The sequence below is a fragment of the Elaeis guineensis genome, chromosome 13, assembly GCF_000442705.2.
Source record: "Elaeis guineensis isolate ETL-2024a chromosome 13, EG11, whole genome shotgun sequence".
NCBI lineage: Eukaryota > Viridiplantae > Streptophyta > Magnoliopsida > Arecales > Arecaceae > Elaeis > Elaeis guineensis.
This window is the reverse complement of record NC_026005.2, coordinates 10,114,816-10,258,994: the sequence shown is the minus strand read 5'-3', so window position 1 is coordinate 10,258,994 and position 144,179 is coordinate 10,114,816. Positions and strand designations below refer to the sequence as shown.

At 39.0% G+C, this 144,179-nt stretch overlaps 11 protein-coding genes, 1 long non-coding RNA gene, 1 other non-coding gene and 2 pseudogenes across 17 annotated transcripts in view; 12 read left to right on the top strand and 3 right to left on the bottom strand.

Moving 5' to 3' along the window:
• LOC140853426 (uncharacterized) overlaps positions 1-1,155 on the top strand; it is a 2,190-nt gene extending 1,035 nt beyond the window's left edge. Inside the window, exon 2 of the long non-coding RNA XR_012136486.1 lies at positions 1-1,155. This exon is cut by the window's left edge and continues 285 nt beyond it. This is a non-coding gene — a long non-coding RNA (uncharacterized lncRNA).
• LOC105056596 (aquaporin NIP2-1) overlaps positions 1-3,306 on the top strand; it is a 4,967-nt gene extending 1,661 nt beyond the window's left edge. The window contains exons 3-5 of the mRNA XM_010938849.4: positions 1,601-1,795; positions 1,902-1,963; positions 2,850-3,306. Coding sequence (XP_010937151.1) covers positions 1,601-1,795; positions 1,902-1,963; positions 2,850-3,099 — 507 coding nt within the window. The 3' untranslated portion in view covers positions 3,100-3,306. The remainder of the gene's footprint in view (positions 1-1,600; positions 1,796-1,901; positions 1,964-2,849) is intronic.
• Positions 3,307-33,692: 30,386 nt separating this feature from the next.
• On the top strand, positions 33,693-43,049 carry LOC105056595 (uncharacterized). Its single transcript, XM_010938848.4, has 8 exons — positions 33,693-33,830; positions 34,259-34,685; positions 38,147-38,218; positions 38,631-38,695; positions 38,885-39,041; positions 39,873-39,953; positions 40,048-40,137; positions 42,562-43,049. The coding sequence occupies exons 2-8, from the start codon at positions 34,398-34,400 to the stop codon at positions 42,682-42,684; spliced, it is 876 nt and encodes a 291-aa protein (XP_010937150.1). The 5' UTR covers positions 33,693-33,830; positions 34,259-34,397; the 3' UTR covers positions 42,685-43,049.
• Positions 43,050-43,612: 563 nt separating this feature from the next.
• LOC105056594 (uncharacterized) lies at positions 43,613-52,809 on the bottom strand. Its single transcript, XM_010938847.4, has 4 exons — positions 52,456-52,809; positions 49,578-50,225; positions 45,891-45,989; positions 43,613-44,145 (listed from the first exon to the last, which is right to left on the bottom strand). The coding sequence occupies exons 1-4, from the start codon at positions 52,597-52,599 to the stop codon at positions 43,822-43,824; spliced, it is 1,215 nt and encodes a 404-aa protein (XP_010937149.1). The 5' UTR covers positions 52,600-52,809; the 3' UTR covers positions 43,613-43,821.
• Positions 52,810-54,907: 2,098 nt separating this feature from the next.
• Positions 54,908-60,445, top strand: LOC105056592 (uncharacterized). 5 transcript variants are annotated; one of them, XM_019854381.3, is made up of 6 exons: positions 54,908-55,051; positions 55,863-58,519; positions 59,154-59,233; positions 59,415-59,501; positions 59,793-59,868; positions 60,002-60,445. In XM_019854381.3, exon 2 carries the CDS (start codon positions 55,983-55,985, stop codon positions 58,263-58,265), a length of 2,283 nt encoding a protein of 760 aa, XP_019709940.1. In that variant the 5' UTR covers positions 54,908-55,051; positions 55,863-55,982; the 3' UTR covers positions 58,266-58,519; positions 59,154-59,233; positions 59,415-59,501; positions 59,793-59,868; positions 60,002-60,445. The 5 variants fall into 5 exon arrangements, with proteins under 5 accessions (XP_019709940.1, XP_010937147.1, XP_073104036.1 ...); XM_010938845.4 differs by having other exon boundaries at positions 59,738-59,868; XM_073247934.1 differs by lacking the exon at positions 54,908-55,051 and adding an exon at positions 55,059-55,234 and having other exon boundaries at positions 59,738-59,868.
• Positions 60,446-62,597: 2,152 nt separating this feature from the next.
• On the top strand, positions 62,598-75,181 carry LOC105056591 (uncharacterized). The gene is made up of 10 exons (XM_010938842.4): positions 62,598-62,937; positions 64,647-64,738; positions 65,720-65,827; positions 65,960-66,042; positions 66,500-66,633; positions 69,019-69,068; positions 69,174-69,266; positions 72,738-72,829; positions 74,478-74,584; positions 74,864-75,181. Exons 1-10 carry the CDS (start codon positions 62,701-62,703, stop codon positions 74,903-74,905), a joined length of 1,038 nt encoding a protein of 345 aa, XP_010937144.1. The 5' UTR covers positions 62,598-62,700; the 3' UTR covers positions 74,906-75,181.
• Positions 75,182-83,116: 7,935 nt separating this feature from the next.
• On the top strand, positions 83,117-86,195 carry LOC105056744 (protein FEZ). Its single transcript, XM_010939052.4, has 3 exons — positions 83,117-84,008; positions 84,887-85,188; positions 85,296-86,195. The coding sequence occupies exons 1-3, from the start codon at positions 83,828-83,830 to the stop codon at positions 86,028-86,030; spliced, it is 1,218 nt and encodes a 405-aa protein (XP_010937354.1). The 5' UTR covers positions 83,117-83,827; the 3' UTR covers positions 86,031-86,195.
• A 231-nt stretch (positions 86,196-86,426) lies between these two features.
• Positions 86,427-88,914, bottom strand: LOC105056743 (pentatricopeptide repeat-containing protein At1g74600, chloroplastic-like; annotated as a pseudogene).
• Positions 88,915-89,061: 147 nt separating this feature from the next.
• TRNAL-CAG (transfer RNA leucine (anticodon CAG)) lies at positions 89,062-89,142 on the top strand. The gene has a single exon. It is a non-coding gene; the product is annotated as a tRNA-Leu (tRNA).
• A 3,105-nt stretch (positions 89,143-92,247) lies between these two features.
• LOC105037360 (glutathione S-transferase U9-like) lies at positions 92,248-93,829 on the top strand (annotated as a pseudogene).
• Positions 93,830-96,734: 2,905 nt separating this feature from the next.
• Positions 96,735-99,144, top strand: LOC105056590 (glutathione S-transferase U10). Its single transcript, XM_010938841.4, has 2 exons — positions 96,735-97,149; positions 98,637-99,144. Exons 1-2 carry the CDS (start codon positions 96,826-96,828, stop codon positions 99,009-99,011), a joined length of 699 nt encoding a protein of 232 aa, XP_010937143.1. The 5' UTR covers positions 96,735-96,825; the 3' UTR covers positions 99,012-99,144.
• A 2,816-nt stretch (positions 99,145-101,960) lies between these two features.
• Positions 101,961-102,293, top strand: LOC105056742 (glutathione S-transferase U10-like). Its single transcript, XM_010939050.1, has one exon. It carries the CDS (start codon positions 101,961-101,963, stop codon positions 102,291-102,293), a length of 333 nt encoding a protein of 110 aa, XP_010937352.1.
• Positions 102,294-106,403: 4,110 nt separating this feature from the next.
• Positions 106,404-108,409, top strand: LOC105056589 (glutathione S-transferase U10). The gene is made up of 2 exons (XM_010938840.4): positions 106,404-106,875; positions 107,833-108,409. Exons 1-2 carry the CDS (start codon positions 106,480-106,482, stop codon positions 108,208-108,210), a joined length of 774 nt encoding a protein of 257 aa, XP_010937142.2. The 5' UTR covers positions 106,404-106,479; the 3' UTR covers positions 108,211-108,409.
• A 13,851-nt stretch (positions 108,410-122,260) lies between these two features.
• Positions 122,261-123,977, top strand: LOC105056588 (glutathione S-transferase U10). The gene is made up of 2 exons (XM_010938839.3): positions 122,261-122,632; positions 123,458-123,977. The coding sequence occupies exons 1-2, from the start codon at positions 122,312-122,314 to the stop codon at positions 123,830-123,832; spliced, it is 696 nt and encodes a 231-aa protein (XP_010937141.3). The 5' UTR covers positions 122,261-122,311; the 3' UTR covers positions 123,833-123,977.
• Positions 123,978-125,557: 1,580 nt separating this feature from the next.
• LOC105056587 (large ribosomal subunit protein eL34) lies at positions 125,558-131,103 on the bottom strand. The gene is made up of 4 exons (XM_010938837.3): positions 130,900-131,103; positions 130,577-130,656; positions 126,011-126,120; positions 125,558-125,928 (listed from the first exon to the last, which is right to left on the bottom strand). The coding sequence occupies exons 1-4, from the start codon at positions 130,976-130,978 to the stop codon at positions 125,835-125,837; spliced, it is 363 nt and encodes a 120-aa protein (XP_010937139.1). The 5' UTR covers positions 130,979-131,103; the 3' UTR covers positions 125,558-125,834.
• Positions 131,104-144,179: the final 13,076 nt, after the last annotated feature.

The window sequence follows — 144,179 nt, the reverse complement described above, 5'->3', positions numbered from 1 at the left end:
TTATACATAAAACATTATAGACAATATGAGGGTTGAACCTACTCAATTATGTCATGTTATGATTCTTAATTATTTGGAAGGAAGAGAGGAAAAATGTTCTTTTATCTCTATTCTTTCTCTATGAAGCCATTTCCAAACTATAGAGTATAAACAATCTCTATCCAATATTCAATCATCCAACAGTGCAGCATATCATGACCTAGTATATTATGGGCCAGTTTGATTGGTAACCGACAACAGCAAGGACAATACAAGTGTCCTATCAGTCATGTATGGTTCAAAGAACCTTATCATCTAAGAAGATGCTCATATCACAGAACCTCTGGCAATTATTCTAGCAATTGGATGGTGCAGCGATAAGGATGGGTAGGTGCCCTAAATGCGTTGTCGCATGGATGCATGTGCCATGCATGCATGCTGGGAGCAGGAGGGCATCTTCAGGCCTTGATGTCCTATGAACGTAGGAAGCCCTTTTGGTGCTTCAGGTAGATTATTGATTTGACTCAAAAATTAAAGAAGACAAAAACTATACTTGGCTGTATGCATGAAAAAATAGAGTGTGATCAGACCATAAAGAACTAGCTCTAGGCTACCTTGAGGAGGCTAAGTTGAAAGACGGGGATGTTTTCTTAATTAGTTTTAATTCCTAGAAATCTAAGATGTTGAACAATCTCTTAGGCCTTATTATCTAAAAAAATTCAAATAAAATAAAACCATCTACTTCTCTGGGAGCTTGTAAAAACAGTTGGCACACAAATTAACTAAACAAAAAAGAGAGAGACAGAGAGAGAGAGAGAGAGAAACAGTTTAAAGGCTTCTTTTTTGAGAAAAAAATTTGGAGATGGTCTATCATTTAAATATTTTAGAGGCAGGATTTGTTGATACCAGGAGCAACCGCCTTAATGCTAACAAGGACACTACCCATACCGCACAGCTAACTTTTAAAGCAAACAGCTAAAGTAGTTCCAAACAGTGCGAGTCAAAGAAGGCAGATCCAACTGTGGTTAGCCCAATCCACCACCACTCTACTCAATTAGGCTCGGGACCAGATTGGGTAGGTTCCCAAGTCCCAACAGTGCTTTGGCTGGGCCCAAATCTTACCTGTTTGCATGCGGATCTGAAAGCTGTAATCCGTCCCGCTAAGCGTGCATGCATGTCTCTGACACAGCCAGACATGTCACGTCATGGCTAACCTTTGCCAGTAGAGTGACTTGTGACGATGCCTTTAGACCGAAAAGGGACCTTTGGACCCAACCATTAGCTAGATTCTTTCAATCTTTACTTTGTAGGTACATGACACGGATACAATAAGACGTAAGAGGACGATACTACCAGTCTTTTCTGTTCAGAAGAAACCTGCCAGCCCACAGTTTTTATGCACTCTCTCTTGCATGCCAACTGGGGACATCATGATTGAAAGCAGAATTAATTTGAATCTTCTTCCTATCATGTACTGCTATGTCATCATCTGCCTGAAAACTATGCATTTGTGTGATACCACTCTTTTATATTCGCCAGTTCTCACTGTGTACATGTTTTACATGCTGGAGTATGGCAAAAATTTGGGACTTAACATGCTTCTCCCCAATTACACTTGTAGGTCCCTTTCTATTGGGCAGCTCAGATCACAGGGGCCGTCATCTCCTCATACATCCTCCGTGAATTGTTGGATCCAATCACCAATCTTGGTACCACCACACCATCGGGTACGGTATGGCAAGCATTGGTGATGGAGATCATTGTTACATTCTGCATGATGTTTGTTACATTGGCAGTGGCGACAGACACAAAAGCTGTAAGTCTTTCAAAAATTTCTGCTTCTAGTTATGTAATTTCCGGTAAATCTCTCCGGTTAATTTGATGGGTTCTTACGTTTCTTTTCTTGATTCATAAATATGCAGGTAGGGGAGTTGGCAGGCTTAGCAGTTGGATCAGCAGTTTGCATTACTTCTATCCTAGCGGGGTAAAAAATAGAAATATCCCACTTTGATCTAATAGTAAAGTGAATGAGTTTAGGAACAATCAAGGATTATAAGCCATAACACAAGCCCAAACTTAGTCCAAAACCATATATATATATATATATCCATGCGCCTAACATAATCTAATCCTTACAATCAGTTGGATTACTTTATTCAACCCATTTTGTTTTTTATAGTTTTGATAAATTGGGAATGTATTGGGCACATATTGCTAAAGAGTTATGCATATAATTATTGATTCGAGTTAAGAAGCCTCTTCCAGGCTACTTAATTAACCTCAAAATGGGTATATTGCAGCCCTTGATTCATTTCCACATGGAATTACGTGAAAGACATCGGCGTTTCGCCATTGTCGACTTAAATATACCCATCTTGAGATCAAGTCATTATCATTTGGAAGGAGGACACCTCACCTTATCTCCAACATATTTACCTAAATTTTAGAGAGTCCATGAGGCCCAGCCCATGGCCCTACCAGACACGAGCTTCTTTGGATTGCCCAACACATTGAAATGGGCAACTTACAAAGACAATCCAAGCCTCAAGTGGGATTCGACGCTTTCCCTAACAACAGAATATCATAGAATCACACAGCATTGGACCCTTGTCCAAAGTTTTGTGCTATAACCTCAAAATTATGTATAGCGCAACCACAGACACATCCGTTCAGTGCTGAAGTTAGCCCTAAAACTGGAACCTAATTATCTAGCTGCTACAAACTTAGCAGGACTAATCCAATGATCTTGTTAGCTATTAACCTTTAGGCTACGGAAATGCTTCGAAAATTAAATTCTTAATGCAAGAAATGTAGCATGATAAGGGAATAGCTAGGTTCTCGTGTTTTAAGATGAAATCGGAGTTGTGCAGGCCGGTATCAGGAGGATCGATGAACCCTGCAAGGACATTAGGACCTGCGGTCGCGAGCAAGAAATACAATGGGCTTTGGGTGTACTTCATTGGCCCGCCGATGGGTACCCTATCCGCGGGGTTGGCCTACACTTTCATACGTTTAACCAACAAGGATGGTAGTCAGAAACTATCTTCATTCAAGCTTCGCCGTTTGCAGAGCCAAGGTTCACCTATTCCCACTGAAGAGGTTGGTTTGGAAAATGTATGATGGATGGAGGCCAGCTTCCAAGGGCTTAGCCCAAGAAATAACATGATGTTGCTAGCTTTTATGTAACTGGCTAGTCTACGCATCTTCGTATATGGCTGTGTCTCTTGCATTGGAGGATCTTGGTTAGGAAACCTCCATCCTGACAAACTATTGTAAAATGTCAGCTTTGGGTTTTTAGTGGAAGTGACAATATATCTTTCTTTTTAAGGCGGTAGAATCTATCATGTGGCCTTGAAATTTTGCTTGTTGTGGAACATAAACCTTGTGGATTGCACTTGATTCAGAAACCATCTTAAGACAAGCAAGAAAGGGGAAAGGAAGTAGGTAAGGAAATTGAATGAATAAGAAGAAATGGAACAAAAATAAAAATCCAAGACTCCAAATCCAATATTGAAAAAAAAAAAAAAGTTTTTAATAGAGTCAAATCAAAGAACCAAAATTAGACATGAGCATAGATAGCTAATGTTGATGGGATATACAAAATTCAATAACTTGCTATACATAAAACAAACTCATGCTGAGTTTGCATTCAATCAATTAGGCTCAAGCATGAATATAGTGGCTGAAACAAAAATAGAGTTTAATTTAGTGTATGTCTAATTAATCCTCTTTTATATGAGTTTAGCTTCACATACAAACATGAGAATATTGAAATGTTGTAGTTGGTATGCTACTATTTTGCATACGCAAATCATCAATCATTTTTTCATTGTTCTAACATAATTATAAAAGTTATATATGTAGAATGGCATGCTATACGTAGTACATCGGCTATGCCGGTCTAAGATTCAAGATAAATACTAAACAAAATAATATTTATAGAGAATTGTGAGAAAAAATTATAAAAAAATAAATAATTTAGAAAAAAAAATAATTTATTCAAAAAAGAATAAAGATCAAAACTTCACAAAGACATCTTATAAAAGAATCTCTAAATAAATATAAATAATCTCTCTTTTTTCTTCCTTTCATATTTTTTCCACCATTTTACAAATAGTTCTACATGATTTTCCATGTACTAAGGAGATCCAACGATCTCTTTAAATAAACCATTATATAGATGAGAGTTTAACTCCTATATTAACACATTGAGACATAAATTATAATAATATTTATTAAAAAATAATTAAATAAAGTAACATAAGGAATAGAATTCTAAAGCCATCACTACAACAAAACTGATTATTAGCGATAAAAATTTTTCATCACTAATAACCGATTTTTATCGTTAATACATATTAGCGATGAAATTTTGGTCGCTAATATTTTATCGTAAATAATTTCATCGTTGATAATATTTTACGATGAAATAAAAAATTTTATCGCTAATATAAAATATTTACGATGAATATTTTCATCGTTAAAAAAAAAGATGAAAAAATTTTAATCTAAAAAAAGATATTTACGATGAAAGAAATCATCGGTGATAAATAAAAAATTAATAGCGATGAAAATATTTTCATCGCTATTATTATCAAAAGTTTTAGCGATGAAAAATTTACGTCAAAAAAATATTTTTTACAATGAAAATAATTTATTGCTATTAATTTAATAAAAAATTAATAATATTAAATAATATTAGCTATGAAAAATTTCATCGCAAATAAGATAATTTTCAACAAAAATTTACGTCGCTAATAATTATTTGCGATGAATAATTTTTTACCACTGTTAATTATATATTTATTGATAAATTAGATTGTGTTAATAAAATATTTTTGATGATAAATATTTCATCAGAAATAATTCCATCGTTAATAATTTAGTCATATTTTTTTAAAAAAATTATGAATATATATTTTAAATTTATATATATAATATTTTTTATAAATTAAAAAATTTAAAATAAAAAATTTATATAATAAATTGATAAATAAATTTTATTATTTTAGTATATTGAATTAAAATTACAAGATGTTTGAAATAAAAAAAAGTACATCAATAAGCCATCAAATATCAGTATCTGGAGAATGAGCTGGGGATGGGGAGCGCTCGACGGAGCTCGGACCGACGATGGAGCTCGGATCGGCCTGCTACTGCCTCATCAGTTGTATCGCCTGCTCCATCTACGCCATCCACTCCATCATCTGGATCTGAAACCGCTGATAGTCGTCGATGCGTGCAACCAACTCCTGAGCTTGCTATCGATACTCGGCAGCCTGCTATCGATCCTCGATAATCTGTCTCTGCACTTTCGTCAGTCGAGCCTCGCATGCAGAATGAATGTCCGCCCTGGATGAGTGTGAGGATAAGAGAGCAGTGATCCCATACCTTAGACCCTTAACATAACAGAGTCTCGTACCGAGCATCCGATCATAGATCTCATCATCTGTGGGTACGATCGAGTCCTCAGAGGTAGGCTAGGATCTCATGTCTGTCATACGATCCTGAAAATTAAAATTATAGTTATTTTAATTTTATAATAAAATTCAGATTATAAATAAAAAATAATTAAAAAAACTTACAAAGAGCTCCTGGCTCCCCATCGTCCACTCCCCTGACTATCGCTGGTGGGTCCACTGGTAGATATCGATCCTATTAGGAAGCTCGTTACTCTCAACATCTCTCTGTAATTTAAAAATTAATTAAAAAAAATTTAAATAACTATAGAATTATATGCTAATTAGAAATTAAAAATTACCTACTATGTGCTCCATGTGACGAGCAAACGATCTCGAACCCCCACAATGCGGCACGGTCTGTCTCACCCGGTTCGCCGCATTCTGGACACATCGTCTCTGTAAAATTATCAATAAAATTAGTAGATAAAAAATTTAATTTAAAAATAAATGATTAAGTCATTAAACTCTAAAAAAAAAATTAGATGTGTAACCTGATATGCCGGATCCTCGTAATACCGGCATATGATAGTCCAATCGTCCATGATGATGCTGTCATAGGGCTGCTACCACACTGCCTCCTCCCCATAATCCTGCACCACCTGATACCAATGCTGATGCATGTGATGATGATAGTCCTTGAAATGCAACGATAATTGAGTGTCGATGGCTCGTCTCACACGATCGTCCTCAAAATCAACGATGTCAAATACACCCTGTCAATAACAAATATTAGAAGAATATTATATAAATTAAATATTCATAATATAATTTATTTTACCTGTAAGTGGGTGTAGAAAACCTCTCTCTGAGCCGGTAGAATATGACGCCAATCGAAAAACGTCATGAGAGCATAACTACGGCATATGATGCCCAGCTCAGTCTGCCATGGCTCACACCATCTCCTAATGGGTCTGGTGTAGCCGGCCAGTATCTCAATCTGGAAATACTGTCCTGGATCTTGCATCTCTAACACTCTAGAGCGAGGTTCTTCGATGGATCTCGTCTTCGCCTCACCACCGATAAGGACTCACCTGAAACAACAATAAATAAATTATTAGTATGATCCAAATAAAAAAAATAAATTTTATTATATATAAAATGCAATAATTAATACCACTGAGACTCATCTCACTGGGACCTGTCAGTGCAGGACCTTCTGACAGTGGAGCCGGTGCGGTAACGGAGATCGGTGGAGGCACCTCAACCTCCGAGGTATCTGCAGCGAGCTGTGAACACGAACATCGTCGTCTGTCTCCTGATGCCATATCTGTAGGAATTGAGATATAAATAAATATAATATTGAATAATAATAATAATAATAATAATAATAATAATTAAATAATATTTTAATGAATACAATTATATCGCATATCGTTATTGGAAGACAAAATTGAACGAAGAATATAGATCTACTCATCAATATTCATATCTTCCTCAATGTGTAGATCCTTGTTCGAATCACAGTAATCGATATATATATCATCTTCTATCTCATCGTTATTTATGAACTGATCGTCGCCCTCCAACTTATCAAGATTAAATATAAAATCAGTTTCAACTTCGTTGGATGGAAGATCAGCCCTATTCAAAGGTACCGTTACAAGTTCTTCATTAACCAAAAGCTCAGCTAATATTTGTTCTTCTTACTGAAAATCTTTCTCTCCATATAAATCTGAATTTTCATTCATCTCTAATCGAGTTGGTATGTTATATATGCCTCTAGGTGTTATTTTTGTACAACATGCCAATTACCTCGATACTTTAAATCCTTCAAATATATTACTTATTTCACTTGAGTTGCTAATATATATGGCTCATGTTGGTACCATGTTCGTGCAATATTTATACTAATAAATTATGAATCGATATGAATACTGATCTTTTTATTACTAATATCCCACCATTCATACTGAAACAAAAATACAGAATTACTGGATCCATATTTCAGTTCTATGATATCTACCAGTACACTATAATAATCAATCTCTTCTTCTCCTTCATATCCTATTGTAGCAATTTTACTATTCTGGGTCCGTCGTTGCTTCTCAAGCTTTCTTGTGTGAAATCTCATTCCTCCAATGATATAGGATGTGTAGTAATTAATCCTTCGATTGGAACCACATACTAAATCATGCAACTTATCGGTCGCACCCACTTCTTTATTGAAATACATATGTTTCATCTACATCATAAGATAAAAAATTATATTGATTCCAATAATATTATTTATAAATAAATAAATAACATATCACTAATGCAACTTACAAGATCATCAAATTATTTTATAAATTTTTTTCTATGTCAATCATCGGTATCTGTATTATTCTCTCTATATAGTATACTTTTGTGCTCACTGCAAGAAGTTATAATTTTTAATTTTATATCAATATAAAAAAAAATTTAATCATTAAACAGTATGGTAAGATGATACTTACTCAATAAAATCTTCAATTTCTTCATAATTATTTAGAATGTAAAAGTATACTTTGGATAGCTCGTTCACGTCCATAAATTCATATCTCCTTACATCAGTAGGTCGAACCATTTGTTTAAATATAAATAATATCGGTTCATTATCACCCCATTCACGATCTACATTATAATCTGCATGATTGAATCTTGTTTCGATATCATCAAGATACATCGAGCAGAATATGACACACTCGGTAGCTACATATGCTTCCGCTATAAACCCTTCAGGCTTTGCTTTATTGCGCACATACTTTTTTAAGGTGCACAAGAATCTACAAACAAAAATAAATTTAAATTTTTGAAATATATTTACATCTTATAATTGATATGACAAAGTACGTATAATTTCTTTACCTTTCAATATATAGGATACATCCATCGATAATATATCGGTCCGGTCAAAAGAGCTTTTTTTGGAAGATAAACAGCCAGATGCACCATAACATCAAAAAAAAATGGTAAAATTTTTTTTTCTAACTTAGAAAGAATGAGTACGATATCCTTCTCTGATCTCTCAAGTAAGTTAATCTTCAATTTTTGGCAACACAATTCTCAGAAGAATACTCCCAGCTCAATCAATGCAGTTGGACCATCACCATCCAAATAGCCACGTATGACCACAGGAAGCAAACGTTACATCATCACATGGGAGTAATGACTTCTCGTACCAGAGATATTGCCGTCGTTGTTCCCAACATATCGCGATATGTTTGAAGCGTATGCATCAGGAAACTTTACGCTTTTGAACCATCCACAAAAATTTTTTTCCTCTCCAAACAGTGAATAACATGTGGGTGGCATAAAAAATCTCTCACCTCGATGAATTAAATGCAACTCCAGTCGGATTCTCATTTCCTGCAAATCAAGGCGAGCTTTTGTACCATCTTTTATTTTTTTTGAAATATTCAATACAGTACCTATGATATTACCATAAATATTTTTTTCAATGTGCATTACATCCAAATTATGATGAAGTAGTAGCTGCTTCCAATACGATAGTTCGAAAAAGATGCTTTGCTTCGTCCAATTTAACTCAGCTTCAGTACGCTTCCGCTTGCGAATATCTGATATTTTTTCAAATTAGATGTTTCCAGTGACTTCAAATTGTTCTAAAATTTTTGCTCCACTTAACTCCTTAGGTAGCGGATGCCGATCAGATTTACCATCAAAATATTGATTATAACGGATCCTCTAAGAATGATTAGTAGGAAGAAACCGTCGATGACCCATGAAATATTTTCCGTCCGTGCTTTAAATGTAAGGAGGATGCATCTTTATTGCATATTGGACATGCAAGATATCCTTTGGTACTCCATCCAGATAAATTTTCATATGCTGAAAAATTATTTATGGTCCATAGAATCTGTTGGGTATAAAATACCCTCAGTCGAAGTTCTCAGCAAGAAGCCAACTCCGCCCGGACTCCTACGGGAGCCGGGCTCCGTCGTCGACATCGACTACAGGACAACTCCGCCCGGACTCCTACGGGAGCCAGGCTCCGTCGCCGACATCGACTACAGGACAACTCCGCCCGGACTCCTATGGGAGTCGGGCTCCATCGCCGACTTCGACTGTCGGTAAGATCAGTCCGGACTCCTACGGGAGCCAGACTTCGCACCTGACTTTAATTGCAGGGGACTCCGCCCGGACTCCTACGGGAGCCGGGCTCCGCTCGCGACTTCAACCTCAAGGGGGACTCCGCCCGGACTCTCACGGGAGTCGGGCTCCGTCGCCAACTTCGACTGCCGGTAAGATCAGTCCGGACTCCTACGGGAGCCGGACTTCGCACCTGACTTTAATTGCAGGGGACTCCGCCCGGACTCCTACGGGAGCCGGGCTCCGCTCGCGACTTCAACCTCAAGGGGTACTCCGCCCGGACTCTCACGGGAGCCGGGCTCCGTCGCCAACTTCGACTGCCGGTAAGATCAGTCCGGACTCCTACGGGAGCCGGACTTCGCACCTGACTTTAATTGCAGGGGACTCCGCCCGGACTCCTACAGGAGTCGGGCTCCGCTCGCGACTTCAACCTCAAGGGGGACTCCGCCCGGACTCTCACGGGAGCCGGGCTCCGTCGCCAACTTCGACTGCCGGTAAGATCAGTCCGGACTCCTACGGGAGCCGGACTTCGCACCTAACTTTAATTGCAGGGGACTCGGCCCGGACTCCTACGGGAGCCGGGCTCCGCTCGTGACTTCGACCTTAAGGGGGACTCCGTCCGGACTCTCACGGGAGCCGAGCTCCGTCGCCAACTTCGACTGCCGATAAGATCAGTCCGGACTCCTACGGGAGCCGGACTTCGCACCTAACTTTAATTGCAGGGGACTCCGCCCGGACTCCTACGAGAGCCGGGCTCCGCCCGTGACTACAGCACCAAGAGGACTCCGCTCGGACTCCCACAGGAGCCGGACTCCGCACACGACTCCAACCTCAAGGGGAACTCCGCCCGGACCCCATGGGAACTGGGCTCCGTCATTAGCTCCGATCGCTGTCGAACTCCAATCGACGGATCTGCGCTCCCAAGCAGGCCGCAGTAATGGTCATAGTACTGCTCCACTTCCTATGACGGATCCCGCGCAGCTCCATCACTCCCTGACAGACCGTAGTAACGGTCATAGTACTGCTCCACTTCCTATGACGGATCCCGCACAGCTCCACTACTCCCTGACAGGCCATAATAATGGCCACGATCCTGCTCCACTTCCTGCGACGGATGCAGCGCGATTCTCCCATCCACTAACAAGTCGCGACAACAGACGCCGCTCCACTCCCTGCAGCAGACTCCACGTGGCGCGCTACAGTGAGGGCCACGGGTCTACTCCACTACTCCTCGCAGCAAATTCCTCCTGACGGTGGGCAGCCCACTACGAGACGGTTATGAACGTCACTATCAGTCTGTTGAGCCCACCGTCTATATAAGGGAGACCTCAAATACGTTATTCTATAAGCTCTCACTTTTCATCTCAAAACTCTGCTAAATTCTCCGTTCGAGCACTCCATTCTTGTTGAAGCAGAGAACTGACTTCAGCGTCGGAGGATCTTGCCGGAGCAACCCCACCTCCGATTTAGACTTCCTTTGCAGGTCCCGACGGCGACCGCGACTCCCTCGACTCCAGCTTCTCCGGTGCAAGCGGGTTTTTGCACCAACAGGATTGGCGCTAGAGGAAGGGGGGCTGTGTCTTCGCAGTACCCTTGTTCTTAAAGGAGCGCTCAACGGAGCTGCCTCCGATCGTCTCCTCCGGCACCCACTCTCTGTCTCCCCCTCGGGATCCTTACTCGATGCCTCCCCGCAAGGCGTCCACGCGACGATCCACGGCCTCCGCGGCCAGATCTCAGGCTCCGGCCTCCCCTCCTGTTTCTCAACCTCCTCCTCCTCCTCCTCCGACGGCGATGGTCGGCGCGGAGCAGTTTGACCTGCTGGCGCAGCAGGTCAAAGGCCTCACAGAAGCTTTGCAGGCTATGCAGCAGTAGCAGCCACAGGCATCAGCACGCCTGGAAAGGGTGTCCCCGGAACACCAGGATCCTGCGACAGGGCGCGCCACCTGGGCCAGCCGCCCCGTCCTTCCTGGAAAAGCGAATCCGAGGGTGGAGAGCCCTCAATCGGACCACGACTCCACCCCTGGAAGATCCCTACTCCCATTCTGTCAGAGGACCCTTGAGACTCGAAGCCGGGAGGACTTCCTGGACCGGAGGCTCCAGGAGATGAACCGACGGATCGAAGAACTCCGCCATGCACCCCCCGCTTATGGTGAGGATATTTGTACTGACCCTCTCTTCTCTCAAATGATCATGCAGAAACCGATCCCGCCAAACTTCAAGCTTCCCCAGTTTGAGAGCTACGACGGGACTTCGGACCCGGTTGATCATCTGGAGGCCTTCCGGATGATGATGCTGCTTCACGGCGCTCCTGATGCCATCCTATGCCGGGCCTTCCCGTCTACCTTGAAGGGAGCGGCGAGGAACTGGTACTCGACTTTGAAATCGGGTACCATCTTTTCCTTCGATCAAATGAGCCACCAATTTATGGCCCATTTCGTCAGCAGCCGGCGCCCCCGGAAGGGTTCGGAGTCCCTCATCAACATCAAGCAGAGGGAAGGGGAGTCCATTCGGGCCTACATCAACCGTTTCAACGTCGCGGCGCTGGAGGTCCGGAACTTGGACTAATCAGTCATGATGGCCACCCTGAAGGGTGGCCTTCAGAAGAACGACCTTTTGTTCTCCCTGGAGAAGAAGTATCCCAGGAATTTTGCTGATCTGCTAGCTCGGGCCGAAGGATACGCCCGAACGGAAGAAGCCTTCAAAATGAAGGATGAAGAGACAGCGAGGGAACGGCAAGCGGGAAACTCGAGTAAGCCCGTAATTGAAAAAAGGCCAAGGGAAGCCCGGCCGCGTTCTCGATCCCCTCCTGGGCACAGGCGCGCCCATACTCCACCCCGGGTGCGCAGGCAAAGAAGTCCGGATCGTGGGGTTCGGCGGGGTTCCCCACTAGGGAGATTCCACAACTACGCCCCCCTCAACGCCTCGAAGGCCCAGGTACTGATGGAGGTCAGGGAGCAGCTCCCTAGGCCGGAGAGGATGCGCACACACCCCGGGAAGCGCAACCCCAACAAGTTCTGCCTTTACCACCGCGACCACGGCCACGATACAAAGGAATGCATCCAGCTCCGGGACGAGATCGAGGAGCTCATTCGGCGAGGTCGACTTGACAGGTTCATCCGACGCAGGCCTGAGGGTAGAGGAGATCGACCAAGGGCCCTTCCGCAGCCTGAACCGCCAAGAAGGGAGGAGCAACCCGGGGACCGGCTTCCCATCGGGACCATCGACTCCATCACCGGAGGGCCTCAAGGAGGAGCAGGCCTCCCGCAACCATGGAACTCGAAAAATCTGTAAATGTATCACTTACGATTTCACCTTGAATCTAAATTTCTTTCTACTTAACGATTTGTCACGACTGGATATGACTCCTCCAAACGCCTGAAACAAAGGTATGTTAGGAACCGGGAGAGAACCCTATCCTAACATACCTAACATGAAAGTTCGACTATCTCAAAATTGGATGGGGGGAGAGGCCTTACAGCGCCCTAATGTGCCCCCACAGCCATGTCAGGAACAGAAGGAGAACCTCGTCCTGACATGAGCAAAGTCGAAGGCCCGGTTCTTTTAGACCGGATGGGGGGAGAGGCCTTACAGCGCCCTAATGTGCCCCCACAGCCATGTCAGGAACAGGAGGAGAACCTCGTCCTGACATGAGCAAAGTCGAAGGCCCGATTCTTTTAGACCGGATGGGGGGAGAGGCCTTACAGCACCCTAATGTGCCCCCACAGCCATGTCAGGAACAGGAGGAGAACCTCGTCCTGACATGAGCAAAGTCGAAGGTCCGGTTCTTTTAGACCAGATGGGGGGAGAGGCCTTACAGCGCCCTAATGTGCCCCCACAGCCATGTCAGAAACAGGAGGAGAACCTCGTCCTGACGTGAGCAAAGTCGAAGGCCCGGTTCTTTTAGATCGGATGGGGGGAGAGGCCTTACAGTGCCCTAATGCGCCCCCACAGCCATGTCAGGAACAGGAGGAGAACCTCGTCCTGACATGAGCAAAGTCGAAGGCCCGGTTCTTTTAGACCGGATGGGGGGAGAGGCCTTACAGCGCCCTAATGCGCCCCCACAGCCATGTCAGGAACAGGAGGAGAACCTCGTCCTGACATGAGCAAAGTCAAAGGCCCGGTTCTTTTAGACTGGATGGGGGGAAAGGCCTTACAGTGCCCAAACGCGCCCCCTCAGCCAAGTCGGAAACGGAAGGAGAACCTTGCCCTGGCTTGAGCAAAGTAGAAGGCCCGGACACCTACGGGAGCCGGACTCCGTCCACGACGCCCAGGAAGACTCCACCCGAACTCCTATAGGAGCCGGGCTCCATCCACGACATCCAGGAAGACTCCACCCGGACTCCTACGGGAGCCGGGCTCCGTCCACGACGCCCAGGAACACTCTACCCGGACTCCTACGGGAGCCGGGCTCCATCCACGACGCCCAGGAAGACTCCACCCGGACTCCTACGGGAGCTGGACTCCGTCCACGACGTCCAGGAAGACTTCACCCGGACTCCTACGGGAGCCGGACTCCGTCCACGATGCCCAGAAAGACTCCATCCGGACTCCTACGGGAGTCGGGCTCCGTCCACGACTTCTGCAACAAGGAAGACTCCGCCCGCCCTGGCAATAACCCTTACATGCCCTCGCGGGAACGAGAGAAAAACCTCACCCTGACGGTAACGAAATCCGACCGCCCAACAAGATCGGATGAAGGGAAAAAGCCCCCTAGCGACACCTCCGCGCTCCTATGCAACCCCGCAAAGGCGAAGGAAGGGTCCTCACTCGAAAAAGAGGAGAAAAATTAAAAAGGAAGGGTGACGAACCACGGTGGAAACAGATGAAGGACGAACCGCCCCAAAGACCTAAAGGACTTCATCCCAACGGAGACGGAGAGTTCCTACCAAACACCCCCGACTTCTAAGAAGACTCCCGACACAGGTCAGGAAGACAGCGACATTTCCGAAATAATGCGGAGTTCGGACCGCCAAGCTCGGGATCGCGGCCACGTACGACGAGGAAGGCGAGCTAACGGATCGATGACTGGGTGCCTCTCCAACGACGTCTACATCGGACAAATCGAACGACAAAAAAAAGTTCGACGGACGATAATTTAACACAATGCGCAGATGAGGTAACACAAAACACCCTTTTCATTCCATTTCCGTAATACACGCTACAAAGCCCGGAAGGCCAAGGAAAGAAAAGCAAAACGACAAAAAGGGAAGTAAATACATGAAAAGACAGAAGGACGAAAAGAGCTCTAAGGAGGCTCTGCTCCTTCCGACCTAGAGTTGTCTGCTCTACCTCTCAACCAGGACTGCCTTAGATTCTCAATTTCTTCTTCTAGCTCTTTCCTTTTTTGCAGCGCATCCTGGAGCACCCGACGAAGTCGCTGGCTCTCGGCCTCCGCCTCTCGATGCCTCTTCCTCAAGACCTCGGATTCCGCCTCCGCGTCTGCGACGGCCCGCTGCTCGTATGCCAGTTGAATCTTCAGTTGTTGCAGCTCGGCTGTCTTTTCCCCGAGGGCGACTGAAATCCCTTCAACGGTTCCTCTTAAGGACTGGAGCTCATCAGAATCCCGGGCGGAAGTAAGCTGAGCCCTGCTGGCCAGCTGCCTTTGGAGACGGGCGACTTCGTCAGTCGCCGCCTTGAGTCTCCCTTTGTATTCCTCCACCTGCCTGCGCCAGCTAGCCCGATGCACGTCGTGGCTCACCTCGACGTCCTGAAGCTGCTGCTGGAGGTCGGAGACCTTCCTCGACCACGCCTGATCACTGTCGACCCGGGCCAAGGATCGGGACGAACCTCCTTCCAGCTGGCCGATCTTCCCCTTCGCGGCTGACAGTTCCACCTTGAGGGCGCTAATCCTGACGGCCTGAGCCCAAATTCGGTCGCTGGCACTCTTCTTGCATTCGTCAAGCTCCTTCGCGAAAGCCGCTTTCCTCCGACTATACTCCATGATCCCCTTCACGTGGAGATTCTGAAAGTGGGTGGCCTCCGCGGTGGGTTCAGAATGACCTTCTCTCAATCTGCGAAGCTCGCCTTCCATCTCCTTCGACTTCTTTGTCAAGTGAAGAACTTCCTTCTTCAGCCGCTAGATCGTCGATTTCAACGGGATCCCCAGGGGCAGGGGAAGTGCTTCTGCAGGACACTGCCATCGGAAGGCAAAAGCGTCAAAGCACGATTCATCGTAGGAAGAAAAGCAGGGAAAAGAAGGAGAGGGAGGAGAAGCCATCCGCGATAAGAAATTTCAACTTTATTGATTGGATGATTTTTTGAAGACAAAAAAAAAAGAAAGAAAAAAAAATTTGCGATGAAATAAAAATACAAGGCCGAAGGTCTCAGACCTCGGGGGCGGGGTTTGGAGAATTCGGCGTCCCCGACGAGGGGACTGCAATTGCGGTGGCGGCTGGCGAGGGACCGGCCTCATCTTCGGACTCCTCGCCTAGGAAGCTGAGGTCGAGCTCCGAAAATTTTCTGGCCACCTTCTCTTGGCAGAGCTCAAACCCCTTGATGAATGCCTCCTGGCCGAATTGGACGTTCAGGTCCCTCATCTCCGCAGAAGCCTTGAATTCCTCTACCGCAAGGACTCTGGCCTCCGAGACCAAGATCGAAATCTGCTCAGCCAAGTTGGCGACCTCGGCCTCCGCCCTTCTCGCCGACTCCTCCAAGGTCTGCCTCTCCTCCTCCCAGGCTTGTCTCTCTCTTTCCAGGGCCTCTTGGAGGGCGGCTACTTCGGCCGTCTTCGCTTGGAGGCGAGCAACCTCGGCCTGGCAGCACTCCTCCACCTGGAGGATGTCCCTCCTCGCACGGTTCACCGCCTCGATATTGGCGAGGAGCTGGTGCCCAATCTGCAAGGGCAGCTATGGAATCAGAACAAAGGCCGAGTAACCAGGTAAATAAAGATTTGCTTACCTCAAGGAAGGACCCCAAAGAGTCCCAGGCTCGTTGCTCAGGATCGGCACGGTCGATCCTCTCAACGACGTCGGGCAGAATGCAGCCGTCGATCAACCGTCTGATTAAATCCCTATCGTTGAAGGGATTCTCCGGTCCCTCTTCGGAGCAGAGGGACTCGTCGGCAGCAGTTCGGCGGCTACTCCCCCTGCGGGCCACCGATTTCCTCCTCTTCCCCCTCTCGGCCACGGGCGCCTCCGTGGAGCGGACCCCCGAAACAGGGGCCCCAGCCGGCGGACTCCTCGAGGAGGCCCGGGGAGCCGTTGCCTCGGCATCCGAGGAAATGTTAATCGCTGGGGCCGCCTGGGCAGGTGCGGCCAAGCTCGACTCCTCCGCCCTGGCCCTCTTCGCCAATCCGGAGGTTGCGACGCCCTTTCTCTTGTGAGCCCTGAGGCCCCTGGCAAGCATCCGCGCTGCTTCGGCGTCCATCCCTTGAAAAAAAAAAAAAAAGAAAAGAGAAAGAAGAAAAAGAAGCGAACCAATCAATCAAGAGTCAAAAAAAAAAAAAGAAGAAGAAGAAAGAAAGGAAGAAAGAAACAGAGGGGAAAAAGAGAGAGAAGGAAGAAGAGATAAAAAGAGAAAGAAAAAGAAGAAAGGCATGAAAAGAGAAGATAAAGGAAAAGATGAATACTCGCAGGATCCTGGAGGCTCAGGCCGATGTTGAAAAGAAATTGCTCCCTCAGAAGATTGGGAAGGGAAGGAGCGGAATAGGCAAGAAGCTTCCGGGCAGCCTGGAGGTCATTCTCCCCCAGACTAGAGGCCCGACGAACAGAATCCCTCAGAAAGCCCCAGGGGGGCAGGCCCAGCCTCAGGGTCGGGCAGTGGACAAAGAGGTATTTCCCCTTCCAATTGTGGATTGAAGAAGGGGCACCTTTCAGCAACCCCTTCTTACCGAACTGGGGGGAGAAGTACCACCAGTCCTTCGTCGAAGGATGGCGCTTGAAAGTATAGAAGTGCCTGAACAGGGAGAGGGACGGTTGGACCTCGACTACGTGGCAAAGGGAGAGAAATCTTATCAAAAACCTAAAAGAATTCGGGGCCACAGAAGCCAGGGAGATGTCTAAGAAGCGGAAGAGGGCAACAACAAAGGAAGGAAGCGGAAGTCGGAGTCCGGCACGGAACGCTTCCTGATACAGACAAAAATGATCGGATGGGGGAGTGCTGGCTCGGTCAGAAGGGCCAGGCAGCTCCAGGTCGTACTCCGGAGGAACTCCGTACTGAACCCTTATCAGAAGGAGTTCCTCCGGAGTCAAGGAACATGGAATGGCGCCTGGTGAAAAAACCGGGCGGAGCCCAGCCCCAGACGCAGGTTCGTCTACAGAACGAGGGACCTGGGGGTTTGAAGCGGAGGAGCTCCCGGAACTGCAGGGAGCAGAGGAGCCGGACGACATTTCAGGTAGATTTGAAGGAGAGCTCTAAAGATCCCTAAGAAGACGGACCGGATGAGGGGCGAGAGGTCACAGGAAACTAATTCGGAGGAATACAAAAAACAATGACAAAAAAGAAGTCCCTAAGTGGTGGGGAGAAGGTTGAAGGTGCCGGAACTAACCTAGACCGCTCTGAGGGACCAGAGGGACGAAGACAGGGACGATTTGGAGGGCGCCTACGGCTCGAGAAGATATCAACTGAATCAGGGCTCTCGAAGGGAAGGCAGACACTGTTAAAATTCTGAAGCAGGGTAAGGGTCCCAAAAGCAGGAGCGCGGGTTTAAATAGCCCTGAGATCCGACGCTATGATGATCGCGAATCCCCCCAGGCCAGCCCGCGCTCGACATGTGCCCCACTCACCATGGCAGGCGGCTGAAAGCGGCTGACGGTTGGCAGGACCATTATTGCACCGTACCTGGGCCACTGTACCTGTGAAAATTTTGAAAAGTCTCTTCGTATCGCCTCGATTCGAAAAGACTCCAGCACGCGCACATTTAATGCCAAAATATCTGAAGGCGGTCGTGCGCAGGATTCGAGGAGACAACATCGGCTGCGCCAGTCTCTCTGTACTTCCTTCGTTCGAAATTCAAACTCGAAAGTAGGGGGACTGGTGTTGGGTATAAAATACCCTCAGCCGAAGTTCTCAGCAAGAAGCCAACTCCGCCCGGACTCCTACGGGAGCCGGGCTCCGTCGCCGACATCGACTACAGGACAACTCCGCTCGGACTCCTACGGGAGCCGGGCTCCGTCGCCGACATCGACTACAGGACAACTCCGCCCGGACTCCTACGGGGCCGGGCTCCGTCGCCGACTTCGACTGCCGGTAAGATCAGTCCGGACTCCTACAGGAGCCGGACTTCACACCTGACTTTAATTGCAGGGGACTCCGCCCGGACTCCTACGGGAGCCGGGCTCCGCTCGTGACTTCAACCTCAAGGGAGACTCCGTCCGGACTCTCACGGGAGCTGGGTTCCATCGCCAACTTCGACTGTCGATAAGATCAGTCCGGACTCCTACGGGAGCCGGACTTCGTACCTGACTTTAATTGCAGGGGACTCCGCCCGGACTCCTACGGGAGCCGGGCTTCGCTCGCGACTTCAATCTCAAGGGGGACTCTGCCTGGACTCTCACGGGAGCCGGGCTCCGTCGCTAACTTCTACTGTCGGTAAGATCAGTCCGGACTCCTACGAGAGCCGGACTTCGCACCTGACTTTAATTGCAGGGGACTCCGCCCGGACTCCTACGAGAGCCGGGCTTCGCTCGCGACTTCAACCTCAAGGAGGACTCCGCCTGGACTCTCACGGGAGTCGGGCTCCGTCGCCAACTTCGACTGCCGGTAAGATCAGTCCGGACTCCTACGGGAGCCGGACTTCGCACCTGACTTTAATTACAGGGGACTCAGCCCGGACTCCTACGGGAGCTGGGCTCCACTCGCGACTTCGACCTCAAGGGGGACTCCGCCCGGACTCTCACGGGAGTCGGGCTCCGTCGCCAACTTCGATTGCCGGTAAGATCAGTCCGGACTCCTACGGAAGCCGGACTTCGCACCTAACTTTAATTGCAGGGGACTCCGCCCGGACTCCTATGAGAGCCGGGCTCCGCCCGCGACTACAGCACCAAGAGGACTCCGCCCGGACTCCCACAGGAGCCGGACTCCGCACACGACTCCAACCTCAAGGGGAACTCTGCCCGGACCCCCATGGGAATCGGGCTCCGTCATCAGCTCCGACCGCTGTCGAACTCCAATCGACGGATCTGCGCTCCCAAGCAGGCCGTAGTAACGGTCATAGTACTACTCCACTTCCTATGACGGATCCCGCGCAGCTCCATCACTCCCTGACAGGCCGCAGTAACGGTCATAGTACTGCTCCACTTCCTATAACGGATCCCGTGCAGCTCCACTACTCCCTGGCAGGCCATAATAACGGCCACGATCCTGCTCCACTTCCTGCGATGGATGCAGCGCGATTCTCCCATCCGCTGACAAGTCGCGACAACAGACGCCGCTCCACTCCCTACAGCAGACTCCACGTGGCGCGCTGCAGTGAGGGCCACGGGTCTACTCCACTACTCCTCGCAGCAAATTCCTTCTGACGATGGGCAGCCCACTACGAGACGATTATGAATGTCACTATCAGTCTGTTGAGCCCACCGCCTATATAAGGGGGACCTCAGATACGTTATTCTATAAGCTCTCACTTTTCATCTCAAAACTCTGCTAAATTCTCCGTTCGAGCACTCTATTCTTGTTGAGGCAGAGAACTGACTTGAGCGTCGGAGGGTCTTGCCGGAGCAACCCCACCTCCGGTTTAGACTTCCTTTGCAGGTCCCGACGGCGACCGCGACTCCCTCGACTCCAGCTTCTCCGGCGCAAGCGGGTTTTTGCACCAACAGGATCGAAGCATGCAACTTAAAATTACTTCGACTCACAGAATCATATATCTGTACCCCATTTTCTCATAACTCCTTCAAATCATCAATTAAAGGCCGTAGATATACATCAATTTCATTACTTGGTACTTTCGAATCCGGAATCAACTGTGATATAAAAATAAATGGTTCTTTCATGCACTTCCAAAGTGACACATTATATACAACTAGCATCACAGGCCACATGCTGTAAGAGGTACTCAGATTGTCAAAAAGATTAAATTCATCTGTCGCTAGATCAAGTCGGATATTGTGTGGGTCACTCGCAAAGTGCGGATGCTTTGCATTGAAGTATTTCCACACTAAAGAGTCGATCAGGTGGCTAAGTATGTTCTCCTCCGGAGCCTGCTACTCATAATGCCATCTCATTTTTTCAGCTGTCTTTATGGACATATACAATCTTTGAAGTCTTGGAATCAATAAAAAATATCTCAAAATCTTTTGAGGTATGTTCTTTGCTTTCCTAATATCAGTTTTGTATCTAGGCTCACCGTATTTCGGACATTCAATTGCTTGTTCATTATCCTTATAAAATACTATGCAGTCATTTTTGCAGGTATGTATAGAAGTATAGCCAAATTTCATTTTTCGCATGTATATTTTTGCTTCAGAATATGATTTCGAAAGTCTCTCTCTATCTGGCAGAGCTGCTTTAATCAATGTTAAAATTTGGTTAAATAACTTCGGACTCCATCGGTTCACGATTTTAATATAAAGCAATTTTATCAAAAATTCTAACTTGAAAAACTTTGTACAATTTGGATAGAGTAGCTCTCGTGAATCCTTTACAAGCTTTACAAATTGTTCAGAAGTCCCTTCTACCTCAAGTCGGATATTATATTCATGATCAGAATTACTTTCAGATGTAGCAGTATTCATACGTACATTTGAACAAGCACCTTGATGTAAATCATCTAACAAATCTCCAATACCACTATGTTCGACAGGTCCAGCAACATCACTATCATCTTCAGTATCGTCATCGTCACGCACCACTTCATTCGGATCATCCTTCCCATGTCATATCCAACAAGTATATTTTTTATCCATACCATATTGTAGCAGATGCTCCTCAACAAGTGTTACATGACGATATAACATATTGACACATCTCTTACATGGACACTATCCGACTAGCACTGTCAGCCTTATGCCGTGCAAAGTCAATGAAATCTCGAACTTCTTTTCGATATTCAGACAAAAAAATATCTCTAGCATTCATCCAACTTTTGTTGATATTCATCTAACAACAAACACAAAATCATTAACAATCAAAAAAAATTCAGTGGTATTCTGGATCTTGATCCGAATTTCGGACTGAATTGCATTCCGAATTCCAGCCAAAATCTCTATCCGGATCCAGATCCAAATCATTTGATACAAAATAACACATTAAAAAATACATGCAGACTGAACATTAACACAGAAAATATGTTACATCAACTTAATGAAGTAAAAATGCATGATCGTATCTTTTTCAAATCATTACTAACAGGTATGGCCCTATCTCTTTCAGAAAAGTAATAATAATATTATTATTATTAGTAGATATTTCGTCTCATTTTTGTAAAAATTTTGGCAGCATCTTCCCATGGTTCACCAAGTATACGATGTGGATATGGTAACTACGCACCCTATCCACTATATACCCGGAGAATAATGGACAGATAACTACTGAATACCACATAATAAAATGAAATATCAACTATTAACAATAATAATATTATTATTTTTTCAAAAAATCCGAATATGGGACATCCAAGTTTCGGAACATCCAAGTTTTGGAATATCTAAGTTTCGATCTTGATGAAGATCGAAACTTGAACAAGAATCTACGGCTCAATGTAATTTAAGTACCATCTTTGAACGTGCATTCGAAGATAGATTTCTAATTTATCAAAAAAGAATAACTTCGTATTAAAATTTTTTCATCAAAAATTTTAATAGAGTTTTCTCTAAAATAAAAATATTTTTTTATTTATAATTTCAGCAGCATACAAAACAGCACATAAAATAATTTAATTGTAACAAGTAACAGCAATGTGCATTGTGTTAGTGAAAAAATAATTAGTCAAATAATTGAATAATTTTAGCGGTAACACTAAAAAATAATATACAATAATTATAATAATTTCAGCCCAGTCCGACCAGGCCCAACCCGGAACTGACCCGACCCGACTCTAATCCGTCCCGACCCCGACCAGTCCCGACCCCACCCGACCTGCCAGACTACCCCGTCCCCATCCCCGGACCCATCCCCGAAGGCCCCGGCTCAACCCGAAATCGACCCGACCCGACTTGGAACCAACCCAACCCAGACCCGACCTGGCCCGAACCCGACCTGACCCGACCCGCCCCACCCCGACCCGGCCTGGCCCTAACCCGACCTGCCCCATCCTGGCTCCGTCCCCGGACCCTTCCCCGAAGGCCCCGACCCGACCCGGAACCGACCCGACCCGAACACTACTTGACCCGACCTGACCCGCCCCGGCTCCATCCGACCCGATCCGACCCGACCCAGCCCGGCCCAGCCCAACCTGAAAACGACCAGGCCCGGCCCGGCCCCATCACGGACCCGACCAAATCACAACCCAGCCCGACCTGAAAACGACCAAGCCCAGCCCGGCCCCATCACGAACCCGGCCCGACCCAGTCATGGACCCGACCCGACCTGGCCCTGCCCGACCCGGGCCCCGGACCCGGACCTAGCCCGGCCACGGCCCGGCCTAGCCCCGCAGGCCCCAATCTCCAGCCCGCCGATGTCGGACCGCCGTCCCCATTTCAGGCCTCGATCCGTCGGACTCGGCCCACAGGCCCCACGGCCCCGGACTGCCGTCCCTAGCCCCGGCCTGCCGTCCCCATCCCCGACCCCGACCCGTCGAACCCATCCCCGGCCCCGGGCCATCGGACCCGGCCCGCAGGCTCCGACCCAAGCGTGCTGTCCCCGACCCCGGCTCGCCGGCCCCGACCGGCCGACCCCGTCCCCGTCCTGAACCCCCCCCCCAAAAAAAATAATAATAATAAAACTCACCTCGGCGACGATGCTGGCGACGGCTTTGCGGATGGCGACGGTGACGGTGGAGTGAACGCCGACGGTGGAGCGAACGGCGATGGCGGCCAGACAGGGGGAGAGACGCGGGATGCCGGGGGGGAGCACGAGAGAATGCCGAGTGAGGGTTGGGGGGCAATGAGGAAGAAAATGGATTTCAAATGGGACATGACGGGATGTGGGGTATTAGCGACAAAAATTTTCAATGCTAATAATTAATTTTCATCGTCAGTAATTTAAACAAAAAAATAAATTTGTGATAAAAATCAAATTTTTCGTCGCTAATAAGCTTATGAGCGATGAAAAGAATTTTCGTCACTAATAGTTTCCGTCAAAAAAAAAATCTCCCGTTGGAAAAAAAAATTTCTCCAAAAAATATTATTTACGACGAAAATATTAGATTTTATCGCTAATAGTTTTCGCCAAAAATTTTTTGATAAAAAAATTTTATTTACGATGATTATTTTCGTCACTAATTATGTTATTAGCAACGAAAATTATCTTCCATCACTAATAATTACTAAAAAAAATTTCTCATTTATAGGTTTTTTATAGGTAATTATATGATACTCGCATGATAAAATTTTTTCAGATCCAACTGACAAGATATTGATTCACTGAAAGCGAGTTCAAGGATTGACTGCAAACTTTTTAACTCAGGGCTTCATGCGAAAAATAATGATATTTGAGAGGTCAAAAAAGTATCTTGTTTCTTTCTTCTCTGATGTTGTTGTTTAGGAAGTATGTGACTAAGTTCATCCGATTCTCTTTCATGGCCCATACGGTTGGGACCATTTATCTTTAAATTTTCATAGAATGTTAATACTTCCGTAGCCTGTTTCTCTGGCATCACATATTTTGTCCTGCTTATTTAGATTTTGTAGAACTCATATTATGTTTAGGTTTAATGAGAACTACATAAAAATGAGCTAAATTTGGGCTTGATCCTGTCTAAGAGACTCAATGGAGCCATCGGCAAATAGAACCAGGCCTCTTTAGCACCAGAGCCTAGATATGAGGTGCAAAATTTTTCCTTGATCTACTGCCATGTCACTCTTTTTATTTTTTTTATTTATTAACTAAAATGGATGGAAGACCAACCAAAATCGGATAGAAGCATGATTCAAACTAGGGGTGTCAATAGGTCAAATTATATTTGGTTTACATGCAAGTTGAAGTACGTTCGACCCATACCCCATATATACTTTTTCTTCATCCATATCAGCTCATCAACCATTCTAAATTTTTATTCATTACTTATGTGTATAACTAAGAAATAAAACAAAATAAGGTTTTCAAAGATCACAAGCAACAAAATTAAGATTTTTCTTTAAATACGTTATTATAAATATAATAAATATAAAATTTAGTATATATAATAATTATGAACTAACTAATAATAAAACTAGATAAAATACAGTCACATATTGTAAAATATCTTGATCCACTCTATCCATCATTCTTGTAAATTTTTAATTTTAATATTTATTATTTTTTTATAAGTTATTTATAATTTTTTTATGATAAAAATTTTTATTATTTTTTAAAATTAAATCTGACATTTTAAGTATGATTCCAATAATTTTCTTATATTACTACATATTCATCTTAATATTTACATACTTTTATTTTGCACATATTATTTTTTAAAACTATCTTATATTTTTTATAAATATAAAAATATTTACTATAATATATACCTTCAATAGAAAATTTTTTAAAAATTTTTAAAGCATTAACGGCAAAATTTTTTATTGTTAAAAATCATTTTAATGATGGAAAATACTTTTACCGTCGCTAATAGTTTAATTTTTAAAAGTTTAATTTTTTTTTATTTTTTAAATATTTACGGTGAAAGATATACGTCGTAAATAAGTAACAATTTTACGATGGTAATACGATTTAACATCACAAATAGTTGATTATTTATGATGAATAATTTTTATTATAAATTATATTTTTATTTTTAAATTTTTAAAATATATTTATTTACGATAGAATAAATGTTTCCTTTATAAATAAGTAATATTAGTGATGAAACATATTTTATCGTAAATATTCTATAATTTTTAAATTTTTAAAATTTTAATTATTTATAAAAAATTACTTATTAGTGATAAAAAAAATTTAAATCATGAATATCTTATTTTTTAAATTATTATTTTTTTTTATTTTTCGTGTATTAGTGACGAAAAATTTCATCATAAATGGTTGATAATTTATAATGAAAAATTTTTTTTTCATTATAAATATTTTAATTATCTATGATGTTATTTTTTTCATCGTAAATAATCTATTTTTTTTTAATTTTAAATTATTTAACTTTTAAAGTATTAACGATGAAAATTTTCATCGTTAATAATCGTTATTTGAGACATAACTTTTAATTTCATCGTAAATAATTAAATTATTTACGACTGAGACTTGCATCGTAAATAATTAAAAATATTTAATTTTTTATTTTTTTTAAATATTAGTGATGAAAATTTTTAATCGTAAATAAGAATAATTGGTGAAGGAACCGAACTTTTCATCGTAAAAAATTTAATTATTACCGATGAAAGATTTATCATCGCTAATATTTAAATATTTATAATTTAAAAAAAAATTATTTACGATGAAAATATTCATCGAACATAAGTTCTTTATTACGACAAAATTTTTTTTCGTCGCTAATATTTTTTATTTATGATAAAAATTTATAATCATCATAAATATTTTTTTATTACTGACAAAAAAATTTTTGCGTCATTGATACGATTATTTATGACGTTAATATTTTTCATCGTAAATAAATTCATCGCTAAAACTCCCTTTCCTTGCAGTGCATTAAAATTAATAACCAATCAAAAATAAAATTTTAATTGGATTGAAACTTGTTAATGAATCTCCACAATATAATCTTCACAAAGAAAAAAAATTAAATAACCATAGAATTACATGATTTCTTAATTTTCATTTATAAAATTTCTAAAATCATATATTATATTGCTCTTCTATTTTTACGATCTTGTTTACATTTCTCATAACATGGCCAGAATGATGAACATTAATCCCATAATAAGAAAAGAAAAATTATATCTCAATCATTAGCAAATAAAAATAAAATGTACCATTGTGATATGTTGAACATAATAAAGAAATGATATTAAAAAAAACAAAAGCTAAGAAGAGTGCTTAAGTCTAGTACAAAACTCTCCATCTATTGGTATTATATTTTTAAAATTATAATATTTATTCAGTTTTCATCTGATATCTTAAAATTTTATAATTCATATATAATCATTTTAATTTTTCCAAGCTACTTCATCCATTTCTCATTTTTGTGACTCAATACTATCATCCAAAATTATCGTGAGTCCCTGACTGCTTTACCATCCCATTTTTTTATATTAAACTTTGGTGTTTGATTCTTTTATTTATATTCTCAATTTTCTTTAATGGATTGATCATCCGCATAATCATAACTAGCATCTGAAGTGGATATTTTTGGAAACTTTAGTTTCATGCTCTTAAGGTGATGAGATTAAACAATGAAAGGGAATCACAATATTACTATGCTAGCAAAATTGCTTTATACTATTACTACAAGCTTACCTATAATTTTAAATCTAGACTCCAACTATAATAGTTGAACAATCTCTGTTAGGCCCATGAATTTAAAAATGAACCTAGATTGATATTTTCCACATCTTGACCATCTCAAGTGGACACGCATTTCTCATTCTATTTCAAGCTATATTATTGAACATGTCAAAAAGAGTTTTTTCGATAATAGAATATATCAAAAGAAATGAATGTATGTGGAGATTTTACTAGTATAAGAGCGGTTGGAAGTTTTAAACTGATAATTGTCAGCTCAATTGATTGGCATCTAAGGTCCCCATCGAAGAGGTCTTAGATTTGCCCTTGAGTAGCAATGAATGATCACTGTATTGTTCAAAAAAGTTATGCAAAGTTAAAATTTTCTAATTTTATTATTAAGACACGATAAACTTTCCTAAGTTAGGTACTTAGGTCCATTAATTTAACAATTTAGGTCCATTAATTTAGCAATAGAGACCAAGTCTTACATTTCCCACGCCTTGACCATCTCATTTGGACTTTCATTCCTATTCTATTTCAAACTATAATATAAGACATGTTAGTCGAAATGAAAAATATATGTGGAGATTCCTCCAAGAGAAAGGTGATATTTGAAGACTGCAAGCAATAATTGTTAGCAATAACCACTGTACGTATTTCTTGCTCCTTAGGAAAGATATTCAAAGTTTGTTGTTTTTTAAATTTTATTATTAAACATGAGAAGCCTTCCCCGAGGTTCGCATTGTACACAAAAGTTGGCAATATTTTACTTGGTTGGTAGGTCGGAATCCTCAAATCTTTAAAAGGTTTATAAAGCAAGTATTTGATAAGAGTTTTTAAACCAAAAAACAAAAAAATATCCACAGGAATTGTCCGGGCTCCCCAGTCTGGTACCATGGGCGACGTGGTCAAGGCAAACCTTTTCCCCTCGCGCGTTGGCACTGATCTTTCTCCGAGGAATCCACCAGCAGACACCAACGCGGTCCAAGGGGCACAAATGGGGCCCATCCGAACCTGGCCATCTTTATAACTGGCTTATGTCTCCGTTATCTACCAACCTCCTGCCCTCAAGCCAGCTTGCTAGCGAGGGGGGCTGCTGGGAGGTGCATTCACGCCAACATGTCCAGGCTTGGAGACAAAGGGGTCAACCTCCCCTACGCTGGATGTCCAATTTAGAGATATATTGTAATAAAATTTAATATTTTTTTCGGAAGAGTACAGCTGGAAATCGTAAATACAAAAAGGATTGACGAGATAAGATTTGGTGGCCCTCAAATTAGGGTGGTATTATTATTATTACCCTTTACCTTTGTACTTCTTTCTGATCCAAGTATCTTATTATTATCATGGATAAAATTCTAATGTCCGAATTACAGATGAGGATGGACCTTGGTCACCATCGACCTATGAATCGATCACTGATCCATACATCGGCTATCGATTAGCATCCCAATCATCGGCCCTTATCATTCACAACCTCTGCATTGGACTTCAATCCATGCTTAGGCTGCCAATCCCAGCATCGGCAACCGACCCCCATCTTCATACACATCAGCTTGTTGATCTACATATCGACTATTGCTTTTTATCATCGGAATGATCTCCGGATATCGAACACCAATCCAAATCTCAGGTTTCGATCCCACGTTAGCTCCAACCCATGCATTTATCACTGAACCTTATATCTAATAGTACATGTGGCAAGTCATCGAGCCACACTCTTCTGACCCTTGCTTTAATCACCATTTTTGGAAAAGTTAATAGGAAACTCCCGTATAAACTCTTCAAATTATGCCATCGCTAAAGTAGCTAGCTATGGATAGATAAAGCAGCCACAACCATTCAATCCTTAGAAATTAGATAGAAGATCTTGGTATAATGTATCTAAAGAAGTCGGAAGAGTATAGCTGGAAATCGTAGGTACAAAAAGAATTAACGAGATAAGGTTTGGTCGCCCTCAAATTGGGGTGGTATTATTATTATTACCCCTTACCTTTGTACTTCTTTCTAATCCAAGTATCTTATTATTATCATGGATAGAATTCTGATGTCTGAACCGCAGATACGGATGGACCTTGGTCACTGTCGACCTATGGATCGATCATTGGTTCATATATCAGCTACCGACTAGCATCCTAGTCATCGGTCCTTATCATCCACAACCTCTACATTGGACTTCAATCTATGCTTAGACTGCCAATCCCAGCATCGACAACCGACCCCATCTCCATGCACATCAGATTGCTGATCTACATATTGACCATTGCTTTTATCATCAAAATGATCTCTGGACATCGAACATCAATCCAGATCTCAGGTTTTGATCCCACATCAGCTCCGACCCATGCATTTATCACTGGACCTTATATCTAATAGTACATGTGGCAAATCATCAAGCCACACTCTTTTGACCCTTGCTTTGATCATCATATTTGGAAAAGTTAATAGAAAACTCCTGTATAATCCCTTCAAATTATGCCACCGCTAGAGTAGCTAGGTACGGATAGATAAAGCAGCCGCAACCATTCAATTTCGAGAAATCAGATAAAAGATCTCGGTATAGCGTATCTAAAAAAGTCGGAACGACCTCCAATACTTCTCTCTCACGCTTCTCACCTCTATAAATATAGACAACCAGGAGATCCCAAAGTACACAACTCTTTCACGTACTCCTTCCATCTATTCTATCGATTCTTGACTTAAACGTCGGAGGGTCCCAGTTGAAACCAACTCTAATCAGAAACTTATTTTACAGATCCGATTACCATCGTCTCAGTCGAGCATCATCTTACTCCAGCTAATCCAGTCCAAATCGAGGATCTGCAGCAACACTTATCATTTTAAGGATAAATATATTAAAACAAAATAATTTTATTAATATTATTTTATATAGATATATCAAGTATTTGAGTTTGAATAATCCTCTGTGGTTTCGTTTTTGATGAACACTGACTTGTTTGATGCGATGCGGTCATCCTTAATTGTTCGATTGGGGAATTTGAGTTGTCTTATGATTGGATTTGTAATGGCCAATCTATTACAATGCTCTTCCAATTCAAATATGCGAACTTATTGCAATGGTACTCATCAGGCCCAATGTTTTGGATACTTGCGTATCTCCTGTAGGTTTTAATCAGATGTGTTGTATGCAAGAGTTCTACCCAAAGTTACTGAAGGCAAAATTTGGGGGCAAGGACATGGACTCATTAACCACTAGTGGACATTGGAGAACTGTCAATAAAGGCAACGCGGTTTTAATGCTAGTCCAGTCATCATATTATGTTTCTTCATATAGGCATGTGCCCACTTATCGAGCCTAAGCATGCTTGTTGATACGTGTAGGAGAATGCTTACCATAGTAATCATGTAAAGCTAAGCACCCCTAAATTAGAATATTTAGAATATATTCAGAACTTTGTGACTGTACGCATTTTGAGCGTATTATGGTGCTTAAAGTTATTATATTTGGTAAGCTATAAATTAATTCATTAATGTTGGTGAAGGCTCCTCTTTCACTTATACTTCCTTTTTATAAAAAGATAAATAAAATCTATATTTTATTTAATGATTTTAATAAGATTATCAAGAGAAATTTTTTATTTAGCTTTTCTTTTCCCTTCTTATCTTCTATGCCCTCCTCTTTATAGCTTATTCTTTGGAATTTAATTATAGATTTTTCTTTTCTTCCTAAATAGAGTTTTTCTAAATTTTCAAAAAAAATATACTGATTTTCTAATTTTATTTTTTTAAAAAAAATAATAATTAAAAAAAAAAATCTCTAGTTGAGCAGGTAGGGGTGTCTCGGAACCAGACAGCTAAACTTTAGCATCATTCGGTCTAGGATTTAAAATTGCATCTTTTTCTGTGATAAATTTACTATATGTTATCCAGGTTGATATCTAATCATAACTGAATCTTTTGTTAGGTAATGAATGCAGGGATATTATGACTAACTACAGTGCTGCGCTATTCTTTTAAGATCTGCTCTTTTATGGATAAAAAAATTATCAGAGAATATATATTTTTTTAAATAAATTTTTAAATAATATTTAAATAAAAAATAATTTATTTATATTTTTTTATATAAAAAAATAATTTTAAAATTATTTATTTTTTTATATTACTATTTTTTGTATAAATTATTAAAATTTATCTATATTTTTCATAATATTCTTTATGCCTTTTAGATTTGGAGAAAGTGGACAACTGAGTTATGAAGCATTGAATAATAGAGGTATTAAAAATAAAGATGGGATATATTAGAAATAAAATTAAATATCTATTTTACTGACTAATGAAAAAATAATTTAATCATTCTCTAGATGGATAAGATTTTCTTCAATTTCATAGATAAATACTATTTATAAAAAAGTAACTTATCCATCTTAAAAAATGTGAGAACATAGATAAGTTGATCAATAAAAAATTGATTAATTTTTTTATAATATTTATTCATCAAAGAACAGGTTCTTATAGACATGCATATTGGGCCAGAACAGCCCGCTCACTAAACCAATGTTTCAATGGGCTAAGCAGAGTTTGGTCTCAAATGTGGTCCAATTGTAAATTGGTCCGGGCTTAAGCCAAAGATTTTTGACTCAATCTGAACTTTGAATAGTATGTTACCTGTATATTAGGCATATATATTGTAAAAACATAGTAATAAATATTGCCTGCCATATAAGCAAACACTTGTTGGTTTAAGAAGCATTCTTACAACTAAGTTTTGTGTATAAATTAGTGATTCTTTTACGGAAATGTAAATGTAATTGAGGAGAGGAAATGAGAGGTATTGTTTGTTTTGAATTTTGATTTGTTATTAAAACTAGAATCCTAATTTCTTGGATCTCATTTTATAAATTTAAAATTAATTTGAACTACCTTGATAAATGACCTCAAATGCCTAATCAAGCTAAGAGAAATTCTTTGTCCATCAGAAAAAGTACACCACCTTATTGGATTGGACCATGTAGCGTAATTAATGATGAGGCAAATATTTAATGTAGCTTAATTTTTTTAAAATTTTTTCTAATGAAAAAGTCTTTTCTCTCCAAGACACAGGAAGTTATAGTAACCAACAAGATATCATATAAAGGCACAGAAGGTCATATATACTGTCAATAATTGTCATAGAATAAAGAAAGAAAATATTATTACTTTCTGATATCTTGTATGATTTTCTGTGCATCCTATAATATCTTGAATAATATTATATGACATCTTGTTACTTAGTATGATATCTTGTATCGATAATATTACTTTTTGATAATTGTTCATAGGATACAAAAGAATATCATACTATTATTATGATGTCTTATTATTTTCTATGATATTTTCTTAATTGTTATGATGTCTTATTATTATCCATGACATCCTGATTAAGCATGAGCAAAATAGAGTAAAAAATGATGTTTTGGAAAAAAAATATATTTTTATTAGAAAAAAATTAAAAAAATGAGCTACATTAAATGTTTGCTCCGTTGTTAATTGCGCTATGTGGCCAATTTGATGAAATAGTGCACTTTTTCTTTACCAGAGTTGGTGGGCGAAAAATTTCTTATCAGGCTAATACCAGCTAGCCCTATTTCAACTTGAGAGATTGCCTGTGGCTTCTTGGGTGAGTTTGGATCCACAGATGTTGGGTAACGAATGAGCTAGACTGAATTGGCTTAAGAATTTAATAGGATTGAAACCAAATTGGATATAGAATGGATGCCAATATATCTGTATCCATATTTATATTTGCTGGTGAATACAAATATGAATATATATATATCAGTCAAATATAAAAGTTTTTATATATATTTATTTTAAATAAATATAAATATTAAAAAATTTATATAAATATGATATAAAATTAAATAATTAAATTTTATAACTACAAAATTAAAGATATTATTAAATAGATGATAAATTAAATTAACAACATATTAATATGATTATAATTTTTTTAAAAAATTAATAATATAAAATTACGTAAGATTATAGATAGAATCGAATATTCGAATATAGATAGAATAATTATTTATCTATATCTATTTTTTTAATAAATATTAATATAAATATAAATATTAATTAAATATTTAAATTTTTATTTATATTTAAATAGATTTAAATATAAAAATAAATGTAGGTAGATCCACACCGCTCTCTTTTTGCGAGTTTAGCAATACGGACTGACACCGGTCCAATTGCTGATGGTCATACAACGCTGGAGCCAGGGTCCGGATGTATCCATGTCCCATAAATACAGTTAGCATCCGTCACCACTTACGGTATGCTCCGACCGAATCCAACTTCGACCGAATCCAACCTTTGGATTCGGTGGACCCACCAGACCGCTCCCCACTGTCGTCCCTATAGAAATTCTCACATGCTTCCGGTATCACCACCGTAGAGAAGGACCCGAGAAATCATTCAACGGCCTGATTGCACGATGTCTTTCAACTTCTATTTAAGGGTGAGGAGATGAACGTGCCTGGAAGTGCACATATCTCCGCCTAGCTTTCCCGGATTATTTTTCCGCGTGTCCCAACGTGTACGCTTATCTTGCCCTGGTACAAATGTATCCTTTCTATATAGAAAAATAACAAGACATACCATTACACTCGATCCTATTATCCTAAGCCTGTTGATCTTCCGATATTTATAGAATAATACGAGGGTACTTCGGTAATAGAATAAGAGCGCGCCATGGTTGACGGGGGGGCATCAGGACGACTCCAATGGTCTATCTAGAAGGGTAGTAACCGGCCGTTACCGCAGCTAGAGGCTCGGACGCTCCGAGCCTAAAGGGCGTTACCCGAGCTTAGATAAAACGGAGCGTTCCTTGTGCTCCCTTCTCCTGAACAGAGAAAGAAGACGAGGACGCGAGCTTGGGACTTATATTCCAAGGTACGTGGATTCTCGTTTCCCCACTTTTATCGTTCCAAAGATTGTATTTTTCTCTGACGATCGCATGGTTTGATGGATTCTAGAGAAGAAGCCCTTCGATTTGGTGGAAGTTTTGGTACCAATCGACCGTTTTAGGGTCTGATTTGTGCCATTAGATTTTTCTAGGGTTTGAGCACGTTTACATGAATACGTTTTCCCGTTCTTTTTCTCTATTTATTTGAATATTTTTTAAAAAAATGATTAGAAGCTAGGTTTTTTCTCCCCTTCTAAAAGCTTGCGGTTTAGGGGTTTTCCTTCAGATTTTTTTTTCCCCGTTTTTGTTTAATGCCCGATGATTTTTTTTCTCTCCTTTTTTCCCTGGAAAAAAGATTTTATCTTTCTCTGCAAGTCGAATGCTTGACCTATGTTGGGGCCTTTTCCGCATGCAGGAAGGTGAATTTTAGGTTATTGATAGTTAGGTTGGTGATTTCGAGCTCCAAGAAGGAATCTTTGTGGTGAAGCAAGAGAAAAGAGGGAGTTTTATTGTGAATTTTGCAGAGGTTGTATAACCCAAGGTTTATTTTGGTAATGGGGGAACATCTTGTGTTGAATGTTGACCGTCTGGAAACGCCACAGCACATTGAAACAAAAAGGGGAAAGGAGGGTTCGAGTTCCTCAGAGGAAGCTACAGATGGCCCCTCCGTTCCTTCGCCTTTGCCGGTTGGTTCTAGCAAGGATAAGGAGGAGGAGGAGGAGGAACATATAGATGATGATGAGGAGGAGCCTCTTATTCGGATGGTGGAGTGTCGTATTTGCCAGGAAGAGGATCACATTAAAAATCTGGAGACCCCTTGTGGATGCAATGGCAGTCTGAAGGTCTTTATCCATGAAACTTTTTCATCTTATTAGTATAGATTACCAAGTTCTTGTGGATAAAGATAGATGATGGCAAATGATTAAGTGTTTTCACTGAAAGATCACGTTTTTCTTGGATAGATGATATGCATGTTATGCTTGGTGTTGATGGTCATATGCAGATTATTGTGATACAAATATTTTAAGTCTGTTGCATTCTTCTGTAAAGTCTGGTGATGGTAGGTGAATTACTATAGCAGCATTAAATTTATGGGGTCAAGGATCACCCTTACCATGTGCTTCTTTTTGTTTAGGATTTACTGCAGAATTCCCACTTATAATGTATGAATTCCTTTCTCTTCTTTATCCTCATTGTTTCTTTTGTGGAGAAGCTGGCTTAGCCTTTGATTAAAGGAGGATGTTTAATCATTTCTGGGTCTTGTTGTGACATGTTATATATGTAGATTTGCCATGAGTTTTTCTTGGTATTGAATTTTCTAGCACGTACTTGCACATTTTCCAGTCTATACTATGACCTTTAACATTTTTAGTTGTCAGGAATGTCCAGTCAATTACCATTGATGTTTACGTATATGGTACTCTTCTCATGACCTATTGGGTGTTTAGTTAATTGTGTGATAAATATTGTAATTCAATTATCACTGCAACATTTGAATCTTGTGTTGCTTTTGAATTAATATTGTTAGGTTGTCCTTGATAGGTTCTTCTTGTTTGCTATGTTTTGTATAAATACTCACACTAGTTTTCCCCTGGTTATCAAACATGACCATGTACAGTGGTGCAATAATATCAGTTGTGCCATATAATGTAGTTTATCCCCATCTATGACTTTCCCTGATGTTTGCTTGCTTTACATCCTTTGTCCTGTTTTAATGTATGATCAGAATGTTGTGCATTGTGAAGGACTCATGAATGAAATTTGATAGGAAAGATTTTAGAAGTGGCACAACAAGGAACTAAGAAAAAGTGGCACCATTAGGAGGCAGGTTTTCATCTTGGTTGAGATATTGTTAGTTTATTTGCTATTGGTAACCCACTGGTGATATATGTTCAGAATCTTGCTTTTTTATTTTATTCAGTGCAAACTGATATATCCAGAGATGTCAGCCAATAAGATATCAATATATCATGCAAGACTTTTCTATCACTATTTTATTACCTTTAATAGATTTTTGATAATTAACATCTAAATAAAGGGTGCTGTTTACATCTGCTGTGAGATGTTTCACATGGTTTTTGCTAGGGCCCCATCTCTCAAGAGTGTTGTTTAAGTCTGCTGCGAAGTGGAAACGTAGTTTCTGGTAGAGGCCTGCCTGAAAACACGGGGCTGACTTTTGGATTCATGTTTGCATGTTCTCAGAAGATCTGAAATTTACCAGCTTGCCATGCGATTCTCAAAGTCTTCTGTGTTTTACAGGCAGTCCCCTGCTAGAAACTGAATTTGCTTCACAGCGGATCCAAACCAAACCCCTATATTAATATCTTGAAGTTTTAGCTGATCTTGATCTCACTAAGTTGGCTAAATGTCATATTCTGGTCCTTCAATATTTCTAAGATTTTACACAAGGTTCGTCGTCTCGGTACCGACGGCCGTTTCAGCTGGTTAGCAGTACGGTTCGGTATCGTTCCATACCGTACCGAACCGGCAGCGAACCGACGAAGGCACCAAATCTGAATCGGGAGAAGAAAAAGAGAGAAAGAGAGAGAAATAGAGAGAGGGAGCAAGAAAGAAAAGGAGGGAGGGGAAGGAGGGGGCGGGGCCGTCGACGGCCTCTAGCTGGCTGTCGGATGGCACAGTCCACGCACGCGGCGCCATGGGCGTGAAACAGGGGCGACGCCTCTGTTTCACGATTTTTTTTTAAAAAAATCGAAACTTAAATGAAACCGGCAAATGGTTTATCAGTTTCATTGATTTTAATTTTTTTAAAAAATCTTTTAAACAGTGAAGCCGGCAAATGGTTTGCCGGCTTCACTATTGATCTTCATTTTTAGAAAAGGGGGTTGCGTAAATAGGGGCGACAGCTCCTGCTCCGCTACCGCGATGCCGCCTGCTCCGCTTCTGCCACCCCCCTCGCCTGGCCTTGGCGAAGCCCGCATCTGCGATCGCGACACCGCACGCTCCCATCTCCAGTGATCGCGACACCGCTGGCCTCTAGCGGCTTCCACCTCCCTCCCTCTCCTTGTCCTCTCTCTCTTTCTCATTTTCCCTCTTTTTCCCTCCCTCCGCCGGTATATTGTTTGAACCGGCCGAACCATGCCGGTTCCTCTCCGGTCTGGCTTGGTACGAAATGTACCGGCCGGTTCGGCACGGTACGGTATTCCATGATTTCACAAATATCTCATATCTTCCCATGTTATCCACATGTACCATATTGGCTGAGATAAATTGAGATCCTGGTTCTTCCCATTGTGGGTCACTCACTGAGATGACCTAAACCTAAGGTTTTAAAGCTCACTTCTGGTTCTGGTTTGAGTCAACCTGACAGCGTTTTGGTTTCAGCGGTTCTGGTGTGTCTGTAGTTTTGTTGTGTGTGTTGATCAAAAATTCAAAAAATATGAAAATTAAGGAAAAAAGAAAGAAACCATGACAACCTATTTCACATTGTTGTGTTGTGTTATGAGTTATCTAAGATCATAAATTATGTAGTTTGGACCATTTTAAGCAGAAATTTAACTATATTGGAGCTTAATGCATTAATTAAAAGACATCTTATCTCTCCAAATAGTTCCATTGCTATCTTTGCAAGTTTCAATAATCTTCAAATTTAATATTCACATGCATCTTTGTAGTTGACATCTTACAATGCTGTTTCACCAAACAGACTACTTCCAAACAATCCTAAGTTATTCTGCAACCTTTCAAATATGACATCACATAAGCATGCTGATAGCTGATGCCTTAAGTAGGTATGGCTACTCAGAAAAAGGATGTATTTCCTTAGTGTCATATTAACATCTAGGAACTTGTTACCACTGGGCTAAAAATTCTCGCTGGTTGAAATTGAGTTGAGCAATTAGGTCTGCCTGTGATTTCAGAATTAAAACAATCTTTGGCTTAAGCTATTTGAATTGTAGATGTTTTAAAAAATGATTTCATGACCATTTGTTCCATATTTTTGGCCATCTCTTTGTTAGACTAAGTAGCAGACTTACAATTTCTTCCATCTGTAGTGTATTTTTCTGTACAAAATTTGCTTTTCTGTAGTAGGTATTGTTTATGTTTTGGAAATTTTGCTTTTGCTAGCATTCTCTGGGACTTAAAATCTGCTCCTTACTATCTCTTATCCTTTTGAAGTCTCACTGTTTATTTTTTAAGTGGTGTAGAATTTGAACTGTATTTATCATTTCCCTCCAATGTCATTCAAGGATGGGGCATAAACAACATTTTTCAGATGTTTTTTTCTTTATGGTATATATGACATGGATGTTGGATCTTACTTTTACAATTTTGTCATACACAGTATGCTCATAGGGCATGCGTGCAGCACTGGTGTAATGAGAAAGGAGATATAACCTGTGAGATCTGCCATGAGGTGAGTATCTCACTGTAGTTTCTGAAACATCCAACTCTAATTTGTGCGCTATGTTTATATCTATAAATGTTAAAAGAACATGAATCTCTCTCTCTCTCTCTCTCTCTGATAGTACATGTCCTCATGCCTAATTACTTTTAAGGAATGTTCGACGTGTTATTTGATGCCTGACTTATTAATTTGGTGTCTCCATTGCTTCTCTCTTTATCACAGATTGTAGAATTTGACTGCATTATGCAGTAACATTTTCTATATGACAGTATTCATTTATATTGTAATTGACTCTATATTTTGAATGGCATGGTATTTATTGTTTTGACTTTTCACTTGTAAAGTTAATATACATACGATGATAAAAATCATGATATGAATTTTAAATAATTGCTGATTATGGATTCTTCTTTTGATGCAGCAATACAAGCCTGGGTACACCGCACCTCCCCGAGTCCACCCTGATGAAACTGCTATTGACATCAGGCAAGTTGCCTCCATGTGTATCATTGACCCAGTCAAATGTCGACAGTGAATTATTTAACCATTTTAAATCAAGCATGTCTTCTCTTGCTGTATCATGGTGATCATAGATCAGTATCATATGTATCTGAATTTCAATTGTCATGTGTGAAATCTTTTATTCTGATGACATTTTTTTGCTGGAAATTCTAGTGGAGATTGGACCATCACTGGTGCCCCGTTGGATCTGCATGACCATCGGATCCTTGCGATGGCAGCGGCTCAGCGCCACTTCCTTGAAGCCGAGTATGATGACTATGCTGATACAAATGCCAGCGGTGCTGCATTTTGCCGCTCTGCTGCTCTAATTGTATGCCCTTATCAAAATACCACAAGATGCTTTTCTTTTGTTTCAAGATACAGTTTTTAGGTTTTGATTCATTCATACTTATTAATTTTAGGGTTTTGGGTTTCTCAATGTAAATACAAATTATATGGAAATATGAACTTATTTCTTTAAAGAAGCTCTTTCAAATTTAGAAGCTTCAATTGAACTAGTCCTTAGATTCAATTAATTTTGTTCTTTCACTTGTCTTTATTTTATGAATTAAAAGCAAAGGGAACTTTTTCTCATGGTTATAATGAAGATTATTTTTATTGACCTTGCAGCCTTTTGTTTTGTTTGGAACTTTTTGTCTGTTTGTTTTGTGTGCGTGTGTGGCTCTCTCTCTCTCTTTTTTTTTTTTTGGCGATGGATTGGGAAGGGAGGGGTTGGATCCCTGTTATCAGCTTCCAACAAAACCACAAGTATTTACCTTCTTTTGTTTTGCTTTCAAGTTTAATTCAAAACTCACTTTTTTCTCCATCAAATTTATCAACGCAGCAGCAACTTGTTCCCAATTACAGAGTCTTCTCTTTTACTTTATTTTTAGAATGAAGCCCCAGAAAAGAAAAGAAGGAAGGGCATTTACTTAGTTCAAACTTCAAGAAGAACTATGCTTCTCTAAGCTAGACATCTGATTTTATCAGTGGATATTTGAGATTTATGCATATACACATTACACATTGACTTTGTTCGGTAGCTTGCCTCATACTTATTGTTTCTTCTGGATATCTTCTTCTAAGAAATATCATTCTTGTGAAAGATATTGAACATCATATGTCTTTCAGACTAATCATTCTCTTTGTTGTCTTTTTGCAGTTAATGGCTCTTCTGCTGTTGAGGCATGCACTGACCATTACCAATGGTGATGAAGATGATGATGCTTCTGCAATTTTTTCGGTAAGTTAAAATTTGAAGTGCACTCGTTTATGATCTTGGTTTTGCGGTTTCCTTCTCTCCAGGTATTATAATATTTTATTCAAATATTTAACAGCTTTTTCTGCTGAGGGCTGCTGGATTTCTATTACCATGCTACATCATGGCTTGGGCCATAAGTATCTTGCAGCGTAGAAGGCAAAGACAGGTTAGTGTAATCCCAGAGAAAACAAAATTGTCATCTTATTTATAGCCCCCCGCTTCCCCCTTCTCCCTATTGCGTCTATATGTCAATATTTATTTGTGGTGACCTGTTTAGATGTCAGTAACCAAAATTTGATTTTGTTTGCAATATACCATTTGACTTTTCCCTCTTTTTTGTTGTTTCAATGTATATTTCCTATATGATCGCTCATTTTCTACAGTTCCCTTGCAACTGCCTTAGTTTAATGAAATATATCAGTACTTGCATATATGTGCCAAGGACGAGTTATGCATTGTTTTTGAAGGTTCTTGAAGAGTTAAAATGTATAAAAGTATGGAGGACGGAGTGAGTCTCTGGTATTGTATCTTTAGTTAAGGTGCTTTTGTGCAGATCCGCTCTCTCTCTTTCTGTGTATTGTGTGTGTGTTCCCCCCTCCCCTTCTCTTGGGTTCTTTCCTTGACCTAGACTTAAAATGACCATCATGAGAATTACCCAGACTTTCTATTAATCCTTTCATACGGTTCGCTAGTATTTGATAGCTGTAGCTTTAATTATGGCCATGAACTTTTCCTCTCCTGTTGGTTGTGAGTCAGATTCTTTTCAAGCCATAAATATGAGAACTTGAAAGGAAATACAACAAAATTCATGGCCTTTATGAGTTTGCTTTTGGCGGTCAGTCACCTTTTCATTGGTGGCATTATGAACTGCTGGCAGTGTATATGCATTGGCCCAATACCCTAGAGGAACAGCAGACGAGATCATAACTATTTTCTTTTAAGTTATTGCAAGGAATTAAAACTCTGAGCTTGGTAGGAAATCGAAACTGAAGTTCTTATATTTCATAATCCCCTTTCTGCCATAAAAGTGATAGTCACATTATTATGAGAATGATGCATGTATTAGAGAAAGAAGTTTATTACATCTCCACCTGGAACATGCTAGACTTGGTTGCAGATAATTTGGGTTGTCTTTGATCCCTAGGATTTACTCAAAATGAAAAGGTTTAGACCATGGACCTTGAACAGTTTTGATATTATCATATCCAAATTATTATGCAAGCAATGCACCTAAACACGCACACACAAAACAAAATAAAAAAGTATCAGGTACCAAATTGGGCAAACGTGTGGTTGTGGCCTTCTTCTTGCATCCGTACTGGGCCACTACGTTATCTTTTTTTTTTACCTCATATGTTCATTAGAAGATATTGTTCAGCGTTCTTCACTAGAACAATGATGATATTGAAGTCAATCTGAGGCAAGTGTTCGGATGTATTATGACATAATGATTAGGTGGCTTGAGTTTTATATCATTTGCTGAAGACTTATTTGAATTCTCTTTCAATTGGTCATGTGATTGTGTGTGAAAGTTTGCATGGTTAAATACTGCTGATGACAAATTTGGTTTCATAGTTTGTCAGACTGATTTTCTTTGCAACGACAGTCAACTGTCATGCTCATTCTGTTGTATTTCAATATGGAAGTTATTATCTATTACTTGAATTTAATATCCATACTTGAAAAATGATGTTCGGCGAAGGGGGTGCCAGCTGTCTGAGTTGGTAAAATCTCTTGTTTTGATACATGAGACTGGGGTTCAATCTGACCCTCTCACGGGTTTTTGCCATCCTAACTCTTGAAAGAGACTATATCAGGGAAGATACAGGTTAACCTGATGGTACTTTCTTTTATATTCATATCAATAAAGCCGGAACCGGAATCGGTTCTCGTGTCGGCCGGCTGGCGGTAGGAGCTGGTACGGATCCGTACTGGACCGAATCAACGCGAACCAACACGGGTGAGAAGAAAAGAACCAGGGAGGAAGAGAGAGAGGGGAGGAAAGAAAGAAAAGGAGAGAGAGGAAGCTGCTGAAGAGGTTGCCGTGGCCGTTCCGCATCCTTCGCATCCTTTGGCAGCCTTTCCGTTGGCTGCACGTCCCTTCGGTACCGTCGTTCCTCCTCTCTTTCTCTCTTTCTCTCTCTCTCTCTCTCTTATTTAAATATCCTATCGGGTGATACCGAGCCGCAGAGGCCTTCGCGGCCCTCCGACAGCTTCGACGGGCTATCGCCGGCCTCCAACGACATCGTCCCATCTTTCTCTCCCCTCCTCTCTCTCTCTCTATCTTCTTCTCTTTCCCTCTCTCTCGTCGGGTGTCTCGATTTACCTCTTTGAACTGTCCCAATTTGCCATCGGTATGATTCGGAATGCTCGGAACCGTCTGGTTTGGGATGGTTTGGCAAACGGTGATTCATACATTTAAATCTTATGATATTCTGTAAAGTGATTTGTGCATTTATTGTGAGGAAATTTGTTTTGTTTTAATCGAGTGAGTAATGTTTTTATAGTTATTCACAAATATGAATCTGTCCTCTTTTTCTTTTTGTTTGGGAGTTGTATCTGAGTTAAGTTGCCATCTTCAATTTATCAGGAAGCAGCTGCCTTAGCAGCAACGGAGGTGGCATTCATACTGCAGTCAGGGGAAGCTAGGGGTCTGCAGTTCACCATATCACCCGACTCACCCACCACTCCCCAGCAGGAGCCACACCAATAGGGGTTGCCAACCTGCTGTGCAAGCTGGGGTGAGCTTTGAGACGAGTTGTAGCGGCAGTGAATGGTCACCCGAGCGTTCTGAAAAGAGACGAATACCTTTTTCTTCTGTTATTTAGGAATCTCAAATTTCACTTCTTAGATTCGATGCTTTAAAAATCTTTCTGTAGATATATTTCAAATGTCATGAGGTTGTTTTCAGATTTCACATGTTAATAAAGACAAAAAAAAGAGAGAAAAAGCATGTGGATGGTTAGATTTCTCTTGAAGATTAAACAATACGTCAAATTTGTTGTCGGATGAAACTTGGATTGTAAAATTTGTATTGCACTATGTGGAGCTAATATTTGCAGGTTTAGATCTTCCGTATGCCTAATTATTAGGAGCTGTTCTGTGGTATGGGAAAGAAACATGCTCAAATATCTAAACGTACACTGCAGCATCAAATGCTAGCCATGGGGAAATGCTAGGCGTGGAAGTACAATTCATTCTCAACATTGGCGGGATTTTAGTTAATTCCAGGTGTCCAATTTCTCAAACTTCAGGGGCCATCTGTTGGATTGGAAACTGAACAGTAATAAAGCCCTGGATGTATGAGTGCATCATGTATCAACCAAGTGCGCTTTCTGGTGGTTAATATTTGTTAAGAAGAATCTAATACTTATAAAAAAAGTTAGAAAAATCATACGCCTGTCGATCTGACTTCATAAAGTTATATACCAGTGAAATCTAACAACTATCATGTGTAACTGAAATCTTTGAGAGTATTCTCGGCTTCAAGATAATATACTCCTCAAACTGTTCCCCTTGAATCTGCCTACCGTGGCAACCAAAAAAAATATTTTTCTACATCTGATTTCATTTTTGTTGATGTTCTTCAACAGTCGAGCTGCATATGAGATATTTCTTTTACTCATTTGTCAACAACGGTCTTTGTGCTTTTAAAGAAAATCCAAAGCATCATTGGATTTTCAAGTATTTCGCAACCATTGCCAAAGTCAAAACTTTGATCTTTGTCCACCATCTACAGGGCCTCTACAAAGCAAAAAAATGCAAACAAGGATCTAGATTTTTGCCCTAGTCTGACAATGCATTCAGTTTACATACACCACTTAAATTCCTCGTCTAGATCGAGTGGTACTTAGTTATAATCAAGAGACAACTCTGGATCATCTCCTTCATGAACTTGCCAAGAAACTCCATCCCTCTGACTGCCACTCGTAAGATGGCGTAGCTCGCTGTCATCATGCTGCACCCTCCCGCTTATTTCTAGGCATAAGCCGTTGGCTAATCTCTTGGTTTCTTTTCCTTTAACTGGTTTTTTAGCAGGTCCTGTGTCAACAAACATGGGCTGTACTCGAACACTAGGATTAGGCTTTATGCGGTTTATGTCTCTTTCTTCGGGTGGTCTTAGTATCCTGTACTCTGACTCCAGCTCTGAGGCTTCATCCTTGTTCATTATTACCTGCAATAAATGGTTCCTCCATCATAAATACAGAATACACACCAAACGTACTCAATAATACATATATTTGTGTAAATGGTACAATATAACTTCTGCCATATGCAGTGATTGAATGAAAGAAATAAGATTTGAAGGAAGCATATGTTTGTGAACAAGTGTCCACATGCATTCAGACTCCAATCAGAGTTTTTTGCACATACACTCAAAATTTTCCTTTTTTTGCAATATTATTACTTCAGAATGAATGTTGATAGGTCATATATACCCCTCTAAAAAATTTAATTTTACATGTAGACTCTTCGTGTCATGTTGCATTAGCTTTTAACACTTCAGGCTTAATATGGCTAGCTCAAAAAGTAATCAACTTGGCTATTGACAATTTGCCCTTTGTTACATCTCACCTTCAAAAGTTTTGAGCAACATACTTGAAATTTTGGCATGAAATTTATATATTTTACTTTTTTTCACAGATAAACCAAGCAATTATGCACCATTTAAATAGTTAATATGCAAAAGCTCATCAAAGGGATGAAAAAGTACCATATGTTGCCTAATAGTAAAGTATGCAAATTTCAGAATTTTTGAAGGGATATATCACACACACACACACACACACACACACACACACACACGATCACAGTTATATTACACAAGTTCTAAAGAGAGGACTTTATACGCACTGAAAAAGTCAATGTTGGATGCTCAAAGATGCAAATCTAAACCATTGGACATGAACTGCGAGGCCTGCAATGCTTATATACAAAAAATTACTGGGATGGAGCTTCTTGCCAATGCACCAAGACCCACTAAATAGTTTTAGTGGTAGATACATTTTGTTGATTTTGGAGTGACTTGATGCACGGGAAAGAAGCCTCTATAACATGTGATCTTTTTTCTAAAAAAAATGCATTAGCATTTTAGGCTTTGTATATCAAACCAATGGTTTGAATTTGCATCTTTCAACATCCAATATTGAATTTTTTTTTTTCATTAGATGTATTGTTCGCTCTTTACACCCCATCTATTACAACCACACCCTTCATACACAAAATTCACCTTTGAAGGCATGAATAAGCAAATAAAAACTTTTTGAAAGGTAATCAAGAAAACTTTTAATACTTACACAAGGAATGTGCATGTTAATGCAGTAAAATAAAACCACAAAAATCCATAGTCTTTATTGTCATGTTTTCTTTCTTCATATTCTTCAACGTATGACTCCTATGAAAAGCCATTCTAAGCCTTAAAACGGCACAAGGATTTTTCGGTGAATAGTCTCATCTTTTTTTCTTTTCCTCTCCTGAAGTGCCATTGTGGGCACACATTTTGCTGCAGGCCTATAGCCTATGACCAACCTGATGCATTTCCCTTTTCATACTTAATATCCCTTCTTCACTTGATAAAAATCTCTGAGTAATGAATCTACAGGGTCCACACAACCATGGAAAAAATGTTAGAAGCTTTCTAGCTAGGGATGATATATTTTCTCTTTCCTGATCCACAGCTTCTGTATTTTGATTTGCCCATTGTTTACCAGAAGACATATTCCTAGTGATTAAGGGGAATTCATCAGGACAAGCAGAACCAATGAAGAAAAACAAGTCACACTTAAAGCATTAAGAGCATGAAGACCAACAAACTCAAAAGCATGTCAAGGACCTAACAAAAAGGAACTCATGCTTGATCACAGGTTTGAAATTTGGAAGATTAGAAATATTGACTGAATATGGGTCATAAATTCTAACCTTGCGGCCAAGCAAATCAAAGGTAACAATCACATTTCCTCTCCTAGCTTCGGCAGCTTCTTCAATTTCCTTTTGCTTCTTCTTTAAAAGCTCCTTCTCCTGAAAGGCAAACAATTTCATGAAGATCAAACCATTTCTGAAGAATCAAGGCATCTTGTAAGAAAATAATTACTGATGTAAAAAAGAATAAAACAATATGTGCTACTGCTGAATTTTCAGGAATCGACAGAGAAGATACGGTCTGTACTGTTTTTAGAACTTTGTGTGCTGATGGTTTACTAAAGACTATGGCACTTCCTTACAAGCAAGCAATGTGCACAGACATAAATAAATGAAGTGCATCTAATCCAACTGCTTTAAGCTAGAAAGCATCAAGCAGAAAAACATATATGACATGCACAAAGGGATGCAAACTTTTATTTTGAAAAGCTGACAAAAGAAGAATACAAAAGAATTGGCACGATAATGTTTAATATTGTTAGAACTTTAATGAAAAGAAATCACTTTGACCAAATCAGCCACTTCAAGAGTATTTGAGAAATTTTGACCAAGGAAGGACATGCATTGCTTGCTGCAACCGGCAAGGGGTGAAAGGAAATCAGATCATGCAACTTCCATGTGTTTGGTTTGCAGTAGTAGTCCCAACAGCATCTGGTTCATGCCTTTTAAGTTCCCAAAAAATTGCTGAAGTGACTTGGGCTGGGGCAGTCTGAAGTCAATCCAGGCAACTTACATCCTCCACTTCCGGCCACTTATGGTGAACCCAAAACACACCCTTACCTAATCCAGCTTTTAGCATTTATTTTATATATGATGCAATTTTAGAGCAATAACAAGTGAATCCTAATACAAAAGTACGACAGCATGAAGAAAGTATCATTCTATAAATCTATATTATTAATAGAATAACTTTGTCATGCACCAGCAGTGAATACTCGCATGATGAAAATCTTTTCTTCCCAGCAGGAAGGATATCACCTATCACTTAGGACTCGTTTGATTGATGAGAATAGGAGAGGAGAAAGTGTAGTCAATGAGAAAATGAAAGGACATTTCTTGTTTGGTTGGAGTTTTCAAAAAAGAGAGATTGAAAAGTAGTGTTTCCATAGCAATAAACTTCCCATGATACATGGGAAAGAAAAACCCATGTGAGACATGGATTTTTGGCTTTTTCATGGGAAGGGAATTGGATTCCTTTTGTCTCCAAAAGAGCCCTTAAAGCCATGAATACTATGGGTTAAGGTTTTTTCTTTTATTAAAGATATAATAGGTATTTTACACAACTTTCCCACGAAAGTAGATACTCAACCAAATACAAAGCACTCTGGAATGTGTTACTTTTCCATTGTCAACCAAATATGTCAAAATCACTTTTCCAAACATCGTACTCTCAAAAATCAACTTCCTAGGAAAAACATTCCAATCAAAGAAATTTTCTTCCCACAAACCATACGAGCCCTTAAGCAAAGGCCTAAAATGATTGTGATGAAAAATTAATTAAACTCCTAGGGTTGCACGGGCAGTTAGGCCTAGGCCGGGCATTATTTGAGGAACAACCAGAGCCTAGGCAGCCGATAATGGAAAAGAGTTTCCATTCGAAGGTTGTAAAAGCAGCCATTTTATGCAGGCAGCCAAGATAAAGCATAGTGTATATGCGGTATGCAAGTGTTTCAATAGTTGCATACGTAGATGGTATTTTATAGATATTAAAAGAGGAATTAACATTCATAAAAATAGATAAACACGAGTAAAATTTAAGAAAAATAAAAGTTAGCCATATACAGTTATCAAGAGCTATATTAGTATAGTATGACATGTTAACCGAAAAAATAACCCTCCATGAACTATGCTCTACTTTACGATGCAACAAACAAATCTACCCATTAGTCAACGATGAATGATCAGATTAAAGCCTAGAAGATGCAAGGCTTATAACCAAGTCTAATGTATTGTCTGTCACCATCACAATCTGTATGTGCCTAAGATGCATATGCATGTTGCCGGATCCTATGAGGGTGCCTGTTAGCCTGCTATGCATCTCATATATAAGGATTGCACTGGCCCTTCAGTTACCAAGCCATATATGCACATGTAGCAGTACTGACAGCATTCTTGAACATCACTACCTTTTTATATAAAATAGATAATTTTTATACAGATTCTTTTTGAGCAATTCTACTCTTTTTATCTGACGCATGCATTTACTATAACGCCATGACTGTCAGGAAGCTCATCTCATTCATAAAGATTTTTCCTTCACCAACAAAAAAGAGCATTTATCAAAAAGGTGTCAGGGGCTATGCTTCCAGAAACACTTCTTCAAAGATGTTTTTTTCCCTTTTTAAAGTTTTGCACGCTCTCCCATATATGCATTTCACGTGCTTGATCCATATTTATGTTAATTATAAGTTATCCACTGAAGCTGTATGGGAGTCTCCAGCAAACTTAAATTGAAAGAGATGAAAGCTCAAATTAATCAGGCACATAAAGTTTTAGATCTTCAAATAAATTGTTAGTGCTCACCTAATCCTATCATTATCAGTATCAATCCGTAATTTGACAGACAATTGGCTAGGGAAAAAAATTAAAAGCATCTCTTAGCAAGAGAACACCGTTCACTTATAAATTTGTTATAGAATAAACCAATAATATTAGATCTCTTTAGGAGGAAAAAAAACTTCAACATGAGGTTAAGATAATAGCAATATTTCAGAGATAAAGCCCATCAGTTTTTTTTTTTTTTTTCCTTTTGAGAAAAAGCCTGTCAGATTTTGAGAAATTGACTTTGTTGTGTTGCTGCTGCTGCTAATTTCTCTCTCTTTTCATTACCTCCCATTGGAACAGCAAAATTTACTTTCAGTGGAACTAGATGCTCAAGTATATAGTTACCTTCAGTTGGTTCGAATATTCTGATAAGATGATCAAATTCTTTGACCTTCCAGTTACTCCCACACAATGTTAACACTTAGGAAGCATAGGTGTCCAATGTCTAATGCCTCGGTGTTCAGTTTCTAATTCCTTGATGCAAGGCAATAATCAAATTACATTTGATTTCAGACTTGGACATAAATATCATACTTCAGCCAGTTTATAAGATGCTCCTACAACAACTGTAAATGATAGCTAAAACTAATAAGCTGCAATGAATTTGGATTACCTTTGTGAGTCCTTCTCCACAGCCTGAAAAGACTATTAACTAAACCAAGCAATGCCCACCCATATCATTAAGTCAACTTCCATACGGGTTTTCAGCATTTCCTCACATTTGATCTACCAAACCAGGGCAACACACTAATTATTAAAGTTTCCTATTTCCCAAATGTGCATGGTGACAATATCACAACAGATACTTCTGTCGGTGTTGATCTTGTATTGATACCCATCTTCTTCTGGTAAACCATTAAACTTTTCTTTGGAAGAGGTGCAATCACCTATAGCTTAAACACCTTTAGTTTAAAGGATTCAAACAAACATTTTTGCAAAATGAGCCTTCTATCACAGTTCCATAACTAACAAAGTTTATGCACTGTGCACATGCTAGCTGAAGTGCAAGTTAAATGGTAGAGTTAAGCCAGATGATGTCACCCATTATGCCAGTATGAAGCTCAAAGATCAAATATGAAGTTTAAACATCAGTCCATTTTCCAAACAAGGGACAAAGGGACACGTGGTCCAAAAAATGAGTACCTCTGCAGAAAGCCAGCTATTTCCTTCAATCTCATAATAGTCACTCTGATCATCAATAACTTTAGTCCGTGCAGCAGAGTTTCGATCATATTCTACAAGCCTCTTTGCATATGCTTCAGCTGCAGCTTCTGCTTCAGAAAGAGGAACTGCTAGGTCAGTTAGGCCAGCATACGTACTGCCTTCTCTCAACACAAGTGCACCACAGAAACTGCATGGACCCTCGCCTTCTTGTTCGCACACTATTTTGCCACAAGACAAACAGTTGCTCACAAGCTTGTGACGGCGAGCTTGGCATGAACATGGCTTTCCCTGCTGGAAAACGACAGATCCTTTAGCTGCCTCAGCAAGAGAGATGACCTTTCCACCTTTTTTCTTTTTGGGGATACCTTGGCTTCCCCTGGGAATGCTTTTTGACTCGATAGCCTCTTTTTGACTCCTCGTATCCTGGGTAATTGGTGCAGTTGTCTCTTTTGGCATTCTTGCTTGTTTTTTTTGTGCGAAAGTCATTCCTTCATCTGCAGGTGGCTTCATGTAGGCTTGAAATTTTGATGTTTGTACATCTGGATTGCTGACAGAGGAATCCACATAACCTCTTCTCTGCAAGTATTCCTGAATCACATCCTGACCAGCTTCTAGGCCTATAATATTCTGCAGCATAAACATGCCATTTGATCAACATTGACTAAGAAAGTAAATAAATATAGTGCCAGATTCAAAGGCCATATTTAAGTACAAATACTGTGTTCTAAGAGTGGGTAAATAAAAACAGATCCACCCGGGTCCAAAAAACGAGACACAGAATAAGGCCCAAAAAAGAGAGATGCCCTAAAAGAAAGATCTTATTCATATTTGCAAGAAGTAATGCACTAACCATCAAGCACTATCTAATTTCTATCACATGACTAATCTACAACTTCTTACAAGACAAGCCAAAGTCTGTTTTTGTGTTTGTGTATGTCTTTTGAGCAACAGCATATTTTCCTCAAGTACTTTCTGAAAGGAACTTCCATCTTTTTATTGGCAGTTAGGAAGCTCTCATATGAAGAATCAAGCCTTTCTCTGAAGTCTAAAACTCTTGTAACACATAAAACAGGTGATGGGCAAACCAAGTAAATACTGTTTCATAAGTACGATACTCAAAACACCATGCACAAACAGCAACTCAACATCCCCTCCCCCCTCCCTCAATACAATTCTTTTTGTTCCTAGTCACTACAAACTATCTGATCTCATCACTCCAACTCTCTGTTAAAATACAGATAACTCACTCCTACTATATAACTTATACACAAAAGAATCATAATAAAAAAGATTCAGATAAACACATAATGGGAGACAAGAAACAAGATCAGCAACTCAGTTAAGTAAGAAGAAAGCAAAAGGGGGAACCAAACATCGAAGAAAGCATACTAAGTGATTCATCGCCATTGCCCCTGCTCAACAAAGAGGGAAACAAACCTTCATGTAGGAGATGAAAAAATAATCCCATTTACGATATCCATACCCTTTTCAAGAGACTTGATATGCAAGATCATAGAAAATGTCTGCATAAGGTAGATACGTGTGCAATGCAGAGGGCCTATAGTGCTACTTTTAAACAAAGAGTAGTAGCTATGGGAAAATACATGAAGGTATCTTGCCAGATCTTACAATCTTTTGGGACTGATGAATCTGGAAGCTCTCATGCCAAAGGAGCATAAGTGATACCCTAGATCAACTACCAGTGGAAATTCTACAGCAGCTTCCGATTTTCAGCTTGGGATGAGTGAAACACACAGGCTTAGGAAAGTACTAATCTGCCATACAACCGATGGAGAATAGTTCATCTCCTACCAACCTGAGCAAACTCTAGCTTATGCGAACATATACTGGTTTGGTAATGTTGCAACTTGGGAGACATGCATCCCCAAAACTATAAAGCAAACAGTTCAAACAATTTCTATAGGAACATTATAGCTTGCCATTTAAATATTTCTATTGGGAATCCATCACTTCTCTCGGAAACTTGTATCCCTTGGCAAATATTTTCAGAGTTCAACATCCAGCCATCTCACTGGTCGTCGACCAATTCGAGGATAAACAAATATAGTTGTTTATCTCAATTGAGATAAAAGACCACAAAAAACCATGAAACCACCAACAAAGTAGAGAGATATCTCAGCGTTGGCATGGGAAAGGATAGCAAACAAATTTAGAACAACTCTGTTTCAGGCTGAACCAGTGTACATAAAGAAAGAAATTGGTGCATACAAAGACACATATCAGTGCATATAAACCCAAAACCAGTGCACATACACCTGGAACACCAGCAGTGGAAATCTTTTTTCTTTCCTCTCAAATACGCGAACAATAGGAACGAAAATAATGGCAAAAAAACAAGCATAAACCACAAGAAACAAGAGACCAAGGTTTTTACGTGGAAAACTCCCACTCGGAAAAAACCACGAGATTGAGTCCAGACATTAAGTTTTTTAATTTACTGAAGATAGATGACAGGAGATTATAAATTTCTTGGTCGATGAATTAAAACACTGCAGTCTATATCCACCAGCAAAATAGCAAACACCATTTTATCTCACACTACGGTCTCGAATTATTTATTATCACATATAACATCACAACAAGTTTAGATGTTATAAAACTACTTCCAGGGTTAAATTTATAAAAAGTCGGAACTTTGGTATTTCGGAACACCCCAAATTATACAAATTCCGCATTGGAATAACACATCATCAAAGCCCTAACATAAATACCAAACGAAAAGCGAAAATGAACAAGAAACTACTTATACCTGACAATCGGGAGAAAAAAAACAAAAATCTTGGATTTGGTTAAGAAGATGGAATGATATATACCGAACGATCGACAGAATACATACTGTGAGGTAATCGGCAGCATCTTGGGGCGGGGCAAGCTCGCAGAAGGAGACGAGACCACTGATGAGATCAGCGTCCAACTCCACGCCTTGTATCTTCCCGCATAGCTCCAGAAGCGCCTTCTCTAACCACTCCCCCGATCTCATCCCCTCTCTCGCTCGCTCGTTCGGCTCTGGAGGCAAATAAGTTGGGGCGGGGTGGGAGGCGGTGGTACTTGACGCTAGAGGGTCGTATGGATTTTGATCTGACAGTGGAGGTTACCCATCAAGAATTCATCAACTAGAGGGTGGAAGATCAACAGGCGTTCCCAATGAAGGATTTGATGCTTCAGCTCTCTGGTTATATTGTATTATTGATTAGATTGCATTGTGTTTATCATATCATGTGTATCGTATCATATATATATATATATATATATATATAATATTTTATAAAAAAATATTGTAACGTTGACAGATTTCCGAATGAATTTTATCGTGCGATTCAGAGTTGTTGTATTCTTTTATATTTATTATTATTAATTTTAAATTATTTATTTAATTTTTTTAATAAAAAATTTTAAAATTATTTATTTATTAATATTTATAATTTATCAAAAATATATATTAACTTCTGTTTAATAGATGCACTTTCTCCTTATAAGATGTGAAATTATTCTTTCTTATTCACTGTTACATCTGAGTAATTAAAAATAAGATTATAACATCTAAAAAATTTATTTTTATACATCTAGTCCCATGCAATACGTGGGTCTCTGATTAGTTTTGTTTATAATTCAAGAAAAAATAAGATATATGACTTGTGAGGAGAGAGAAAACTTCAGATCTCTGGGTTCCAGTAGATGAAGTTTGAAGGATTCTTCTTCGTAAATGAAATGTGACAATTGTTTAGATACGGTTGGACTCAAGTCAGAATGAGATGTATTAAGATCAAAAAATCTTTTAATCCATACCTACTTCACAAAAAAAATGCATCAGTATACGAAAATGTATGTCCAACTCATTTATTGTACATAAATCCACACTAAGCTATTAACACATTCAAATGTTTGTATATATATAAACTAAAACAAAAATCAAAACATAGCAAATATCACAAACAGCAAAATCAAATTTAATTTAAAAAAATCATAATAATCATAATAAATTTAGAAAATTATAATATATAATCATCATAAACTAATTAAAAATAACACCGGCTAAATGTGGCCCTCTATCCTAAAAACTCATATTCCTTTTATTCATCATTCTCTATGACCATTTATTTTTTAGTGTCATGGAAAGAAGGTAGAGAATTATCAAGCACGTTGGATTTGATGGTAAATTTTTTTAAAATTTATTTATCCTTGGTCATCCATTAGGTATGTGGTCTGAATCAAAATCCATCCATTTATAATTTAGTTTTGAGTTAACTTGAAACCTATCAATTAAAAAAATCATTGAAACCTATTTTTTTTTTTAATGTGTTTGGGCAAGTGATAGGCTTGGATCACATTTTGAAGGCGACTTGAGCACAATAATCCACTGGTCAAGAAAATGTCCCGAACAGATACTCTCTTCATCCATGAGTCATATGTTGGCATGCAACACATCTACTATCATATTAATCAATCAATGGCCAGTTGTCTAATTATGTAATGGTGGTTGGAATGTTGGATTTTTTTTGGATGGTTTAACCTGTTGAAGGAGAGTGTGGGCCTTAGGACAATAATAATATTGCTTCATTGTGATTGGGGTGTGATGAGTTCAAAATAAAAAAATAATCTCTTTAAACGGAGAGGTAAGGTTGCATCCATTTAATCCTTTCCAAATTCTATAATAATGGAAGCATTATACACCAAGCAAATTATTTTCCAACTTGTTCAACAAATTATATAATGTGGTCGGGACTTGCAGTTTAGACTGCTTGCACCAAAAAAAAAAATATAAGCTATTCATAGTGATAGAAAAAATTTTTATTGATTATCATCGTATCCATTTAGATCAACATTCTAATCCAATCATATGGATTATCATCTAAAAAAATATCAAATATAATAATTTAAATTATCATATTAAATTATCAATAATTTGAATAGAGTACTAACTACCAAATGTAAATTTACTGACATTACTCTGATCTAATCATAAATCGGAGAAGGTCCCCACTCTTTGATATTATTGTTATTATTTTCACTTTCACACTGAGAGGAGTCCTAGGGTGGATTCAATTTTTTTATTGAAGATAAAAATTTAAAATGTTTTAAAAATATATATAATTTAATTTTTTTATTTAAATGAGAAGGAAAATACGTCATTGCGATCCTACTCGTTCGAATCAGTTGGCTGTCGATCCTTTTCTGTTAGAAAACAATAGTGGCTAATGAATTACATATGAAGAAAAACAGCAGAACTACGCACCTCGCGCAGATTTTTCGATTTTTGATTGGACGGTCGAGGTTATCCATCGTATGCTCACCAGTCGGACGGTGTCTGATCAAGCGGCGCAGCACCTCCGGTTAGATTGGTTCGCTAAACCCCAACAGGTGGCATCAGACTACGGACTACCAGAGGACCGGGGAGGCGCTATGAAGGACAGTTGAGAGCTCCGTTAACAGAGGTACCCTTCTACTCGACCAAAAGAATCAAAACTAAGAATGCCTCCTCCTCCTCATTCTTCTTTGGATTCATTCTTCTAGGGATGGAGCGATTGGTCTTGTCTAGTTCGTTTTCTGCTTCTATTTTTCTTGTTCGGGGGTGGAAGTAGGGGAATTAATGGAAACCATCTCCATAGGCTGAGAAGGTAGAAACGGCGGCATCTTTCTTTTGTTGGCCGTCAAAATCCATTAATTAGACGCAAGATGGCGCCTTTCCTCTATTTTCATATCAAATATTGATCTTCTATTTGTTGATTACTTTCAAGGTAGCACCTTTCTCTGGTTTCCCGGTTAAAAAATCGATTTTTTGATCGTTTAACTAGATAAATCTTGTTGTTGTGGAATAGGATGGTTATTATAGTTTCCAAGTCCCGTGAATTTGGAGCATGTTATCTCTGCTTATTTGATCAATGGGTGTTGCTGCGGATTGCATTTCATGGATGGTGCAATCATTTTTTTTCCCTCCTTCTCTCTCTCTCTCTATTATGTGTTGTCTTAAGTGATTTTGTTAGTTGTCTTGGTTCTTCACTTTTCATGAAGATCAATCATAAGATGGGTTGGGTTCTTTGTGAGCAGTTTCTTGACTGGAACATGAAAGCCCTTTGCTCCTTTGATATTTCTATTCATTGGAATGCCTAAATTCGGATGAATATATTAATATGAGCTTTCAGATGGTTATCTGATTATTTTCATGAGTTTTTTCTGTAGTTTTATTTATTATTATTCAGCAACGTCACTGGTCCTCTTTTAATTTCACACCCCCCCTTTCTCCAGCTTGGCATCTTCGGAGTCTGAATCTGCCTTCAATGTAATGAAGGATCGCAGTATTTTGATTGCTGGGCTGCTTGTTTGGTTTAAATGGGTTTCAAGAGGACTTAGTAGCTTGTGGTTGGAATGAGTCGCACTTTGCTTCCAAAACATGTAGCCAGAGTCATAAAATGCCAGAAGGACCCACTTAGGGCTCTTGAGATGTTCAACTCAGCCACGAAGAAAGATGGGTTTAAGCATACTATCTTCACTTACAAATGTATAATAGAGGAACTTGGACTTCATGGGGAGTTTAAGGCCATGGAGGATGTTATTCAGGAAATGAGAATGAACATCGATAATTCTTTGCTTGAAGGAGTGTATATTGGTGCAATGAGGAGTTATGGAAGAAGAGGGAAAATACAAGGGGCTGTGGATACATTTGAGAGAATGGATTTTTATGATTGTGAGCAAACTGTTAAATCTTATAATACAATTATGAATATTTTGGTTGAGTTCAAATACTATGATCAAGCCCACAAAGTATATCTAAGAATGCTGGACAAGGGAATTGTGCCTGATGTTTACACCTTTACAATCAGGATGAAATCATTTTGTAGAACAAGAAGACCACATGCAGCACTGAGGCTTCTCAGAAACATGCCAGAGAGAAGGTATGATCTCAATGCAGTTGCATACTGTACGGTGATTTGTGGTCTTTATGAAGAGAACTTCTGTATTGAGGCTTGCAGTCTGTTTGATGAAATGCTTGGGAGTGAGATCTTACCTGATATAGTTACATTTAATAAGCTCATACATGTGCTTTGTAAGAAAGGAGATGTTCCAGAAAGCAGCAAGCTCCTTGCCAAGGTTATCAAGAAAGGCATATCACTAAATTTGTTCACATACAATATACTAATCCAAGGGCTTTGCAAGGAAAACAAATTGATGGAAGCTGTTTCTTTGTTAGAACGTATGAGGAAGGGTCTGGCTCCTGACGTGATTACCTATAATACGCTTATCAGTGGCTTATGCAAGAACTCTAAGGTTGTTGAAGCTGAGAACTATTTGCATAAAATGGCAAATAAAGGCTGCATTCCTGATGATTTTACATATAATACCGTCATAGATGGATATTGCAAAATGGGGAAGGTACAAGATGCTTCTAGACTTTTAAAGGATGCAGTTTTCAAGGGGTTTGTGCCTGATCGAGTAACATATTGCTCCCTGATTAATGGATTATGTGAAGAAGGTGACATTGACAGAGCATTGAATATATTTCATGAGGCTCAGAAAAATGGGCTGAAGCCTGATAACATTATCTACAATTCACTAGTCAAGGGGCTCTCTCGACGAGGTCTAATCTTGCAGGCTTTGGAGGTGATGAATGAAATGATGGAAAATGGGTGCTGCCCGGATATTTGGACATACAACATCATAATAAATGGGTTATGCAAGATGGGAAATGTTTCCGATGCCAATATTGTCATGAATGATGCCATAGCAAAAGGTTATCTTCCTGACATTTTTACCTTCAATACATTGATTGATGGCTACTGCAAGAGATTGCAGCTGCACAATGCTTTGGAAATTGTTGATAGGATGTGGACTCATGGTGTCACACCTGATGCTATCACTTTCAACTCTGTGTTAAATGGGCTATGCAAAGCTGGAAAGACTAGTGATGTCATGGATATATTCAAAGAGATGGTTACAAAGGGATGTCGTCCTAATGTTATCACATATAACATGCTGATAGAGAACCTCTGCAAGGCCCGCAGAGTAAAAGAGGCTTCTGATTTGCTTATGAAGATGATGAATGAAGGCTTGACTCCAGATGTTGTCAGTTTTAACACATTGATACATGGATTCTTCAGGAATGGTGATCTTAATGGAGCCTATGAGATTTTCAGAAGAATGGAACAAGACAAGTTCTCTGCTACAACTGATACATATAATATAGTGATCTCTGCATTTTCTGAAAAGTTGAATATTCATATGGCAGGGAAGATTTTCAATGAGATGGTCAGCAAGGGCTGTTCACCAGATGCATATACTTACCGTGTTTTAGTTAGTGGCTTTTGCAAGACTGGAAATGTTGATCGTGCATATGAATTTCTGATAGGCATGATTAGTAAGGGATTTATTCCATCAATGGCAACATTTGGACAGGTAATAAACTGCCTCTCAGTAAAAGAAAGGGTTGATGAAGCTGTTGGTATTATTCACATTATGGTAAGCAATGGTGTTGTCCCGGAGGCTGTGGATACCATATTTAGTGCTGATAAGAGGAAAATAGCAGCACCAAAGATCCTTGTAGAGGAGTTGCGGAAGAAGGGTCATATTACCTATTATGCCTATGAACTTCTTTATGATGGAATCAGAGACAAGAAGCTACTAAGAAAATGGCATCGCCTGAAATGTTTCTGAGGACATGATAGGTGGTTTCTGCTACCGATTTTAGTGATCCAAGTAGCTAAAGGGAAAGTCTGCTTTCCTGAATGTGGGACCTTCTGTGCACTCCTCTTGTGCCAGTTACAGTGGGACACTCATCTGCTGTAAGCTTTATCCAGCAACATTAGTAACCAGGAATCCCTTTGAATTTGACAATGCTCTAATTGTATGGGTTATTCTTGGACCATCATCGTTTTTTGGTTGTATGCTTAGAGATGCAGTCCTCACAGGTTTGTCTAGATATTTCTTCTGCTATAAATCGTACTTTTCATATGCTTTTTGATTGTACCATTTACTTTTCAAGAGCTTTTCCCTTCCCCCTTCTAAAGGGAGTTCCTATATATCTCATGTCATCACCCTTCTAATTGTTGCCGTTCATTCAGAACAAACCAATTCGAAGATATCCTACAGTTCATTACATATTGCTTTAATTATGTTTTCAAAACCTAATTTAGTAAAGCTATGTTAAGATACTGGAGCACACATTGAAGCATCATGTATTCTAGGGAAAAAAAGGAGCATGTGAAAACTTCATATTTCTTACCCAGCTTGATCTAACTAGCTAAGCCAAGCTCCACTTCAATAAGCATGTTTTGAACTAGAGTTCATGCATTACCCACTTTTGCTTTACATTTTCCCGATTTACAAAAGCACCGCCGGAGTTTGATAAGTCTATATGCTTATATAATTGTATTGATTGCTCTAGAGGTACTTAATATAATTTATGTAGCATTTTATTTTGTGCAGGTCTGCCTTTGGCGTCTGCTGATTAAATTATAGTCACTTGTGATATTGAGAGTTATTACTTGCTTAAAATAAGTGGCCTATTCTAAAACTGAACTGTTTGATTTTCTTCCTGTAAAGATTATCACTGGAAAATGAAGTGAAGATGGCAACGTCTCTCTCACATGTGTTTCTACTACAATTTTTGAAGTTGAATTATGGTAAGTTAGAGGTTCTGAACTTCCCTCGTGATATTAATTGGGTATATGGATCCAATTAGAAGGATGAAGGTAGTAACCATAAACACATTTACCATCAATGTGAATCATCTACAGCCCTGGCTATAAAGACCTTAACATGCAGATTTTGATTTTCTTATACTGCTGTATTTGTTGATGGTAGCGTAAGCAGCTGCTGCTCTTTAATTCTCAATGGACTGCATGTTGTGGCAATGAGGGCTCGACAATACTGACACATAGAGAAGAGTCAGTAAGTATTTTTAACTAGTTTTGATAGAATCAAAATTTATTATTGTTACTTTTTTTACAATTTGGTGCATCTAAAACTTGAAGTTTTAAAAGTGTTACAAAGATTACCTTTCTGTTAAGTTGACAATCATCGTGCTTCAAGAATTGATGAATGCATAGGAAGATACTTTATGAAGCATTAGTGGGGAGAGAATTATGACAAAGGAACTTACATGAGATTTGTTTTTCCTTTCTTAGCTACTCAGTTGACATGGAAGTCCTCAGAAATTCATGATCTCATTACCCCAAACAGGGAACCATCAAAGCTGGAAAATGATATGCTGGTAGCTAGGACCTGAGGACCACCAACTTCGAGGCACATTAACTGAGTCAAGCTCTTACAACTTTACATTCATTCGTCAATTTATCAATATCCATTCAAACTTTTTCATTATGTGACAGTTTTTTTTCCTCTCTTGGATGTTAACATGCAGCTCCATGATTTGCTTCCGTATTTTGTAGGGCCTCTAACGTTACAAAATTTCCCATGAATGTTGATGTGATTGAAGTCCACCAGTTGGCACCCCTTTTCAGCACATATGTGGACAGGTCGCATGCTGGAACTTGGATGGTGGCACCCCCACCATTATTCACAACAAGCATACTAGCAGTAAGATTTTTCTCATGCCAAGAGCCAATAGTTGCTGGTGTTGTTTGTCAAAATTGACTGGAGAAGCAACCTCATGCTAGCACAAGCAAGTAGCATAGAGGCCTTTTCTGAGTTTGTTGGTATATTTACCCTGTGATATAAGCTAAATGTACCCGATATTGAGTTAGAAACTTGCTGTAATTGCAAATAGGAATTTGGTGCTCTTTTTCACATGCAGGGATGAACTGGCCAGATATAATCCGGTCCTGACCGTCTTCTTTTTTCATATATGATATTTATGGGCATGGATGTGTCTATGCATAGTGGTCCCAAATATTTGAATATTTTTGGATCTTGGTTGGATATGGATATTGGTGTTATTTGTATATCGAAGTACCAATATAAAAATATTGGTACGTATATTGGCATATCATAAAGTTCATCTACTCTTGATGATATGTACAGGTTTTAGTTTCTTTCTTTGTTTTTCCTTTTTTTTAAAAAAAAATTTGGTTGGTAGATGATGGCCGCAAGAAATTTTGGTTGTATACTTATATTAGTTGTTTACACAGTAAATTTTGAGTTTTGTTGATTTATTTCATCATTTTTATTGTATCCTGTTCATTTTACATACCACAGGTACTGAAAATATTCAAGTATTTATTTATATATATTTTTTAAAGGAAATATGGAAATGCTAATATTTGTTTGTGTGGTTCATTCTAAGATGGGTTTATTGAATAGGACAGTGGCTGTTGTAACAGCAATTATAATGATAAATGGCAATATATATATATATATATATATATATATATATATATATATATATATATATATATATATATATATATATATATGTACACACACACACACACACACACTGAAGACACTGTTAATAACAATGGCCTTTATTACATACCAACGGTTAATAACAACTATTATTTATGTACGGTTATAAACTTTAGTGATCATTATTAAACCTTGTCAATTTTGTGTGCTTATTTTTCCACAACGTGGATAACCATTAGCACTCCAGTTGGGATTTGTATTTAAAATTTTGAATCTATGTTTTAATTTATTAAATGAAAGTGAATCTCTATTAATGTAAGATAGCTACTCATAGCCAGTCCATTCTCAGACCCATTTTCAACTCATTTGCCATCATGGATGTTGATATTTCACTTAGTTCTAATCCAGATTGATCTACCATCACACCTAGTGGTACTTTTGTGCTCACTAGGGTTGCTACTGGGTTTGATGGAGGCTGGTCCAACTCATTTGCAGCTAATGCATGATTAAAATTTTATGGATTCGTGTACCTAGTGTAGACTTCAAATGTTAAGTTCTTTCTATTTGAGGATGGATATGACAGAATTGACAAGATTTAATTACACTTGTAGAAATAGCTTTATCTATGTTTGGCCTCTAAAACACATCCTAGCTTAATTTAATGGGCTGGAACCGGAGATGACTTTGTTTAGATTTTGTTTCCACTATGTTTGACTCGCATATTGCATGTGATAAGTAGTGAACACTATGATTCGTTTGATCTGGATGATTAAAATGATCTTTTATTGCTTGTGTTAAATTGTTAGATATACTCCTATATCAGATTTTGTACTCCAAGTTCGCTTACAGGAACAATTACTACGTCTTAGTAAAGAAATCTTTTGGGTCGGCAAAGCTCGCAGATTCTGTAGTTCCTGCTGCCCGCAAAAAGAAATAAAGTCGTTGCGGATCTGAATAAGGTCGCCTCGGATATGCCGACTTCATTTGACAGGGTCAAACATTTAGGCACCAATATAGCATCAAATCGGATCTGATATGAATCAAATATTAATATATTTATAATTATATCTATTTTTCGATAAATATAAATAATAGATATAAATTAAATATTTATATTTATATTTATATTTATTTTAGTAGATATGAAGATAAATTAAATATTAAAATCATAAATATAAATATGAATATATGTTAGATAATTAAATTTTATAATCAAAAAATTAATGATATTATTAAATAAGTAATAAATCAAATTAATAATAAATTATTATGTTTGTATATATATTTTTTAAATTAATGAATAAAGATTATATATATTTTTAAATTAATGAGTATTATATAAAATTAAATAAAATTGTAGATAAGACCGGATATTCAGATATGGATTTCAGATATGGATTGGATAATTGTCTATCCATATCTATATCTATTTTTTTAATAAATATAATATAAATATAAATATTAATATTAATTAAATATTTAAATTTTTATTTATATTAAAATAGATTTAAATGTAAAAATAGGTGCATATGGTATCATGCAAGGAGATTTGGGTATCAAAATAGATTCCGATGACATTATGGTCCACTACCACCCCAACATCCATGTGGCTAACGTTTCAGCGTCTAGATTGCAACCGAACCGGATAAATGTCCCACGGATAAAGGATTAAATCGAATCTTAACAATTCTCAAGCCTCTCGCCTCCTCGTTGTCTTTCTTTATCTCACCTTATCTCCTCTCCGAGCTTGCTCCCCTGGTGGTCTTTGAAATAAAACAGCCCAATGGTCTCCTCCATCTTTCTCCTCCGGCCGCCGCCAGCGGATCTCCCGGCGCTTCCCAAGCTCGCCGCCTCAAGAAGCCATGGCTTGCTCTCGAGAAGGAGCGTCCTCCCCGTCCGCATCTCTCTCTTCCCGGAACCCAGAGGGCCGCCATTGGTCGGGAGCGAGAAGAGGAGGCAACTCGCCTTCGCCTGCTTCTATAACGCGAAGGATAAGTTGGAACCCACTTCTCGCGAAAAGGTCTTGCCTCTTGAGTTCCGAGCTCTGAAAACTATGTTGCTTTAGATTGGTTGCTTGCCTAGGAGTGGATTTGTTAAAGTTAGTCATTACTAATGATTTGAACGAAATCTCGCTTTTATAAAAGAAAATTACGATCGACATGAGCTTTATGCAAACTATTGTAGCGATACATCGGAGGGAATGCAAGTTTCAGACAAAGAAGGTTTTCTGGTGCAACTTTTTTGACTTTTAGCTATGAAACTATGGTACATTTGAAACGTGTTGCAGCCAATCGCCTCGTCGCCCGATCGCCGGGAAGCGTGCACCTGCAAAAGGAAGTCCGCACTGATCGGAGGCGGCTCCGGCGGGGACCCTCCGACGGTCAAGTCAGAGAGGTGACTGGGCAACAGTGAAATGTAGATAGAGAGCTCTGAGAGAGGGAGAGAGAAAGAGGGGCGAGCCTGCATTTGCGGAAGAGACGGAGCGGATCGATCCCTTGCATTGTTGCCTTCCCCGGTTTATATAGTGGAGCACAGTATGGCGTCGTCATTAATGGCGCGGACAAGAGAGGACCTGTCAACTCACTGTGGGCTGTCAGAGCCGCCGTGAAAACGTCATGTCGCCCTGCGGCCGTCCAATCACCAGGGTTGACCCGGCTCCCGGCGGGATAATGCCCTTAGGTAACTGCGCCGCATGTCCGTGTCAGAGCTGACAACGTCTGGCGGTTGTACGGTGGTTGGAGGAGACAGCCGACCCTTGGTCGGTGGCCAGCAGAGTGGCATCGGGTTCCTCCGTCAGTCGGCGAGTTTCATGTGAGTCGGCCTCTGGGTTTGGTCGGTCGGGATGGATACGCCCGACATACCTCCAGTCGGCGACGGGCCGTTGAAAAGCCGTCGGTAGCGTCCGTTAGTCGGGCACTCCCGGCTTTCAATCGAGGCGCTCCGTTCGTTAATCGGTCGGTCGGCCAGTCGGAGACGGTCAGTCAGCCGCTGACGGTGCCCGTCAGCCGGCTATCGCGACCGACGATCGGTCAGTGTATCGGTCAGTCGGAGTTGTCCGTTGGACCGTTAGTCGGTCGGGCCGTCGATCGGTCGGGCCGTCGGTCGGTCGGGACATCGTCAGTCGGTCGGTCGGTCGGTCGGTCGGCGGATATCGCCCAACAAAACGTGATTTGAATAGATAGTGATTATTTACTCTCTCAAGCTTAATGTTACCCGACAGATTCTTGCCTGTGCTGGCTAATATTGGATTTTGTTTTCTAACTTTCCATGTCTGTTTGAGGTCTGATCGTGGCAAATTTGTGCTAATTATTTACATTGTAAAGACTTGTTTTATTGATTTGGTTCTTACATAATGAATTTCTTGTTGGCTGTGGGGATATTGCCCTTGCTAACTTACTCACGAAGTTTGATGGTCCATCATGCAAATGCCGTAAATTTTTGTTCCTGGAGGACCACGATATACAGGGCTTCAGTATTTTCTAAACAAGGGAAAATGCAATGAAGCTCTGGGTGTGTCAGTTGATACCTTTAAATTTACTTTGTACGATATAAAGCATTAGTTTTTATAGTAACTATTCATGACATTGCGGAATTTTGGAGAATGTAGTGGTGAAAGTTTTAAAGCATGTTGAACGGTAGAGCTTGTCAAGTTTATGATATTTTTTGGTGAAGGGAACCATGAGTTTTTTGATAGAGTAATGCTTTGATATATTCATGTGTTCTGTGTAGGCCTTGAAAGTTGAGTGGCCCATCCTCCAGCGATGGGATGTGCCTTGGGGTTGGCAAACTGCTACACTCACTATGATTGCATGTGGAGTAAGGTAATTTGTCAATATACACTAGCCCACCAACTAGAAATATGAGAATTTTTTCATTAGTGATTTCAACCATGCATCCTGTTTATTGCATGGTATTTCATTTAATAGAATCAGTTCATGTATTATTTGTGCAACCTGTGTCAAAGTGCAACTTTGTCTATTTTACATGAAGATTTATGTATGAATGTTTAGATGCTTCAATTTCATTTTGTAGTCTACTATCGGCTCTTTAGGTTTTTCTTTTTTCCATTCCCTTACTAAGCTAGTGAGAATCGTACTCATAGTCATAAGTATTAATGGAGTTGCTGCATAGTAATATATCTTATTCTTGTTTTTTTTAATCGGAAAAAGAAAAATATCTAGAGTTTTTGAGGATTTTGGCATTTCTTGGGCTTTATACAAGGAGTTGTTTGAGTCAAAATGATATAGCTGATACCATTAGAACTAACCATGTCATCATAAGAAAGTCAATAAACATTTAAGAGATTGTATATATTATTAATTATTTATCATAATATCATAAATTCATAACAATAGAATGAAACTATTAATTTAACTTGTTGATTCTATTTGAAAATTAGAATTACATCAAAGTTGAACCACTCAAAAGTTACATATGTTTGCTTACCAAAGAAAAAAGGTTACATATGTTAACGGTTTTCCCATAATAATATCTTGACAATATTCTGAAATTATTAGATTAGTATGTCATGATGCATATATTTTTATGTTTATAAAGAAGACTATTTGTTGTATATGCAAAAATATTGTCTAATTATTTCAGCTTTTAATGCTTTTGCAAAATCAGGAAATTTCAGCGTTCAGGATACTTTCCAAAAAACTTAACAAAAGTTGTTGCTTTGTCCTAGTGCTCTAAATTTCTCTTCTATCATGCCACTGTATTTATATTGTCTCTCTTTTTTTTTTTTTTCCAGTCATGAGCAAAACTTACCACTGAAATGAAATTAAAAGTTGTTTAGACAGCTTTGTTCTGACAGGATTGGTGGAGGCATCAGTTTTGCCATATCTTGGTTTTCAGGGTGGAGAAGTAAGTTTAGAGGAGAAAGCAGAAATACTGTTTGCTGGTCAATTGTAAGGGCTAATCCCCATAGTATCTGAAATCTAGCCAGTGCTATTTATGCTATTCATTAGGTTCATTAGAAAGAAAAGGCATGTGAGTATGGCTACTTAAATAATGACATGTATTATATTTTAATCATGCAGTGCAGTGACAGCAGTTGTACTAGGAGTCATCTATGGCATCACCAACTCCTTTCGACCACTTCCAGATGATATTTTTTGCTATGGTTGGTGCAATTACCTTATGCAAATACATCAAATTTTAGCATATTTTTATATTTTCTGTTTGATTATGTTCCTGAAATCATTGAGTGTTGCGATTCAATGTTCATGTTGCGAACAAGCTCAAGGGGTGGGAATACAAAATAGTTGCTGAGGACCCATACTTATTTGAGGGAAAACAAAATTGCTGCTTTGGGAAACCAAAAATAGTTGCTGAACACCTGTATTTATTTGACGATGTGTTGACAGATATATTATACATATCGGATGAGAGATCCTGGTCCTGTTTTGTTCTCCTTTTCCTTTACCTTCTCTTTTTCTTTTTTCACTATGGGAACGCATCTTTCTCTATTTCTTTCTTTTTAGCACTGGAAGAATAATTTATAACTCATGATAGATGAACAAAGTTTTGCTAAACGATTGCAAAATGCAGTAACTTATGCTGTATATTTTATACCTCAGATTGGAAGGATCCATTCAGTCTGCAAAATGGTTGGCTTCTGTGGGCAGGAATTGGTCTTGTGGGTGCATTAATTGCTATTGCATTAGCAGGAGTTGCGTTGACCACATTTAGTGGTGAAAATCCACAACGAGAGGTTAGATGCATCATATGTTTTGTATCAAAGACCAACTTTTGTATAGCTTTATTATCATTAGTTGAACTAGGTTATTGTATTCATATGTGGTTTCCATTTTTCCATCTCTGCATTCAGTGCTGTTTTATTATAGAGCTTGTAACCGATCAATTCATATTATAGCGAATCAATGTTCCTTCTGGTTATGGTTAGGTGGTTTTGTTGATAGGAATGAAGATATGTTTTAGTTTAAATGTTTGAGCAAATATGTCACTTATGCATCTTGTAAATTTCCTGAACTACTTATCCCACATTCAAATTGGATGGTGCTATTTTTGCTTGTTTTCATAATTTTGTGGATTGCTGATGAAAGGAAACAAATTGAAAAATTTTATACCTTAAGGCACACCATTTGAAAAAGCCAGTTAACATCAACTATGATGATGCTGAATTACATTACATATCTTGATAAACTATGATTGCATTTGTTTGAGTTTCAGAGGAGGGTTAAATGGAATAAGGCCTATTTACTCCACTTATTCGACTTTAACTTGCCAGGTGCTGGAAAACTGACCAAACTGTTCCTTGGGTAAAATGTACAATTTACAAAGTTGGTATAGCAACTTGTACCACCTAACTTGGAGTAAACTGTTCTACCATGGACTATGCAATAGTTTATTCCAGAGTAAGTAAAGTGTCTCAGGAGTAAATTAACCCATTTACTCTGGTTAACTTATTCTCCTACCAAATGTGGCCTATGTGAATTTTTCTCTACATCTGATCTGAAGAGGCAGTGGGTAAGAGTTTAAGATCTAATATTGTAAGTTCAGATAGGTTTATATATTATAAAGTCTTGCCTTCACAAAGGTGAGGGTGATTTCCCATCTTCTAGCATATATTGAAGGAGACAAGAAATAAATAAACTTGTCCGGGAGTTACATCCTGAAGTTACCATTAATATTATCATATAAAAAGATATATGTGAAATTCATCCACGAGTCCATCTCTGTGTTTCTCAACTTCCCCAAGTTGGTGTTCTTGAATGGATTTTGAGATCTTCATCATGATGGGTCTGTACCTTGCATGAAATCCCTCTATTTTTGGTGAGAAGATTTCTTTGTTGTATGCCAAGAGATGTAGTTTCTTGATTTTGATAGTCTTTACTCTTTAGTTTGCCCTGGAGGGGGTTCTGATCCATGAGGAGAGTTCTCATAAGTTGGATCATCTAGCTCTGTCTAGAGAGTAGAAAAACCAACATTATAGGTCCATTATGGTCCCCTGGTTCTTTTATTAGGGGTTTGCTATGTAAAAATCCTAGGTCTCTTGTAGTTTTGCAGCTTTGCAGGGTGTATTTCTGTATTATTTTTGTATTTCTATTTTCTCACACAGAGGGGAAGATGCTATTTTTGCTGCTTCAGTTTCAGGTTGCCTGTGAACTGGTTTCAGACATGCACACCAAAATTCTCTTTTGTGTGCACTTGTTTGACCTTCCATATGCACTATTGTTAACATGAAACAGAGTTGCCTTGTTTGTGCTTCCTTTCCCAACACCATACTGTGCCAATTCTTGCCATGCACTGATGAAGTGCAAAGCACTGCAACATAGGACGAAGGATTTATGTACCAGTGTACCAATACATACTCGGTGTACTTTATACTGTATCAGTAAGGAACTGGTATGCAATATGCTGCACCCCTCCCCCCTTTGATTGATTGAGTGTTGGTACTAAGGGATGTAGCTTTCCAACATTAGATAGGGGATGTACAGACTGGGCACTGGTATGTGTCTTGAAACCAGCACTTAAAGCCTTGGTTAGGACCCTGCCAGTCCTACATGTTGTAAGCAAATGGCATGATATAAGCTTCTCCATGCTGACCAGCACGGATTGCAATTCAAACTATGAGATGAGCTCCTTGCTTTTTCGTTGAAGGTCCAGGAAAGATCACAGGTATACTTACAGGAACATGGAAGGAAGTTGTGGAAGAAGATTACAGAATGGTTGACAGTGACAGTAGATGTCACCTTAAATGTTAGTGAGTGACAAATAGATCTTAGTAATGTGGAAATTTGATTCTTTTTTTTTTTTTTGTTTGTTGGCATTCAATGTTATTATCTGACGGGTATTAATCTGTTTATCAGTAGTCCGTTATGCTAGTCCTGTACACATTTTGCATTTGGCACAAAAAAGTTATTGATATAATTCTTTCATTGGCACTAAAATTGAAATATTTACTATTTTTTGGCTTTCTTCTTGTTCCTTTCATCAGCTCTTTTCTTCTTTTTTATATTTCAATTACTGTGAGATTGATGTAATTAGTGTATAAAATTTGGGCTATACAAACTAATTATACTTTGAGCTATCTTTGATGTGATTCTAACCTTTTTCAGTTGTAACTCTGTTTCAGACTGATGCCCTAATTCGTCTGTTGCCGTTGATTGGTTCTTCAAGTATCAGGTATTTCTTTTTTAGCTCTGTTTTGCACATGAAAAACTTTAGTTAGTCTTGATGCAGCGATCAGATATCTGTTCTTCTAAAAGAAGTCTATTCTGTTGGTGGTAGCACTGCCTGCCTAGTGGGTGTTACAGGTGTTTTGGCCCCAATTCTTGAGGAGACTGTGTTTCGGGGATTTCTGATGGTCTCCTTAACTAAGTGGTAATATTCTTCTCTCCAAAAATGCCAGATTACTAATTTTTTTAATATATATCCACTGGAGTTTTTGTACTTTGTTGACTGAACACTTATTTATCGGGAACAGATGCTTTTATGATTCCATTTCATCCACTTTGTTTCTGAGTAATAATCTGGTGATGATATTTGTTGGTGTTGTTTGGAACACTTTTCATAACTGTATTTGTGTTTGGTAACTGTGTAATAGTATTTTGAATGGTCAGTCTGATTGCATGGATGCAAAAAGATATACTTTGAGGTCTGAACAAAGTAGAATCTAAAATTCTAAACTAAGGTAGTGTACCTAAATTGGGAGTTAATACTGCTTAGAACTGTCAGGATGCTGTTTAAGACTTTGTTCCATAGCATCTTCTTTAATAATCCAGGCCATTGACTCCAGAGGTTTGGTTGGGGTTGACCATATTTGGTGCAACTTACTGATGTTGCAGAAGCTTTTGATCCTAAAACGCTCTGAAACTATACAAGGTGTACTTTGATCAAGAACTTATTATTTATGGCTGCTGACAATGTCCAATGTTTGGGTGCTTTGGTAATTTGCGCTGCACTTTGGGGTTAAGTTTGGAAGGTGGTTGGTCTTTGTCTCAGGTGTGTATGTCAACAAATAAGTATGCATTCTCCCTACCAAAGGAGATGTGTAAATATGATGTGAATAACTTGGGGACAACCCTTTCTTTTGGTAAAGGAAAACTTCAGGAAAGATTAGAGCATCAACGTGAGCTAATTGATGTAGTTGGGGAGGGAAATTATCGAGACAAAAGATAGTGCTCATCTACTTTAACCCTTCTCTGGCCAGGAGGTCAGTGCATTAGTTCTCCTCACAAATAAAAGTGAGATTTTTGGACTGTCTTAAGTGCTTCAATAAGTCACCTAACATCTTGTACTCAGCAGTGCTTGAGGTCCACTCTTTCCTGATCTATACCACAAGCAGCTAATGGCTGTTATAAACTTGTCTAAAATCCATGTGGACGACTATTCAGACAACATCACTATCACGGGCCAAATAGTTTCAGCCATTGGAACAGAAGAAATGGGCAATAACAGTGTCCAGCCATCAGGAATCTACCAGTTTAATCTGTTATGGTAAAACCAGACCAATCTCAAAACTTAGGCACTGATCCATCAAAGTTTAGCTTCAATATACTAGCTTGTGGGGGGACCAGGACACAAGGATAGAGATTGGAAGAGGACTGCATAGAGTTGAATTTTCCCTGTGAGATTGATGAGAAGAACTAATATTCTTCAGGGAAACCATTTTTGATGCAAGCACACAGGCACACACTAGATGGACCTATGAAGTAGGAGAACTTCCCATGGAACCACAGCTCATACTGAGTTCGCTATACAGAAATAGAAAGCAATTAGAGCACAATAACCTCCTCCTTTATGCAATAATTAGATGAAGGCATGATATGACGAGGAGCTCAAGAGTTTCATCCATACCAATACATCTGGTGTGAGAAGAGGAAATTGCAAGACTCTTTTGATGGAGAAAATTGCAGAAAGTATTTTCTGAAGCACATGCTTCTGTAGAAAGAGCTGGATGTAGGAATACAGGCCATTTTTCCCAATCCCAAGCCAGAGAGGGATTTTGAAGAATGCAGTCACTAATGATTCATATACTCATCTAACAGTATTCTTAGGTGGCAAATTCGGTCCCCATAAAGGGGTGACCACCAAGCTTTCATGTGATGGAAGTGGTATAAAGAGCATATCCTGACAGATCTATAGTGGGAAGACTGCTAAGATAAGAGATCTGTTCCACATGGGAGCAGCATTCAAAAGAACAAGATCATAACCTGGGCATTTCCCTGTTTGAATTCATTTTAAGTGGTGCCGGAGATTGACATAGGGGGTTAGAAGGCAACCAGAGATCAAAGAACATGGAGATCTGGACTCCCTTGATTATTCACTGAAAGAAATAATAGTTATGAGCAGGACTAAAACCTTGGCTAGACATCCCATAAGACAATGGGATGGGGTACCTTCCCAAGTGTCGGGACAGGACCATCCTGTTGTTGTCCCAGCATTCCGATTAGCATGTCTTCGAACATTCTCTATCCTGAGTGTTGGGATGCGGCGGGACGATGGCACGTCCTGTTCTATGGGAAAACTGGGACAAATCCATCCCATAGGATTTAAAACCTTAGTTATAAGAAACATCACTTCACCTATAGCTCACCAAGCCTAGGATCTTTTTTTTTTTTTTTTTTGTCTTCTTGTAATCAGCCCAACCTCTATTAAAGGATTATTTAGAACATATATGAAGTCTCAATAGAGTCTGCCTACAAGATGTGATATGACATATCTTGGCATGAAGAGATATACCAAAGAGCTTGAAAAGAGGAATGCCAAGTTCTACATGAGACTTACGTTCCCCCTCCCAGTGAATGAGATGGATTTCATGCTTCTTATCAGAGTGAGTCCAGAGAAAATCTCTGAAATAATTGTCCATGTGATAGGCACCTATTTTTTAAGTTTAACAATTTCGATTAAGAATAACTGGGATAGAAGCAAGCAATGACTTTCTAAGAGTAAGTCTTTTGGCTATGGATAAGTTTCTTGGTTTCCAACAGGCAGACAGGCTTCTTTTTCACTAAGAGGCTAGTGAAATTATCCTTGCATCGTCTAGCTCTGCCAAAAAGAGAAATACCTGAGTAAATTAACAAAGCCATCCAATCTGACCATCCCAGCTACGACTGAAGACTTATCCTGATTGATTTATGGACCAAAAGTCAAGTCATAATCTAGAATAGTCACCTTTATGTTGTAAAATCATCAACATTGGCCTTGATGAAAAGGAGACAATTTTTGGCATATAAATGATGAAAGAGAGAAGGGCCTCTATAGACAAATCTTATTTCCAAAATAGATCCTTGGATAATAGCCTGGTGTAGAAATTTGGAAAGGATATCATCTCATAACCTTGAGACAATCTTTGATTCATAATAGTTAACCGATGATTTATAATTGCTGTCATTTCTCTCTTTTACCTTATCATGATCTTTGAACCTAACTGTAATAACTGTCCTTTCCCTCTTACCTGTCATGGGCAAGGAAAGAGATTTGGTTGACGCTAAACAAGTAATGATGGTTCAAACCCATTGATTTTTGAATTTTTTTTCATTAACAATTATGACCAGCTCAACTTGTTCTCAAGGAGTTACAGAAGTAGTGCACTAAGCTAAACTCATGTAACTGACAGCAACTTACATTCCTAGACAAAGAAGCGCAAAACTGTTTCGCTGTTTCTTTGCATACCTGTTGAGATTACCTTGGTAAGACAAGGACTTAATAGTTATTAGCATTAAAATGTTTGAGAATGCCATCATATTGTTTGATATTCATTGAAACAATTGCATCGATTTTAATATAATTTCTGCATAGTATCTGATTTTTCAGGCCCCCAAATAAAACATCTTCCCCTTTTGTATGCAGGGTTCCAACACCAGTTTCTGTGCTTATCAGTGCTGCGGTGTTTGCTATTGCTCATCTCACCCCTGGAGAATTTCCGCAGCTGTTTCTGCTAGGTAATGCCCTGATTAAAATATTAATCGATCAGTTGAAATCCTCCTTATTGTCTTCACTCTTCAGGCTACAGACAATTGATCAACCAGCCATCTGCCCAAGGAACTATGTTTGACCCTCATGGGACATATCTCATGACTAATAGTTCCAGAACTTTCTTGATAGCTGTTCAGTGTAGTTGGTGTTAGTCCTCTGTTTCTGGTTGACAATATGCTTATTGATATGAACTTAGTCAGAATAACTTTTTTCTGCAAGTTGTCAGGATTCAACTCTGACATTGCTGAAACTCAGGGATATTAGGAGTTGACAAAATGTGGTCCACTTTGACATTCGAGTCTTATTGACTCATCCTTTCTAAATATTACTTGCCTGGTTGAATCTGCTTTTATAAGTTTTCTTCAAAAGTTTATCTTAACTGTGACTATCTTTTGTTCAACATTCCAGTGATGTTGACAAGAAGTTGTACTAGGGCTGTTTGGTGATAATAGATTCCTTGACTCAGGTCTAACATGTCTATTTGGAGAACCATCAACAAGTATCTACCCACCATGTTTTTGATTTTTGATTTTTCTCTTTCAAATCTACAGTTCTGATATGGGCAGAAAATGAGTAAAATTAGCAGTGGTTGAATGCTTACCAATTTTTACTGTCAAGTGGGAAAAGATATATCCAGCAGGAAGTTTGAATTTGACTGCAGAAGATTGTGTTTCACTTAATTGGTGAATAGGATCTCCTGCCATTACTAAGTGCAGAATCATTAGATGTGGCTAAGTCAAAATTTGCTTTATCAGTCCACTCTAGAACTACAAATGTCATGGGACGCTGAGCGCATTTCAGATATTTCATTTCTTATCAACAAGAAAATCAAGTAATTTAATCACGCACTTCCTAACTGTTATCAGTGATGATTCTTCATTTGGATTTCCATGCTACCTGCTACAATAAGTAGATTTTCCCTGATAAAATATATTGCCTGTCTGATGAGTTAATGAGTTGAAGTGCAAGTAGTTGATCTGTTGTGTGAGTATGGCAAGAGGACCAGGCATAGGATTTGGAGACAGGAGAGTGGAATCGAAGTGCAAGTGGTGGAATTATATGATGCTTACTGCAAGCGGACTGGGCTGATTAAAGAGCCTGATAAATTACACTGCCTGTTTGATGAGTTGACAGTCTGAAGTGCAACTGCAGTTGGACTGGGCTTAGGATTTGTGGATTGGAATGTGCTGAAGGTGACTATCCGAACATGGCTTGTCTGCACATCGCGTCATTGTACTGTTGCAACCTAAAGAAAATTTCTTCTCTGCCTGACCCTTGATAATAAGAAATAAGCCAACTGTCAAGCATATTTTGGTGGAAGAAATTACTTAGGTCATGGCTTGCATGAGCTCATACAGCAAACCTGGCTTGATCATATCAATCATTTTACTGGGCGTGCACAATTGTATCTGCTAGAAAGCAAAGATTCTGGGTACTTTGGTTGGCATTGGACTACATACTGATGGAAGAAATGAATGCTGGCTTTTGTTCCCTTTATAGAAAGCGAATATAGCTTTGATTCTGATATCTTTGTGTAGCAATCTGGTGTTATGATGTATTTTACACAGGATTGAATGATCTTGTTTTCTTGTTTGTTGGGTGCAATTGAAACAGGTGCTGCTTTAGGATTTTCGTATGCTCAAACTCGTAATCTCCTCACGCCCATCACCATACACTCTATTTGGAACTCAGGGGTGATTTTATTGCTCACATTTCTTCAGGTACATCCAGATTCCTTTGCTTCTAGCTTATGTCCATTCTAATGATCTTTGCTACAGTTAAAATCCTGATGGTTATGGTAGATGTACTTTTGAGTTGTTTATTTTTAAAAATTTTGCTATTATGAGTATATGGGATGGGTCTTTTGGGCTTCATGATCACTAGGCTAGAAGACTTTTTATCTTACTCAATCAGCAGGATTATTTGATTAGTTATCTGTATATTGGTTTCTTTTGTAATAGAATCATTTATAAGTGATTTCTGGTTGGTCCCCTTTGCAGCTCCAAGGATATGATATAAGAGAGCTACTGCAGGCATCTTAAAAAGAGGTCTCTCAACCTCGACTTAGGTCATGGAACTTTGGCTTCCATCAGGTGCCTTTCCATGTTTTCGGTGCTGCACTCGAGAAAACAAGACAAGCAAAGGAAAAGAAGCGATGCGATGACATCAAGATGTGTACATTGCCCACTCCCTGAAATTTCCAACTGCTGAAATATGACATCTGGATTCTGGCCAAGTTCCAGATTATTTTCATGCTTGTAATTTGAAGTGTATAGACATGAGAAAGAAATATATACAGTCTAAACTTGAGTTCGTAATTTCTGAATCAGCATGTGCAAAAAATACTGATTAGTAGTGCTAGTGTAATCAAAATCTAGAAATAAAATTCAAATATTTTATGTCAATTTAAATTTAAAAACTTGATTTTATCATAGCTTTAGGTAAAATCTTCCTAAATCTGATTCTTTAGTGAATTATGAAGCATGCAGAAGCAAAACGGAGTGCATACAACCACCACGATGAACTTCCCTGAGGAATATAGTCTGTTTTGATGCACGTTTTACAATTTATTGTCATACAAAATTAAAATACAGCTGTCTCGTTTAGGTATTTCTGGTAGTATAAAGCCTAAACATGATAAACATTGACTTTACACTTTAGTCCCCAAGTTTCAGATGATCATTAGAATTGGTATTTACAACTTGAACAAATTAATCCTCCGACTATTTTAAGAACTGTTTCACTGTTCTAACATTATATGGTCTGGTCATGACCTCTTACTTTTCTTTTCTTCTTCTTCTTTTTTTTTTTTTTCCTTTTCTGCCAGTGACATACCTGCTGTTATTCAAGCATAGATTTTTCTTTGAGAATGACAATGGAAGCAATCATTTTGCAGAATAGCAAGGCATAAATTTATCGGAAGTTACTTACCAGGTAGCTTGTGCTACCTGTCATTTCAGCTTGATGATTGTTTTTAAATATCACAAGTTATAGTTTTGGCTATCCACATTGCATTACTGGCATGACAAATATAAATTGGTGACTTTTCAACCTCAAGAATGTTACATCCTTTTTTATGTTCTCATTATTTTGCTCATATTGATCATGTGTGTTCTACGTGAACTTTCTGCCCAGATGAAAGGATGTGTTCCATTTGGCCTTATGGTCCTATCACTGCCCATAAAACTTGTTTAATGGTTTTCATTGCCTGCTGAAAGTAACTGCTGGGAAACTGCAAAATTTGAAGGGAGAGCTGCATTGTTATTATAAAAGTAAAGTGGTTGTAACAGTCTTCATTTATTTAGTTGCATCTATAGAATGCTATCAAAAGTAAGGGGAAAAGCTTAACATCTAGCCAAGCCATTGCGTGTACCAACACGGTAAGTATGAAGGTGAGAGGTGCCGAGCCATTACAATTATCTGTGTCAGCCTTATCATTTGTTGGAGAGCAAGGATATTTGACCTGATTGTGAAATATTCTTCCAATATGTAAGATTTTTTAATTCCTTGAGGTGTTATCATGGATCATTTTCCGAAAATTGACAAGTGATCTGGATGGCTTTGAAAGTTAACGTATGCTTCTTTCTTTCTATTTCTCCTTCCGAGTCTACAAGGTCTATAGCTTGTTATTTGTGCCTTAAAAAATTAAGTCTTAAGCTGCTATCTTGGACTTTTATCCAGATAATTCCACCTCTCCTTTTTTACCAGGGAAATTTCCAAATGTGCTTTCGAAAGTATATGTAAACTCAAAAAATTGCTGTTGTTATATTACATGCAAAATTGTTGAAGTGTGCATATTGCACTGCATGAAAAGTTGACTCTATTCAAGTATTCTCCTTCTTGGTTGATCCACACTTTCTCCATTCTTCGTCTTTTTTATCTGGTGGCTTTTCTAAGCAGTATCTTCCTGTTCAAGAATATTTTTTGAAACACAAAACAGTGATATGAACAAGGTTTGCTGAACCAGTACTACCGACCATTTCGATCGACCGACGGTACGATTCGATATGGTTTCATACCGTACCGAACCGACGATCCGAATCGAAAGAAAAAAAAGAAAGAAATAGAGAGAAAAAGAGGAAGAAAAAAAAGAAAGGGAAGGAGTCGGCGGAGCCGCCGGACGGCCTCCGACTGGCCGCCGTGGCTGTCGGAGGGCGCAGTCCACGCACGCGGCGCCGCAGGCATGAAACAGGAGCATCGCCCCTGTTTCGCAAATTTTTTTAAAAAATACGATTTTAAGTGAAATCGGCAAACGATTTGCTGCTTCACGATTTTTGTTTTTTTTTTCAAAAAATTTTTAAGTCGGCAACCCAGTTGCCGACTTCATAAGTTTAAAATTAAAAAAAAAAATCGAAACACATATCGTTTGTTTCGAAAAAGAAGAAGGGGATGGAGCCGCGGAGGGGCTCCGCCCGCTCGACCGCCCTCAGGCCGTCGGCGTCGACTCGCCGGCCACCGGAAGCTTCGCAATGGAGGCACCATCCGTCCGGTAGGTTCCCCGCCCCTCCTCCGAGCGCTCTCTCTCTTTTGCTCTCTTGAAAGTTCTGTCGGACGATACGGAGCTCGAAAGTCCTCCGACGGCCGCAGCCGGCCACCGTTGGCCTCCGACGGCTCCCTCCTCCCTCCCCTCCCCTCTTTCTCTCTTTCTCACTTTCCGTTCTTTTTTCTTCGGTACCGCCGATGTACCGATTTTACCGACCGAATCGTATCAGTTTTCCATCGATCCGATACGAAATGGGGTGTACCGGCCAGTTTGGTATGGTACGGCAAATCTTGGATATGAAGAGTAGTTGTTGAAAGAAAGCTATTAATTAGAGACTCTGAATTTTTCACATCGGAGATTTATGGTGAATTTGTGCTAAATCATGTAAATTACAGGGTTGGTTAGGCAAATATTGGAAGTGAAGAATCAATGATTCAATGATGTACAAGCAATGAAGCCCCTTTTATTGGTTTTCTTATTATTCTTCTTCTTAATTCTTATGTTTCCAAAGGAGCTAATGAACCATGTTACTGAAAAGACAGAAAGGAAGAAGGAGCCACATACCTACAGGCCGACTGGCTAACAAGATGCAGAAATATAGAAGTAAAAGCATTATGCAGCCAACTTCGTGTATAACAACACATCACTTTCAAATTAAATTTTGGGAACCATTATTTCCAATGAAGTTAACCACTTGTCATATTGATATTGTATGCTGAAAGAGAGAAAAAAGTCTAGACTACAAATGGCGGCTACGTGGCTGTTCATCATCTCCAGTTTCTCTTATTATATTCGGCGGCATATAAATCCATAAATCCAATCAAGCTTAGAGTTTTGTTTTGTTTTATTTTTTGTTGAGTGCAGGCCCCATCTTTATCATAGTTGTCATTCAAGGAAAATGATGCTCTGGTTTGTAGCTTATCATGGAAGTGATGAGATGGCAACTGGGGTATCATGTGGAACAAAGTATCATAAACTATTGCGTGGTGGTGATTTTTAAATTAAGTGGTTTTCAGGTGCAAATAGACCCAAGGATGTTTGAGTGAATTGGAAGCATTCATGCATTAACTCTTGGCGTTTGGGGGAGTTAATGAGACATAAAATGAACTAAAAAAAAATGATGGATATGTTTTTCTTCCCAATACATTTGCTAGAAGATGGTGAAATTTAGTTCGTACATCAGAAACGTGTATGGTTTTTCTCACATTAAGTACTATAAAACTGTAGACTTCACCATCAAATTCACAACTTCAAGCAGATGGGAAGTACATAAGAATTTAAAGACTGAAGACTTTCATGCACATATTGTAGTACCCCAATGCTCATATTGCAGAACCATATGCATACAGTCTTCTAAGTCATATGCCATCCATTTCTCAAACATCACATTTACTGTACAATAGCATCATCTTCTCATGCAAAGCTTCTTCAGATCAACAACTTAACAAATAATTTCCCCCTAATAAACTACTAACATGATGTTTAGTATCAAGTTTTTCCTTACAAAAATGGCTTGTACTCTGAGTTATATGTATATCTGTATAGAAGCCAATCAGGCAGCTCATTCCACTTCAAATAGAGGTAGAGGAAAGCTGATGGATATGTGGTGACCAATGGCCTTCAAGTGTAACTTGAATATGTTAATCATGACATTATCAGTTGCTCAAAAACCTTAAGCATGCAAACCATTTTAATGATGACATAGGTGCATGGAGGAATTATTTTAATGCTGACATGGTTACATGCATGATACTATCCTCAAGTATAGCAAAAATCCAGCTCATGTAAGGGTACCTAATCTAAGCAAGTAGAGAGGCATATGTGTCACACTGAAAGGTCACTTATGGAGATTGCATCACATAATTTGAAGTAATGCTGCCATTAGCCACTTACTTTTTATGTATTAAAAAACATCTACAAATGAATTCCTTTGATGGATTATAAAAAACATCCATAAGGTCTAATAAATTCAACATCTACAAGATCTTGTTTGCTTTTCAGAATAAATGTATATTTGACTATCCATGGGCACCTTTAAGACATGAAGAAAGGAAAAACTAGTGCATGATTAACCATATGACTCCTGTATTACATTATTAGAAGGCAATATGAAGACCTACTACCTTCCCTGGAAGCCTAACAATTTAATATCTCATTCCCCTGATAGTCCTTAAACCCTTTAGTTCCAAGCTTCCTATCTATTATAGTATTTATTCAGCTCAACTATCCAAAATGTTCAGGCTCATTAGATCATGACTAAGTGAAGTCTCCTGTACAAGTATTGATAAAATAACACATATTTTGCATTTAAAAAAGATGGATTTGGAAAAATTTTATATCCTATTGAAATTAACAATAGGTCAGCCGTAATTATTTGTTAATTTTGTTGATCTCCGATATAAGAGTTGGCGAGTTAGGTGTAGCTAGACTAGCAACTATCTAAAACTGCAATGTCATATGCAAACAATAGCTTGTTTTATTTAAGTTGAGTAGGAAGGTACATTTTAAACACATGGCAAACTCTTCTTAATTTTCACAAGAACGATAAAATAAATCTTATTTTGCCAACTCCCTCAATAAAAATATCATTTCTTAAAATGAGGAAAAAAAAGTCATCACTATGTATTTTATGTGGACCCACATGAAATTCGGGTACGTGTCACCTATTAAGGTACCCAATAACATTTCATCAGTCAATGCACACAACCATGTTTTGTCCTAAAACGTATGTCCTACGTTTTTGAAATTCTAATGTCGGCTTCAAACAATTCATTTACGAGGTAATTAGATTAGAACTTACTCATGATAAATTAATCAATGGAGCAATCACAAAATAAAAAAGAATTTAATATGGAGTTGTTTCCATTGGAAACATGGCATCTTTGAGGGGGATTAGTGTTCACATACCAAGAGAGGAGAAGCTTGGTTTTGAAGGGTTTGACCCATTTTTTAACTTGGGTTGCACGCTTGGGGTGGGTTTGGGGGTGCAACCCAAGGTCAAGGAACAGACAAGAGGGGTTCAAACCGAGGGGCCAAATTTGGGAAATTTCAATGGAATTTGGGCTCCCAAAGCAGAGATTTGACCCCGACTATCCTCTCCACATTAATTAGAAGGTTCTTCACTTGTTCGCAGTATGGCAGACATGGTTAGGAAACTTTGGTCATAAAAATTGGTTTAAATAATGGGATGTGGGTCCTTCACAGCCTCCTCTTTCTGCTGAATTGTGCTCACACGGCCAAAACTTTGTCTTTAAGTGAACAAAAAACACACAATCACCCAAGCTTATCTTCCTACCAATACCAATATTTTGTTAATGACCAAAGTGCACCTGTCCAACTTTTATGGCCCCCAAATACCCTTGTTGTCCAATGTGGACATTGTTGAAGTCTAGCATATATTCTTAGAGTTAATAGTGCGACAAGAGTGGTGATTGGGCTATCAATATGCTCAATGATACATAGCAAATTGGATCATCAATCAAATTAAAAGTATCTACTATATGTTGACAAGCAATTATGACTCTGAAACCGAATCTTTTAAGAACTTTTGCTACAATATTCTCAGCTAGAAATGATTTAGGCAAGAAAAGACATATCATGAAATCTTAGCAGGCAAATCTAGCTGCAGATAGGTTTACCTATTGTCATTTTCCAATCTTAGAAGCTCGCTCATAAGTGCGACAGAGCATTAGTTAATACTTAAATTCACCGATTGGCTTAACCTTCTGAAAAGTGATGACGTTTGCTAAAAATCTATGATTCCAAGGACCTGAGCAACATTTCATTAAATTATTAAACAACAGTAGAAAAACAAAAATAAGGAAAAGAAGTTCGTCCATTTGGCTATCTTAAATTATATTCTGTATCAAGCTCAAAGTAAGGCCTTCTGGGATATATAAATGAATGCCATGAATCAATGGCTCCATTCTGTGGTGTTCCTATAGACACATTATCATTCATCCAAGGCATGATTTGGGTCATTTGGTCATTCTCATGATTGTTTTGACCATCTTCACACCCAACAAAATGTGTGTTACGGTCATTCCATTTTTTTTTTTTTTTTTTTTTGAATGAAGAAACCGTGGACTAAGTTGAATAAAGCTTCCGTTTTTTGCCTTAAAAAAAAAAAAAAGTATCTTTGATTGTTAAGGTCACTGAAGTAGTCACCAAAGGGCTGCACCTGCCCGTCCACACACGTAGACCAAGACTTATTTGTGAATCCAACAAATATGTCACTTTTAAAAAGCTATTAGTTAAAGAACAGAAGTTTCTAAAACTACTACCAGTAAATTGCACGTTAGGATGATGCTACAGGGGAAATCACTATCCACTCAGACCTCATCAATCAAATTCAGCCAGCTGGGCTGTCACTATTCTAATAGTATACTAGAAATTGGCAAATTACTCCTCTGTACATCAACCCATTGGCTCCCAAGGGCTCCTAAGCATAGTAAAGTTATTCACCAAATTATTAAATATTCTTATTTTATTCATGAATTTTGAGGACACTTTGTCCTCAAACTATCTTTTCATCAAGTTCCATCCCTTGTTGCTGATTATTGTACTAGTTTGTCTGAACAAACTTGATATCTAACTACTTAGGATTCCATCTTTTGAATCCGAGAAAGAAAAAACTAATCAAGAGATATATGATGATTATGAATTTTACAAGTTACTCAAAAGTTATCCACCACGCCTATCAGAAGTACCATATAATACATATTAGTGAATAGTGATGTGAATTGTTGTTGCTGGTGGTAGAGTTTCTTTCTAGGCTTTCACTGTTCTTGCTTCTTTCATGCTTGTTATTATGTAAATTAATACATAATATCAATAACTCATAGTTTTTATTTTTGATTTTTTTTTTCATTTTAATCATCTTTCTTTTTGAACTTTCTAAGAATTATTTGAATTTTTTTTTTCCTTTTTAGAGAGAGAGAGAGAGAGAGAGAGAGAGAGAGAATTGTTTGAGTTCTGAGAGACTGCCGGCCAAATTGTTCCCAAACTGGACTTGTGGCCATGCCGTGGTAGGGTCCATATGCTGCCAAAATCCCGGGGACAAAGTAGTCATTATATCATTAATTTCATTTTCTTCAGGTCTCAAGGGTGTGAAAGTGAAACAGTAGCAATGGATGCCCAATGGATTTGTCCAGCACAAATATTAATTTAGTCATGAGACTCACCAATTTGTATGCATTTTGTTTTTTCTCGTTTTAAATTTGACAGTAAAGGAATCTCCATAAGATCCCAAAATATACACTGACAAGCAGAGGGCATGTATCTGAAAGGGAATAAGGATTGATATGGGATGGGATTTTTGGATCAGGAGAGACAAAGGAATATATATATATATAGAGAGAAATCCATATAGAAAAGGGGATATCAGAAGAATTTTTCAGATTCTTGGGATTGAATATACATAACCATTTGAAGTTTCTTAAAGTGTTGGGAAGTGTTCAGTTCTCACACACACAAAAATAATTTAACAAAGACTATAAAATGGACTTGCCTAGAAGCTAGCCTTCTCTTGATTTGCTTAAAAGATTTACATCAACTCCATGGATTCAATATTATAAGTGTGAAAAGAAAAGGATTGATTATCCCCATAAGCTGCTAAACTTGTCTTTTCGAGATCCCCTTCATCTGGATTAAACTAGTCTAATGGATTCAAGGAGGGAGGGAGTGAAAGAGTCTTTTATTCAAAATAATAAAATTATTGTTCTGACTCAGGCTTCTCGGTGATTGTTATAAGAAGCTGGATTATGTTTATAAAAGCACTGCTTAAGCTTCTTCCTCGACCAACGCCGAAGGCCCGAAAGATAAGCCGGACATTCGGAGGGGGAACCCTTCAGAGGAAGCACAAGAGAGCATTGAACTAAATGAACTATGAGCTGGGTTTCTTGAGCTCTTCACATAGTTCATGCCATAGGTCTTCTCAGACAGCTTTTCTTATTTTTTGTAGTTCTTGAGGTTTCCATTAGCGGTTCTTGTTCAGATCTATAGAATCTCATTCTAATCATGCTCGCTATCATGATTTGACTGGCAGAAAATATTGTAGTCTTGTCAGGGGATTAAGTCATTCCATTGTTAGCATCTTTCTGAAGATAAGGACCTGTGAGTCATGTTTAGGTTTTAACGAGTTTACCTGAAATGAACTAGTGACTGTTATTGTGAAGAAGAAAGATTTTGTGTATTTTTTAGATTCCAGAACCAGATTTATGCTGTATTTTAGGTCTTTATTGTGGTGTCGTTTTTGAGTCCCTTGAGTGAGTCAATCTTATTTTCTATTGCATGCTTTTCTTTAGCTGATGTGGTTCCATTTATAGGTTACTGTACTAGGTCTAAACCATGCAATTTAGATTCATAAAACCCTAGAGTGCTTCTGTTTGAAGGGATAGGAAAACATCTGCAGCATCTCTCTTCTTCTCTAGGTGGGTACTAACATCATTCTGCGATAAAAGAAGAAAGAAGCTAAAGAGTTATGGATGAGAGAAATGATATGGACAAGGGAGATGAAGTGATGTTGCCCGGTTTTCGATTTCATCCTACTGATGAAGAGCTAGTGGGGTTCTATTTGAAGAGAAAAATTCAGCAAAGACCTCTCTCCATTGAGCTTATCAGGCAACTGGATATCTACAAGTATGATCCATGGGATCTTCCAAGTAAGCGACTATATATCTGAACTATTCCTCATTTCTTTTATGGTAGAAGGAAAGCTTCCCCAACTTTTCAATATCTTGTTATCTATTTGTCCTCTTTTTCATTATAATCTGGTTTTTGCACCGCGTTCAGCTGTTTTTCTGATTGCTAGAAACTAAATGAACTTCCTTTGATATTATACACCTCTCTCTCTCTCTCTCTCTTTTTCTGAGGTGTAAGTATTGTATCCCTGTTCTTCACGCCTTACTTTGGAACCACCAAGCAGTAAATAATTTTTCTTTTCAGTCGTCTTATGAGTAGCAGTCTTCAACTTTAGTTTATACGTTTTCTTAAAATTTTGCGGATATTTTATCAGTTCTCAGGTTCCAAGGTTTAAGTTTTCTATCATCTCATTTGTTTGGTCTTTCAAATTTCTCAAGTTCCTCAGCAATATGTTCACTTCAGTTCAGAACTCAGCTACAGCAAAACAGATATACCCTTGCATTTCATCTTTTATTCAGGGTTGTTTTCAGTCAATATAATGAAAATGCTACCTCTGGAGAAGCATGTCATTAGTCAAGATATGGTATCAGAGTGATAATACTAGTGTCTCTTACCCTCAGACAGATTTAAAAAACTTTCTCCTTCAACTGTCTTTCTAGAATTTAAGATAACAAAAAATAACTTGATTTTTGGTTTCTCCAATAACATGTAGCAAAGAGAAACTCCTCTTCCATATTCTCTTCCGTTGTCAGTTTTGCATAGTTTTTTATCTGCTCTTAAGAATAAGTGGGGAGGTCTTTTCTTCTGCATTATTGCATGATGATAAAGTAAATCATAAATGACTGCTGCTTCTTTACTTACTACAACACACTTTATTCTATGCTTTCTTACCGAGAAGAGCTGGCAACCACCGGGGAGAAGGAATGGTATTTCTACTGCCCGAGGGACAGGAAATATAGGAACAGCACCAGGCCAAACAGAGTCACAGGAGCTGGATTTTGGAAAGCCACAGGAACAGACAGGCCTATCTACTCCTCAGAAGGAACCAAATGCATAGGCCTGAAGAAGTCTCTAGTCTTCTACAAGGGAAGAGCTGCCAAAGGAATCAAGACTGACTGGATGATGCATGAGTTCAGGTTGCCTTCCCTTTCAGATCCATCACTGCCCAAAAGGCCTCTGGACAAAAATATTCCAGCCAACGTGAGGAGTTCATTTAACTCTTCTCTTCTTCTTCTTCTTCTTCTTCTTCTTCTCTAAAAAAAAAAATATCTCTGAAATAAACTGACCCTTCTTGGTGTCATAAACAGGACTCATGGGCGATCTGTAGGATCTTCAAGAAGACTAATTCTATGGCACAGAGGGCACTATCTCATTCTTGGGTATCGCCATTACCTGAGACCAATGACCAAGATTTGTTTTCTGTTTCACATACTGCACAGCGAACTCAGTTTGCTTCAGAGAATAGTTCACGGACGACTGAAGTTGGGTCTGCAATCCAATTTGGCTGTAACAATAGCATTCAGCAGCAGGCCTGTACTATGGGTTACTCTCCTTTGGATTTTACCTCCTATAAGCCCATGGACCTGATCGGCTGCAAACCATCACAGTTCCTTCCTGTTTCGGGTGCAGAGATACCCACCAGCTTCATGTTCTCACCAGCTGAAGTGTCAATGCCATCCAAGTGCCCAGTGGATGTGGCTGCAATGCTTCTCAACATATCCCCCACGATACTTGGTGATGTTGAGAAAGCCTCTGAAAGCATAGGTTTTGGACAGCCGCAGCAGTTTAATGGAATCACGGTTGACTTACCATTAGAGATGAGCTCAAGCTTGGGAAGTGGGGAAGAAGAAATGTCTACAAAGAAGACTGCCAATACATGTAACGTTAGCAACAATCAGTGGGGAGCTGTGAAGACCATCAGCTTTCCCTTCAGTCTGCCATCAAATCTTTCTGATGAGTGGAAGCCCAACTTGGAATGGGACTCTCCACCGTGTCCCAGTGAGATGCCAAAGACTTACTCCACATACAAGTGCTATAACTAATTAGATCTAGCATAAAGTGAGTCACCTTCATCTGTTAGCATTACTGTTAGCATGAAAAAAAATCGAGTTATTAAGTGATAATGTACATCTTCGGAGACATGCCTGTTAACAGCAAAGCTAACAGAATGAGAAGAAAACTGTGGTTAGATTTAGTCTTCAAATATATTAAGCCTTCAAACAATTATATTAATGTTTGTATTTTTGAAGTTCATATTATTTTCATAATCATCTTGTGTTTCGACAAACCATCTGCCAACACAGCCAGATAACAGGGCAACACATCAGTAGACTACCAAGTGTTTAATTCCTCTTTAGTTTTTTCTTTTTTTTTTTTTTCACTTGACATGTAGAATAAATGGCTTGGTACAACTTTTAATTTAAGAAGAGAATTCAAAGCCCGTGCCACTAGAGGTATGTATTCAAAGCTTGAAAGATCTCGAAGAAGTACAGAAATTAAGTGCCTCAGGCCAGCATAAAGTGCTAAATTCCACATGATGCCGCATTTGGATGCAGTGCTACCATTATTTGGTTGCTTCAATCTCACCTCACAATTTAAAATTATGGCTCCACACTTCTTGAAAAGTAAATTATCAAGAACTTTATGTGTAAAATCCCTGTCATATTGTCAGCTCAGCAGCTGGGAACCTCTGTTATTTTAATCATAATCATAATCGGGTTCTGTAGGAATCCTGTCAATGAAATCTGCAGCCTCTTTAAGTCTTTCAGACTGACCAAGTAAATCAACCATGAATGCATAGCGATCAGCTTCTGGTACAATCCCATAATCAGTGCTCATAGAATTAAAATAGCAAAAGTCTTCTTCCTGTAAACCATCATGGCTACAGGCTGATACAACACTATCTAGTGTCACAGAGTCAGGTTTTATTCCTTGTTTCTCATTTTGCTCAAAGATTTTCAGAGATTCTAAACCACTTTAATGCTGAACATATCCATCCATTTTACTAAAATAGGGTTTTCCATTTCATCAATAACTCTAAAAGAATCACAAAAGATTTGCCATATGTTGAGCACTGAAAGATAGAAAGTTAGGCTGATTGCATAAGCATCTAGTTGCTTATCCAAAACCACCCTTGATATGTTAGCACACACCCAAAGGAATGATGAGCACATAAAGTGGTCTATTTTCAAAACCAGCAAGCACCACACACTGGAATTGTGACAGTGCCTCATCACTATACCCATTTGTGGTATACCCTGAGACTAAGGATGACCACATGACCTAATCTTTCCTTAAACAACCATCAAGGACTCTTCTTATAGATACTAGATTTTTGCATGTGGAATACATTGACATGAGAGCACTGCCAATAAGAGTACCAGCCCCAAGTCTGATACGAATACCATGCGCATGAATTTCTTTCCCTTTCATAAAGTCACAGTGACCATTGCAAGCTGTAAGAACAGCAGCTAAAGTCATTTCATCGGGTTTGATAGCTTCGATATCTCTGAATAACTGAAAAACCTTATCTCTGCATGACCATGTCCAGCAAATACAGAAATTATTTATGACCATGAAACTCTATCTCTTTCTTGCATTTGTTTGAAGAACTAGTTCTATGCTGCCACATTCGGAGGACATAGTGAAGAGCACACTATCCGGAAGCACATCAACCACTGAGCCAGCTTTTGTGACATAAGAATGTATTTGTCTCCCAAAATCTATCCAGTCAACAATGATAACAGCAGCAGAGCTGCATTTTTATCAGGTTTTGTAGACCTTCTTAGAGAATCCTCCCAAAGACTTTAATTGGTCTTATCAAATTATGTTGCTCAGCAAGGCCAGAGACGTAGCCCACCAGGTACCTGGGCTTTTCACTGTACCAGTCTCCTCAAACAGATTTTCAGACATTTGAATATACCCAATTTTTGCATATGTGCTGATCAAAGCATCTTTGAGCACAGAATCCATATACAACCCAGTCTTCAGAATCAAGAAATGGACTTGTATTTTTCCTTTTGTCATCAAAGACTTGGCACAGGCAAGGAGTACAATGGTAAGAGTAAACTTGTTTATTTCCATGCCAGTTTGTAAAATATCTTCAAAAAATACCACAGCATCAATAGCCTCCTTCTGAACAACAAGTAATAACAGCGGTCCAAGAAATCACATTGCAAACCGGCATGTGTGAGAATTCCTTCATGACAGCATCAATATCACCACATTTTGCATATAGATCAAAGATAGAAGTTCCCACAAAGATGTCATCTCCATCATCACATCGAATGACCATGCATATCCACCTCTAATTCTGCAGCCGCAGCACAAAAGCATAAAACACTCGTGAAAGCAAAACAATTTGGCACAAAAAACCCATTGACCATCCAACCGAAAAGTCCAGCAATGACCATGTCATCGCCTTATTTTGAACTGCCCCAGCAATGACAGCATTCCAACAAACACATTTGAGCTGGCTTTCTAGGAGAACACTCTTAAAGAATCACTGGAACTATTACTTTTCGCAAACTAATATATCGGCCCAGTACAAACATAGCCATTGGAAAGGAACCCCTTTTTCAGGATAAGCAAGTATATCTGCTCGCCAAATTCAAGGTTTGTTGACGCAGCGCAAGCGTTGATCACACCTCAGCAAGTGAACTGATTCGGCTTGAATCCATACGAACGCATGTCTCTGAAAGTTCTAAGAGATTCTCAAAACGAGAAATCTGAAGGTAGCATGACATCATGAGGTTCCATGAGATGAGATTTGGGTTCGAAATTTTGCCGAGCACTTGGAGTGCATCGAAAACAGAACCAGCCTCGCGGTGGGCCTCAGCGAGGCGGTTGGTGGCCGGAGGTGTTTGATCGGGAAGGAAGTGCATTTATAATATGGGCATCGTTAGTTTTGGCATTTTGGATGGCCATTGATGGGATGAGGACAGATGAAAGCCAGATTTCTCGTGCAACCAATGCAAGGATCTGGTAAGATTTTTGCGAGGGAAAGGCAAGGTAGGGGTGCGAGAAAGTGTCAAGATATAGACTTTCCAACAGACATTAACGGAAAATTAGCTAGTCAAGATGGCCGAGTTGGTCTAAGGCGTCAGTTTCAGGTACTGGTCCGAAAGGGCATGGGTTCGAATCCCATTCTTGACATGGATGTCTATTTTTCAAAAGATTTTCTATGTTTTTTTTTATTCATTCTTTTTTAATCAAATTTTTAATTTTATTTTTTTAAAAAGTAAAACTTTTATTTTATTTTGATTAAAAAGTCATAATATCCCATTCTTGACATATATTTTTATTTGATTTTTTTTTTATTTTTGTCTTATATTTAATTTTTAACGTTTTGAAATTTTATTTTTAATTTAGACCTTTCTTAATAGGATAAATAGCATGTGTTTAAAAAAGAAAGAAAGTAATTTTGTTAATAAATAATAAAATGATTTACAAAAGACTGATGATTTACATCCTTCAGCCAATTACATCCTTTCTTTTCTTGGGGGACCTTTTTAGCTCCTCTTTTTTGGCATTGGAAAAATACAAGAAAATACAGTAAATGCACATCATTTAGCAAATTAACAAGCAATTTAAAGAATCATAAGATAGTAAATGATAAGAAAAAAAAATATATATAAAACTCACACTGAAGAAAACAATAAATAATGATAACAACATGTTCTATTAATAATGAAGAGATCCACACATATTCTGGAGGTGCCACTTGAGAGTCTATTTCTTGTACAGCAGCACTAATTGGGGAGATCTTGTTCTTAGGCTCCACTGGATGTGTCTGCACAAGTGTTATATAATACATTTGCTCCAACGAGAGAGAGAGAGAGAGAGAGAGGGAGAGAGAGAGATTTAATAATGCATAAAATTACACAAATGTTGAATGTTTTGAAACTAGTCACAGGATCAATTGTGAACAATATGGTCATTTTAGACAATTATATGGAGGAAATGAAATGCAAATGTTGCTTTAAAATGCTCCCACCATTTAGCTTAAGAAATTGAAGGTCCAGGTGAGTCTTGACCATCGAATCCCTATACCCATATGCATATTATACTTTCAGGGATCACCCTGCTTTCTCTCGGAAAGGAAAAAAGAGAAGCGCTCATATTACGTGCAAGCATAATTTTGTTTTTTTAGCAGGGCAGTAACGTGTTGGCTGACCTACAGCTAGAGCTTTTAAATTACCTTTTCAGCCGCAAACCCGTTGACTTTTCTCATTGACAATAATCTTAGAGCTCGTTTGATTCACGGGAAGTGGAAGAAGGAGGAGACAATTCTCGAGAAGTAACAGAAGGCCTGTTCTTTGGTTGAAATTTTAAGAGGAGATGGTAGAAAATTTTTTTCATAAAAAAATATTTTTGATATTTTATGGAAAGTAAAAATTTATAGAGAAGATGGGTCTTAGCACTTCTCATGAGATAAAAATTGATGATATTTTTTTCTTTCTAAAAATATTTTTTTAAGATCTACGGCAAAGATTTTATAAAATATCAATGAATGATTGGAATGAAATACTGAATAGTGATATGTTGGAGATCACACCAACATGATATAATATTATATTAATATTATCCTAATATTTATATAAATATAATCATTAATATTAATATTATAATAATAATTATATTTTAATATTTACACTAATATAATATTTATATTAATATAATGTTATATTTAATATTATATTTATATCTACATTAATAAATTTGTTATATTAAAATATTAATATATATTAGTATTATGTTAACATAATAAATTATTATGATTTAATGTTATATTATGATATATTAATATTATATTTATATTAATATAAATATAATATTAATATTTATATAAAGTTTAAGAGCAAAAATATATGATCTTATATCTACTAAGGATATAATAGATATTTTATATAATTTTTTAAAAAAATAAATATTTAATTAAATATAAATTATTCTGCAATAAATTATTTTTTCATCGTCAATTAAATATGTCAAAATTTTATTTTTAAAAAATAATTTTTTAAAAAATAATTTTTTTTTAAAAAAAAATTTCATGCGAACGAAACTTAATGTAGCGAGGAAGAGAGGTAGAATTGAGGAATACATCTATGCTTGACAATATATATAAAATATAATATCAACTTGAAAACAACATCCGCGGCCACAAGCTAGAAAGCGAGCTTGAAATGACTCCCAAATTTATTAGGTATTCTTATCACTCGATAGAAGTCACTGCATGCTTCTTGGAGAAATTATCAAATGGACCTGGTCCAAAGTGGACCATAGATAATTTGATACTTAGGACGAAAGAAATGGGATGAAATACCCGTGTGTTTGTCAAGGAGGAGAAAGATATTAAATGAAAGATAAGACATGTATTAAGGAGGGTAGATGGAGGAAAAAAAATTAGATAATCTATGGTCTACTGTGGAAATCCACTCCTTCACGGTTTTCAAAAGAGCTGTAGTTTCTATATTGATGAGTCTTGTCCATTGAAAATAAACACTTATAAATTATAAATGAGGTGCCAACCAACTTTGCTAACAGCTGTTATAATATATATATATATATATATATATATATATATATGAGATTTTTACTAACTTGGCTTATATAAACTAAGATGTCTCTGGAAATTAATATGTTGGTATCAGCATTAACACACCGATCAAGATGACTTAATATATATATATATATATATATATATATATGAGATTTTTACTAACTTGGCTTATATAAACTAAGATGTCTCTGGAAATTAATATGTTGGTATCAGCAATAACACACCGAACAAGATGACTTAATCTCTTCTTCCAGTATCTCTTTGAAGTCTTTTTATATTAGATATAAGATCAAATAACATTATAATAGATATGTGATTTGTTTGAATAATGATCATCTTGAAATTTCTCCAAACCTTCCACCATTATCATGATGACATGTCGCAACTTATTAAACTATAAAAAATGAATTATTTCATCAAGTCCTTTGGATAAAGAAATGACTCTTCTTTTGGCTTCTAATGCAAACTTTTAAATTTAATTATTTTACAGAATAACAGCCGGTGGGCCAGAAAAAAAAAAAAAGACCGAAAAAGGAGACCGATTATACTTTTTCAAATGAGAAGTTTAATCCACGGGATTGGCAACTAGGATCAAGACAGGTAACACAAAAACTCTTATTAATTTCTATTAGATGTTCTGTGCTTCACGCTTCATATGTGGTAGGCTCTTGGAGATTGGGATGGGAGAAGCCATAGCAATGGGAGAAATGAAGGAGGTGAAGTTGTATGGGTACACCACCATGGTCCACCATGCTCTTAAGCTTACGAGTACGTGGAAGAGGACCTCCAGAACAAGAGCCAGGCGCTTCTTGAGCTTAACCCTGCTTACAAGAAGGTGCCACTTCTGGTAGTGGATGGAAAGCCAGTAGCCGAGTCAGCAGTCATTCTGGAGTATGTTGATGACACTTGGAAGGACCCTCCTTTGCTCCCAGAGGATCCTTACAAGAGATCTAAAGTCCGTTTTTGGGCTGATTTTGTCTGCCAAAAGGTACCACCATTGCAAAAGTTACTAATTCTTCTATCTTTTTCCCCTTTTCTTTAGCATGGAGCATGTGTATATGCATCTAGCATCAGTGTTATTTATCCCATCAATCACTACATTCATTATGCAGACTATATGGCAATTGGGGACTGGTTTGATGCACAAGGGTGGATTATTTATGACCATGTCTTGGTGCAATTTAATCTTTCTATGAATTCTAAATCAACATTAATTGACTCCAACATCGGTATCGATTAGTGGAGCAGTGATGTTAAGCATTTTTTTTTTCATATAGAGTTGTTAGCTGTATTTTATAGGGATGGTAGTCCTAAAACCAAATTGAGTTGGTAAATCCGAACCTAGTTGACTTTTGGTTTCCAATTCCTAAGAATAAATAAGTTCAATTTTTGAGGCAGAGGAGATTACCAGCCCAAACCTTATCATTTGGTCCAGTTCTAAGACACAGATGTTTGTTTTGGATTGGTTTCAGTCAACGTGTTCCATTGCGCATATGCTTTCATGTGACTCTGAAACTTCTAGGTTACCATAGGGATTTTTATTAACTAAAACAAGCTTAATATCCAAATATGAATTATTTAAACTTGTCTTTGCACACAGACCATTACAATCACCCGTGGATTTCCACCCCAAGAGTGACTACATATGACTAATGGTAACGTGCCTGCGGGAATTTTTAATTTCTAAGTTTATTTGTTTTGATTGCCTGCACAAAACTTGTATAATGGGCAAGAAGGATGCAATAACTTTAGATTTTTCTTTGGATGGAAAAACAAATCATTACTCTAACAAGAGATTTTGCTGCTGCAGCTGGTGCTTGGCACCTATGCTATTCAAAACACCAAAGGAGAGGAACAACAGAAGGCAATCCAGGACCTTATTGAGAACCTGAGCACATTGGACGATGGAATCCTGAATGATTTGTTTACTGGAGGACCATTTATCAATGGGGAGAGGCCCGGCCTTCTCGCTGTGATCCTTGGGCCATTGCATGATGGATTGAAGTACCTGGAAGGTCTTACTGATGTGAAAATTATAGAAAAGGAGAGGACACCACTCCTGAGCTCTTGCATGGATGCTTATGTGGACCTTGATGTGGTCAAAGAAACAGCAATTCCTGATGCCATGTTGCAGGAGCTTTTACGAGCTATGAGAGAGAAGGCTTCAGCATCATCGGGAGCTTGATGGTTCCTCTGAATTGTTTGTGGCCTTAATGTAATTATGTTTGAGCTTGTATGGGAACATTGTTTTGCTTTGGTGCTAGATGAATTGAAATATTATTATTCTAATGATAACAGGTCTATGCTCTTTGAGCAGTGATCATTATATTTTTGTTTCAGCCTTTAACATGGGCTGTGTTGCAATGTGTGTTGATGGGGGGGATATGGGGAGTGTTGCCGTTTCTGAATTTATAAAATAAACAAAAAAACTTAAAAAGTTACAAGGGCTAGCCTTGATTTTCTACTTTTTGGCATAGAAATTACTTGACAAAAATTCCTATAATTTGGATAGTTGAGGGCTAGCTTGCATCCAAGTTATTGAGGAGGGCAAATTTGGGGAGTGTTGAGAGCAATGGAAGAAGATCAAAGACGTATAAATTTTATGGAATGAGAACAAATCCTATCTAATTTGTGACAATCACATTAGTTTAACTTATGTGTGTCTGTATACATGCGTATGTATAAATATATCTATATATTTTGGTCAAGAGGTGCAAATGAGCTAAGATCCAAGCTCGACTCAACTCGATTTTTATTGAGCTCGAAAAGCTCAAATAGTTATTTCGAATCAAATTAGAGAAGCAAAATACTCGACTCGAATTCGAACTCAAACTCAAACTTGAATATGGCTCAGTTAATATACGTGTTGAGTTAATCTTGTGTATTGCTTTATATATATATATATATATATATATATATATATATATATATATATATATATATATATATATATATATATATAATATATATATATGTATGCATACATACATGCATGTATATATAATTGGATCAAGTTCAAGCTTAAATATTAAGATTTGATTAATTTTAAGTCAAATTTTAAATTTAAGTATTTTGAATTGAATTGAGCTCGAGTCTTTAGCTACTTGAACCAATTACATTCAGAGTTAAGAGTTTAACCATTAAGTCTCGGATGAGATCTAAACCCTAGCTAGTGTAGCATCTAGCTGAACAAAGTTGAGTAGTACATGGGTTCGAACAGAGTCAAAAGTTGTGGAAGTATGGCAACTCCAAGTAATTCATAGCGAACCAGTCCGGAGTCAATTTCAAACCAACAAACTCCCTCCTGCAACATGACATAGCCATATAGTTTGCCGGGTAGTCAATTGTTGCCTGCCACCACTGAGATAAGAGCATATTTGCCGACATTCCTTGGGGACCCAAGCTCATTTCCTATTCTTTGCAGAAGATTTGGACCGGATTTATTCCCACTGCCCTTAATCAAAATTCCTTAGCACTTGCAAACATCCTTAGTGGCCACTCAAATTAGTGACTCCATGTGTGACCCTGGGATATAACTCAGACACTATTTAGGTTTCGACACTTGCAACTAATGTAGCACCTGAAGAGAGTTACATGTGCGGTCACATACATTTTAGCCAAGTTCATTACTATTGCATGAACCCATATGACATTTAAAATTGGCACGAAAGGCCATGGGTTCTAATCCCATTCTTAGCATAGATTTATTTTCCCCAAGATTTTCTTTACTTTTGATTTATTCTTATTTAAATAGTTTTTCAATTTTATTTTTTAAAAAAGATAACTTTTATTTTGTTTTTATAAAAAATCTTAATATCCCATCCTTGAGAAATATCTTTATTTGAAAATTATTGTCTTTATTTTTGTCTTACTTTAATTTTCAGTTTTTTAAAATTTTAAAAATTTTATAAATATGTATTTTTTATTTTGACCTTTCTTAGTAGGATAAATTGCATCCGTATTAAAAAAATAAATTAATTTTATGAATAAATAATTAAAATGATTTACAAAAAACAGATGATTTACATTCTTCAACCAATTACATCTTTTTTTTTCCTTTTTTGGACCTTTTAGCTCCTTTTTTTAAAAATATTTTCTAGTGTTGCTAGTGATAATTTGGCATTGGAAAAATGCAAGAAAATGCAGTAAATGCACATTATTTAGCAAATTAATAAGTAATTTAAAGAATCAGGTGATAGTAAATTATAAAAAAAAGAAATAATATAAACCTCACAGTGAAGAGAACGACTAATAATGATCACAACATATTCTATTAATAATGAAGAGATGATCAACACATATCCTCGAGGTTTCATCTAGGAGTCTATTTCTTCTACACAGGCATTAATTAGGGATATCTTTTTCTTAGATGTGTCTATACAAGAATTATATAATACATCTGCTCCCAAAAAAAAAAAAAAAAAAAAAAAAAAAAAAAAAAAAAAAAAAAAAAGCGCAACAACACAACAATCCCTTTTTGATAATGCACAAAATTACACAAATGTTGAATATTTTGAAACTCGTTACAAGATCAATTGCGAACAATATGGTCTTTTGGACAATTTTAGAAGGAAATGGAATGCAAACGTTGCTATAATATTCCCTCCATTTAGCCTAAGAAATTGAAGGTCCGGGTGAGTCTCGAGTATTGAACCGCTCGTATTATGTACAAGCGTAATTCCTTTAAGTAGGACAGTAACGTGTTGGCTATGATCTACAGCTAGAGCTTTAAAATTCCCATTTCCGTGGTGAACTCGTTGACTTTTCTGATTGGCGATAATCTTAGTACCGCAAGAAGGAGAGGTGGGAATGAGGAATGCGTCAACGCTTGACAGCATATAAAATACAAGACCAGCTCAGAAACAACAAAATGTATTAACAATTTTTTTTTTTTTTTTGATAGAATAGGAGGCTGAGAAAGAACAAATAATAATAATAATAATAATCATATCAACCTACAGCCACCACGATCGACCCATTTGAGGTGGACACGCCCAGCCTTGACTTCTTTCGAAGTATTCCACAACGATGTCCCGCCTGCAACTACCAGGTAGAAAGCGAACTTGGAAACGATTCCGAAATTTGTTATTGACCATCTAGTTTCTTCATACTTTTCAAACAGCTGGCTTCCTTATACTTTTCAAATGAGACGTTTCGTCCACATGATTGGCAACCCAGAAAGGTAACACAAAAATTTATATGATCTTCCATTAGATGTTCTTTGCTTCAAGCTTCCTAAATAATAGGCTTGGAGATTGGGGTGAGAGAAGCTAGCTATGGCAATGGGAGAGGTGAAGGAGGTGAAGTTGTATGGGTTTCTGCTCAGTGGCTACTGCACCATGGTTCACCATGCTCTTAAGCTCAAGGGCGTGGCCTACGAGTACGTGGAAGAGGACCTCCAGAACAAGAGCCAGGCACTTCTTGAGCTTAACCCTGTTTACAAGAAGGTGCCAGTCCTGGTGGTGGATGGAAAGCCAGTAGCCGAGTCACTAGTCATTCTGGAGTATGTGAATGACATGTGGAAGGACCCTCCTTTGCTCCCGGAGGATCCTCATAAGAGATCTAAAGTTCGTTTTTGGGCTGATTTTGTCTACCAAAAGGTACGACCATCGCAAAACTTACTAATTCTTCTATCTTTTTCCCTTTTTCTTTTTGCATGGAGCATGTGTCTTTGCATCAATCCATCAGTGTTATGTTTTTTCCCAAGAACAGTGCCATCCATCACTACTCCAGTAACTACGTAGATTATATGGTAATTGGGGATTGGTGTGATGCACAAGGGTCGATTATTTCTGACCATGTCTTGGCGCAATTTAAGCTTTCTATGAATTCTAAACCGATATTAGTCGACTCCAACATCGGTACTGATTAATGAAGCAGTAACGTTAAGCATTTTTCATATCGAATAACTGGTTCATAGAACATGGATCGACTTAATTTAACATAGCTTGCCGGCCAGGTGTAATCAAGCATCCAGAAGCCATGACCAACCCTGAATTGTGACAAAAGAATCCACAAACCAACTCACTTGGGAGTTGTTAGCCGTATTTTATTGGGATGGTAATCCTAAAACCACATTGAGTCGGTCCATCCGAACCTAGTTAAGTTCGATTTCCAGTTCATAAGAATAAATAAGTTCGGCTTTTTTGAGCTAGCAAGAGAAGACTAACAGCCCAAACCTCATCATTTGGTCTAGTTCAAAGACACAGATGTATCGTTTGGATCGGTTTCAATTAATATGTTCTGATATGACTGCTTCATCTTGACCTCGGCATCGATGTTCTCAGCTTATATCTCAAGAACGCTTATGCACGGCCTCGGCTTGCACCGACTTGATATCCTTGGCTGACTAGACCTCCTCAATCAAGGCCGATTTGATGTCCTTTAGGAACACCGAAGAGGTGCTCAGACTGAATTGGGACTTTGCTAATTTTGGAAGACAATTATGTTCCCTTTAGCGTGGTAAGCTAGGTAAGACATTATCCTTCTGATAACGACCATCTCTATCTAAGGGAGAGGCCACTACTCCTTTATAAATAGAGGAGAGCAAGGGATCTAGATAAGTCTCGAGTTCTCACCCATAGTTCTCTCTTTCCTTCTGTTCCATAATAATCTATTGACTTAAACGTTAGAGGATCCCCACCAGAAATACTTTCAATCAAAAATTTTTGTTTGCAGGACCAACCCCAATTGTCCAAGAAGTTCTTCACCTCGGCCACCAGCTTTCCAATCGACCTCAACCTCAAATCAGATTTTGGCAGCAACATCATTGCTCATATGCTTTTATGTGACTGTGAAACTTCTAGGTTACCATAGTGATTTTTGTAAACTAAAATAAGCTTAATATCCAAATATGAATAATTTAAACTTGTCTTTGCGCGCAGACCATTACAATCACCTGTGGATATCCACCCCTAGAGTGAAAGGTGAATTATAATAACGTGCTTGTGGCAATTTTTATTTTTATTTTTTTGTTTTCGATTGCCTACACAAAACTTTTATAATGGGCAAGAATGATGCAATAACTTTTTTTTTTTCTTGATTGAAAAACAAATCATTACCTTAACAAGAGATGTTGCTGCTGCAGCTGGTGCCTGGCATCTATGCGATTCAAAACACCAAAGGAGAGGAACAACAGAAGGCAATCCAGGAGCTCATTGACCACTTGAGCACATTGGAGGATGGAATCCAGAAAGATTTGTTTACTGGAGGCCCATTTATTAATGGTGAGAGGCCTGGCCTTCTCGATGTGATCATGGGCTCAGCTTACGGTGGATTCAAATACATGGAAGGTCTTACTAATGCGAAAATTATAGAAAAGGAGAGGACACCACTCCTGTGCTCTTCCATTGATGCTTATGTTGACCTTGATGTGGTCAAAGAAACAGCAATTCCTGATGCCATGTTGCAGGAGCTTATTCGAGCTATGAGAGAGAAGGCTTCAGCATCATCAGGAGCTTGATGGTTCTCTCTGAATTGTTTGTGGCCTTAATGTACTTATGTTTGAGCTTGTTTGGGAACATTGTTTTGCTTTGGTGCTAGCTGAATTGATATATACATATTATTGTTCTAATGGCAAGAGGTCTATTTTCTTAGAGCAGTGATCATTATATTTTTGTTCCAGCCTTTAAGATGGGTTGTGTTACCGTTTGCGTTGATGAGCTGCCTTGTCAACCATCATCTTGGCCCAAAAATGTGCTGAGAGGAAGCGTAGCCATTTCTTAATTTATTAAAAAGAAAATTATAAAAAGTTACAAGGGCTAGCCTTTTCTACTTCTGGCATAGAAATTACTTGACAAAAAATATTATAATTTGGATAGTTGAGGATTTGCGTCCAAGTTCTCAAGGATTTGGGGAGTGTTGAGAGTAATGGAAGGAGACTAAAGATATTTCGATTTCATGGAATGAGAACGAATCATATCTAATTTGTGACAATAATATTAGTTTAAATCATGTGTGTCTATGCAAGTGTATATATAGATATGACTGTATATGTTGGTCAGGAATAGAGATGTAAATTAGTCGAGCAGCTCGCAAGTTACTCGAGCTCAACTTGGATTCAAATTTTTTGAGTCAAACCAGAGAGGCAAAATATTTGACTCAAAAACTCAAAAACCTCGTTGGATATATACATATTTCTAATAATATTTTATTTTATTTATAATATATTATTAATTTAATATTTTAAAATATAATATTATGCTATATTAATTTTATTCTAATCATTTTTTAAATTATGATCAAGGTTCAAATTTGAGCTTGAACTCAAGCTCGAGTATGGATCAGTTGATATTCGAGTCAAGTCTATCTCGAATATTGCATTTTTTTTATCAAGTCGATTTCAAGTTTGAATATTAAAACTCGATTGATCTCGAGTCGAATTTCGAGTTTTGAGTATTTTGAATTTCAAGTCTAGCTACTCGACTAGACTTGATTCAATTGTACAAATGATCAAGAGTTTGATTATTAAGTCTTAGATAAGATCTGAATCCTGATTTGCATAGCATCTAGCTGAATAAAGTTGAGTACCACTTAGACTAGAATGGAGTAGAAAGTAATGAAAGCTACAATGCTCCTTTATAATAAAATATTATAAAAGATATTTCAAGTATTACATAATATCAATTTTCCAAATGCCACTGACGGTTTTTCTACGCCATGACCCCCCTCCCCTGTGTCCGTGAAGACACCATACCCCCCCCCCCCCGGCACCCTGACTCTTCTGCACGGCATCATACCCTACCTATGAAGAACAGCTCCCCTCGCCTGTGCCCTCAGAGAATACTACCCTTATGCCCGTGGAGAACACCCCCTCTCCACCCTACTTGGTGCCACGGCTCCTCTGCATGCCCCCCCACACCCCCCCACCCCGACGGTGCTACAGCTCCTCTGCCTGCCACCCTCCCCCACCTCACACTGCAGTGCCTCTACACGTCCCCTTCACCCTCCCAGGGCGTGACAGCTCCTCTGCCTGCCTCGTCCACACATCTTGAGGCTTCTCCGTGCCCTCATACCTCGGGAGCATGCGGCTTCTCCGTGGTTCTCCCCCACACCAACCCACCCCCCTCGATGCAGCTTAAGGCTTCTCTATGCCACCACACTCCGGAAGCTTGTGGCTTCTTTGCGGTTCCCCTCCATCCCACCCCGTGCGGCCTAGGGCTTCTCCTTGCTGCGGCAAACCCCCCCCCCTCTACCTACCTCACATGGCCTGCAGCTTCTCTTCTATGCACCCTTGTCCATCCCTCAGCACCAGCCCACGGCTCCTCCGCAGTCCTCTCTCCTCCCGCCCCGACGGACACCTCCTCTATTTTCGATGGCTCACAGAGGATAATTTTTTTTAAAAATAAATTAATTTAATTGTGGTATGAATGAACCTTTAACTTTTGAAATATTTACTGGATCAGCCATGTACATGAGTACTTCTCCGAGTTAAAATCCGAGTGATTTATATTTCATCCAATGATCAAAAATAGATATAAAATAAAAATATTAAAATATTTTTTAGAGTATCATAGCAAAATCTATGAAAGTATGGCAACTCTAGCCAATCCATAGTGAACCAGCTCGGAATCAATCCTGAACCAACAAATTCCCACTTGCCACACGATATAGCCATGTAGTTTGCTGCATAGTTAATTGTTGCTTGCCACCACTAATATAAGAGCATATTCGCCGACATCATAGTTCCTTGGTCCCCAAGCTTGTTTCCCATTCTTCGCAGAAGACTTGGACTGGATTTATTCCTACCCTTAATTAAAATTCCTTAGCAGTTACAAATATGCTTACTCGCCACCCAAATTAATGACTCCATATGTGCGACCCTGGGATATGACTCAGACACTGTTTAGGTTTCGACACTTGAAACTACGTAGAAGAGAATCACATGTGAAGTCACATACACTTTAGCCTAGTTCACTACTATTATATGAACCCAATAGGACACATAAAATTGGACCCACACATGGAAGGTAAAATCTTGGAGCTCATGTAGCGCGTAGATTAGCTTCACCTAATTAATATGATATATCGAAAAGAATGACTTGAATTAACAGCGTTACTTTTCTATCAGACTATCATTAATTTTTAAACCATTGCTGTTTAATTAAATTGTTTTTGTAATATATTAATGTAAATACTTAAAGAAAAATATTTCCAGTGCTCAACCATCTCTGTCATACAATCTTGATGGCTCTTATCTTATTCAAAATACATCCTCCCCAACTAATCTGCATTGTTAAAAAAATCCATGTTCTTTTGCTTCTAAATGTGTAATCGAACAACTTAATCTAGGATTCAAAAAGGAGCAGGTGAGAATGGCATCATTAACAAGTACATGACAACTCTATATATAGCTAGGTTCATTGGTAATAGCTATCGCAGGAGAGTTTTGTGAGCAAGGAGCCACATAACAATGGAACGGGTGAAGAAAGTGAAGCTATATGGGTCTGAGACAAGCCTGTTTTGTGTCATGGTCCATCATGCCCTTAAGCTCAAGGGTGTGCCCTACGAGTATGTGGAGGAAGACCTTCAGAACAAGAGTGAGTCACTCCTCAAGCTTAATCCGGTCCACAAGATGGTGCCAGTTTTGGCGGTGGATGGCAAGCCCATAGCCGAGTCACTCGTTATCTTGGAGTTTATTGAGGACACATGGAAGGAACCTCCTCTCCTCCCTCTGCATCCCTACATGAGAGCTAAGGCCCGTTTTTGGGCTTATTTCTTCTACAACAAGGTACAAGATGATTAACCAAATCTCATTCTTGAATTCAAATCCTCTCCAATTTTAGGTCCATCCGGAGAGGTTCAGTGTTCAGCTCTAGATCACAGGCCGTCCATATATCATGATTACATGCATGGCGGACTCAATCAATCATAGACAATCCTGCGATACATAGCCGATTCATGATTTAAGCTAAACCTTTCTAGGTCAATTTTGAACTGAACTTGAAGTTATCATGCCAACTTACAAAATCATTATAAGGTGAAATGACAGATAGTAACATGGAAGTTTTTCACAAAAAAATGAAAGTAATGTTATTATTTGACTATATAAAATTATCAATATATCAAATAAAATTAATTGTTCTAGTTGGCATGAAGACTTCAATTAATTTTATTATTTTATTTCCATAAATATTGAAAATGAGGAGAAAACAGTCATGAAACATTATAACACTGTTACTCTTAACTGAAAAATAATCAAATACATGTGCTATATCTCTATAAGCAGTGACCATGAATGGTTGTTCGCAAATTTCTTTCTTTTTTTTTTTTTTGGTGGTACATAGAGCAAAGCTGGAAATAAAGAAACAAGGAACCAAACTTATCAGTATACATCAAAAAGAGCCACAAATATTAACATCTCCAAAAGCTCGTGCCTAGCCTGTCAGCCAATAGATCAAAGGAGATTGAAGTTGCATAGTCATCAAGAAATTCCCATACAAAACTTGGCCGGCCAAGTAATCAGCAACATGATTCGCCTCGCTGTTGACATATGAAACAAGGAAATGAGATCATGAGCAGCTCCAATCAATTATATTCATTAAGTGTAACAACCATGGCTCATCCAAAAAGATCAATCAGAAGATATTATTTGAATTCTTTGATCATATATAAGTATCTAAGTCTTCCTCACGAATAACTGATGTGGGACAAATATATGTCCACTCAGGTCTTCACACATTCCCCCTATTTAAGTCCTAACGTACTCACTAGGTTGAGAATCTAAATTCATGCATCCATTCATAAATACCACGATGGGCTCATGGTTAGCTTAATAAACTCGTACTGCAGTATCATCTAGTTCACATAAGTTATGGACTTGGTTTGCTTTGATACTATATATAATAATTCAAGATCTCACCCAAGAAGACTAGTTGGAATGTATTATTTAGATTTCTTGATCTTGTATAAGTATCCAAAATATTTTCAGTGAATAACTAATGTGGGACTAAATATACATCTGTATAGATCCCCTCATTAAAAAAGAAGATCCAATAGCTTTTGATTTAGAAAATTTTTAAATTCAATTAATCACAATCTTCGAATCTCTCCTTCAAGCCACAACTTATCAGCAGATTATACACAGCATATTTGAGCGCCAACCATGAAGCAACAAGTTCAGCCTGTGGAACATTAAGATCAGCGATAAGTTGACCACCTGCAGCAATCAAGCGACCAGCAAAGTTCCATGTAATAAAGGCGGTAGAAACACTTTGGTTAGATACAATTGTATCAAAATTAATTTTGAACACTTTAGGAGGAGGATGCCACCACACTAGAGTAGGAGAATTGAGATGATAAGTGGCAAGAGACAAAACATCCCAGTGCCCAAACGGATTGTTAAAATTTTGATCACCTGTAAACATAGCAGCATTTTGATGCCAAACATCTCGAACAATGATTATGGGCCTATTAGACACATTCTGGAAAAGCCTTTCATTGCAACCTATCCACGTACCCCAAGCCACCTAAGCTAGCAAAGCACAAGTATACCACCTCTCTACCTTGTGCGTAAACAAGAATTCAATCAACACCGGCAAAAAGGATGGTGCAAAATGTCTGCCACTAAGGTAAGCTATTGCCAACAATCCCTTACAAATGCACAGTCCACAATTACATGGTTACCAATTTCAGGCTCATTATATGGGTTACAAGCGACACTCCCCTTAGAAATGATACCCAACCTATTCAAATGATATTTGATAGGAAGCTTGCTGCATAATAGTTTCCCCCAAAAGAGCTTGATTCACGTAGGCACGCGGAGTTTCCAAACCCAAGAAAAATTAGCATTACTCATTGGATAGGTAGACTAAAAGAACAAGGGATACAAATCTTTAGTAGCCACATGATTCCGAATTAGAATTCCCTCGAGACAGCCGATCAAGCCAAGCACCACAAGGGACAGGAATGCTGCAAATAAACTTCATCATCTCAGCCGAAAATATAGCAACAATTAATTCCACATTCCAAGTTTTGTCAAGCAATAAAAGATCAGAAACTTTCATATCCTCATTGATACAGTCCATATTTAAATAGGTCTGCCAAGCACACAGGGGAACCATAGAAAACCAAGCACGAGAGAAAACATTAATAGAGGAACCATTCTCAACGTACCATCGGAAGTTCTACTGAATTTTGGTTCCAAAGCCACATAGTTTGTTCTAGATAGCGGAGCTTCTAGGGGGACTAACCCATCCTGAAAACCGATACTTAGTAGGTGTTACTCTGGCCCATAAGGTATCAGGATGAAGAATCATATCGTCAGCCAATTTATAGAAAGAAGCTTGTCTTATAAAAGTAAGAGGTTTAATGCCCAAGACCCAGATTCCTTAGGTAGACCGTCTCCCAAACAATATAATGAAGACCCCACCCCTTCATCTGAAGAATGACCCCAAAAGCAACTTTTGAAATCCTTCTCTAACTTAGTAGCAATAGAAACTGGCACCGGGACACAGGTCATTGCATATCATCATCTGCTACATGTTCCCCATCCCATGAACCACAAAATAAAAGCAGAGAGAGGGGAAAAAAAAAAAAGGAGAGGAGGGGAGAGGAAGGAGGGTTGGTGGCACTAAAGCTGGAGAGAGGGAGGGGTGGGGCAGCAGCGGGCATGGTGCGGATGGCAGGAGCCGAGGTGCAGGCGGTCGGGGGCCGGGGTACAGGGCCAAAGTGTGGGTGGGGGTGGGAGGCCGTGGTGCAGGCATCGAGGTGAGGGGCCGCAGCGGGGGTCGGGGGTCGGGGTGCAAGTGGTCGGAGGCCGGGGCGAGAGGGCAGAGGGCCGGGGTGTAGAGGGGGTTTGGCGTGGAGAAGAAGAAAAAAATTTTTTTTTTAATAGATGGAGAATATGTGGTAGACGATGATGATCTGATTATAATTTTTTCTACGATTGGATCGGCTATAGAAATTTTATCCCCCAGTTGGTAGCCAACAATGTTTGAATGTGCGGAAGTTCAGTGATCATAGATAAATTCTCCAAAAAATCATACAGATAGAGAACTTGAATACACTTTTTATATATAATTGTTTGAGAAGAAAAAAGGTGCCCAGTTGGTAGCCCACTGTGTTTCATTGTGCGGAAGTTCAATGATCATAGACAAATTCTCCAAAGAATCATACAGATAGAGATAGAGAACTTGAATACGTTTTTTATATATAATTGTTTGAGAAGAAAAAGGGTGCCCAGTTGGTAGCCTACCGTGTTTCAATGTGTGGAAGTTCAGTGATCATAGACAAGTTTCAGCACCTCATCCGGCTGGAGGCTCAGATCAAGGCAAGTCTGAGCACCTCAAAGACTTGCACTTCTCAATGCCAAGTCTTTAGAAAATGGGACGATGCTGCTAATGTTATTGGATGTAGATAGAGAGCTAAAAGTTGTGGATAAATCTAAGGGTTTATTTGAATAATTAGACTAAAAATTCTATAGAATTAATGGATTGGTTTAATACAACCAGTATAATCATAAAACTATAAATTAGACTAGATCTATATTCATAAGTATAACTATAAAAAAAATTAATCTTAAAGTGGATCGACTTAAATCCATATCGATCAGGGGAGGCGGCAAAAGAAAGCACACTCTATTGGGCGCTTATTTGTTGTCTGCCACCACCCACCAGCCAGGAAAAAAAAAATAAATAAATCCATGTAAAAATCGTCAAAATCCGGCACCTTCTTGGTGCCCAAGTTTGTCGCCTACCACCCAAACTGATGACCCCACGTAGTACTTGTCATGCTCCCTACCAGTCAAAATGTGCCACGTTGGAGCGTCGCCAATGTGGGCATCAACTCCACCTTGCACCTGTCTTTTTGGTAATCAATTCTATTGCACTTGTCTATTACGAATTTAGCATCCTTTCAACAGGCTGACCAAACTTAAGGATGGAAGAAAGTAGGAAGAAAGGCATCAGCACAGAGAAGAGATTCCATAAATAATGGGCGTTAGAAGCGCTTTAGTTGCAAGAGAGAGTTCTTGGAGATCATTGAGTGGAGGAGGCAAGAAATTAATTAAGATGGCAGAAGCGAAGGAAGTGAAGTTGCATGGGTTTTGGGCCAGCCCTTACTGTTTCGTGGTCCACCATGCTCTTAAGCTCAAGGGCGTGGCCTTTGAGTCCGTGGAGGAAGACCTCGAGAACAAGAGCGAGTCGCTCCTTAAGCTTAATCCGATCCACAACAAGGTGCCAGTCCTTGTGGTGGATGGCAAGCCATTAGCTGAGTCACTTGTCATCTTCGAGTTCATTGAGGAGATGTGGAAGGAACCACCACTCCTTCCGGAGGATCCCTACAAGAAGGCTAAGGTGCGGTTTTGGGCTGATTTCTTCTACAAGAAGGTACAGCGCTCGATTCTTTTGATTCTATTACCTATATCTTAGAAGTAAAATTGGAGGAGGCACGTTTTAAATCGTTCTCCAAAATCGAGTCAGAATAAGTGCAGTTTTAGGCTTTTTTTTTTTTTTTCTTTTTTTTTTTTTTTTTGGTTGGTAAGTTAAATTGATCGAACCAATATAGAGTAAAAACATATGTGACTATCTGAAAGTAAAATATCTAATAATTCAAAAGAGATATTTAGCACAACCGTCCACAAGAAAGAATCAATATGATTTGCAACATATGATGCCTTCCAATCTAAAACATTGTTAGCTTCTGTGTAAATATGTTTCACCTCATAAGAGTGAAGAGGCGCAGCCATTCTCTAACAATCTAATTATCTGAAAAAATGAATATTAGTGTCTTGAGTTCTTGATCTAGAAATCCATCTAATAATTGTTAAGAAACACTTTCCTTCCAAAATGATATAAGAAGCTTTTAAAATTTTTATTGCATATAGAATATCTTTCCATATAGTACTCAATTCTCTGTCATTGGAACTATGGTCTCAAATAATTTTAGCAAATTTTAGCAAAAAAAATTAAAAAAAAAACATTTTTTTTTTTTTTTTGATATGAAAATGATTGCCAATGAAGCCAAGGAGTCCGAGAGGCCCTCCAGCAAGTGGAAACTGAGTTCCCACCCTCTCAAACATCAGATATGAAGCAGGAAGTGAAGATGTACAATATAGCTGTTTCAAAATCTCAATGTCTAATTAATGCCCCGAAGCAAGCATATTCCCAATTAGGACTATCACTAGCTAGCTAGCTAATCCTCGATTTTTTACTTCAGTCGTTACAAGCCAAATTGTTATAACCTTTTCAGTATAGTAAATGTCATCCTTCGAAGGCACAATGTTTATGGGATACGATCAATCTCATTCAAAATTGTGATTATGACAATAATAACTGAACTTGCAGTTGCTGCCCACTGTCTACGTTATGGGGGAGTGTGAAGACGAGGCACAGCAGAAGGCAGCCAAGGAATTCAAAGAACACATGAGTACTCTAGAGAGTGGCATCCAAAAGGACTTACCAAGTGATGGTCCATTCATCAATGGAGACAAGCCTGGCCTCCTCGATCTGATCGTGGGTTCGTGGTCTGGAGTATTTAGGGTTGACGCAGAACTCGTTGGAATGGCGGAACTAGTGGAGAAGGAGAAGGTGCCACTCCTGCACTCCTGCATTGCTTCTTTCTCAGACCATGAGGTGACCAAGGACCTCGTTGTTCCCCATGAGAAGCTGCTCAACCACGTTCGCGCCTTGAGGGAGAAGGCTCTGGCATCTGCTCCAAAGTAACCTATTTTGTGGCCAACAATGGGAACGTCTGCTTTCCGTAAGTTGGCAGCGTGCATGGATGCTCGACTTTATTGCAATGTTAGGTTTCAGTACCTCTGAGCCTTTTGTCATTGTTTTCATACGATAATTATCACGTCTCAAATTCGGGACATAACACGATCATGCTATTAAGGAATAGAGCCCACGATAACACGAAGCCAATCCATCATAATCATCTAAAATCCATCAAATAAAAAGATTCAATTCCATTATTCATCAAATAATCGAATCAATATTGATTCAGAGCATCTAAATCCAAAAGCAAGTACCAACCCGAATCTCAACATTCATAAATAATTATAAATTCATAATTATAAAATAAATTAAACTTCTGCTACCAAATTTTCAAGCTTGCTATGTAGATCTTCAAGCCTGAATTCCTTTTGCCGATCCTAACCTTATTCCTCTGTTCAAACAAAAAGAAAACAAAAAAAATATGAGCTACACTAGTCCAGTAAGTAGAACTTGCGCTTCCTTATCGGATCAAATATAAGTTTTTCATGATAATTCAATATTTAGAAAATAACAGATAATACAAAATAAAGTATTTTATAGAGCATATAACAAAACAAGTTATAAACTTATCATGCATGCATAAATCATGTATATTTCACAATCATGAATCGTAAATCATTTTCATCATGTATTCATGTCATGTTTCAAAACATTGCTCACAGATATTCGTGCTAAGGTCACTATTATACCCGTGACAGGACTATGTTTCTTAATCGACAGAGTTCTTAATTTATGTGCCAACTTTATACCTGCTGGCAGGGTCATATTTCGTGTGGATGCTAGCTCTGGATGTCGACCTTCCCGAAGGGATTCATTCATAGCCATCTGAGAGCCTTTGAAATCATTATATCTTTTTCTTAAAGCATACATATACATAGACGGAAAAACAATAAAATTCATACTTCATAATTATGCTATTTTCATAAGATATATTCATGAAATCAATGCTCATAATAAAACATGCCTTTTCATATCACATATGCCGATCCTTATTTTATGAAAAATTATGATTTCATCAATAGTAATTCTTTGCATAAAAATATGATCATTTAAAAATAAATAAGAAGCATAAGATCCACTTATCTCGTTCATCTTAGATCTTCAGACTTCGTTAGAAGAATCAGCTAATCCTATTTAAAATATCAAATCATCGTCAATTTCTATTCCATGAATATGATAAGATTAAATCATAAGGAAAGAGGACCGTTGATCGGATGTGTCGGACCATCCAGATACCAAGATAATTTAGGATCTCTGATCTGAGGATCAGATTCAAATGACTTGATCAAGAAATTGTGAAGCACAAATTAGATCAAGATCAATCAATAGAGTTCATTAATAATGAATTTGAAAGATACTTGATATAATCAAATGAGGTTGACATACAGCACGGATATCAAAGTAACTTTGGATCATCTTGTTAGAGTCAATATGAACTCCTAAAAGATAAAGGTATGACTTGGTACAGGATTCATAAACCTTCTTAGAGAGAGAAAGTCAATCATGAGAGAGAAAGTAGAGAGAGAAAGTGGAGAGAGAATCTTCATATCCTTCAAAAGTGGCAATCATGATTAAGATCATTAGAGGTTATATCAGGGTGACTTAATATGGATTAACCATGATCAATGTTATCAATTTCGAATATGGATCGGATCGGGATCCAATCTATTGTACGAATTTCGGAGCAGTCTCAGGTCATCATATTTTCATCTCAAGTTTATCCTAGGGTCTATAAAGCAATCAGAGAGAGAGAATGACCCTAGAGAGATAAAATTCATAAAAAGAGATAAAAAATTTAGAGAGAAAAAATAGAGAGAGAATTTAGAGTGAGAAAATGTAGAGAGAAGGTAGAGAGAGAAAGTCCAATTCTAGAGAGAGAAAGACTTAAGAGAGATGAGAAAAACTTTCTCTCACATATATTTATTATTATTATTTTTTTTTCTTTTTTTTTCTTTTTTTTTCTTTTTCTTGTTCCCGTGGCCTTCTTTGGCCGAAATAGGGGACCTAGAGGTCCCCGTGCCTTTGACCGGCTGATCACGGCCATTCCCCGCCCGACGGTGGCCGACGGCAAGGGGCGACCCTCCCGTGCTTGGAGGCCGAAGCCGGTGGTCGGCGGTGACCGTCGGTGCCATAAAAAATCAAAAAAAGGGAGAGAAGAACAGGGCTTTCTTCTCTGACGAAATCTGACAGCTCTTGTCGCCGGCGGTCGTGTCCACAGGCATGAGAAAGAAGGGAGAGAAGAGAGGAAGAGGAGGAAGGACTTACCACGGCCTCTGATGACCCCCACCGGCGTAAAATCGCGACGAGCATGAGTCGAGGGGCTGCGGCTTCAATCGAAAAAATCGGAGAAGAACTCCGACGATCGTCGGTGACTATTGTGTCCTCTCTTAGAGGAGAGGAGGGGGGTTCTTATAGGGCTCGTCCTAGGATCTTTTAATGGCCCTAAGACTCCGATTCCTGATCGAAACCAGGGAAGGAGAAGACTCCGATCAGAAGTTTTCTTCTCTATTTTTTTTTCTGGGTGGGCTTTGTGGCTTTAGGCCCAGTGGGCTGGGTTATCACATTCTACCTCCCTAAAAAAAATTTCGTCCTCGAAATTTAACATACCTTCATTTTCAAATAAGTGTGGATATCTCGTCTTCATATCATCTTCAAGCTTCCATGTAGCCTCTCTCTCTTCATGATTATTCCAGTGAATCTTCACATACGGAATGATGCGCCATCTTAGAACTTGCTCTTTTCGCTCAATAATTCGGAGGAAAAATTCTTCATAAGTTAAGTCTTCATGAACTTGCAATGGCTTATACTTTATCACGTTATTTGGATCAGGTACAAAAATTTTTTTTTTTTAGTAGTGAAACATGAAAGACATTGTGCACTTAGAATAAATCTGGTGGTAAAGCTAGTTCGTAAGCAACATCTCCTACTCGGCTCAAAATTTTAAAAGGTCTAATATATCGCGGACTCAGCGTGTCATGTCTCCTAAATCTCATGACACTTTTTTTAGGTGATACTTTTTAGAAAAATATGATCACTGAAGTGAAATTCCAATTCTCTTCTTTTTCTATCTATCCAACTCTTCTGTCTATCCTGTGCTGCTTTGAGTCTTTCCTTGATCAGATAGATTTTCTCTCTAGCATCTATTTATTATCAGTAAAATCCTTCCTTATTTACAACTAATATATTTTATAATATTTTTTGATTTAAAGGATTAATATTTCTAATCAATTCAGACCATCATGCTTTTGCTGCACACTCTGATCTCAACTTACCAAATTATCTAAATCTATCAAAAATAAAAATATCTTTGTATATTAAATCACTCAAAGATAGATCCAACTTTCAAATTTTATATACAATTTAGAGTAAAATTTAAGGTTTTCTTGTCATTACTATCTCTTAGGTATAGCACATCAAAATTAAATCTTCATCCACCTTCTATGTTTGAACTTATTACATAAGCTTCACCACTCCTCAAGAATCCAATATGTCTAGAATTAATTTGAGTTAACCTTCGATTTACCTTACAATCATTTAGTCAACTTCTAAACCAATCTTTCTTTACAAAGAAATTAACATCAAAATCAGCAAAATTATCATGTCCTTTATCCATATAGGTTTAGCATTCCAATGTCATCAAATATACCTAACATAATATATCAATACCTCCCACTTCATTCTAGGGTCAACACTTCTCATACTCAAGTCAACCTTGCTAATTGAAATCTAAGATATAACTCATCAATTCTATTATAGACATCATATGCCACTTATGCATAAATTTCATCATAATACCTATTGATTCGAAATCAAATTATTGAATCCTTTTTTTTATATCTACCATGTTCCTCATAATCTTAGCTTCAAGTTCAAATATCACTAAAGTCACAATCCTGAATAATGATAACCTTAAGTTCAAACTACCACTTAAGTCATATTCTCTAGTGATTATAACCTAAACTTTATATCATTCTATCACGTCCTTAATGATCATAATCTTAAGCTCTGATATTATCCATTATACTCCATCGGTCATATCCTATTGATCATACATAAAATTTTGATATCACTTTATAATCTCAATGATCTTAAACCTAAGCTCTGATATTATTCTATCATATCTTAATCATTTATATCATTTATATCATAATCTCCAATGATTATAACCTAAGCTCTGATACCATAAAATATCACGTCCCAAATCTGGGATATAACACGGCCATGCTACCGAGGGATGGAGCCTACGATAACACAAAGCCAATCCATCATAATCATCTAAAATCCATCAAATAAAAAGATTCAATTTCATTATTCATCAAATAATCGAATCAATATTGGTTCAGAGCATCTAAATTCAAAAGCAAGTACCAACCCGAATCTCAATATTCATAAATAATTATTGTTGGTGCAAAAATCTGCTTGCGTCGGAGAAGCTGGAGTCGAGGGAGTCGCGATCGCCGTCGGGACCTGCAAAGGAAGTCTAAACCGGAGGTGGGGTTGCTCCGGCAAGACCCTCCGATGCTCAAGTCAGTTCTCTGCCTCAACAAGAATGGAGTACTCGAACGGAGAATTTAGCAGAGTTTTGAGGTAAAAAATGAGAGCTTATAGAATAACGTATCTGAGGTCCCCCTTATATAGGTGGTGGGTTCAACAGACTGATAGTGACGTTCATAACCATCTCGTAGTGGGCTGCCCACCGTCAAGAGGAATTTGCTGCGAGGAGTAGTGGAGTAGACCCATGGCCCTCACTGCAGCGCGCCACGTGGAGTCTGCTGCAGGGAGTGGAGCGGCGTCCGTTGTCGCGACTTGCCAGCGGATGGAAGGATCGCACAGTATCCGTTACAGGAGGTGGAGCAGGATCGTGAGCATCATAGCGGCCTACCCGGGAATAATGGAGCCGCGCGGGATCCGCCGCAGGAAGTGGAGCAGAGTCGTGGCCGTCATAGCGGTCTGTCAGGGGATGATGGAGCTGCGCAGAATCCGTCGCGGGAAGTGGAGCAGGATCACGGTGGTTGCTGGGTTGCGCCAGAAAGTACAGGTTCATCGACTGAAGTTCGGCAGTGGTCGGAACTGGTGACGGAGCCTGGCTCCCGTAGGAGCCCGGGCGGAGCCCTCCTTGTGGTTGAGGTCGTGGACGGAGCCCGGCTCCCGTGGGGGGTCCGGGCGGAGTCCTCTCGGAGTTGAAGTCGTGGGCGGAGCTCGGCTCCCGTAGGAGTCCGGGCGGAGTCCCCCGCAATCCAAGTCAGGTGTGGAGTCCGGCTCCCGTAGGATCCGGATGAAGCTTATCGGTAGTTGAAGTCGGGTGCGGAGTCCGGCTCCCGTAGGAGTCCGGACAGAGCTTATCGACAGCTGAAGTTGGCGACGGAGCCTGGCTCCCGTAGGAGTCCGGGCGGAGTTGTTCTGTAGTCGATGTTGGCGACGGAGCCCAGCTCCCGTAGGAGTCCTAGCAGAGTCCTCCTTGAGGTCGGGGTCGTGGACGGAGCTCGGCTCCCGTAGGAGTCCTGGCGGAGCCCTCCTTGAGGTCGGGGTCGTGGACGGAGCTCGGCTCCCGTAGGAGTCCTGGCGGAGTCCTACAATCAAAGTCAGGTGCGGAGTCCGGCTCCCGTAGGAGTCTGGACAAAGCTTACCGGTAGTTGAAGTCAGGTGCGGAGTCCGGCTCCCGTAGGAGTCCTGGCGGAGCTTACCGGTAGTTGAAGTTGGCGACGGAGCTCGGCTCCCGTAGGAGTCCGGGCGGAGTCCTCCTGCAATCAGAGTCAGGTGCGGAGTCCGGCTCCCGTAGGAGTCCGGACGAAGCTTACCGGTAGTTGAAGTCAGGTACGGAGTCCGGCTCCCGTAGGAGTCCGGACGAAGCTTACCGGTAGTTGAAGTTGGCGACGGAGCCCGACTCCCGTAGGAGTACGGGCGGAGTTGTTCTGTAGTCGATTTTGGCGACGGAGCCCGGCTCCCGTAGGAGTCCGGACGGAGTTGTTCTGTAGTCGATGTTGGCGACGGAGCCCGGCTCCCGTAGGAGTCTGGACGGAGTCCTCCTGCAATCAAAGTCAGGTGCGGAGTCCGGCTCCCGTAGGAGTCCGGACGAAGCTTACCGGTAGTTGAAGTCAGGTGCGGAGTCCGGCTCCCGTAGGAGTCCGGACGAAGCTTACCGGTAGTTGAAGTCAGGTGCAGAGTCCGGCTCCCGTAGGAGTCCGGACGAAGCTTACCGGTAGTTGAAGTTGGCGACGGAGCCCGGCTCCCGTAGGGGTCCGGGCGGAGTTGTTCTGTAGTCGATGTTGGCGACGGAGCCCGGCTCCCGTAGGAGTCCGGGCGGAGTCCTCCTGCAATCAAAGTTAGGTGCGGAGTCCGGCTCCCATAGGAGTCCGGACGAAGCTTACCGGTAGTTGAAGTCAGGTGCGGAGTCCGGCTCCCGTAGGAGTCTGGACGAAGCTTACCGGTAGTTGAAGTTAGGTGCAAAGTCTGGCTCCCGTAGGAGTCCGGACGAAGCTTACCGGTAGTTGAAGTTGGTGACGGAGCCCGGCTCCCGTAGGAGTCCGGGCGGAGTTGTTCTGTAGTCGATGTTGGCGACGGAGCCCGGCTCCCGTAGGAGTCCGGGCGGAGTTGTTCTGTAGTCGATGTTGGCGACGGAGCCCGGCTCCCGTAGGAGTCCGGGCGGAGTCCTCCTGCAATCAAAGTCAGGTGCGGAGTCTGGCTCCCGTAGGAGTCCGGATGAAGCTTATCGGTAGTTGAAATCAGGTGCGGAGTCCGGCTCCCGTAGGAGTCCGGACGAAGCTTACCGGTAGTTGAAGTTGGCGACGGAGCTCGGCTCCCGTAGGAGTCCGGGCAGAGTCCTCCTGCAATCAAAGTCAGGTGCGGAGTCCGGCTCCCGTAGGAGTCCGGACGAAGCTTACCGGTAGTTGAAGTCAGGTGCGGAGTCTGGCTCCCGTAGGAGTCCGGACGAAGCTTACCGGTAGTTGAAGTTGGCGACGGAGCCTGGCTCCCGTAGGAGTACGGGCGGAGTTGTTCTGTAGTCGATGTTGGCGACGGAGCCCGGACTCCTACGGGCGACGGAGCCCGGCTCTCGTAGGAGTCCGGGCGGAGTTGTTCTGTAGTCGATGTTGGCGACGGAGCCCGGCTCCCGTAGGAGTCCGGGCGGAGTCCTCCTGCAACCAAAGTCAGGTGCGGAGTCCGGCTCCCGTAGGAGTCCGGACGAAGCTTACCGGTAGTTGAAGTCAGGTGCGGAGTCCGGCTCCCGTAGGAGTCTGGACGAAGCTTACCGGTAGTTGAAGTTGGCAACAGAGCCCGGCTCCCGTAGGAGTCCGGACGGAGTTGTTCTGTAGTCGATGTTGGCGACGGAGCCCGGCTCCCGTAGGAGTCCGGGCGGAGTCCTCCTGCAATCAAAGTCAGGTGCGGAGTCCGAACGAAGCTTACCGGTAGTTGAAGTCAGGTGCGGAGTCCGGCTCCCGTAGGAGTCCGGACGAAGCCTACCAGTAGTTGAAGTCAGGTGCGGAGTCCGGCTCCCGTAGGAGTCCGGAGCGGAGTCCAGCTCCCGTAGGAGTCCGGACGAAGCTTACCGGTAGTTGAAGTTGGCGACAGAGCCCGACTCCCGTAGGAGTCCGGGCGGAGTTGTTCTGTAGTCGATGTTGGCGACGGAGCCCGGCTCCCGTAGGAGTCCGGGCGGAGTTGTTCTGTAGTCGATGTTGGCGATGGAGCCCGGCTCCCGTAGGAGTCCGGGCGGAGTTGTCTTCTTGCTGAGAACTTCGGCTGAGGGTATTTTATACCCAACAATTATAAATTCATAATTATAAAATAAACTAAACTTTTGCTACCAAATTTTCAAGCTTTCTATGCAGATCTTCAAGCCTGGATTCCTTTTGCCGATCCTAACCTTATTCCTCTGTTCAAACAAAAAGAAAATAAAAAGAATATGAGCTACACTAGTCTAGTAAGTAGAACTTGTGCTTCCTTATCGGATCAAACATAAGTTTTTCATGATAATGCAATATTTAGAAAATAACAGGTAATACAAAATAAAATAGTTTATAGAGCATATAACAAAATAAGTTATAAACTTATCATGTATGCATAAATCATGTATATTTCACAATCATGAATCGTAAATCATTTTCATCATGTATTCATGTCATGTTTCAAAATATTGCTCACAGATATTTATACTAAGGTCACTATTATACCCGTGACAGGGCCATGTTTCTTAATCGACAGAGTTCTTAATTCATGTGCCAACTTTATACCTGCTGGCAGGGTCATGTTTCGTGTGGATGCTAGCTCCGGATGTCGACCTTCTCGAAGGGATTCATTCATAGCCATCTGAGAGCCTTTGAAATCATTATATCTTTTTCTTAAAGCATACATCTACATAGACGGAAAAATAATAAAATTCATGCTTCATAATCATGCTATTTTCATAAGATATATTCATGAAATCAATGCTCATAATAAAACATACTTTTTCATATCACATATGCCGATCTTTATTTTATGAAAAATTATGATTTCATCAATAGTAATTCTTTGCATAAAAATATGATCATTTAAAAATAAATAAGGAGCATAAGATCTACTTACCTCATTCATCTTAGATTTTCAGACTTCGTTAGAAGAATCAGCTAATCCTATTTAAAATATCAAATCATCGTCAATTTCTATTCCATGAATATGATAAGATTAAATCATAAGGAAAGAGGACTGTTGATCGGATGTGTCGGACCATCCAGATACCAAGGTAATTCAGGATCTCTGATCTGAGGATCAGATTCAAATGACTTGATCAAAAAATTATGAAGCACAAATTAGATCAAGATCAATCAATAGAGTTCATTAATAATGAATTTGAAAGATACTTGATATAATCAAATGAGGTTGACATACAGTACGGATATCAAAGCAACTTTAGATCATCTTGTTAGAGTCAATATGAACCCCTAAAAGATGAAGGCATGACTTGATACAGGATTCATAGACCTTCTTAGAGAGAGAAAGTCAATCATGAGAGAGAAAGTAGAGAGAGAAAGTGGAGAGAGAATCTTCGTATCCTTCAAAAGTGGCAATTATGATTGAGATCATTAGAGGTTATATCAGGATGACTTAATATGGATTAACTATGATCGATGTTATCAATTTCGAATATAGATCGGATCGGAATCCAATCTACTGCACGAATTTCGAAGCAGTCTCAGGTCATCATATTTTCATCTCAAGTTTATCCTAGGATCTATAAAGCAATCAAAGAGAGAGAATGACCCTAGAGAGATAAAATTCATAAAAAGTTTAGAGAGAAAATTTAGAGAGAGAAAATATAGAGAGAAGGTAGAGAGAGAAAGTTCAATTTTAGAGAGAGAAAGACTTAAGAGAGAGAGATGAGAGAAACTTTTTCTCACATGTATTTATTATTATTATTAATTTTTTTTTTCTTTTCTTTTTTTTTTCTTTTTCTTTTTTCTTTTCCTTTTCTTTTTCTTTTTCTTGTTCCCGTGGCCTTCTTTGGCCGAAACAGGGGACCTAAAGGTCCCCGTGCCTTTGACCGGCCGATCACAGCCATTCTCCGTCCGACGGTGGCCGGTGGCAAGGGGCGACCCTCTCGTGCTCGGAGGCTGAAGCCGGCGGTCGGCGGTGACCGTCGATGCCATAAAAAATCAAAAAAAAGAGAGAAGAATAGGGCTTTCTTCTCCGACGAAATTCGATGGCTCCTATCGCCGGCGGTCGTGTCCACAGGCATAGGAAAGAAGGGAGAGAAGAGAAGAAGAGGAGGAAGGATTTATCACGGCCTTTGATGACCCCCACCGGCATGAAATCGCGGCGAGCACGAGTCGAGGGGCCGCGGCTTCAATCGAAAAAATCGGAGAAGAACTCCAACGATCGTCGATGACTATTGTGTCATCTCTTAGAGGAGAGGAGGGGGGTTCTTATAGGGCTCGTCCTAGGGTCTTTTAATGGCCCTAAGACTCCGATTCCTGATCGAAACTGGGGAAGGGGAAGACTCCGATCGGAAGTCTTCTTCTCTATTTTTTTTTTTGGGGTGGGCTTTGTGGCTTTAGGCCCAGTGGGCCGGGTTATCACAATAAGTGCTCTAGTTTTCGGTTTGACATCATCCGTGGGAATCAAAATCTCTAACACCATCCATGTCTAGTCTTCTTTTCTCATCGAATCCTTCTACTCCATCGAAAATCATGGTAGTGATAGTGAATCCAACAATGGCGAGACTGAGAAGCCTAATCTGACATACACTTATGCCACCATTACACCGTCACAACCATGATCTTTGGACCCATCACAATCACAACCATCGTGCCCACCACCGTCACGCCTACCATAGTCTTTAGACCCATCGATGCTACAACCACCATGGAGTCCATCGTTGTCACACCACCATAGTCACAACCATGACTATGGCTTGTAGATCCATTGTCCTCCACACCACCATTATTGAGAACACCTGCTAGGGCCCCATCCTCCTCTTCAGTGGCATCATCCTTTCCATCACCACCTTCTCAATCTCTGCCTGGGTCCTTGTCAAGCCCAAACTGCTCATCACCAACCTAGGCTACTTGGACGTATCGGCCACCACCATCAGCGGCATCACTATTTGGAACCTCCTTGCCCTCACAATAGCCCTCTTCGACTTGAGCTTCTTGCTTGTCTCTTATTGACTGCCTTCTCTTCAAGTGCTACTGTTGTCAAGAGCACCCCCGAGACCCCTTTTCTTATTTTTAGGGGCATCACCCTCTCCATCACTACCTTCCCAATCTCCACCCTCATCCTTAACCGAGCTTAAACTCCTCACCATCGACCTAGGTTGCCTAGCCATGTCAATATCGGCACAACATCAAGCCACATCATTAGCTATGATATATAGTAGCCATATCATCATCCACATCATCGGATATGTCTGCTACCACCGCAGCATCCATGTCACTGACTGCATCACATGCCATGTCGGCATTGGTAGGGCATCAGGCCATGTTGGTTGCTACATTAGCCTGCCATATTAATAGTCAAGTCAGTATTGGTAGCATCATTAGCCATATTTGTGTACCATGCTACATCAATATCTGGAGTTGACTGGTCCAGCTCAGCTGCATTAACCAGATCAATCTAGAATGATTTGATCCTTTGACTACCTGGTTCACACCTTTTTAGACTGATTCAGATCGGTTTCCTATATTTTCATATGTGCTCTTTCTATTTTTGATCTCTATTTACGCTAACTCTGCCAATACAATTAGTTTTTTTTTGCATCTACTTCATTAGTTCATCATCACATAGTTACAGTTATAGACAAATTTGATGCTCTTCAGTGTATTTTTACCGCTTTGAATAGATCCAACACATCAACCGGCTCCATTGGTGTGAAAAATGGCAAAATGTGCTAAGCTAGGTGATGCAAGTTCCTAATCCCAATAGAAAGCAACAAGGTGATGGCAGCAAGACCATACTATAGTATATCTCACGGGCTTCAAATAGATATGTGCATATACACTATGTGTGAATTGATTATTCATGATCTAACCGCTTTGAATGGTTTTAAATGCATGAGATCTAGCTTTCATAGCTCCAACCTTACAAAATTGATATTTTTAAGGTTAGACTTATACAAGTTGCCCTTTGGGGAGTGGGAACTATAGGACCCCTAACCTAAGATGGGAACCACGAGATTTATCCTAGGACCACCATCCTCGGATCACAAGTGATGATATAACACCAGCCTAGGTGAAAAATCCTTAGACGAGGCTTCGATTGCAAGTGAAGATATAAGACCAACCAAGATTAAAAAATTCGAGCTCGAGATACACTCAGATTACAAATAGTACTATTCGACCTGATCAATTAAGCATAAAGCCAACTAAGGGAAGAAATCTTAGCACCAACTAAGTCAGATCAAAGTGATATGCCTGATCTGACCAATCACGAGCAAAGCAAATCGAGAAAATCCTAACTCAAGCAAGGTTGGTGTGAATGTCGCATGCCAAGGGGATCGTAGCCTAGGGCCATAATGACTCTTAAGTTGACCTCAAGGGGACAGCAACCTCTATGGCCTACAATAGGCTGATCTCCGAGCTCAAGACATCCAAAGGCTAGACTGAGGCTCTCAGATCAAAAAGTCAACCTCAACAGCTCTCAGTACAAGTAGTTAACCCTAATGGCTCTTTGAATAAAGAATCTTAATAGCTTAGATCAAGCAAAGATCTATGCAACTGATTACATTACTGACATAATAAAATGCCACATGTCATTATACAAACTATCAGCCTTTTTTGAATTCCCAATAAATCCACCCAAAACAACCTTCCAAAAATTCATTGTTATCACCTAAAATCCTTATGAACTTATTAGATGAGCTACAACCTAAAAATTGAGTGGGATGAGGTGGATTATACTCGATGCTATCTACTTCCCTAGCTTGATTCAAGAAGAATGGCTTGATATAGAAGTAGGAGGTATATGATGTGACTATATATCGTCTATCAGTCATAAACCAATACTTGGTATTATAGGAGACCAATTTTAGTTGGACTCATATTTCTGGATTGATCTAGATAAAAAAGGCCTAAAGATTGTTTTGCACTGGATTTAGGACTCTAAAAAGCCAATTCCAATAGGACAAGGACTCCGTATTTATAAAAAAGGGCTCAGGATATTAGGTGTGCATCTTAAATTAGTCTATATTATTCTTCTGTTTCTTTTGATAATTTTCAAAGTTCTATATAATTTAAGCATTGGAGGTCCCTCAATCGGATCAGTTTTGGGGACAATCGAGTTCTTTTTTTTTCTTGTTTGTAGGATGACAGGCATAGATTAGATCCTCCATTTTGAGCTTTGATGCAAAGGATATTTTGAGTGACCTTGGTACTGTCCGAGATAGAATCATCTTGGCATGGGTGACCTTGTTACCTTATATATAAACAAACTAAAAATATGATCACACCAGCTCAAGAATTTCAGCGACAGTTACGCCCACATTCATCATCGCATGATTAAGGCAGTTACAACTATCGGAAGATGTGGCTAGCCATTGCGGCCCACTTAAGTCATGCACTATCTATTGTTGTGCAGTTACTACATGCAATGCTCATCTCAGAAATGGCTACCAATTTCCCTCTATGAATAAAGGGAGGCAGAGGACCCTCAAATAAGCCTCTCAATTAAGCTCCATTTCATTGATCTTACACTCTCTCACTCCTCTTTCTCTCGTCTACTATTATTTGGCTTCCAACTAACTTGATCACCAAAGGATTTTCACAAAAAAAAAAACCTCTAGCAAGTAAAATTTAGGTCTAGCGATTAACTGGGGAGCAGCTGTAGCTACACTGACTTCAGCTCATTTCTGCCTTACCGACCCCAGTCCAATCTCGGAGTTTAACAGCAATAAGCACGAATCTACCAGCAGCTTTCCATCTAGTAAATCGGGTTTTGGTGGTAGTATATCTCAAGGTGGCTAACAATAAGTTTTTAGCCTTGTTTGTTCCCTTCGAATCGAACCCAAAACCAGAACAACGTGTGGAAGCAGCAAGGCCAACATTGTCGGGTGCTTATTTGTTGTGTCACCATTTATAGCTATCAAAGGCATAAAAATTGTCAAGATTCGGTACCTAGAGGCACCTTCTTGGTACCCCAGTTTCCCATTTATTTTCCACGCCTTCTTGGTACCCAAGTTTGCCATTTATTTTCCGCACAGACTTTGACTCATCCTAAGCTGCATCCTCGACGTTTCCTGGCAAATAAATAGAACACGATTCATTGACCCTGCAAATTGATAGCTTCACATGAGCCTTCATTAAACTTGTTAGATTCCTTACCAGTCAAAATGTGCCACGTTAGTGTCACATGTGGGCATCTAGTCCACCTTGCACTTGTCCTTCCTTTTTTTTTTTTCTGGTTATTATTGTTATTTGTACTAGTCTACTATGTATTTAATATTTTTCAACAACTTAGGATCAAAGAAAAAGACTTAGGAAGAAGGGCATCAGCACAGAGAAATTCTATAAATAATGGGCGTTAGAAGCGCTGTAGTTGCAAGAGAGCTTTTGGAGATCATTGGGTGCAGGCCGCAAGAAAGATGGCAGAAGCGAAGGAAGTAAAATTGTATGGGCATTGGTCCAGCCCCTACAGTGTCATGGTCCAATATGCCCTCAAGCTCAAGGGCGTGGTCTACGAGTACGTGGAGGAAGACCTCCAGAACAAGAGCGAGTCGCTCCTTGAGCTTAATCCGGTCTACAAGAAGGTGCCAGTCCTTGTGGTGGATGGCAAGCCAATAGCGGAGTCACTCGTCATCTTGGAGTTCATTGAGGAGATGTGGAAGGAACCACCATTTCTCCTTCCAGAGGATCCCTACAAGAAAGCTAAGGTCCGATTTTGGGCTGATTTCTTCTACCAGAAGGTACAGCACTTAATTCTTTTAATTATATTAACCTATATCTTAAAAATAAAATTGGAGGAGGCATGTTTTTTATCATTCTCCAAAATGGAGTCAAAATAAGTGCAATTTTAGCACTTTTTGTTTTGACAAAATCGGATTTATGGAACCAATCTAGAATAAATACATCCATGACTATCTAAATATGAAATATTTAACAACTCAGAAGGAGTATCTATCATGATTGTCCACAAAATAGAATCTATATGATTTGCTAATGGTGAAAAGTTGCAGCGATTCTCTAACAGTCTTGTCTCAAAAGGATGAATATTGATCAAGAAAGCCATCTAATAACCATCAAGGAGTCCCTTTCCAAAATAATATAAGCCTTTTAAATTTTATCACATATGACATATTTCATTACCGGAACTATAATATCAAATAATTTTAGCAAAATTAGCAAAATTTGACAAAATATTTATTGAAAAAAAAAAAGGGAAAAGGCTGATGTTTTGTGATGGGAATATGATTGCCAATATAGCCAAGGAGTCCGAAAGGCCCTCCAAAATATTTTCACTTTGGTGTGTGTTTCAAAATCTCTATCTTGTGTTTCAAAATCCCTATCTTATGTCCCTAAGCAGGTATATTCCCAATTACGACTATCACCAGCCAGCTAATCCTCGAGCTTTACTTCAGCCAGACAGGCCAAATTATATATCATAATCTTTTCAGCATAGGAAATATCTTTCAAATGCCCAAGCTTTCTAGGATTAGATACATCAAATAACACATCTTTTGTGATCAATCTCATTCAAAATTGTGATTATAACAATAAATATTAACTTGCAGTTGGTTCCCGCTTTCTATGCTATCATGCGATCTGAAGGCGAGGCACAGGAGAGGACAACCAAGGAATTCACAGAACACCTGACCACTTTAGAGAATGGCATCCAAAAGGACTTACCAAGTGAAGGCCCATTCATCAATGGAGAGAAGCCTGGCCTCCTCGATGTGATCGTGGGCTCAGCTTCCGGAGCATTTAGGGTGGTCGCAGATCTTGTTGGAATGGAACCACTGGAGAGGGAGAAGGTGCCACTCCTGCACTCCTCGGTAGCTTCATTCCTAGACCTTGAAGTGACCAAGGACATAGTTGTTCCCCATGAAAAGGTGATCAACCGCGTCCGTGCCATGAGGGAGAAGGCTCTGGCATCTGCTCCTAAGTAACCTATTTTGTGGCCGAGCATGAGAATGTCTACTTTCCCCGAGTTGGCAGCGTCACCAACTTTATTGCGATGTTTGGTTTCAGTACTTGTGGACTCTTTTGTTATCATGTCCTTCAATAAGAGCCGTAGTTGTTTGTTGTTGTGAATTCGAGTTCTGGTAATGTTATGAATTCACAGCAAGATATTACATGAGCTGAGCGACATGAAAACTAGTAGGCATAAGAACAAATCTAAATCCCATGCTTTTTACCCAGCAACAAGGGAAAGGTCAAGAAATCAGAGATATTTTGATTGTCCTCTTATATCTGGAATTGAATCAAGATTGCATGGAGACCATTACAATCATACACATTGAGAAAATAGGTGCGCATATTTTTCATCATAATATCATGACAAGAATGGAAAATTCATAGAATAATATTGCCATTATTGAGATGCTTTTTTACCTACAACGAAGAAATAGTAAATTATATATCACAGAATAATTTTTTACCCTTTTATTGCACTTTGCCCGGATTTCGTAAAACAGGAAATTTACGGGGCAGCTGCAAATTTGTAAATTTTGTAAGGAGACCTAGTGCTAGACGGCCATCCATGTTAGCAGCACGGGCATGTCTTAATTGCCAAGCTCTCAAGCTCTTCATGAAGATCGGTGCATGTCCTAATATTCATAAATTATATATATATAGGATTCAATTTGGAATTATCCTAAATTTCGAATGATTTTCCTCTAGATTTGGATCCCTAGGCTCAAGAAAGAAAGACCTTTGGATGGTATAAAATTTAACACTACTCCAGCGAAGAATTTAATCCTAGCCGTGAAGACATGAAGGTATGATGTGCAGGTAAGTGATCAACATCTGCAGAAAATGGTGTGATCTCTGAGTGCTATACAAATAATTTATAATGCATAAAGATTGCCATCAGTTTCAGATTCGAGATGCTAACTTTCACAATAATACTAGAAGAGACATGTCGATATTCATCTCAGGCACCCATGCTATCAACATTAGCAGATGTACAAATGTACCATACAATCAGGGGTTTCCAAGGAGCTTATATCAACAGACTCAATAAAGGAAAGCAGCAGGAGTAAATATACTACTTCAAATAAATAGCAGACGATAAAGAATGCCCATGGAGCACAAACTCCAGAACGGTTGAAGACTGTAACCCAAGCACGAGGGGACAAGGCTTGGAGCCATATCATCAAATAGAATAATGAAAATCAAAAGCAACATATCGCATGTCAACCTCATGGACCAAAGCCTTCAATAATTGCAAAGTCGGTCGTCGGTTGTCAACATCTTGATTAATAGTTGATTCCATTCGGATAGCTTTGGTTTAAATGACCCAAAAGAAAAGCAGTGTACTTGAATGTGACAAAAGAAAATGATAAGATCGATGTAAAAATATCACCATTTGATGAAAGTTTTCGTGGTAATTTCTTTTCCGAGATAGCATACAAGAAAAACCATCGCAAGGTCAAATCCGGATCATTCCTTCCAATACCAGCACACCAGGTAAACTGATACAAAGGGTAATAGGACTGGAATAATAATTATAATGATCAGTGTGATGACGTCACATTTCACAACCTGGACCATCAAGTTGATGCAGTCCAGAGTGGTGGAACCACCGGCCCCCATTAATAAACGCCTTTTCTTGACGAGAATGACAGTAATAGACAGGGGGGACGGATCCAAGCCTAATTAAGTAAATGAAATTAAAGGAAAAAAAGGAGTACCGCATGCATTGCCAAGAGAGAATTCAAAATGTAAAATTCCGACATTACAAATAATCAGAACAAGGCGAAGGGAGCAAATGTCCCAAAACTTCCAGAAAATAAATTCATCACAGCTATAAGAAACATCCTCTAAATGCAATGGTAAACTCACCACACTTCCGCCCAAGCACTTTGCATCATTAATTATCGCCCGTAAAATCAAAAATTTCTTTTGAGTAAACAAAACTCAAAAGCATTTCGCTCTGTTTTCACTCTCTCAGCTCTTTGAGGCATGCTTCTCTTTGACCTTCTGGATCTTCAAAACTTTCTTAACAATCTTCTGCTCTTCAACAAGAAAAGCTCGGATGATCCTGCAGAAAAAAGCTAGCAGATGAGAAACAACGACAAAAGACATGAATCACCGGTAGGAGAACTCAAAGAACAGTTACTGACCTTTCGCGGACTGCACTTCCAGATAAAACACCACCATACGCACGGTTCACCGTCCTCCGATTTCTAGACAATCTGGACCTCTTGTACTCAGCAGGCCTTAAGTGAGGAATCTGAAAGCAATGTCCAGATACTACAATATATCACGTCCTCAAGACTATCATGCTAACACAGAGCTTGAACATGACAATTCATTTAGGGATCGATTGGTATTGGATCATCACCCTGAGATCATGGATGATATAGATGGAGGTGGCATCCTCACCACGTTAGATTGCACAGTAATGATCCTACATGCAGTCATCCTATCACACCCACTTCTCAATCACCCCCCAAGCCAGTGATGAGAAACCCATTCTTGATGATGAGTACCAAGATCACCTTAGGGTAGTGATCTTAGGCTGACATTTGGAACAAAAATATCCCTCGGTACAGCAAAAAAAAATTGATATATATATCATTAAAATATTATATCAATATCATGCATCATATTATTTTGACATTATATAATATTTATGATACATAATATTAGCACTAAAACCCCACGTTGCGGGGATTTAATTGATAATAATGATAATATTTCATATGAAAGATTTTTCTCATCAATTAATCCCATGATGAGATCAAAAAAATCTCTGAGAGTTCTTCTTTCCAAAATAACCTCCTAAATCAATGAAAGTTATTGCATTTGATAAATGCCCGACATCTAACATCTTCATGCAGTACTCAATAGAATCCTCCAATTTTTCTCTTTAGCACAAGTCCTAAATCAAAACTACATAGCTAAAAGTATTCGGCATATCCAATTTTTTTTGCATGTTTTCTGAAAACACTTTTTACATCGTTAAACTTTGTTGCCTTTCAGAAGCCTTCCATAACCATTGTGTAAATCACAATCTTAGGGATTATTTCCTTCTTATGCATTAATCCAAATAGCTTCATTACTTCTTGAACCAATCCATCTTTGCAGAGCCCATCAAGCATGGTAACTGCATTAAAAATGAGCCCCATCTTCTTCATCTTCTTGAGAATGTCATCAGCATCTTCTAGTGGAGACTCGGATACCATAGAGTCAGGTCTAAATGATTATTTCATTTGCTTCTAAAGAGTTTCCTTCATCTTTCCACCATGGTCAGCATCACTAAGATTCAATTTTTTTGAAAAGGATATAGACGGAGAACATAAGCTTCGAAAGTGGTGAGGTAGGAGAAGGTCAAAGAGTTCTGACTTTGGACGATCGTCACTGTCTGCCTCTTATGTTTTCTCTTTTTTAGAATAAAAATGAGTTATAATAATTTAAAATATTTTTTATTTTTTTCATCATATGATTTATGCTTTTATTTTTATTTACAAAATATAAAAAATAAAAAAATAAAACTTGACATTCAGCATTGTGAAAAATTATCCTATAATCTTACATGTCAACATGGAACAGCACTTACCCATGTATTGCTTTACTATTATTATATGGATAGATAGATAATAATTTAAAATATTCTTTATCTTTTTATCATACTATTTATACTTTTATTTTTTAATAAAAAATATATAAAAAAATAAAATTTAATATGTGGCATTACAGAAGATTATCCTATAATCTTACATGTCAACACGAAATGCCATTCCTAATATCCATGTATCACTTTACTATTATTATATAGATATTAGTAATCATATTATTGTCATATTATTATTCGGTTACAATGAAAACAATAATTCTATAATAATAATTAGTATATTTTCATAGAATTAATAATTTATAGGAATAATAATATATATTTTATAGAACATATTAATAATTGATAATATTACTAAATATATCAATAATATATTATAATATAACTTTATATGCTTAATAAATACATATTTATGGAACATATCAAGATAGTTTTGGTATTATATGGTTAATGATCTTGGATTCCTATGGAATATTAAGTCGGTTATTCATGGATTTGCAAAGATCTTTAATCATTCGAACATAACATACCAAACATAGTAATCTTAGATAATTGATCATTGGGGATCAAATTACCATGAGACAGGGATCAAATTACCGTGAGACAAGTGTCATCTTAAGGAAAACAAAAAGAATCAACTGTTTAAGCAATTCAGACATTTTGATTCAACTACAAATTCTTCTCACATAAATACCCTCCAAGAGTCACAACTCAAACTAACAGAAATCATCGAAACAACGGGCTCATAAGAACAAACTACACTAAATCCATAACTCCAAGCCAAAACCTTAACCCATCAAATGCCATTTTATCAAAATGAACAGCAAATTCAACAACAATTGCCTCGCATATATGTCTTAACAGCAATGGGTAACATATCACCATGTAGCAAAGAATTCACAAAAGATGCTGCAAATTTGATGACCAGTCATGAACATTACATCAGCATTCTAACTGAATAAGCCAACATTTGAGAATTGCAATAGCAAATACACATTTTTTAGAACATATATCATACCAGTTCCAAACAGCAAATTCCAAAATCAAAATTTCTAGTGTACCAACTTTACAAGAAAATATCATTAGCAGAGTATATCCTTCATGAAAGATAATTCCTAACCCTTTCTTTGGTTTAAAAACGTATCCAAAAAAAAAAAAAAAAGCTACTCCACTCTCTTATTGATGGAAGGACAGATATTTTATATCCAGCGTCAGAATTAGATTATTATTTATCCACAAGCAAAAACTGTGTACATGTTATTAGATTATAGATTCTTGATAATTATACATTTAATAGAAGTTGCCCTTTTAGATACACTGGCTCAAAAAAAAAAAAAAAATCAAAAGCACTCACCCTACTCAACTTGTATGATTCTCTTAATTTATTCAGAATCTCATATACACCCCATCAATAATGTCTACATCAAAGCCTCTGATTCTATGGAGAAATTAAATGACAGCACAGAACAGTACATCCAATACTCAATGATTAGGCTAATTGTTTCTATTTTAGTGATGTGATAATGAACTGAAAAATATCATGGCTAGTCTAAAAGGAACAGCCAAAAACCATATAGCACATGCAATGAATATTACTATGGAAATACACAGAGAAAAATGGGACATATGCATGATATGGAGGAATGCCACAAGAGGAATAAAAAGCAAGGAATCTTTATAAATAGAAATACCAGATGATAAAAACTATGACATATAGGTATCATGTAACATTGAAATACAAAGGTATGCCAATGAATAAAAAAAGGAGCACAAAGTATAAAGGCATCTGCAAGAAATAAATTAAATGGCAGCAAATATTGACAAAGAACATAATATGGACCATACCAGTACCTAAAGGACAAAGAATATTTAATTGATCACTTTGACCTCCAATTTTAAACCATCAAGATACCATATCACAAGTTGTCAATGCCCATTTTTGTGAAACATTTCATTCATTTACTATCTCATAACACTCCTACTTGCCTGAATAGCATCTACCAAGGCAGCTCTGCTAAATCTAGGTTGTAATTAAAGGCCACACTCACAAACTAGAGGGTCTACAAAATTCTCATTCCATGTGGGATATGCTATCATTTTCCAATTGTTGATCCTTTTCCACCAAAAGCTTATATGCCAGGAGTGCATTTCTGCAACCTTGTAACTCTTGGTACCAATTGCTAGAAGATTGAAATTATGATTTTTCAATTAGTGACTTCTACAACAAAAAAGGCAGCTCAAATCTTTCAATCCATGCAAATTTTGACAAAATTGCTTCAGAAAACTCTGAATTGACCATAACAGTATAATATATCACAGAAATCTAACCACAAGGTGTGGCTTTAGTCATACAAAAAAGTCCAATAAAACAAAAGATTAAAGAGAAGATTAAGCAACAAACAAAATTTGATGCCTTACATTGTTCACACTAACATGACCTAAAGGAAATGCAATTGCATTATAGTAAGCAAAACCCATACAATTTTAAACAGTCAACATGATGGGACACATTTTTTACTAACACCCTAAAACATGAATTGCCTTTCAGATTTAACACGCTTATGGAGAGTGCATTTGGATACCAAAGTATGCTTCACATTGGCATGCTCTGAATGTCATAAATATTTTATTATGCTCCAATTCTGCTTCATGCTGCTTGATATATAGAATACGTACATAACTTATATGTTAAATGAAATATTCAACTCACCGCTTTCATCTTGAGTTAACCAAGCTAATCGACCAAAACCATAACTGCCGCACTAATCTACATCTATCCAAGATTGATGTTTGCCAACATAAAGATCATACCGGTATCCCATACATCATAAACATGGATGTAAGTATTCTATTATATTATTCTAGAAAAAAAGAATAATTAACCAAGTTTTACTGTATTATCATAGCAATCACCGGAATGTAAATCTCACAAGCATCTCAAGCATACATCTAAGTCCTAACATCAATACAATTGCATATGCAAAGAACTAATAATCCACAAAACCAATTGCTCAAACTAAAAAGCTAATTAGGGGATAGAAACGGCGTGAACTCAAGCAATACACAGGTGGTGTCAGTTCTAGAGAAGATAATGGCGAATAAGATCACATACCCCTTGGATTTTCTTGCCAGTCACCGGGCATTTCGGCCCGCTCGCTCTCTTTTTCGTGTACTGGTACACAAGCCTCCCACCTACGTTTTCGAATCAAATCCAATCAATATAATCCACTTAATTCCACAAAATCCATAACAAAGGATGGATCCAAATCCCATAAACCCTAGCTTCCAGATTAAACGAGATTAAGGAAAAAAAACACCACCAAACTCGAATCAGAAAAGAAAACAAAAAGATATCGGATCAAGCGAAAGCGGGAAGCTCAGGCAGAGATATGGACCCCAAAACCAACCAAGTGGACAGCAAGATAAGATCTCTACCTGGGGTTTTGACAACCCTGGTCTGGTTCGACTTGGTGGCATAGCTGTGGCGCTTCCGATACGTTAATCGCTGCACCATCTCGGCTTCCGCCGTCTCCCTCTCCCTCTCTTTCTATTCTCTACTTCGAGGTAGGAAAGAAGGAAGCGCGGCGCCGGTAGGGCTATAAATGGGCGGTGATTGGAGAAAAAAAAAAAAAAAAAAAAAAAAAAACCTAGATCCGACGGACCAAATTCATCTGATCTAACGGATACAAACCACTCTGTAACTTTGTCGCTTTGGATAGGTTTGGTGTGGATTAGGGCTGCAATTTGGAATTAACTGACTCGTTTTTCTGATTTTTGCTGAACTAGTAAACTTGTGCGAGCTAAAAGAAGAAATACGGTCTCTGACTTATAATTGGTCATAACTAAATTATTAAAACTAAAAAAAATTACTCAAAACAACCCTTTTTTTTTTTTTTTGGTTACTTAAGACAATCATGTTACCTGTAAACACCAAAACCCGATCCAACCGACTTGGATCAGCTGGCAAACGATAATTAGCTAGTCCTGCTGGTATTGTTGTGCTTGGACTATTTTGTTTGGACGAACAAATTTGCTTGGACCAAAGGTTACGGGATTTGTTCTAATGAGAATCTTCTGATGCCTAATTTGAACAAAGATTTTGGTGCATATTGGACATTTGAGAAAATTATGAGTAAAATGGGTGTCAATGTGAGCATGAGCATGCCTGAAGATTCTCCGGATTCCAATATTTATAAAGATAGAGGCATAGAGCCATTGTCCAAAAAGATAGGGTATGTTATGATAGCTGGACATGCAATAATCGTCTAGCCATACGATAACTGGTTAATATGTAGGATGAGATGTAACCATCTCATGTTGTACCTCACAAATGCACAAAATCATAATTTTTTTTAATTAACTTTAACCATTTTAAATATGCTTTGAACCAGGGATATATGACTTATTACTATTGATCGATCGATGTAGTCAGTTAATCTAATCAGAAGCTCTAGCTAGCTATTGTAGTTGACAATTCGGTCAACTGCTTTATTCAGTAGCTCGATTGTCTATTTTGATCGGTAGCATTAAATTCATGCCATGTCATTACTATTAAGTTTGATTTTTTTTTGAAAAACATTACATGGTTTAAGGCTATTTCTTGACTAGGGGCGCAGCATAGCTTATGTGACATTGAATGCTTTAATAGCATTTGATGCCATGGTTATCCGGGAGATTAAAAAATATATATTTGTTACAAAAGATGCCCGGTGGTTGATATAGATTAGACCAAATGTGATGGACACAAAAAAAAAAAAAAAAAAAAAAAATCCTCCTTCCCCTTATTGGAAAGTAGTAGCTCTATGACAACACAAAGGGTTTAGTGTTTTAGAGGGTCAATTTGCAACTCCACATCCAATTTGGAAGTCTAGAAATTTTATTATGATATTTTAGATGGCATGGATTTGCCTTATTGTTTTGAAAGATTAGTTGGTTTCTAGATAGAAAATAATTGACACGTTTATATATATAGTATGGATAGTATAGATAAATGATTTGAATTTAACATATGGGTTCAATCATCTTGAACCAACAATATCTTACTTGGGTTAAGGTATGGTCAAGGTCTGCAAAAATGATCATATACTTGAATAGTTTAAATTTATACAATAACCAGCATATAATGAGAATTATATTAATTATCTAACAATTTCATGAGTAGTGAAAGATGATAGGATAAATTTACTTTTTCCAGGCAGATGAAATGAGGCTACAAAGTCATTAAGGTTTGTGGGGCTCATACTAGTTGAGAGCAAGAACATGAAAAAAGTTGTACATGAGTGTCAACGAGCGTAGCTGGTAAAGTATTTGGGTTTTGGTACTGAGGATCTAGGTTTTATCATTTTTATGTTGACCTGCAACTCGATTTTGGCCAGGATTCCTCCTATCCTAATTCTTGAAAAAAAAAATGTTAAATATGAAAAATAGAAAAGGTTAAAATGATGAGCAAAAGTGGGATCCTATTATCCTAATTGGTTGGAAGCGAAGGGAGGTGGAATCTCAAATAAAAAGTTGCTTTGATTTAGAAAAGCAAAATCTGTGAATTTATTATTAAACTCAATATTAAAACACAAACATCAATCCTTAAGGTTTGTCTTATCTCCCTTTCATTATTGATCAAAGGGTTCTGTTTTTTAAACTTAATTTTGATTTAATTTGGTAAAGAAATAAAATTTTCATTATTGGGACAAGTCAACCGACCCTCATCTTCGACTCTACATCGGCCGCATGAATACATTACGCCGACTTACGATTGGTGAACCGACCTACAGTCGGCTACTATCAACCTTCAGCTAACAATTTGATTAACTCCCGATCGAAGACCATCAGCATATCAGAATTATCAGCTGATGCACGTTCAGATCTTCTACCAACTTATCAGTATTACCGATATATAGTCGGTCTATCTGCTCAACATACTCTAACCGTTATGAACGGTTATCGACTACATATTACGATCATTAATAGGAATAAACAGCCCACTAACTCTGTGATTATCGTTCGATAATTTAGCGCCATAAAAATGGAACCACGTGCTCGACGGTTATATCAGAAGCATCTATAAAATGGGAGATAAATGAACAGCACGGATAAAACAATTCTGAGCTAAGACTCTGCCACTTTAAATATTCTTATCTACTGTTCACCATCCCCTCTCTGACTTAAGCATCGGAGGGTCTCCGTCGAATACAACTCCGATCTGTGAGGATTTTGTCTTGCAAGTGCTCTTCATCGATAACAGGAGATTGGCCGTAATAGATTGAAGCGTCAGGAAGGAAAAGACTATAGTCAACCAAGTCAAGAATCAGAGCATAATATTTGACTCGATCGGTGAGGCAGTCTTTCCGTCAGAAAGATATTTCTCCTCTACCTTCGGTGGCAGAGCCCAGTTCCTTACATCCTATGATCACCACGGACGCGCAGATTACTGCACTTATGTAGCAAATGAAAGTTTTGACGGAGGCGGTTCAAAGTCTCCAGCAGCAGCAAACCCAGCAGTAGCAGCAATAGCCGCCAGTGGAGCAACCAGTGGCTCAGTCAGTGCCATCTAGGCACAGCCATCATTCTCCACAGCGCTCACCTTCCTCATCTCTGGAGTGACCATCTTGACACTCCCACCGGGATGGACAACCACATTCTCGATACTCCCATTGTGCCACCCATCATTCACAGTGTTCTCTCTCTCCTTCTCATGCACACAGTATCAAGAAGAAAAAATGGCCACAAACGCCTTCTGCTTCTCCTTCTTCAAGCTTCTCAGGGGATTCCACCCTCGGAGTTTCTCAACAATGGTGGCTTGACGACTATGAATGAAAGTTTCGAGAAATTGATTGTCAACTCGCTCAACTTCAGATAGAAGGTCGGAAGTCTTCTAATGACTATGACTTCCACACTGCCCAGCCTCTCTCTCGACGCATCTAGGATGAATCGATTTCTTCTCGATTCAAGATGCCACAAATGGAATATACGATGGTTCTACTGACCTGATCGACCACTTGAAGAGCTATAAGGCTCTTATGATGATCCAGGGGGCAATCGATGTCCTCTTATGTATTGGCTTTCCGGCAACTCTTCGGAAGACTGCTCAAGCCTAGTATTCCGGGCTCCAGTCGGGGAGCATTAATTCTTTCAAACATCTTGAACATTCTTTTATGGTCCACTTCAACATAAGCCAAAGGCCGCCACAGATATCCAACAGTCTCTTCTTAATCAAGCAAGGTGAGACAAAGACATTGAGAGACTTTGTGGCTCGTTTCAATATAGCCACACTTGAGGTCAGGGACCTCAACGAAGACATGACTATATCGGCCATTGAAAGGGGTCTGAGGGGATCCAGATTTACTTACTCTCTAGACAAAACTCTCCCTTGGACCTATGCTGAACTTCTGAAGTGCGTGTACAAGTATATTCGCACAGATGAAGCTGCTTCTAATCGATGCCAAACAGATGAAAAAGGTCAGAAAAAGAAATAAAAAAAAGTGAAGCTTTGGTCGAATCAATTAGGCTGACTATCAATAAAAGAGCTTCACCTCAACGACGAAGTTCGAAGTGGAACAACTATGGCAGGTATGACTCCTACACTCCTCTTTCTGCTCTCCGTGCGCAGATCCTAATGGAGATCGAAGGAGAAAAATACTTACGATACCCCCCACCAATGAAAGCACCATCGAGGAGCTGAGACAGGAAGAAGTACTATCGGTTCCATCGTGATCACGATCACGATATTGAACAGTGTATCCAGCTCAGGAATGAGATAAGGTCCTGATTCGACGAAGCTACCTCAAAAAATTTCGGTATGATCGCCCGACTTAACCTCCCACCAACCAACAACCTCAGTCACAAACTAAGGAGGCACTCAACAATCAACCAACGGTGGAAGTAATCAACATGATCTCCGAGTGCTAAAAGAACTGGAGGGCAACTTTCGAAGAAGAGTCGGCGAAGAAATGATGATTGAACAATATAATAATTTTTTTGAAAGAAGATATTTGGAGAATTCAAACTCCCCATGATGATGATGTCGTTGTCTTGACAACGATAGCTAATTATAATGTAAAAAAAAATTAGTGGATAATGAAAGCTTGACGGATGTATTATTTTACTCGATTTTCTCTCGAATGCGACTACCGACTGATCGACTTAGAAGAGTTTCAACGTTATTGGTCGATTTTATAGGAAATGCAATTACTGTGGAGGGAGAAATCACTCTTCCATTAACCGTAAGAACTGAATCACAATAGAATACTATTCTTGTGATATTCACAGTTATCCGAGGTTCCTCGATTTATAATGCTATACTCGGATGATCTGGACTGAATGCTCTGAGAGCAATAGTCTCGACTTATCATCTACTAGTCCAATTCTTGACAAGAAATGGAATCGGAGAGATGCATAAAAATCAATAATTTGTCCGACGCTGCTTCTTAGTTTCCACACAAAATAATCAACCCGAAGACTCTTTGTCCATCAATAAATTAGACCAAAAAAAGGAAGAGAGAGGTGAACCAGTCAAACAACTGGTTTCTATGCCATTAAAAGAAGAAAATCTTGAGAAGATGAACTAAATTGGATCGCAGCTGTCTGATCCGGAGCGACAGCAACTAATAAATGTACTTAGAGCCAATGCTGATATTTTTGCTTAGTCAACTACTGATATGCTAGACATTCCTCCGAAAGTAATAATCTATTAGCTAAACATCGATCCAAAAGTTAAGCCGATGAGACAAAAGAAAAAAATTTTTGCTCCTGAAAGGCAGAAGGTCATCGATGACGAAGTCGACAAGCTTCTCGCAGCTGACTTCATCAGAGAAGCTACCTTTCCTGATTGGCTCGTCAATGTAGTGATGGTGAGAAAGGTCAATAAAAAATGGAGAATCTACATCAACTACACAAATCTAAATGAAACTTGTCCGAAGGATAATTTTTCTTTGTCGAAGATTGATCAACTAATTGATGCAACTTTGGGGCACTAATTTTAAGCTTCATGGATGCCTTTACAGGCTATAATCAGATTCGGATGGCATCCGAAGATAAGGAGCACACAGCCTTCATAACTGACAAAGGCATCTACTACTATAAAGTAATGCCTTTCGATTTAAAAAATACTGGAGCCATATATCAACGGCTAGTCAACAAAATTTTCAAGACACAGATCGGGCAAAATATAGAAGTATATGTGGATGACATGCTGGTAAAAAATCCTCAAACTACTGACCATGTTCAGGACCTAGAAGAAGCCTTCAGCATACTTTGATGACATCAGATGAAGTTGAACCCGACAAAGTGTGCGTTCAGAGTAACTTCTAAAAAATTTTTCGAATTTCTTATGTCCCAATGAGGAATTGAGATCAATCTCGAGAAAATAAAGGATATTATCAACATGAAGCATCCTAATTCTAAGAAAGAGATACAGAAGCTCAACGGAAGGATCATCGCACTCAACCGATTCATATCAAGGTCGACAGAAAGATGTTTGCCTTTTTTCAAGATCTTGAGATAATCAAATGACTTCATATGGTCAGATGAGTGTCGACAATCCTTCGAAAACTTAAAAAGATATTTGACATCTCCATCGCTGCTTACAAAGCCAAAAGTTAGAGAAATTTTGTATCTTTACTTGACAACATCGATGGAAGCAGTTAGTTCGGTGCTTGTCCAAGAAGATGAAAATCGAATTCAACGACCAATCTAATATACTAGCAAGGTGCTTCACAATGCTAAAGTGAGATATTCAAGAGTGGAGAAAATGATCTACGCTCTGATCATATCATCACAGCGACTTCATCCATACTTCCAAGCATATTCTATTGTTGTCTTGACGGATCAGTCGTTGAAGGCAATCTTACATCGACCTGATACTTCAGATCGAATGATAAAGTGAGCAATAAAGCTCAGTGAATTTGATATACAATATCATCCACGTCCATCAATGAAGGCACAAGTTTTAGTCGATTTCATCATCGAATGTACAATACTAGATAATAAATCTGAGTATGAAGCTAACGATAAAATGAAGCAGGCTACGACTCTCGAACTCGACTTAACGTCGGCATGGATGCTACATATTAATGGGGCATCAAATGCATAAGGTAACGTAGTTTGTCTCATCCTCACCAATTTCGAAAGGATTATAACTGAATATATCCTTCAATTTAACTTTAAAGCTTCGAATAACCAAGCCGAAAATGAAGCACTCTTAGCCGGCTTAAAAATTACTAAGGAGCTTGATATCGACAACCTGAAGGTCTTCACCGACTCACAATTGATTGCTGAATAGGTTAAGGATAAATTTGAAGCCCGAGATCCTATTATGATGAAGTATCTTCAGAAAGTGAAAGATTTTACATCAACCCAAAAATATTTTGAGATCTTTCACATCTCAAAGATAGAAAATGCTTGAGCTAACATACTTTCGTGACTCACAACCACCTCTTTCAACTCACTGGGTCGGACATTCATCGAATATTTTGAACAGTCGAGTATTGATAAAGTCGAGGAACTGCTATAAATCACTGATGAACCAAACTAGATGGATTCGATCGTCCAGTATATGACTGATAAAACTCTTCCTATGGATTTTTTAGAAGCCAAACGACTTAGATAGACGGCCTCTCAATACATTTTGATGAATGGTCAATTATATAAAATATCATTCTCTCTTTCCTTACTGAAGTATTTGGGACTGATAGATACCGACTATGCATTCAGAGAAGTTCACGAAGGAATTTATAAAAATTACTTAGAGGCAAATCTCTAACTTACAAAGTCCTTCAATAAGGATATTATTGGCCCACTATGAAGAAAGATGCAGCTAAACTTATCCGAAAGTATAAACTATGTCAGAAATATATAAATATATAACACTAACCGGTCAGTCAGTTGATATCAATTATTGTACCATGACCCTTCGTACAATGAAAAATTGATATTCTTGGTCTTTTTCCCCTGGCATCTGGTCAAAGAAAGTTCACAGTGGTCATCATCGATTACTTCACCAAATGGGTGGAAACTGAACCTCTGGCATAAATTACTGAAAGTAAGATGGAAGACTTCATTCAGAAATTAATTATATGCAGATTCAATCTACCATATACTATTATCACTGACAATGGTTGGCAATTCGATAATCAAAACTTCAAAAAATTCTGTGTGAAATTTTACATTACGCACAAACTCATATCGATCGACCATCTACAATCCAACGAAGAGGTGAAAGTAACAAATCGAACAATTCTGCATGGACTCAAAATTAGACTGAATGAAGCTAAAGACATCTGGGTGGAAGAACTATATCCGATCTTATAGACGTATCGAGCGAGTCTTTGTATACCAATGGGAGAATCACCATTTAATCTAGCTTATGGAACAGAAGCGATAATCCCGCTTGAGATCGGATTACCATCAGCAAGGATAGGGCAATACAGTGAGCCGAGTAATTCTGAATGTCGGAGAGCTAATCTAGATCTACTTTCAGAAGTCCGATAACAAGCTCAACTTTGGATTGCAGCATATCAGCAAAGAGTAGTCCGGTATTATAATGTAAAAGTTAAACCGAAGGTCTTTCGTTCAGGAGATCTAGTCCTAAGAAAAATTAAAGTTTCAAGACCTCTGGATCAGGAAAAGTTATCTCTGAATTAGAAAAGATCTTACAGAATAACCGAAACACTTAGACCGAGCGCATATCGACTGGAAACTCTTGCGGGAGCGGCTATTCTTTGAACGTGGAATGCTGACAACCTAAAGATGTATTATCAATAAAGCTGTTCATATGTACAATATTCAGAATGAAATATTGAATTTCAAAATCACAAAAGTATCGGCCAACTATAAAGTAAGTTTAGATTGATAAATGGATGGTCAATTTCTTTCAACTATATTTTGATTTTTCACTGTAAAAATTGATATATCGACTATATTTCGGCTTTCACTGTTAAAGTCAAAATACTGACTATATCTCGGTACCGACTATATCTCGATTTTTCACTGAAAAAGCCGACTCTAGTTGAACAACTATTATGCCTATTTAGTTCTAACTAAGTGAAATACTATGCCAATACGATGCAGGTCGAATTGGATTGAAATTATACCGACTTGACTCCGGTCGGTCGAAGAATATTTGACTTGCCACCGATTATCAAATAACTAGACGTACTAATCCGACTACGATCGGTTGAAGGGTATTCGGCTTATTATTGTTTATCCTAACATCTAAAAGGTAAAGTATGTCTATTAACATTCGACTAACGGAGGAATTCTACAAGTATGTTTGACTTGTCGATCAATATTCGTTAGTTAAATAGTAATGCTATGACATTGCAAACACAAAAGAAAGAGTTGATATTTAGAAAATAATTTTTTCATTCATTCATTGAAAAGAAGATTATAAAATTGGATCGAAGTCCGATTACAAAAAATTTTTGATTACAAGAAAGAAGATAAAATATTACACCGATCATCAGTCATCCCCCCATCTCCTTGCTCCGATGCAACATCGGTGACTGGAACATCTTCTGGTGCGGTCAGTGCACCGACTTTAGTAATCGGTGTAGCATCTTCAATTGGTGCAGCTTCATCTTCGACAGCTCCATCTTTTAGGACAGGAGGGATGATGCTGCTCAAGTCCAAATTCAGGTACAACTTTCTGACTGTATCTCGACCGTCTTCGTACCCGACATAATAGAAAGCGAACCCACATTTGAGGATTTCTTTTTTGAACTCTTTAGAGTTCTTTAGGTTCTCAATGAAGTGGTTCAAAGCCTCCCTAGCCGACTCAGCTTTCACTCTCACCAACTCTGCATCAGCTATTGCAAAAGCCGACTCATCATTGGCCAGTGCCAACCTTTTCAGGGTGGCTCGATGTCTTCCACGTTCAACTTTGAGTTCTTCAATGCAGTCATCCCGTTCTCATCGAAGTTGGTGGATAGAATGCTTCTTGCTCTTGACTTGCGATTCAAGAGATAAGACGTTTTGGCGAGCCGACTCAAGTTCGACTTTAGAAAATTGAAGATCAGCGGTTAGATGGGAGACTTCTTTCCAAAGCTTCGCCTCCAGCTCGATCGCCACCTGGAGATGCTCGAGGGCAGCCGTCTTCTCAACATTGGCGGCCACCACTCTATCCATCCATGACCGACGAAAGTCGGCAATCTTCCGATAGCCGACCTCCAGGTCATGCATGTCATGTGCCCACTGAAAATAAAAGACGAACCAAGTCAGATCAAATCAATATATATATATATATATCTTTGTGTATGTGTGTTGAATAACTTATCCAGAGTATCATCGGGTAGAAAAAAGCGAACATTTCGGCTACTGTTCGATTCTTTCTGTTCTCCCGATCAGCCGGGAGAAGAGCGGCTTGGATGAGCCACTTGGCCAATATCGGGTTGGCCAAAGCCGACTCACTCTCAAAAACTCGAATGTCGAACAAAATCGAGTGGCCTGTCAATGATCCATCCTCTGTCGAAGTTGTCGGTGCCTTTTCTCGGTCTCCTGTCGGCAGCCCCACACTTGAGAATGCGGAGAAATCAGAGCTCGACTGCCCCCGAGATGGTTCCGTTGGAGGAACAACCGGAGCAGCCATTGATTGCTCGACCGCGATTTCCATCACAGATTGAACTTCAAACGGTGGAGCTACCGACGGTACTGCTGCAGCTCCGTCTTCTTCTGCCACCCCAGCTTCAACGGACGGTACTTCAGGGAGCGTTGTCGGGGCCAACAACACCCAAACTGGTTCAAAAACCGATGCCGATGGTACGTCGGATTCCTTTGTCGGTGCAGATAGAGGAGCTACCTGACCCTTCTTCAGCGGTCGGGAGGGTCCAGCTTCGGATGCTGCCTTCTTCTTGACAATATGCTGACGAATATTGACGACCGATACTCGTGTCCTCGACTGCATAGCTGCAATCAGAATAAAAAAGTCAGTATAGTTCAAAAATAAATAAAAAAAAATAAAAATGATCAACTAAGATATACCTAAGAAAGTGACCGAACTAAGACCGACATCGTAGAGAGCTTGTTCGGTCATCAGCTCTCTCTATGACGGTACTGTCATATCCTTCAGTTGATGAAAATCCTCCCGATCATCGATCTCGACCCGACTGTTCTCATTGGGGCTAGTCCTTGGATCACCCAAGTGTGAAGGAAAGTCTCAGGGAAGAGAAGAAGAAGCAAAAAAGAATTAATTTTTCTATCCATGAATGGACAATGGAAGATCGATGATGAAGGAAAGGCCTTTTCTTGGGTTGAAGAGCCACCAACCCTTAACCTTTGGATGGAGATGAAGAATAAAAAAGATTTGAAAAAAAAAGGATGAGATTCGATCGGTATTAACTGACACAGCAAAGCAAAACTAATTATCAGTCGGACTGAGTTCGGTGCCAGCTGAGCAGGACAAAAATCATAATAATTAAGTAAATTTCAGACAAACTCTGAAATTGAAAATCGAAGACCGATCCGAAGGTCTTCGACGTAGAAAGCAACTTGATCCAGAGGAGGGGAGTTCACCTGACCATCGGAGCTAGGAGCGAACAACTAAAACTACTATAGGATATGATATTACTCTCGAAGTCTGGACAAGGAAGAAGCTTTCACTTTCGGATCCGAAGAAGATTCGTCGGTTGGATTCTCCAACCGACTAGAGAAGCCCTAGCAATAAAAGAAGGAAAACTAAAGAAGACTCTAAAATGAAAAGAGGAGATGAATTCAAAAGATGAAAAACTGGACCTGAAAGCTAAAAAGGAAGCAGAGAAGGGACCCTGGAGCTCTCTGGTGCTGGGACGACCTTCCGGCAGAGCTTCCGCAGCAGAGAATGATGACAAAATGCAAAGTAAAAGTTTGACTGAAAGCAATCTTATATATATAGGATCCATCAACGATCTAGATGAAATCGATCAGATCGGAGTCTCATCAGATGACGACACATGACAATATCCGGACCGACCATTGGTCGGATGATTCGACGCACCTTCTCCTGATTGTGCCACCTCACCGTCATCCACATGAACAGCTCCGACCCAATGATGTTCGAACACGTGGTCCAGATCTACTAGTCATAATCTTATCATCCGACGTCGAATTATTTTTCTGAAACGACGTCCGATACCGAATTATCCTGTCGAAGTGACAGTCTAATAATGATTCTACAGCTACCGAAATGACAAAATAATCGTAGAACTCTCGACTAGCAGTCAAGTCGGGGCTCGAGGCAGCACGTGATGACTCCCTTCGTCCAACGTGACAGACCACATGATAATATACACGTCGGACCATCTTGGACTTCAGAGTGGGGGGCAACTGTTGGGACAAGTCAACCGACCCCCGACTCCGACTCTACATTAGCCGCATGAACACATTACGCCAACTTATGATCGATGAACTGACCTACAATCGGCTACCATCAACCATCAGCTAACAATTTGATTAACTTCCGACTAAAGACTATCGACATATCAGAGTTACCGGCCGATGCACATTCGAATCTTCTATCGACTTATCGGTATTACCAACATACAATCGGCCTATCTGCTCAACATACCATAACTGTTATGAACAGTTATCGACTACGTGTTACGATCATTAATGAGAATAAACAGCCCACTAACTCCATGATTATGACCCGATAATTTAGCGTCATAAAAAGAGAGACCACGTACTCGACAGTTACATCAGAATCATCTATAAAAAAGGAGGTAAACGAGCAGTATGGGTAAGACAATTCTAAGTTAAGACTCTGTCACTTTAAATATTCTTATCTGTTATTCACCAATCCCTTTTCTGACTTAAGCATCGGAGGATCTCCATCAGATACAACTCTGATCTGTGAGGATTTTGTCTTGCAGATGCTCTTCATCGACGACAGATGACAGGGGATTAGCCGCAACACCCATAAACATCTATGTTAACCAAAATTTTAAAAAAAATACATATTTAACACTAAAAAATTTATTCTCCAACCCTGTCCTCATTATATGAGGCTCATAAGGAGGCAATGGATGTCAAATTATGGACCCAAAACCGAACCAAGCTTGGCTAGGAACTGGATTAAACTTGCAAGGACCAAAATTTCTATGCACATTTTAAGCTTTGACCTGCCCCATGGGGCCTATGCCAAGCGCTTATATATTTTTTGCCTGGAATATCTATTAACTCAATTGATAATTTTCCATATGAAAATTAATCTTCACACATAATTTGTATTCCAACATCAAGCAGGATCTCAAAAGCCCTATGCGACTTAAGGAATGAACAAGTGATGCCATTTAGAGCCTACTTGGATGGCTGCACAACTTATCCATGAAAAATTCTTTGATGTTGAAGAGGAGCTGTGAGAGAGGGATTCTTTGGGCAGGAAACCTCAAATTGTACAATCCAAAGCAAAAGAGTTTGAAGGACTAAATTGCAAAGGATTGAGAAATAAACATACAAATTAATTAGACTTTAGGATTAATATGCAGAAGACTATTAAAACCTTAATGCCTATTAAGCAATATTAATGAATATCTGGTTGAACCATGCCCTATGAGACCATAGAGATTTATATACAGAAAATTATACAATTTCAGGAACTAATATGCATATTTTTGAGCATCTAATAAAATTTGCATATAAGTTAAAAAGAAAAGTCAGAGACTACTATGCAAAAATCCTTAGATGGTTTTTGACACTATTTCAGCATTAGAATTCTAATGTACAAGGCTGTTCAGATTTTTTCAGCACCA

Excerpts from the sequence above, each read along its gene's own strand:
- LOC105056589 (XM_010938840.4), top strand. The coding sequence starts at position 106,480 with ATGGGCGTTAGAAGCGCTTTAGTTGCAAGAGAGAGTTCTTGGAGATCA. Across the intron at positions 106,876-107,832 it reads CTGATTTCTTCTACAAGAAG|TTGCTGCCCACTGTCTACGT; the intron begins GTACAGCGCTCG and ends CTGAACTTGCAG.
- LOC105056591 (XM_010938842.4), top strand. The coding sequence starts at position 62,701 with ATGGTCTCCTCCATCTTTCTCCTCCGGCCGCCGCCAGCGGATCTCCCG. Across the intron at positions 66,043-66,499 it reads AGATGATATTTTTTGCTATG|ATTGGAAGGATCCATTCAGT; the intron begins GTTGGTGCAATT and ends TTTATACCTCAG. Across the intron at positions 72,830-74,477 it reads TCCGCAGCTGTTTCTGCTAG|GTGCTGCTTTAGGATTTTCG; the intron begins GTAATGCCCTGA and ends CAATTGAAACAG.
- LOC105056742 (XM_010939050.1), top strand. The coding sequence starts at position 101,961 with ATGGAACGGGTGAAGAAAGTGAAGCTATATGGGTCTGAGACAAGCCTG.
- LOC105056587 (XM_010938837.3), bottom strand. The coding sequence starts at position 130,978 with ATGGTGCAGCGATTAACGTATCGGAAGCGCCACAGCTATGCCACCAAG. Across the intron at positions 130,657-130,899 it reads CAGGGTTGTCAAAACCCCAG|GTGGGAGGCTTGTGTACCAG; the intron begins GTAGAGATCTTA and ends TCGAAAACGTAG. Across the intron at positions 125,929-126,010 it reads GGAAGTGCAGTCCGCGAAAG|GATCATCCGAGCTTTTCTTG; the intron begins GTCAGTAACTGT and ends TTTTTTCTGCAG.
- LOC105056595 (XM_010938848.4), top strand. The coding sequence starts at position 34,398 with ATGGGGGAACATCTTGTGTTGAATGTTGACCGTCTGGAAACGCCACAG. Across the intron at positions 34,686-38,146 it reads GATGCAATGGCAGTCTGAAG|TATGCTCATAGGGCATGCGT; the intron begins GTCTTTATCCAT and ends TGTCATACACAG. Across the intron at positions 38,696-38,884 it reads GAAACTGCTATTGACATCAG|TGGAGATTGGACCATCACTG; the intron begins GCAAGTTGCCTC and ends TGGAAATTCTAG.
- LOC105056744 (XM_010939052.4), top strand. The coding sequence starts at position 83,828 with ATGGATGAGAGAAATGATATGGACAAGGGAGATGAAGTGATGTTGCCC. Across the intron at positions 84,009-84,886 it reads TGATCCATGGGATCTTCCAA|AGCTGGCAACCACCGGGGAG; the intron begins GTAAGCGACTAT and ends CTTACCGAGAAG. Across the intron at positions 85,189-85,295 it reads ACAAAAATATTCCAGCCAAC|GACTCATGGGCGATCTGTAG; the intron begins GTGAGGAGTTCA and ends TGTCATAAACAG.
- LOC105056594 (XM_010938847.4), bottom strand. The coding sequence starts at position 52,599 with ATGAGATCGGGGGAGTGGTTAGAGAAGGCGCTTCTGGAGCTATGCGGG. Across the intron at positions 45,990-49,577 it reads ATAGCTGGCTTTCTGCAGAG|GAGAAGGAGCTTTTAAAGAA; the intron begins GTACTCATTTTT and ends TTTGCCTTTCAG. Across the intron at positions 44,146-45,890 it reads TTGATTTGCTTGGCCGCAAG|GTAATAATGAACAAGGATGA; the intron begins GTTAGAATTTAT and ends CATTTATTGCAG.
- LOC105056588 (XM_010938839.3), top strand. The coding sequence starts at position 122,312 with ATGGCAGAAGCGAAGGAAGTAAAATTGTATGGGCATTGGTCCAGCCCC. Across the intron at positions 122,633-123,457 it reads CTGATTTCTTCTACCAGAAG|TTGGTTCCCGCTTTCTATGC; the intron begins GTACAGCACTTA and ends ATTAACTTGCAG.
- LOC105056592 (XM_019854381.3), top strand. The coding sequence starts at position 55,983 with ATGAGTCGCACTTTGCTTCCAAAACATGTAGCCAGAGTCATAAAATGC.
- LOC105056590 (XM_010938841.4), top strand. The coding sequence starts at position 96,826 with ATGGCAATGGGAGAGGTGAAGGAGGTGAAGTTGTATGGGTTTCTGCTC. Across the intron at positions 97,150-98,636 it reads CTGATTTTGTCTACCAAAAG|CTGGTGCCTGGCATCTATGC; the intron begins GTACGACCATCG and ends TTGCTGCTGCAG.